Source organism: Alnus glutinosa, chromosome 9, assembly GCF_958979055.1.
Source record: "Alnus glutinosa chromosome 9, dhAlnGlut1.1, whole genome shotgun sequence".
In the NCBI taxonomy this organism is placed as follows: domain Eukaryota; kingdom Viridiplantae; phylum Streptophyta; class Magnoliopsida; order Fagales; family Betulaceae; genus Alnus; species Alnus glutinosa.
This window is the reverse complement of record NC_084894.1, coordinates 26,122,819-26,266,997: the sequence shown is the minus strand read 5'-3', so window position 1 is coordinate 26,266,997 and position 144,179 is coordinate 26,122,819. Positions and strand designations below refer to the sequence as shown.

Sequence of the window (144,179 nt, the reverse complement as noted above, 5' to 3'; positions counted from 1 at the left end):
TCCATATACTTTTCCAATTCATATGAAACCTTGAAAATCAATATTATTTATCAATTAAGCACGTTAACAATGTGCATTATACAAGGGAAAAAAAAATCAGTGAACAATTTAAATTAAAAAATCATCATACATCGTACTCAAAACAACAATTAATGTAAACTCTCTCTCTCCATGGTTTCCTTGAATTCAATGTAAAATTTAGAAAAGGAAAAAGAAAAAGAAAAAGCGAAAAAAAAGAAGAAGAGGCAATTTGAACAAAAAAATAATATAAATTAGGAAATAGGGACAAAAAAAAAATGTAAAGAAAGAACAAACTCATAGAAAATAAAGCAAAAAAAAAAAAAAATGTAAAATGATAACCACTAATATAATAGAAAATAACTATTTTTTTATATACTTTTTCCAGTTCCAAAGAAATTTGTAGGTATAGGAAGAAACTACGGTCAGATAGATATTTTTTAATTCGACCATCATTCTTATATATAGCGTAAAAGAAACTATTTTTTCAATATATATATATATATAAATTATCAATGCAAAAATAAGGATATATAGAAAATCAAATCAGAAAAACAGAAGCACATAAAATAAATACAAACATATTATTAACAATTCTATTGAACACAGCCCCAACAAATTTGAAAGGCAAATTAAAAAAAAAAAGAAGAAGAAGGTTATAGCAGTATTATAAACAAAAAGGTTCCAACAATAGTAAAAACTTCGCACTCTTTGTTTTGAGTATCACTCTCCGGTAATGTAAACAACATTGCAGTTTTGCATAGCCACAAACCATTACTTCTTCATATATTTATTTGAGAAAGCGAGAGATATTTGAGTGACTTTTGACATTTTCCAAAGAAAAAAAAAAAAAACTGACATTTGACTCTTTGAGGTTTAGTTTGTAACGGACATTTAGTGGGAGGGGAAGCGGTATTAGAGTAAAAGATTTTACTTAAAGGAAGAAAAAGAGATAGAAATTACTGAGGATTTAATGACAAAAAAAAAAAATTGACGTTTCTATTCATTTTTTATTCAATATAAGATAGTTAATTAGTCATATTAAATGCACCATTTATTTTACTTGAAATACACAGACCGGTTTAGTTTTACTTAAATTACCAGTTTTTTACTCAAATGGCCGGCTCAATATTTAAAAAGTATGGATTAATGCCACGTGTCCTAATTTTAGGCAAACTCTAAGTTGGAACTCGGCTTTTATATATATATATATGATATATGATATGATATGATGATATGATATGATATGATATGTTTCAATAAAAATAAAATCCATATAATTTTGAACATTGAAAAAAAAACATTTCAAATTTAATGCTTAATTAACTCTTTAGTGTTTTAAAAGCATTTATATTCTTTTTGTGCACAATAATCAAATAAAATTTTGCATTTTTTTTACTTTCAAAAGCAGAATGACACTTACAAAAAAATAAGTGAAAATCATAAAAATCACATAAAAGAAAAACAAATATCCCATAAAACATTTAAATAAATTAATACATAAGACCCTTATTTTTAGTTTAATTTATATAAATTAAAACATGTTAAAATATTTGTTCTCATAGGTGTAGTTTAAAATGAAAATAAGTATGAAGAAGAAAAATAGCAAGAAAAAAACCACGATTTTGATTATCAAAATATAAAATAGAAAATTAGTAGGAATTTTTTTTAATGTTGGTGTGATACCTATTATATTTTAATCCTATATAATTCTGAACATTCGAAAAAGTAAATGAACAAAAAAAAACTCATAAACATTTAAATAAAGAATTGTTCAATCACAAATTTCACAAACAAAATGGAAACATATTTAGATTTCAACCAAAAATATAAAAATACCAAAGAGTCATACTTATATCATTAATTGAGAGAGAGATGCTACTTGTATCATTAATAGAGAGAGAGAGAGAGAGAGAGAGAGAGAGAGAAAGATTAAATAGACCGGTTATATTTAGATTTCAACCAAAAGTATAAAAAAATCAAAAAGTCATACTTATATCATAAATTGAGTGAGAGAGGCTATTTGTATCATTAATAAAGAGAGAGGGAGAGATTAAATAGACCGGTTCAATTTTATTTAAAAGACCGGTTTAGTCATTAAAAAGTATGGGTTCATGCCACGTGTCACTATTCTATGTCATTCTAAGAAAAAATTCGGCTTTTATATATATATATATATATAGATTAGAACCAAAATATGAATATTAGAAGTGCAGTTGTAAAGGTTCAAAAACTAAATCAGATTTCACACACAAATAACAGGCATGTGGCTCGTGCAAGTGTACGTGCGACATATTAATTGTGACAATGCGTACGTGTGAGCTAGGTGCAAAGTACACTTATATATAGTTCATTATCAGCAGCTCACCCTAGTAAGATTCCCATTAATTCCAAGAGAAAATGCTACACATATAGCAAGTGAGCCAACAATTTTAAAAGAAATTGGAGAAGAGTAATTTATGTACTCTTGAAAATTATATCATTAAGGTCTTCCGGATTGACATTAGAAATCTGAACGTTACAAAAATTGTCCACTCTTTTATCTTTCCCTAGCTAGCTCCACAAAGTAATTATTGAATACAATCATCCCATGTCAAATGCCGAAAGAAGGGCCAAATTAAACAATTTAGAATGGGTCTAAAAAAAATGGCACAATTTCTTCTGGTCGGAGTGAAACAAGAAGTGAGTCAAAGATCAACACTTGGGAAGATCTGCCGGCGGAGGAAGCAGCTTCTGATTGGGAAGCTTTCCATCTAGGACCACCCAAGCCATCCTCAAACCCCAGCTGGTGTGGATCTCCAGGTGGCAATGCATGAACCAAACCCCTGTTGCCACATAATTTTCATCATATTAATTCGAATATTACAAATTGATATGACAGTCCTTAATTGATAAAATAATTAAACAAAAAATTTGAGCTGCTGCCAATTCAAATATTAGAGACTTGTCGTCAACTGCACTCTCAATAATTTCACCAATTATCGAATGTTACATTAGTCCAATATTATAGATTAATAAACAATAAAATGGAATGAAGTTAATTAACTAACTGTATATATAATGATATTATGCTGCTCCTCCTTACTCACCTGGATTATCTGCTAGAAATCGGATAGCCACCCAACCACCTGAAGGAATACCCACAGTGTTTCTTTCAACAGGATCAACAAGATTGAAGTTTGCAGGGTCGTTATTCGGATCAAAGTTCCCAAAACCTTGCCCGACAACAAAGAAATTAAAGCCATGCAGGTGGAGAGGGTGGCTCTCAGCACCAAGAATGCTTGTGTCCTGCATGACAAGCTCCACGCTTGTGTTAAAAGGCAACACTACTAGCTTTGTCCCATTGCTCGCCATAGTGTTGTTTGGTGGGGTGCCCGTGTAGTTAAAGGGAAAGATGGGACTGCTTGGAAAGTCAGGAGAGTAAACCCCTTTGGATTGCCCAAAGAAGTGGGCTTGGAGGAGGGCAGTGGAGGGGAGTGCAAAAGATACGTTATTGACAGAAGCTGCGAACATTGTTCCATTAGGCCCTAGGCATGTTTGGTTACGTGGGCAGGGGATTGTTCCAAGACCTATTGTGAAGAAGAAGCGCCTGTCGACTCTTTGAGGGACATTTGCTGGGAATTGAGCACTTGCTAAGCTACGGAGTTTGTTCGTGAAATTTGTTGCAAAGGAAGTGTCGTTTAGAGGAGGAAGAACGGGTTTGAAGAGTGGAAGCTTTCTAATGGAGGCAGCTGAATAAAGGGCTTTGGGTGGAGATTCATATTCTAGGATACCTGCGACAGTGGAGTTGTCGAAAGTGCCCAGGCCAGTCACATATGGTTTAGCGGTCATGAAGAATGTGGCGTTTGGGAATTCGGCTTTGGTGTTTAGAACAACATTTGTGGTCTGTCCCGGGGCTATGAGAACTGTGTTGGTCTCGAAGGGTTTGACATAAACAGCATCGGCTTCAACAACAGTGAGGCTGTGGTTTGCAATGCTGAAGAAAAGCTCATCATTGAGTGCTGCATTGATTAGGCGGAGAAGATAAGTCTTCCCAGGCTTCACTTTCAGCTTGAACGTGTCTGTAAAAATATACAGGAGGAGAATTAATTATGATTACAATGTTTAAATTACCACTTATTTCAAAAGTTTACCTTTGGCGGAACAGTTATAGAGTGGCCCTGGAAGTCCATTAATTGTATATGCATCAGAGACATTAGGGCCGCCTCCTGTTTGCAGGGCTTGGCTAATTACTACCTCAGTATCCACATTCCACCACTCTCCTGAAATGTTTTTTTGAATTGTAAGTTTGTATTAATATATGGATATATAATCAAAGGGAAATTATATAAGACTAAACTACGTGCATGTAGCTAATCATATAGATGAGAGTACCGAAGATGATGGGAACAACTTCCTTGTAGGGTTTGGCAAATGGGTAAGGAACGCCACGCTTGGGGAGAATGATAAGAGGACCATAGACGGTTGATCTTAGCCATGATATGTGGGCATGCCAGAAAAGAGTGCCTCTTTGGCCTGCAATGGTGAAGTTGTACACATAGCTCTGGCTAGTTTGTATGGGACATTGTGTTACATATGCTGGCCCATCAGCCCACCCTGTTTGAACCTGTCGAATGCCATGCCTGTTTCAAAGAAATTTCCATTATCGCATTTAGATCACAAGTTTGATCATTCTCTTTAATTTAAAATAGGTGATGATTTTAATAAAAAATAGATGAATTTGTTAAATTGAAGCAAGGAAGAATGTTACCAGTGGATGGAGATATTGTTGTGGACATGGTTGACCACCTTGATAAGAAGGCGGTCACCCTCCCTAGCAACAATGCGAGGCCCAGGAAACTGGCCGTTTACTGTCACAATGCTCTTGCTGTGGCACAGTCGTGTTACATTTTGCAATGCGATCTAGAGAAAATAATTCAGAACTGTTAACAGAAAGAAAAAAAGAAAATGAAATAAAAGAAAATAATGCAGAAACATACATCAAACTTGTAGTGCCTGGTTATGCCTGCAAGTGCAAGCTCAGGGATGAGACACAGTGTAATGAATAAGAATAGAAAGCCTCCTGGAAATGCTGGCGGCGATGAAAGAAGAAAAACACCCATTTTCATCTCTTTCTCTTTGTTATTTCTCCTTGAGTGTACGTGTTCTTGTACTGGAGTGTAAACTGTGTATTCCTCGATGCTATCCTTGTGGTAATTATATAGGTGCGAGAAAAGGTTTGGTCGAGTAGGCCAGTGATGGATCGAGATTAACTCAGCAAGTTAAGACAGAAGAGAACTAGAAGGGCCAGTTGTTAGAAAAAACTTTAGAGTGGGTTCAAAGACAATCAATATTTTCCTTTGACATACGTTCTGTTCAAGTCAAAGATTTTCCTTCCTACAAAATAATATATTCCTAGCTATGATGTTATAGTTCTTAAAATGAAGCAGAAGTGATTTTGACCTACTTTCAATGATTAGCAACAACTATCATTTTAATATAGGATGGAATGAATTTAAATATTTAATTAATACGTACTTTAACATTTCTTTCACATGTGGTGCTAAATAACACATAAAATATTTTAATAGAAAATAAAGGATAAAGTGTAGAGTCAGGTTCTAAAAGACATGTGATATCGGCCCTAATATCATGTTAAATTATTGCTTAAACCTAAGATTATGCGACAAGTAATGGTGATTTATCAGTAACTTTAATATTTAAATTTTTATTCATAATTAGGAAGCTTTTATTAGTGAATTGAACATTAAACATGAACAAATAGAATGCTTAATTACTGCAGATATCCAATACATCGAATGAAAGGTAATTCATATTTTCGTAGTTTGAAAATGGAAAGTCCATGAAGATTAATGAAGCATGACGCTAGCGATATTGTTGGCAGCTGGTAGCTTTCTCAACCGTAGTTCTTAATAAGAACGTACGCAAAACAAAATGTTTCTATCCAGCAGTCGTCTTAAAGGCGGATGCGCGCATGCTCTAGTTTTAGCTATTTTCATGAGGACAGATAATGGATGAATAGTTAAGAAACCTCTACTACCGTTGCTCTTTCTCTCTCAAGTAGGCGAACTGAATAGCAAAAGCTTTCTTCAAAAAAAAAAACAAAAAAAATAGCAAAAGCTGAATAAGTAGGAAAAAAACTAAAGATATTTATGGAAGTTGATTTGGAAGTTTCTTGCAATCTTGGTACGTAAGACTCAGCTTGGGGTTGCGCCACCTACCTCCTTACCAAGCAATCTCTCTAGCTCTCTTAATTTCTACAATATTAGACAAATATAAGCTCCTATCTTTTTCTTTTATACCTTATATTGTGTGGACACGTAAAAAAAAACAAAAAAAACACTTTTCTTTTATACCTCGGATGTGTTGGAACTTTTTGAAGAAAGATCAATGGAAGATTATGGAAGCTAGGTTTGTTCCCGTGGAAATCTAGAGGAAAACAAAGAGAAAATGGTCAAGATAAAAGAAAATGGTAGAAGCCTATATAGTCATATACTATAAAATAGTAGAAGCCTTCAAGAGTATAACTTAGAATTGCGACAAGTACGTGATATATTTAAAATTGTATTGGCCTTCTATATAGTCATATACTATATATTATATATTGTAACGCCCCAAAATATTAATTAATAAGTAATTAACTTCACGGTACGCCTCCCCATCTTACTCCCCAAAGAATAAGACCAATGAATCTTAGACCTCTCGCCAAAGAGCTTACAACAAAAGACTTTATCACTTTTATACAATAAGATTGCCAATTCTACATTTTTCATAAATAACAACCAAAGTTTTTTAAATTAAATTATGTAGTTACCGAAAAGAAACGTGAGAATTGGAAGATGAGTAGTTAAATTGGAAGCTAAATGGACTTTTTAAATCCTAAATATTCCAATAACAATAATTAATAAGCATCAACACTAAAGAAAAAATTGTTAAATAATGCACTAAAATTTTTATTACCTTCCTAATAACCAAAATTTAACATTTTAAATAGTTTTAGGGTGGCTAAAATTGTTAAATTGGCCAAAACATTTCGGCAATGTCATACTTGGGTGCATATACTTTAAATAGCTATGCAAAATTAATTTTCACTAACAATGGTTAATAAAAAGTATGCTGAAAATTAGTCAAAATTTAATATATATATATATATATATATATATATATATATATATATATATATATATATATATATATATTGTAACGACTCACCCTCAATAACACAATATTGTCCGCTTTTGGCTCCCCATACCAGACTTCCCAGGAGGTCACCAATTCTAGGATTGCTCTTGCAGAAGCACACTTAACTGCGGAGTTCTAATAGGTTCATGGCCATCACGGTTTTAAAACACGTTGTGTTATAAATGGTGCACTTATACATATAAGCACATTCTCATTCCCAGGCGATGTGGGACGTCACAATCACCCCCTCTTTAGACCCAGTGTCCTCGCTGGCATCCCTCATTGGGCTTGTGCACGCTCCCACCATCTCAGGCTGGGCAATGGTTCTGATACCATTTGTAACGATCCACCCTCAATGACACAATATTGTCCGCTTTTGGCTCCCCAAACCAGACTTCCCAGAAGGTCACCCATTCTGAGATTGCTCTCGCAAAAACACGCTTAACTGTGGAGTTCATGACCATCACGACTTTAAAACGCGTTTTATCATAAATGGTGCATTTATACATATAAGCACATCCTCATTCTCAGGCGATGTGGGACGTTACAAATGGTATCAGAGCCATTGCCTAGCCTGAGATGGTGGGAGAGTGCACAAGCCTGTGAGGATTGCTTATATGTATAAATGCACCCTTTATGACACAACGCGTTTTAAAGCCGTGATGGTCATGAACCTTCAGAACTCCGCAGTTAAGCGTGCTTCTGCGAAAGCAATCCCAGGATGGATGACCTCCTGGGAAGTCTGGTATGAGGAGCCAAAAGCGGACAATATTGTGTCATTGAGGATGGGTCGTTACAAATGGTATCAGAGCCATTGCCCAGCCTGAGATGGTGGGAGAGTGCACAAGCCTATGAGGATTGCCAGCGGGCACTCGCTGGGATGCCAAGAATGGGGTGATCCCATGAGGGTCGCCAGTGGGGACGCTGGGTCCCAAGAGGGGGTAATTGTGAAGTCCCACATCGCCTGAGAATGAGGATGTGCTTATATGTATAAATGCATCATTTATGACACAATGCGTTTTAAAGCCGTGATGGCCATGAATCCATCAGAACTCCGCAGTTAAACGTGCTTCCGCGAGAGCAATCGCAGGATGGGTGACCTCCTGAGAAGTCTGGTTTGGGGAGCTAAAAGCGGACAATATTGTGTCATTGGGGGTGAATCGTTACCAATGGTATCAGAGTCATTGCCCAGCCTGAGATGGTGGGAGAGTGCACAAGCCTATGAGGGTTGCCAACAAGCACTCGCCGGGATGCCAAGAATGGAGTGATCCCATGAGGGTCGCCAGCGGGGACGCTGGGTTCTAAGAGGGGGTGATTGTGAAGTCCCGCATCGCCTGAGAATGAGGATGTGCTTATATGTATAAATGCACCATTTATGACACAACGCGTTTTAAAGCCGTGATGTCCATGAATCCATCAGAACTCCGCAGTTAAGCGTACTTCTGCGAGAGCAATCTCAGGATGGGTGACCTCCTGGGAAGTCTGGTTTGGGGAGCCAAAAGCGGACAATATTGTGTCATTAAGGGTGGGTCGTTACATATATATATATATATATATATATATATATATATATATATATATATATATATATATATATATATATATATATATATATATATATAATGGTTTTAGGGTGGCTAAATCTATGACAAGTAACATTTTATGACTGTTTTTTATTGTTTAATGTGGTTTAATTCTATCCATTCAACCATCACCACAAGGCAGAAATCAATAGTTGTTTGACTTTAATGAATTACTCTATAACTTTTCTTTTTTATTATTACTATTTATATTTTTAACTATTACTATTTTTTTCTAAGACGTTTTCATAAAATATTTTTTAAATTAAATTATAATGTATTCATTGAAAAGAAGTATTGAGAATTATAAGAGGAATAGTTAAGCTGAAAGCTAAAGTAACCTTCTTAAACCCAAATATTCCAATAATAATAATGGCGTCAACAATAAAGAAAAAAAAATTATTAAATAGTATAAAGTAAATGTATGACCTCCCCAATAACCAAAATTTAACATTTTAAATGGCTTTAAGGTGGCTAAAATTGTTAAATAGACCAAACTTTTCAGCAATTATTTTTTATACTTTGGTTCATATACGTTCAATACATGTGCAAAAATTTCACTAACAATGGTTAATAAAAAATGGGTTGAAAAAAAACCAAAATTTAATATATAAAATAGTTTTAAAATGGCTAAATATGTGACAAGTAACATTTTATGACTGCTTTTGTTGTTTAATGTGATCAATTTAATTTGGTCACCCAACCATCACCATAGGGTGAAAATTAACCGTTTGAATTTATAACCTTTCTTTTCTTTGTTTCTTTTTTTTTTTTAAAAAAAAATTATTCATTATCCTATTTTTTTTATTATTCTTTTCTAAGACATTTTTGCAAAAACATTTTTAAAATTAAATTATAAAGAAAAATACGCATATAGCACGGGTTATAGGCTAGTTGAAATCAATGTGCATTTAACACCAATAAGTGTTCAAGATGTCAAGGAAGCCATTGAAAATTGGCAAGCTTGTCTAAGGCGTAGGAGAATCGGGAAAAAACTAGGAGGCCTACCAAAGATTTGGGTTCTTGTGATGTCTCACATCACCTAGGAATGGGGATGTGTTTATTTGTATAAACGCATATTTTTTGACACAACACATTTTAAAGCCGTGATGACTATGAACCTATCATAAATCTGCAGTTAAGCATGCTTCTGCGAGAGTAGTACCAAGATGGATGATCTTCTGGGAAGTCTGATTCGGGAAAGGCAAAAGCAGACAATAGTGTGTCATTGGGGGTGGGTCGTTACAGTTCTTCCACATTGTCGAAAAGTTTTTGTTGATACAGTTTTCGGTATGGCCTTGACAACACATCATTTCCTGTTTTTCACGTCTTCTGATTGCCGCAAAATAAACAATGCCAAGAGAATACACCGGGGGTTGAACGGCGTTCCTCCCTCCGATCCCTAAGTTAGTGTTGTAGTGAGAAGAATGCTCTAGCACAATAAATTCAGTCCCCTCTTTCATACTTGAGGTATAGACCTATTTATAAGATGAATGATGAGAGTCTTTACTGCATTAGGGTTTTGTATTCTCTCTGTTGTGACCTAGAAGCGCCGTCAGAGTCTCTCATTGACCTGGAATTCTTTACCTTCTAGATCGACATTCTTTCCTTAACAATCTCAAGACAAGATTTCCAGTAACAAATCCGAGATCAGTTTTAGTCCTGAATTTACAGGGATTGGGCGTGGCCTGAAATACCCGAGATCGCGTATAGTGAATCCCTGTCCATTGCGCCGGTCCCGTGGCAATGTCTTCCCAGGGCTTCTAGTTATTCGTACTTGTAAGTCCATATCTGATGAGCCACGGGCTCGCAACCACTTGCGGTCGATGTGTATCTAGCTTCTTGGAATGAGTCTTTGCATTTCTGCCAGCGTGTTGGGGTCACATGTGGCCACAAACACCAGAGAGTCATCGGTTTGGACCTAAAAGACCTGAAATTGGTTGGCACCATATCTCCCCATCTCGAAAATCTTTCTTTCCTTCGATCTCTCAACCTTACAAGCAACTCTTTCTCTAGTGGAATCCCATCAGAAGTTGGTCAGTTGATCAGGCTTCAAAATCTGAACTTGAGTTATAACTCATTGGAAGGAGAAATTCCAGTTAATCTGTCCCACTGTTCCAACCTCCTGAATCTTGATCTCCAGTACAACAACCTAGTACAACAAATTCCTTTTGAACTTGGCTCTTTGTCCAAACTTGAGATCCTATCTCTTGCTAGCAACCAGGTTTTGGTTGAGAGGGGTCAATAAATTTTTCTTTTGGAATTGATAAATAAAAAAAAAATTCTGAAGTTAATCAAAAAATAAATAAAAATATAATTAACGCAATTAATAAATAATTGAACAAAATTTAATTATCGCTTAAAACATATTAATTTAACTTAAAACATAAATAAAAAATCACTTGTCAGACTTAAACAAGTATCATGACTCTTATCTAACCTATCCTAATGAAAACGTATCCTAATGACACTACAAAAAACAGTGTAACTGGCCGCGTGTCTACAGTAACCGTTACTGTAGACACGCGGCCATTTGGCAGCGTGTGTGGAAGGCCACATGGCAAGATGGGGCGTAGAAACAATTGGCCGCGTGTATAAATTACACGCGGCCAAATTACACGCGGCCAGATGGCCGCGTGTAATTTATACACGCTGCCATCTGGCCGCGTGTATAAAAATACACGTGGCTAACTGGTGTATTCCAGAAAATTATTTTTACAATTCTTTTTTTTTTTTTTAAAAAAAAAAAAACAATCAAATAGTATGTACATGATAATATTACTATGTACCCTATACCAAATTAGAGTTTATAAACTAATTAGTTTTGTACAGTACTTGTAGTTAAATATTTTTGAATTTATTTATATAAAAAATTCTTATTATATACCCCAACAATAAATTTGTGCTATATTTAGTATGTATTGTACTTATAGTTATGTTTTAGGGTTTACATGCAGGTTGAGTTTCTTGAATATGGTTTATGCGTTAAGACTTAATTTATTGTATATGTAGTACATACTCTCAGGGTTAGGGTTCGTAGAACATCCATTTGAATGTGTTCGCCTTGTGGTCCCGATCATTATAGCATACCTTACACAAGTATAAAATTGCATGCCTCTATCATTTGATCTAGTTCAATGTTCAAAACTTGGTCGAACTATCATTTGATCCTAGAGTTAGGGTTTATCACTATATATATAGTATATATATTTAGGGTTAGGGTTTATGGCTTATACATATAGTACATACACTTAATATTAGGGTTAAGGTTAGGGTTTATGGCTTACATATATATGGTACATACACTTAAGATTAGGGTTAAGATTATGGGTTTTAGGGTTCAATTTTATGGTCAGGGTTTAGTATAGTATATATATATATATACTTAGGGTTAGGATTTAGTTTTAATTTATAGTTTACGGTTTAGTTTTATGGCTTAGGGTTTAGCAATTTCTACAGTTCATACACTTAGGGTTTAACAATTTGTACAGTACATACACTTAGGGTTGCATGTGTTTGTGTTTGTATTTGTATTTGTATTTGTATTTCAAATCTATCTTGTCATATTATGTATATACATATATATAATATATGCATGCATGCATGCATGTAAACGGCGTGCCGAAACTATATACCTTTATAGTTACTTGTATATACCATAACATTGGTGTTTATGGCTATATATATATATACATAGTATACTTATATAGCTATATACAGTATAGCTATATATAGTATATATATACACTTAGGATTAGGGTTTATAGATATATATAATAACGTTGTATATACACTCAGTGTTAAGGTTTATGTTTATATAGAGTACTAAATGCATAAATAACCCAAATTTGTGCTATATATATATGCATAATTATACGGCGAGGAACAAAAAAATAATATGCAACATAACAAAGTACATACACTTAGGGTTAGGGTTTATGACTATATATAGTATATAAACATAGGGTTAGGGGTTATGGGCTACGTGCAATATGTTTATAGTATATTTACGTTTTACGTGTTGAGTACTTTACATATATATGGTATACTTATAAGTAAACCCTAACTCTAATTAGGATTTACGTTAATGGACTACTAATCTAATAAAACCCTAACCCTATATATATATAGGACCTATATATATATATGAAACTTAACAGAGACTTAGGGTTTAAGAATTAGTTTTAGGGTTATCGTTTAGGGTTTAGTTTTATGGGTTAGAGTCTACGTAAACGTTAACACTATATATATTACATACACTTAGGGTCGGATTAGGGTTTGTGTTTACAAATACAAATATATATATATATATATATATATATATATATATATATATTTGTATATATATATATATATATTTGTATATATATATATATATTTGTATATATATATATATATATTTGTATATATATATATATATATATTTGTATATATATATATATATATATTTGTATATATATATATATATATATTTGTATATATATATATATATATATTTGTATATATATATATATATATATTTGTATATATATATATATATATATTTGTATATATATATATATATTTGTATATATATATATATTTAATATATATATATATATATATATATATATATATATATATATATATATATATATATATATATATATATATATATATATATATATATATATATATATATATATATAAAATTTTCGTTTTTTTTTTTTTTAAAAAAATAATAATAATAATTAAAAAACCTATAGAGACGTGTATTATTATACACGTCTCTAATTGGCCGCGTGGCATTAAGCCACGCGGCCAATTTTTGGCCAGGTGACCTGCGCGGGACAATTCCCGCGCGCCACCTGGCCTCGGTTTCAATTAATTAAAAAAATAAAAAATAAAAACAGGGTAGCTTCCAGAGGAAGCTACCCCATGCAATCCACAAACACGTTTCTCTCCCTCACCTCTCTCTCTCTCACTCGGCTCTCTCTCTCTCTCTCTCCTTCTCCGTCCACCGTCCACCGACCACCGACCACCGCCCTCCGGTGTCTTCTCCGGCCAGCTCCCTCTCCGGTGCATGCTCTCTCTCTCTCTCTCTCTCTCTCTCTCTAACCGAACCAGGTCCTATCTCTCTCTAGCTCTCTCTCTTTCTAGCTCTCTCTCTCTCTCTTTCTCTCTGTCTCTCTCTCTATCTCTCTGTCTCTCTCTAGGTCTCTCTCTCTCTCTAACCGAACCAGGTCCTATCTCTCTCTACATCTCCCTCTCTCTATCTCTCTGTCTCTCTCTAGCTCTCTCTCTCTCTACATCTCCCTCTCTCTCTCTCTATCTCTCTGTCTCTCTCTTGCTCTCTCTCTCTCTCTCTCTCTAACCGAACCACAGTAGGTCCGGACCTCTCTCTCTCTACACACATCTCACTGACTCTCTCTCTCTCTCTGAAACCTCTCTCTCTCTCTCTCTCTCTCTCTCTCTCTGCCTTGTACGTGAATATTATTTTGGGACTAATATGTTTTAATGCAGGTACATTTTGGCTAAGGAGCATACAAATCACTCAAAAAAAAATATTTGTGAGTAATTTTACCATTAATTTTTTTTTCTTTAATTTTGGCTATAATAAACTTGGTGCATTTAAATTAATTTGTTTCAAATCTGTTTCTAATTTTTTTAATAGTTTCATATAATAATTGTGGATTTAGCAATTAATAATGGTCTATGCAATGCTGTTAATTTTGTTGGGTTTGAATATCTATTGTTATGTAATTTTATGTATTTTGATGTGGTTGGTCGTTATGCATGAAAAATATTCGTACAGTTGTGGTATATATATATATTTTTTTTGTAATATGTTTTACTGTACTACGAATTGGTGTGTGGATTATTATTTGTGGTAATTATTTTATTAACTTCATCATAAAATCAATGATCCAAACCAATAAAATATAAATAACTATGCGGTACTATTTCAACAATTTTTGGGTTTTTTAAGAACAAAGAAAAAAAGTTGGACGGAGTTCATTCTCAGGTAATTTTTTTACAAAAAAAAAAAAAAAAACCTTTCAAAGTAAACTCGCTATCATTTTATAAGAAAATGATCGTATCCAACGATTATTGGATAGATACAGAAAATTAAATTTGGCCACCGTCTACCATTTATAATAATTCTTTTTATTATTCAATTTATAACAAACGTGTAAACAATAAACCCTAACACCTAAATCAAAACCAATATAAAAATCCCTATGATCAAATCTCAAAACCAAACCTCTAAGCTTTATACTCTAAAAAACAAGCAAAAACCATAAACCATAAACCCTAGCCCAAAATACCGTTCACCCTAAAAACCCTAAACCCTACAAAAGAGTGAAATTTTTTTGTTGCTTTTTTATTTTAGTTAAACCCTAAACCCTAACCTTAAAACCCTAACCCTAAAAACCTAAATCGTAACCTTAAAACCCTAAAACCTAAACCCTAAACCCTAAACCCTAAACTCTAACCTTAAAACCCTAACCCTAAAAACTAAACCGTAAAAACGTAAACCCTAAAAACCTAAACCCTAACCTTTTTAACCCTAACCTTAAAAACTAAACCCACGATGCCTAAACCCTAATCCTAAAAACTAAACCCTAACAACCTAAACCCTAAACCCTAAACCCTAAAACCTAAACCCTAACCTTAAAACCCTAACCCTAAAAACCTAAACCCTAACCTTTTTAACCCTAACCTTAAAAACTAAACCCACGATGCCTAAACCCTAATCCTAAAAACTAAACCCTAACAACCTAAACCCTAAACCCTAAACCCTAAAACCTAAACCCTAACCTTAAAACCCTAACCCTACAAACTAAACCTTCAAAACCTAAACCCTAACTTTTTAAACCCTAACCCTAAAAACTAAACCCTAACCTTTTTAACCCTAACCCTAAAAAAAGAAACCTTAAAACTCTAAACCATAAATAAAGAAAGACGAATATTAAAAAAAAAAAAAATTAATAAAGGGAGAGATCTCTTTTTTTTTAATTACTTTTTATGGTGAGGTAAACCCAAACCCTAACCCTACAAACTAAACCCTAAACACCTAAAACCCTAAACCTTACAAATATATTTACCTAAACCCTAAACCCTAACCCTAAAAACTAAACCCTAAAAACCTAAACCCTAACCTTAAAAACTAAACCCTAAACCCTAAACCCTAAACCTAAACCCTAACCTTTAAAACTAAACCCTTAAAACCGAAACCCTAAAAACTAAACCCTTAAAACCTAAACCCTAACCTTTTTAACCCTAACCCTAAAAACTAAACCCTAACAACCTAAGCCCTAACCTTTAAACCCATACCCTAAAAACTAGAACCCTAAAAACCTAAACCCTAACCTTAAAAACTAAACCCTTAAAACCCTAACCCTAAAAACTAAACCCTTAAAACCTAAACTCTAACCTTTTTAACCCTAACCCTAAAAACTAAACCCTAACAACCTAAGCCCTAACCTTTAAACCCAAACCCTAAAAACTAAACCCTAAAAACCTAAAACCATAAACCCTAAAAATAAAAATAACAAAACCATAAACCCTAAAAAAAGAAAGAAGAATATTAAAAAATATAAAAGAAAAAGGTTCGAGATCTCTCTATATTTATTATTGGTACAATTTCCTTAAACTCAAAGTACTTTCTTAGTTTGCATAGAGCTCATTGTATATTATGCATATTCTTTTGTAATATTAAAATTAAAACGAATTTCAAATATTTTGTCTCACATTTGTTCGCAGGTTTCGATGGACCAGAGACCCCCTACTTGCGCACATCGTGCACCACGCCTACCCGCGCCTTGCACGACTACATCCACACCGGCGATGTCAGCGGCACTACATACCACACCGTGGCCACACGGCCCTGATGCCTTTTACAGACCATTGCCCCCGGGTACGGCGGGGATGAGCAGGTCAGATCCCGGGCAGACGAGCACAACTAGATATTCTCCTTCTCTATACCCGCCTACGTCCACACCGGCGATGTCAGCGGCACTACATACCACACCGTGGCCACACGGCCCGGATGCCTTTTACAGACCATTGCCCCCGGGTACGGCGGGGATGAGCAGGTCAGATCCCGGCCAGACGAGCTCAGTTGGATATTCTCTTTCTCCATACACGACGTTCTCGCAGTTGGGGCTGACCTCACCGGGTCATATTGATCGATGGTGGGCGCCAGAGTTTCATGATCTGAGCAGATTTCCGTTGTACTATCCACACCCCCTTACACCACCTATGCCAGTCAACCCTGATAGTGAGAATCAGGATGACAGATTCTCGCTGCCACAGCGGGGGGGATGCCTATGCCGGGTATGCGGTCGGGACAGCTGTCGGCACCGGCGGGGGGCCAGGGCCCGGCACCTGGGGAGAGCCAGATGCCTGTTTATGGACAGAGCCAGTTGCCGCTTCCTGGGGAGAGTCAGGACCCAGATGCGGGGGAGAGCCAGCTGCCCCGCGAGGGGGACGATGTGATGTTGGGTCTTGATCAGTTAGCCCATGATGTCCCCCAGGATATGCCTTCGGATGACGATCATGATGATGAGCATCACCCAGAGGATGAGTTAGGCGAGGAGCATGCTGGTGACCCAGCGACCGAGCACATAGCATTCGACCATATTCGGCTGATGGGTAAGTACATTTTTATACATCATTATATCTTAATTTAGTAAGTTCGTATAATATTTAAATTGAATTCTTAATTTATTAATATAATTAAGTTATTTAGTGTTACTATATTAACGTTTTATATTTATTGACTAGGGTATAACCCAGACGGGAGCATCTATTTTGAGGTAATTAAGGACCCGGAGAGAAATTGGGTGCTCCCGAGGGGTAAGAAAGTTGTGTTGCAGTACAATGCTGCAACACAACCCGTGGGACGAGCATGCAATCGTTATAGACGGGCTGCGGGCAAGATGTTACGGAGCGGGTCCCACATTCACTTGCGGGACAAATGGGCGAAGGTAGATAAACAGATTAAGCAGGCGATGTGGGATGCCATAATGGTATGTGTATGAAACTAATATATGTATTTTGTGAAATTAAAGTTAAGATGATTTTTTTATTGAACTGCTAAAATTAATTATTAGATTGAATGTGCAGCAAGAATTTTATGTACTCGTATCCGTCGACCAGCGCCTGGCACAGAATGAATTCTGGGGTGATATGGGTCGTAAGCACCGTTCGTGGAAGTCGAAGTTGAGGACCCAGCTAAATATTCGAGACGGTGACACGCCATTGACAATACGTGCGAGAATGCCAGATACGTTTTTTGATAAGTATGACCGAACGGATGTGGAGGACGTACTGCACGAGTGGTGCACAAAAATAAATGTGGTATGTAGGTCTTTCAATGTACTACTAATCTAATGTTGTGTTTTTTTAATAAACAGTTCATTCAATCATAGCACATAAGTAATTAAGTGTATCAATTCTTAAATTTTTTTGCAAATGTTCAATGTAAAGGAGAGGTCTGAACGAATGAAGCGGCTGCAGGAGCAGAATGACATCCCCCATAGTCTGGGGTCCAAAAGTTATGCCAGATTTAATCACGTTGAGGTATGGAACAATATGTAAAAACCCTAATTCTTATTTGGACATAATTGTTCTTTCTTAACATTAAATGAATATCCAATGTTTGTTATATATTTATACTGTATGGCGACAGGCATCTATATCTGGCACGCCCCCCACTCGCGCCGAGTCGTTTGTGAAGACGCACACAAGGAAAGACGGCACTTTCCTGAACGAGCGGACACGGGACCTATGCGTATGCTACTGTTAAATGTTATCGATTATTATTAGTTATGCGTGTGATAAAGTATTTATTAATTACCAGTGTTTTGTATGTTGACGACGTACAGGAGCGGATGACACAGAGTTTGTCCACTGATCCTGCTGCCTCGGACCCCGTCTCATCAGATACGGTGCGTTGGGCACCTGGCGACGCGTACGAGCAAGTGGTTGGGCGACCCGAGTATGCGGGTAGGGTTCGGCAGGTTGGGCCGAACGTTACGCCTGTTCGCGGGACTTGTTTCTCGTATAGGGACCGCACACGGGGGGGACCGGCCGAGGGCACGTCTCAGGATTGGGCTGCTCATAAAATTGCGGAGTTGGAGGGCATAGTGCAGGCCGAGAGAGAGCGGGCTGACAGCATGGAGCAGCGCATACGACAGTTTGATGCTATGGAGCAGCGCATGCGACATTTTGATGCTATGGAGCAGCGCATGCGACATTTTGAGGCCTTCATGTCCTCTACAGGATTATCGTTCGTATGCCCTGGTGCTCAGCAGTCTTCACCCGCACACGTAGGTAGTACGTCATCTGCTAGTAGTGCGCCTGCAGGTATGGTTCATATTATGTATACATTTAGGTTTATTTTTAATTTGTTCTCATTATTTGTTTAAATTTGCATATAATATTATGTAGGTTAATTTTTTTTATTACTTGCAGGTAATGCGACAACGGTTGGTTCGTTGTCGCCTTCTGGACAATTGCTGAGCCAACAATCCCCTCTCGGGACTCCATCGCCCGTTACACCATCTCTTGCGGGACAATCGACAGTTGGCGAGGTCACGCCTGGGACTGCACCTCGTGATCCGCAGCGACGTCCTCCAGATTTGTAGATATTTTGTATATATATTTTTTTTTGTTAGTCACGAATAACTTTATTTTTACAAGATTTAAAAATTTGTTCATATTGTTGTGTAAGTAGTTATTGTTAGTAATGAATATGTTTATTAGTACATGGTATTCGAAATTTTAAATATTATTGTTTTGATTAATTAGTGCAATTTGATTTTGTGATATTTTTGGATGAAATAAATTTGGAGAATTTTAGTAAAAAAAAAAATATATAAAAAGAATATATATATATATATATATATATTTTAATACTGCGGCCAGTTGGCCGCGTGTATTAATGTACACGCGGCCAACATATGGCCGCGTGTATTAATGTACACGCGGCCAACAGATAGCCGCGTGTACATTAATACACGCGGCCAGTTGGCCGCATGTTCAATAATACACGCGGCCAACTGTTGGCCGCGTGTATTAAAATATACGCGGCCAATTGTGCATTTAGCGCTACCAAGTCCACCGCGTGTATGTACGCGGCTACTTACACGCGGCTAACAGTTCGCCACGTGTACAGTGACCGTACACGCGGCGAACTGCAAGTGGCGAAAAGTAATTTTTTTTGTAGTGTGAAGAAGTCGGCTAAGCTAAATTAGGCTCAAGATTTTAAAATTACTATTTGATAAAATTTTAATAATGATCCATCATAAATCGATCTATTATAAAACTAAATGATAATTTTAAAAATCAAATGATTTTTAAAAAGACACAAAAAGAGGAGGTATGACATGTAAAATTTCTCCTCTTTTACCGTCAGCGGTTCTCGGTGTCCATTGCTCTTCATCAGCCCATTACGAATTTAAACTCATTTTCAATATTTTTGTTTTGTTTTGTTTTGATTTGGTGTTTCATAATTTCATTGATCCAAGTCCAATCCTGTTTTTTTCAACCCAACCCAACTCTCTGATCTATTATCCAGATCCATTTTCAAGACCCGGTTCCTAGTCCTACACCAAAACCACGAGAGATGAGAGGTTTTTTTTTTCTTCCATTGTTTGGGGTTAAGAAGTTTTGAAGCGTCAACAGCGATGTATGAGGGTCTGCCAGGGGCATGTAGATGGAAATTGCAACTTTAGACTTGTCCTTCTTTCAAATCTACTAAAAGACTAATAAGACGTGTCCTTTTATTACTATTAAAAGACATGTACGTGTAGGGGTGTAAACGAGCTGAGCTACTCGTGAGCTTACTCGAGATCGGCTCGAATAAACTCGACTCGTGCTCGAATCGATTATTAAATGAGCTACTCGTGAACACGAAAATCAAACTCGATTATTAAACGATGCAAACTCGTATAAACTCGACTCGACTCGACTAAAGCTCGTGAACCCGCTCGCATAAGGATCGACTCGTTTATTAAGGCTCGACTCGTATATATATATATATATATATATATATATATATATAACTAGTTTTATAATATACTATATGTAAGCATAAATTAAGTAATAAATAACAATAGTTATTAGTTAGTATATATTAATTGGTTATAGGTATATAAAATAATAAAAGTGAATAATATCAATAATTAATTATTAGTCATATGATATAATGACAATTTGTATACTTAATCATATTATTCATGTTATATAATAAGATTATATGGCTATATGATCATATAATAATATAACATTGTGCCATATGACATGTAAATATAAAATATGCAATCATTTTATTATATGTTATGAGTTTATCATTAAATACTTAATAATCATTGCATCACGTAATCTAAGATCTAAGATTTAAGATCATACGAGTTGTTAAATCATGTTAATACATTAAATATGCTATCATATGATAATACTTAGATCGTATGATCATATAATATTAGTATTATTAGTAGGTAGTTATAAATTATGATTTATGACTCATAAATTCATAATGATCAATTTGACCATATTTAATTACTTATTATAGATTCATAGATAATTGTAATTCATTCTAGACTCATTGACAATTGCCTTATTGTTTGCTTTTAATGCAAAATTCTAATACGTGCAAGTGCACATTATTTTGAAAATTTGTGGTTTAATTTTTAATTTTTAATTTTTTTTGCTAAAGTCAATAATTTAAATTATGATACGAGCCGAGCTCGAGCCGAGTACTCGAGCTCGGGATCGACCAAAATGGCCGAGCTCGAGCTCGAGCTCGAGCTCGGACAATAGTTTTTGTTACGCGAGCCGAGCTCGCACAAGATTTTTCAGCTCGTGTCGAGCTCGAGCTCGAGCTCGAGCTTTACTGTTTGTTAAACGAGCCGAGCCCGAACAGGCAATACCCGCTCAGGATCGGCTCGTTTACACCCCTATGTACGTGTCCTCCCTATTCTTCTTTGGTTTAAATGAACGAACAAAACGGTGTAGTTTTATTAAAAGCAAAAATATGTCATCTTCAACCTGTGGCTGCCTGGCTGGTGACTGGTTTTTTAACCTAAAACCAGTGAAAAAATGGCGGAATGTAGTGTATCTTATAAAGCTCGATTCTCTTGAAAAATATTTGCCCTTTGATGAGTTTTTGAGGGGGGGCAACTAGGATGTTCAAAAAAAAAAAAAATTCCAATAGTTTGGAAATTTTTTGAGAGGTGAGGGGGGGTGCATTTGACCCCTCTCACCCCCCCTCCCTCCGCCCCTGCCAACAACCACTTAACTGGAAGGTTCCCACTATGCATCTCTGGGGAACCTGTCCTCTCTCGTACAACTTGATCTCTAGTACAACAATTTGGAGGGAGAAATTCCAAATACAGAAGCGCAAATGCCAAGTCTAGAATATTTTCTAGTTGATGTGAATAATTTTTTGGGTGCGTTTCCATCCCCTTATGCGCGCCACAGATTTTTCATGAATAATTAACAATCTTAGTCACGATGCTCGTGGTTGTGGTTTCTTGCTAGATTTAATCAATTACCATTTAAAAAAAATTAGGTCAAATATTTTTATTATAATTAAAATTCATTTTTTCATATCTTGGTGACCTAACAGAGAAGGTCCTGGGAAGGGAAAAGAGAAGAAGAATCCCTTCTTCTTCCTTAGTCCCGATTCTCCTTATGAATATTTTTATCATATATTCTAACAAGTCCTTGGATCATTCGCATAATGATATGGAATCATAATCCATAAAACATTACATATTTCTTAGGAAAAAGTTAAATTTAATCCTTAAGTTTTAGTCTTAGGTTTTCGATTTCAATAATTAGGTCATCAAGTTTTTCTATGATTTTAAATAAGTTCATCTGATACCCTAATGTTCAATTAATTAATGGTATATCAAACTAATCATCTTAAAACACTAGGCTCCTCAAATTAAAAAGTACTAATATATTTAATTCCTTGGCCTTTATGGTCACAATATGGTGAAAATCAATCGTTTGAATTTTTTTTATTATTTTCTAAGATGTTTTAGCAAAATGATTTTTAAAATTAAATTATTAAAAAAAAAATATGCATATAGCGCGAGTTATACGCTAGCTGTTGAAATGAATTGACATGATCTGGAAATCAATGTGCATTTAAGACCAATTAGTGTTGGAGATGTGAAGGAAGCAATTGGAAACTGACAAGCTTCTTGTCTAAGGCGTAGGAGAACGGGGAAAAAACTAGTTTTTTCCCACCTCCTAGTTTTTTGATTTATATTGATTTATATAAATTTATATTGATTTTGTCTCTAAGGTCGCCGTGGTGCAGAGATACAAATCGACCGCAAGTGTATAAGACGCACTCTTATCACTTATACAAAAAAAATCACCAGTTCTATATTTTTCACAAATGAATAACAACCAAATTTTTTTAAATTAAATTATGTAGTTATTGAAATTAAAGAAGCATGAGAATTGGAAGATGAATAGTTAAATTGGATTCTAATTAAAGGGACTTTTTAAATCTAAAAAAAAAATATATATATTCGAATAACAATAATAAGCATCAACAATAAAGAAAAGATTGTTAAATAATGCACTAAAATTAATATTATTAGTTTCCTAATAATTAACCAAAATTTAACATTTTAAATAGGTTGGTGGCTAATAATTAAAATTTTTAAATTGGCCAAAACATTTCGGCAAAATTTTCACTAACAATTAATGGTTAATAAAAAGTAGGAAGAAAATGAATCAAAATTTAATATATAAAATGGTTTTAGGGTGGCTAAATATATGACAAGTAGCATTTTATGTCTTTTTTTTTTTTTTTTTATTTTTTTTTTTTTTTATTTTTTGTTTAATGTTGGTCTAATTTGATTCATCCAACTGTCACCATGCATAGGGTAGAAATTAATAGCGGTTTGAATTTAATGAATTACTCTATAACCTTTCTTTTTTATTATTACTATTTATATTTTTTACTATTCTTTTTTAAGATGTTTTCATAAAATATTTTAATTTGAAATTAAATTATAATGCATTTATTGAAAAGAAGCGTAAGAATTGTAAGAGGAATAGTTAAACTGAAAGGAACGTTCTTAAACCCAAATATTTCAATATATAACAATAATGGCGTCAACACTAAAGAAAAAAAAAATTGTTAAATAGTTGAAAGTGAATATATAAATGACCTCTCCAATAACCAAAATTTAACATTTTAAATAGCTTTAAGGTGGCTAAAATTGTTAAATAGACCAAACTTTTCAGCAATTTTATACTTTGGTTCATATACGTTCAATACATGTGCAAAAACCATCTCCCGGTGGTTGTTGTTTTTACAGGTTGGGGCTCTTTGAGTCATTTTGCTATTTAAAATCATCTAGTGCAGCCCAAGGAAAGGCCCAGCTCATTTATGATTTTTCTGGAATCATCGATGATTACTATTGCCTACTATTACTTGTTTGTGTTTGTTTTTTGTTGCCTTTTCTGTTGTGGTTCGGTTAGATTGTAGTTTGATTCCCTTCCCCTTTCCCATATTTGAATAATAATAAAAAAAAAAAAATACATGTGCAAAAATTTCGGTAACAATGGTTAGTAAAAAAAGGGTTGAAAAATTAAAGAACCAAAATTTAATATATAAAATAATTTTAAAGTGGCTAAATCTGCGACCAAGTAACATTTTATGACTGCTTTTGTTGTTTAATGTCCGTTTAATTTGGTCACCCAACCGTCACCATAGGGTGAAAATCATTAAATTATTAAGAAAAATATGCATATAGCGCGGGTTTTACGCTAGGTAGTTGAAATGAATTGACATGATCTTGAAATCAATGTGCATTTAACACCATTAGGTATTGAAGATGTCAAGGAAGCCATTGGAAACTGACAAGCTTCTTGTCTAAGGCGTAGGAGAATGGGAAAAAAACTAGGAGGTGGGAAAGTTTTCAAAGTTGTTAGCTGACTATTTGGGTACGTCAATAAATTTATATTGATTTTGTCTCTAAGGTCGCCATTGCAAGTGGTGCAGAGATACACATCGACCTCAAGTGCATACATCAACATATTAAAACGCTGGCCGGATAGTGCAGAAGCCGTCAAAATAAGGGAAAATCGATCAGTTTGTAGTTAAACATCACTCTAGATGTGAGTGGCTCGACCAGTTCAAAGATTGAATAAGAGTGACTCTAATATATAGTCTGACTAATCAATAAGAGCAGTCCCCATCTAAGTGGTTATTAAGTTAGTTCCCTATTAATACATGCATGTGAGAGTTCTCTGCAAACCTCAGCTTCTCTTTGTGCCTGCTACTTTCTCCCTCTCACATGGAGCATCCTCTTATGAGATTAAGACTATTCTTTTTGCTAACTTCCTGGGCCATCCTTCTTCTGTCCCTCTTCTTGCCTGTCTCAAAACTTTCCTTGGCTGCCATGCTTTCAAATGAGACTGACAAGCATGCACTGCTCGAGTTCAAGTCCCACATTGATGACCCTCTCAGTATCCTTGCTTCTTGGAATGAGTCTTTGCATTTCTGCCAGTGGGTTGGGGTCACCTGCGGCCACAAACACCAAAGGGTGATTGGTGTGGACCTAAAAGACCTGAAATTGGTTGGCACCATATCTCCCCACCTCGGAAATCTTTCTTTCCTTCGATATCTCAACCTTTCAAGCAACTCCTTCTCTGGTGGAATCCCATCAGAAGTTGGTCAGTTGATCAGGCTTCAAAATCTGAACTTGAGTCATAACTCATTGGAAGGGGAAATTCCAGTTAATCTGTCCCACTGTTCCAACCTCCTGAATCTTGATCTCCAGTACAACAACCTAGTACAACAAATCCCTTCTCAACTTGGCTCTTTGTCCAAACTTGAGATCCTATCTCTTGCCAACAACAATTTAAGTGGAAGGTTCCCTCCACCTCTGGGGAACCTGTCCTCTCTCCAAGAGCTTTGGTTTAAATATAACAATTTGGAGGGAGAAATTCCAGATACAATAGCCAAAATGACAAGCTTGAAAGCTTTTGATGTTAAAAAAAATAATTTTTCCGGTGCGTTTCCATCTTCCCTTTACAATTTATCATCACTCACAATCATTACCCTGAGTGGCAACAACTTCGCTGGTAACCTCAAGCCTGAAATAGGCATTGCTCTTCCAAATCTCCAAATACTTTGGGGGGGAGAAAACAAATTCACAGGAACCTTTCCAGCTTCCTTGGCCAATGCTTCAGGACTTCAAGAAGTTGATGTCGCTGGGAATTATTTCGCAGGAAATATACCCATGAGTTTTGGTAATCTACAAAATCTTCAATGGCTTAATGCAAATAGCAATCTTCTCGGAAATCATTCAGTTGATGATTTGAGTTTTCTGAGTTCTTTGGCCAATTGTAGCCAGTTAGGGAGGCTCGATGTCAGCTACAACCAGCTTGATGGTGAGCTGCCTAACTCCATAACAAACCTCTCAACCCAATTGACATGGCTAGGGCTTGGAGGGAATTTTATCGGTGGAAGCATACCGATGCAGATATCAAATCTAGTCAGCCTAACTCAACTTGGGCTGGAACAGAATTTGTTAACAGGGACTATTCCAGCTTCAATTGGGAAGCTCTCAAACTTGAACGGACTATCCTTGGGCGAAAACAAATTTACAGGGGAGATCCCATCTTCCTTTGGCAACATGACTCAATTGTTAGCTCTCCATTTGTATAATAACAGCTTAGAAGGAAGCATACCCACGAGTCTGGGAACGTGTAGATACCTGCAAGATGTACGCTTTTGCCATAATAAGTTAAATGGCACCATACCAGAGCAGCTCCTTAGCCTTCCAGCTCTGTCTGTAGTCCTTAATGTGTCTCATAACTTTCTGACGGGTCCGTTGCCACCAGAAATAGGAAACCTGAAATCTCTTGTTTCTCTGGATTTATCACACAACAATTTTTCCCAAGAGATTCCCGGGCAGCTAAAGGATTGTTTGGCGTTGGAAGTTCTTTATATGCAGGGGAACTTCTTCGAAGGAAACATTCCCGATTTAAGTGGGTTAAAAGGTATTCAATATCTTGATCTTTCCCATAACAACTTGACTGGCCCAATTCCAAGCTACATGGTTAGTTTTTCCTCGTTGCAGAATTTAAATCTGTCTTTCAACAATCTGGAGGGAGAGGTTCCAGTACAAGGGGTCTTCAGGAATGGTACTGCAATTGAAGTCTATGGCAACAACAGGCTTTGTGGGGGGATCCAACAGCTGCAGTTGCCCACGTGCAAGCATAGAAAGCCTGTTGCTTTTAAGTCGATACTGGCAATGGGCATTGCAGCTGTTTTCTGCTTGACTTTGTTGTCTTTGATTTCCTTGTGCTGGTTGAGAAAGTCCAAGAGGATACGTATTTCTGCTTCTTCTTTTGGGCTCTTTTACGAAAGGATTTCTTATCAAGACTTACTCAATGCAACCGGTGGATTCTCTGAGTGGAATTTGATTGGTTCAGGTCATTTTGGTACCGTCTATAAAGGAAAACTTGGTCCGGACGAAACAAGTGTTGCAGTCAAGGTACTCAACCTTGAAAAGCAAGGAGCTTCAAAGAGCTTCATTGCTGAATGCCAAGCCTTGAGGAACATCCGGCATCGAAACCTCGTTAAGATTCTTACTGCTTGCTCAAGTATTGATTTTGAGGGCAAAGATTTCAAAGCTTTAGTATATGAGTTCATGCCAAATGGGAACCTGGACACGTGGTTGCATCCAGAAGATGGGCTCCAACAGCATAGAAATTTAAGCCTTCTCCAGAGAATGAACATTGCAATAGATGTGGCTTCTGCTTTGCTTTATCTTCATCATCACTGCCAAACCCCTATTATTCACTGTGATCTAAAGCCAAGCAATGTTCTTCTTGATGATGATCTGACTGCTCACTTAAGTGATTTTGGTTTGGCAAGACTCCTTTCGGAATCCAGTAGGCAAGCTTTTCTTAATCAATTAAGCTCGGCCGGAATTAATGGAACAGTCGGTTATGCTGCTCCAGGTAATGTTTCAAGATTTCACTCATTCTTTTAGCAAGTATAAATGACAAGTAAATCAAGAACAAAATAAAATAAAATTGGATGTGAACGACTTGAGATAAGGTTCAAAATCTAGATTGTTGACTCTCATCCCATGATAAAGTTATCACATAAGCTTAAGTTCATACGAAATTAATTGTTGATTTAATTAAGAAACTATTGTTCTCTGTATTTTGGCAGAGTATGGAATTGGGGGTGAGCCGTCAACTTATGGTGATGTGTACAGCTTTGGGATCCTTTTGCTGGAGATGTTCACAGGAAGAAGACCCACAGACGAGCCGTTCAAAGATGACCTGACCCTTCACAACTCTGTGAAGTTGGCATTGCCGGGACAAGTTATGGAGATTTTGGACCAATCAGTTTCCAAAGAAGTAGGCGAAACATGTTGGGCTGAAGTGACTGAATGCTTGATATTGGTCTTTAACATTGGCCTTGCATGTTCAGCAGCATCTCCAAAAGACAGAACGGACATGGGGAGAGTTGTCGTGGACTTGCTTTCAATCAGAGACAATCTCCTTGGGACTGGAACTCACGAAAAGAAAATTGAAAGCGCAGGTAATGTTTCTGTTGGATTATTCGATCTCTATACAAATCAAGAGGGTTAGAGCACTGATTTTTGTCTAATTAATCTACAGAAACAAAGACATTCTTGACGTCATCTAATGGCAGCATGTCCTGGTGATCAAGTAGGAATGGAATGGAATCTCCTACAATTCCCGGGCCAGATCCCTGTAATTGTGAGAGGCCTCCAATGGTGCTCACTTGTTTGATCACCCCGCTCTCACAATTATCTGCCCAATTGTAGGAGGCAGACAATTGCATGCATGAGATCTAGATCTCCGGTTGTAGGAGAATTTGATACTTTATAGTTACCAAATGCAGCATAGGTATTATCCTTTTACCTTTAACTAGTCTTCCTGTTGTTATGTATACAGGTTTATTGTATATATGTACCTTTTGCTCTTATTGGTTCTATTTATAGAATTTTACAGACGAAAATTTGAATAATTTCATGTAATCAAATTCCTTAATTTAGGTAAATTAATTTTTTTTTGTTCTGGTATCATGTTAAATCATCGATTATCTTAAAAATTTAAACTGATAAAAAAATAGTGATTTTAATCTTTTCATTAATACTTTTAACACCCCCCACCCACAAGCTACGCTATACCGGATTGAACTTGAACCTGCCAAATTAATCATGTTAGTTTTTTCAATTTAGTCTTGGGATTTAAAAAAAGAAAAAAAGAAAAAATAAGAAAAGAAAAAGAAGAAGAAGGAGAAATTCTATACTAGTGGACTTGGTCAAATATGCATGTACTGGGTTTTAAGAAATAATTGCGACCCTTTTGTTGCCAATTTTAAATCTTTTACGTAGAAATTAATGGTTGTATTTTAGTGGTTCTGTTCTTTCATTGAACGAATTCTGTTGGTAGCGAGCATTTTCAGTGACCCAAATGGATGTGAAGCAATCTTCTAATTTGGCCACACACGGACCGGGGTACGCTATACCAGGTTGAACTTGAATACAGCAAATTATTTTTGTGTTTTTTTTTTTTTTTTTTTTTTTTTTTTTTTTTTTTAAAAAAAAAAATATATATATATATATATTCAAAAAGGTGGAGGAGGCGATCTGAGTGTGGCGAGACCTAGGCATAACCATAGTAGTATCTATCGGCTGAAAAACGCAGCAAACGCTATACCAGGTTGAACTTGAATACAGCAAATTATGATCCTTCTTTTTTTTTTAATAAAAAAAAAAATTCAAAAAGGCAAAGGGGGCGACCTGAGTAGCGAGACCATGGTAACACCTGTGACGAACCTTGCATGGTAGCACCTATCCATTAGAAACTGCATAGGAAGGGTCTAGACGGTGAGAAAGACAGGTGCACCCTCAAGTCCAATTGAGTCATAGTCTAACCTAACTCCATTAACACATCAGTGGAACCCAAAACAACTAATACGATTTAGGTTTAAAGATTTTCATTGTCGGAGTTGAATTCTCGCCTTAATACTTACCCAACTAATTGAAGATTTTTTTTGAACCACTGAACCACCATTATATTGGTTTCTTAAAATATCATTGGGAGTAGTCATCAATGGGGAAAGAAAACAAGAAGAAATTAATTCTTTATTGGGGGACTTGGTAAAGATCATTTAATTGCGACCTTTTTATGGCCAATTTTAAATCTCTTATGCAAAAATGGTTGTATTTGAGGGTGGGTTAGTTTTGTGGTTTTAAAACATATGATTTAAAAAATATCGATTTTAAAATTTGTGGTTTTGCATGTATATAATTTAATTTCTAAAAATACACTTAAGTATTTGGTAAAATTGTAATTTAACCTTTAAAAAAATAATTTGACCTTTAAAATCATGTATTTTTAAAAAATATATATTTTTTCATATTTTCAAACCGTCATTTTTACAAAAACGCATTTTTAAATAAGATGCTTTCTACAATTTTGTTTAAGAACACATTTTTAACTTGCGTAATCGCAATCGCAAGGTGAAACGGACTCTAAATTGTCCCAGTACTTTTCATTGACGACATAATCCACATATATTCTATTTCATCTATCCTAGCCGCCAGTGGACTTGATCAACTGTCGAATGCTGGTTTAAAAATCAATATTTTACGACCTTTTTATGGCCAACTTCAAATCTGCTATGCAAAAAATTAAGGTTGCATCTAAATTGTCGAGTGATTTTCGTCGACGTAATTCACACACTATCTCATCCAATCTTCTAATTAATTTGACTGGATTTGTTTCATTTTCAATGACCTAATTGATGTGAGGGAAGCACCGTTTCTTAATATATCTCTTGGAGGATAAGCCAGTATGGCCTACCCTTCAAAGTTACTTGCTTATAATTAATTCTTTTATCATATCAATCACAATGTCACAATTTTCTATACTGTAGTTGTTGAGATTTGTGTATAAATCTAAAATAAAATAATAGTGGAAGCAAGAGACAGAAAAAAGATAAAATTTACGTGTGATTCGGTCTATGACTTATTTCTATAGGGTAAAGTCCAAATAGCTACATTAATTGTGTTTAATAACTTGATTATTTACAATATATATGTCTATATTTATAGTTTAATAAGTCGATTTATACAAGTAAACCTAAATCGAATTATACAAGGAAACACAAATTGACCTAGACTAAAAAATATAAATCAATAATTATATTCAAAATATATTTAGAATATATTCTGAATTCTAAGCGCGCACAGGATATATTTAGAATATATCCTGATCCTTATTTATCAGCCTCAATGTTGACAAACTAAGCTAAGACACCATTACTGTGCGCGCTTAGGGATCAGGATCCCCTCAAATTCTTTGTCCGAATTTGATACAATTTGGGCAGGTTGTTGTGAGTAAACATTTATGAAATCCACTTGACCAGATAAGCAGTTGGGCAGCCCAATTATTATTTGGTTAGATAGGTCTCATAAATGCTCACTCACAACTACCTGCCCGAATTCTACCAAATTCGGGCAAAGAATTTGAGGGGATCTTAATTTTTTTTGAGAGCGCTATTGATGATGGAAAATGCTAAAGGTACTTAGAAACTCTTACATAGAGAATTTTACAAACTGACCTGGCATTTGAGGTGGCATTTTATTAATTAAAAAATTCATTTATACTCATTAAAAAAAAAAAGAAAAAAACACCTGTTTCTCTCCCTTTTCCCTCACCCCCTCTTTCTCCGGCACTCTCTCTCTCCCCCCTCTCCTCCTTCTCACCGGCCGGCCGGATCTTTGACCGTATCCGGCCAGAAACACCACGCTCGGCCGACGTCGGTTTGAGAAATCCGGCCGGACCTCGGATCTGGCCGTGCGTGCGTCTCGGCCAGATCTGAGATCCGGCCGGATCTCCTGCCGCATACCCACGCTCGGTCGGCGTGGGTTTGAGAGATCCGGCCGGATCTGAAACCCACGCACCTTAAGATTTCCGACCAAGTGCCCATAATGCCGAAACCCAATACGCATCGTTTCCATCTCACCGGATATCGTATCGACTATAATGGAGATCACCGACAGCGCCTCCGTCCCGGTGGTCTTCTCTGATGGGATGGTCAAAGATCCGGCCGGATCTCTGGGTTTCCGACCATCTCTCTCCGTCGCCGGTGGTCGAGTTTCCCTTTGTACGTCTAAGCCAAGCCACGTCAGTTGTAAATATAAGCCACATCACCTTCCACGTCAGTTTGTAAATTTTTTTGTAAGCTTTCCTTTGTACCTGTAGCAGCTCTCATTGATGATTGAAAAGAAATAAAATTATGGATGAAGTAATTGTAAGAATTTGTGAGAAGATTAAAATATGAACAAAAAAGATAATTACAAAAATGCTTAGCTTCGACCATGCATTGTTGTTCATGTACTAGTTTAACTGAAAGACATGATTGAACGTTTCTGAATTTGTATAGTCTTAGAATCCTCACAATATGTCTAATTGGAGAGTGATTGATAGAGTTTTTAGCCTATCTTATTTTCATGTTAAAGTTGTGATTAATGGAGAATTACATATTTCTATATAGGCCAAAACCCTTATCATCAATCTAAAGTTGCTTCATTTTATCAAGGGAGACAACTTTTGATGAAATCCCAAAGAAGACAATCTTTCATCTTAATAATTACACTTGAATTTTAATTACTCAAAATTATAGTTTAATTAATAAAAAAAATCTTTATCTCTCTTTCTTTTATAGATGCTTTTCTTATGTCACGTTTTATATTTTAATTTTAACATGCTTGATTAATTCAGATTAATCTTAATTACTCTGAACATTCACACATATACAATGCTAATCAAGGATCAATATCAAATGTAGGTATATCTACATATATATATATATATATATATATATATAAATCAAATGTACGTATAACGTTCGATATGATTGGTAGGCATGTCGCTCATGATGCTGCTCACAGTTTGGGATGAATTATGTCAAAAGTCAAGTATGAGCAAGTAGCTAGTGAAGAGATAAAGTAAAATAATTTTGGGTTACATTACGTACATGGATAATGTTGATTGTTAGTTTCTGTCTGTAACACGTTTTCTGGTTAAATGGGAATTTAGAGCAGAAATGGAGAGGAATAGAAAATTGGAGAAAAGGAAATATAGAGGATTAATTCATTAAAACTGATAACATAAACTTCGGCAATTTCGAGGATGCCAAAACCTCCAAGTGTCTGCTGAATACAATTCAAAAGCTGCCGGCTACTGTGCTAGCTGAGGGTTATATACATCCCTAAAGCAGCTCAGGCCCAAAACGCACCACTAATAGTAAAAACGACAATAGTATGAAACGACATATTAAAGGGATAAAACGCCACAGGACTTACTACCCTCAACGCACCGTTTAGACACCTAGCTAGACTCCTAACTGCCTAACACCAAAATAGCTCCACCCATTTTCAGCCACGTGGCTTTATGCACGCCCATCTTACTCCACTTCTATCTTCTTCTTCACATATCTCCAGTTCTTGACTTCACAGTTCCGTTTAGCCCACAATCACCAACGCACTGTGACAATACTCTCCCCTTCAAAACACCTTGCCCACAAGGTGTGGATAGGCATCTCGGAGGCCGTGAAATTCTTCCCAAGTGGCGTCGTCGGCGGACTGGCCTTCCCAGCGGATCAGCAACTCGATGAGAGGCCGGTTATTCCATGGCCGAGAGCGACGGTCCAGGACTGCTGCGGGTTCAGGTCGAAAAACCCCATTAGAGTCGACGGGGGGAAGCTGAGGCAAAGCCGAGGTGGAGGATCCCAATTTCAGCTTCAGTTGGGACACATGAAAAACCGGGTGTACCCGGGAGTCCGAAGGCAGATCCAGCTCGTAGGCGACTTCGCCCACCTTGCGGATGATGAGGAAAGGGCCGTAGAAGCGTGGAGCTAGCTTCAGGGACCGGCGATGAGCCACGGTCGATTGGCGGTACGGCTGCAGACGGAGGTACACCTGCTGCCCGATTTCAAATTTCCGCTCTGTTCTTCGTAGATCCGCATACCTTTTCATTCTTTGTTGGGCCTGTTTGATGTGGAGTTGTAAAAGTTTGAGGATTTGTTCCCGGTTCCGGAGAACTTCATCCACAGCCTCTACCCTGGTGGTTCCGGGGGTGTAGCTCAATAGGCGGGGTGGGGGTACCCCATAAACTGCTTCAAAAGGTGTCATCTTTATAGATGCATGCCAGGTAGTGTTATACCAAAACTCTGCCCAAGGCAACCAAAAAGTCCAGTTTTTGGGGGTGTCTTGAGCAAAACACCTTAGGTAGTTCTCTAGGCACTTGTTGACGATCTCTGTCTGTCCATCCGTTTGTGGATGATAGCTAGTACTTAACTTCAATGTAGTCCCCTGCAACCTGAATAACTCACTCCAAAATGCACTTGTAAAGGTTGGATCTCGGTCAGAAATTATGGAAGTAGGCATGCCGTGTAGCTTAAACACATTTGCAATGAACAACTGGGCAATTTTAGCGGCACTGTAGGGATGTGACAGTGAGGTGAAATGGGCGTATTTAGACAACCTGTCCACCACCACTAGGATCATCGAGTGTCCCTGAGATAAAGGTAATCCCTCAACAAAATCCATGGTGATATCGGTCCAGACCCGGGTAGGAATTGGAAGTGGCTGGAGTAATCCAGCTGGTGAGGTGTTCTCATACTTGTTCCTCTGACAAGAGTCACACTCACGGATAAACTTCTTAATATCCCTTCGCATCCCCTTCCAGTAAAAGTCCCTCTTAGCCCTTTGAAGGGTCTTGTCATACCCTGAATGCCCGGCCATGGGATCACTATGCACATACGATAAAACTTGAGCTTTTAAAGTAGGTGAACCCCCAAGGAGAATTCTGTTTTTGTAGAGAAGGAGACCATCCCGTAGAGAGTATCGATTGGTATCCAGCTCATGCTGCTGCCACTTGTCCAACAAGGTTTTAAGTATTTCATCTTCTTGATATTGGGCTTTTAGATCATCCACCCAGCTGCAATTAGGAATTGAAAGTAAGGCTAACGAGACTTCACCTGCATCAATCTCTCTCCTCGATAAGGCATCCGCAACGCGGTTCTCCACTCCTTTCTTATATTCCACTAGAAAGTCGTACCCCAAGAGTTTAGTGAGCCACCTTTGCTGGAAGGGGGTGCCCACCTTCTGCTCAAGCAGAAATTTAAGACTTTGTTGGTCAGTCCGAACCACAAAGGGTTTCCCCAGCAGGTAGGGACGCCATTTTTGGATAGCGGTGACCAGAGCAAAGAGTTCCTTCTCGTAAGTGGACATGTGTAAAGCCTTTCCTTTGAGGGCTTGACTAAGGAAGGCTATAGGCCGGTTATCCTGCATAAGAACAGCCCCAATTCCCACCCCACTTGCATCACACTCAATTAAGAAGGGTTGGGAGAAGTTGGGTAATGCTAGGACAGGGGCTTGAGTAACAGCCAGTTTGAGAGCCTCAAAAGCCTTCTGAGCTGCAGGGGTCCAACCCAAGGAGTTCTTTTTAAGTAGAGAAGTGAGAGGGGCAGCTAGTGACCCATAACCCTTTATAAATTTACGGTAGTAGCCTGTCAACCCTAGGAAACCCCGCAGTGCCTTAAGGGTCTTAGGGAAAGGCCAATCCACCATTGCCTTGATTTTTTCCGGGTCAGCCGAGACCCCCTGCTCCGAGACAATGTGGCCCAAATAATCCACCTCCGAACACCCAAACCGACACTTAGACAACTTAGCAAATAATTGATTCCGCCTTAAGGTGTCCAGTGCGAGGGATAAATGAGTGATGTGGGTGTCGAGGTCCTTACTATAAATCAAGATGTCATCAAAAAAGACTAAAATGAATTTCCTCAAGAAAGGTCGGAATATCTGGTTCATGAGGTTCTGAAATGTGGAGGGCGCATTAGTTAGCCCGAAGGGCATAACTAAGAACTCGTAGTGGCCCTCATGAGTGCGAAAGGCAGTTTTAGGGACGTCTGAATCTACAACCCGAATTTGATGGTAGCCAGAGCGTAAGTCTAGCTTAGAAAAAATTTTGGCTCCCCAAAGCTCATCTAGAAGCTCATCTACTACTGGAATAGGGAACTTGTCTTTGATGGTTACCTTATTTAGAGCCCTGTAGTCCATGCACATGCGCCACGTGCCATCCGCTTTGCGTACCAGCAGCACCGGGGAGGAAAATGGGCTATGACTATGCTGAATAACTCCTGATTGCAGCAATTCCTGGACTATTCTCTCAATTTCTTCCTTTTGGTAAAAGGGGTAGCGGTATGGACGAACTGAAACCGGCTGTGCCCCTTCCTGCAAGGTAATGGCATGATCAAGTACACGTCGTGGAGGTAGTCCCTGGGGCTCTTGGAAAACATCTTCAAATTGATGGAGGACTTCGGCCACTGGTGGTGGCACAGTCAGCTGGCTGGTCTTAGCTGAGCTTCCCTTCGACTGTAAGTCATTTGTGGTGCTGTCCATCAACTGTAAAACCACACCCTTTCGTTCATGTTTAGGAAGCCGGAAGTTGTCACCCCCTTCTAGGCACACTGGCGGACCTTGCTTCAGCCCTTGTAGCAGACAGCGGACCCCTTCGTACTGGAACTCCATTTTCAATTCCTTGAAATCCCACAGAATGGGCCCTAATGTTCGAAGCCACTGAATTCCCAACACTGCATCACAGCCGGCTAATGGCAGGAAGAACAGTTCAGTACGAAAAGTATACCCCTGCATTTTAACCTCCACTTCCTTACAACGTCCCGGGCTAGGAATTTCATCCCCATTAGCGATTTTCACCCGTATTTCATCTTGAATCGATGGTCGGATACCAAGCGAGGCTGCTAATTTTGTATCTACAAAATTGTGCGTGCTCCCCGAGTCGATTAAGATGACTACCGAATGATGCTTCAAGATTCCAATAATCCGCATAGTGCGCGGGCTGGGGGCCCCTGTTATGGCATTCAAAGATATTTCCGGAAATTCCTCTAAAAAAAATTCACCCGGGTCTTCTTCACCCTTATCAAGGTCTTTAGATTGGTCACTAGCCTCTTCCACAACCGCTTTTATTAGAAACAGTTTCGGTACTGCACAGACATGACCCCGTGTCCACTTCGAGTCGCAGGAATAGCACAACCCCTTGCGCCTCCTCTCCTCCGCCTGGGCCTGTGTGATTTTTTGAACCGGAACCAGAGCTTGGCTCGGTTTGAGTCCCTCCTTGCCAGGTGGGCCATTCCCCGACTGGGCATGGAAACTCTGTTTGGATTGACTCGGATAGGAGGTCTGAATCGATCCTGGAACCAGATTAGGTTGACCAAACCCAACGGGCAGATTAACACTTAGTCCTTGACTAGAGTGTTGGTAGTTACCAGAAGTAAGGGAAGGTCTAGAGTACCTCCTGAAATTATGCAAACATTCGTCCTGCATTCGTGCTAACGAGTAGGCGTCCACCAATGTTTTGGGATTGAACATTCGCACCGGAAGCCGAATGTCATCCTTGAGGCCTCCAAGGAAACAGCTCAACTTATGTGACTCCGGCAGGTCTTGAACCTTCAGGGCTAGGGTGTCGAATCGCGTTTTATAATCATCCAGCGGTCCTTCTTGTTTCAGCTTCGACAACTTCTCCATAGGGTCGTCGTATGACCCACGACCAAAACGAACCTGCATGGATCTGATGAATTCGGGCCACGTAGTGACCAAATTACTGGCACGCATCTCCCTGAACCAGACTAATGCTCTTCCGTCCATATGGAAGGAAGTGATAGACAACCGTTGCTCGGCTGGTGTATTGTAGAGCTCAAAAAATTGCTCCGCTCGGCAGCACCACGTTTCTGGGTCGTCCCCATCGAATCGGGGAAAGTCCAACCGAACTGATTTCGGTTTTAAGATTCCCTCTCCTCCTCCGGAACCTTCACCCCCACCGAAAATGGGAGGTAGATCGAAAGGTTGAGTGGGCAACTGGGGAATTGTTTCCTTCTCCTTACCCCGTATCTTGCACCCAGGGATTCCAGAAATCATATCCTGAATTCGCTGAAATTGAGTCTCGGCATGGAGCTTCATATCCTCCTGATTTTTCTGCAGTTTTAACATATCTGTTTGCAAATTCTGGATCTGGTCAGCAGTCCTGTTGTTCCAGTCAGTCTGATGAGCACTGTGGGTTTGCAAGGCTCCTGTTAATTGGTCATGGGTAACGGCATCTAGTAGAGAGCGTGCTTGGTTTCCTTCAGCCATGGTGGTGGAGCGGGTTCTCATAGACAGGAAATCAGAGTGGCGGTGGGATCAGAGGCTCTGATACCAATTTGTAACACGTTTTCTGGTTAAATGGGAATTTAGAGCAGAAATGGAGAGGAATAGAAAATTGGAGAAAAGGAAATATAGAGGATTAATTCATTAAAACTGATAACATAAACTTCGGCAATTTCGAGGATGCCAAAACCTCCAAGTGTCTGCTGAATACAATTCAAAAGCTGCCGGCTACTGTGCTAGCTGAGGGTTATATACATCCCTAAAGCAGCTCAGGCCCAAAACGCACCACTAATAGTAAAAACGACAATAGTATGAAACGACATATTAAAGGGATAAAACGCCACAGGACTTACTACCCTCAACGCACCGTTTAGACACCTAGCTAGACTCCTAACTGCCTAACACCAAAATAGCTCCACCCATTTTCAGCCACGTGGCTTTATGCACGCCCATCTTACTCCACTTCTATCTTCTTCTTCACATATCTCCAGTTCTTGACTTCACAGTTCCGTTTAGCCCACAATCACCAACGCACTGTGGCACTGTCACAGAGAAGCTTGCTTTAGGAACAGGAGAGAGAACGGAGAGAAATAAAATTTCACTAGATTTCACTGGAGAGGTTGTGCACTTCACAACCTCCTCCTCCCCTTTCCCCCTCTCTTCCATTTTCCTACTTCCCCCTCCCTTTCCAGCCTCCTCCGAGGCTCCACCTGCCTTCTTGAAGGCCCTACCTGCTTCTTTTGAGGCCTTATTTACCTCTTTTGAGGTTTTCCCTTTCAATAATAGCATCATCGGCTCCTCTTTCACGGTCTTGTTGGATTTTGCTTCCCTCAACCGTTCCCTTTGGCAGATCCGACTTCTTCTTGAAATTTTTGGATTTGGGTTTTTCAAACTCATATCTGTCAATTTCTGGAAGTCCCTCCCTCAAACGTACCATACCACCGTGCTCCTCGGCTTCACCGCTTCCATCCGACACCGATCTCGTCTCCATCCGGCTTGCACGCGCCGAAGTGTATCCCCCACGCGCCTGCGAGTAGATCTTACTCACTGGCGCGTGGGTTTCACGCGCCGACGCGTAGTAGGTTGTCCATCTCCGTGCGAGCTTCTCCTCCACCGCTGCTGCTACTGTTTTGTTGTATTTCTGTTGATCTCCCACACTTTTGTGGGTTCTTTCTGTACTTTTGTTTGTGTTTTGTTGCTTTTGTTATGTGGCTTGGGTTATAATCTCACAGTTTCTTTGAAAGCTGATCTGTTAGAGGAGATTATTGCTGGGTTTCGTTCTTCACCAACGGATCCTCTCCGGTCTTTGGCAGTGGTTTTTCAGCAACATCCATCTTCCGGTGGTTGTTGTTTTTCTTGGTTGGGGCTCTTTGAGTCCTTTTGTTTAAAACCGTCTAGTGCGGCCCCAGGAAAGGCCCGACTCGTTTATGGTTTTTTTGAAACCATAGATGCATGATTACCATTGCCCACTGGTACTTGTTTGTGTTTGTATTTTGCTGCCTTTTCCGTTGTGGTTCGGTTGGATTGTAATTGTAGTTTGATCCCCTCCCCCTTTCCCATGTTTGAATAGAAAAAAAAAAAAAAAAAAAAAAACGTGAATGGAAGGCAGTGATCGAAATTATCATTGTCAAGTCATGAAGAGAGAAAAAGTAAAAGGAACTTGTATTAGATATATATAAATGTTGAAGCATATTTGTAGATGGTTAGAACTGTGATAGAGTTCCTACAAAATAAAAGAAAGCTATCAAAGTGACGTTGGATAGAGGGGGAACCGGCCGTCGAGAATCCTCTGATCGATACTTAAGTTAATAGGGTGTCTTAGAGAAACTATAATAGAAAGAGTGGAAGGAGAAGAATGTGTATACGTGTGATGAGGGTCCCTTTTATCTTCAAAGGTCCACGCAAAAGGTACAAAGGAGCCAGAATAAAATGCAACCGCGTGCTTATTAATTACTTGCTTTCCTTTGGGTGGAATGTTTGAAAGGCGTAAATTTCAATGTGATGCATCACTTTTTTCTCTCTTTTCTTTTCTTTTCTTTGTTTTGTTTTTTTTAAATTTTTTTTTTTATTATTATTATTTTATGTGTGTAAGATAGAGATGCTCTTTCCTATGTATAACTAGATGATTTGGGGGCATATGCTCGGGTGAAAGGGATCCAATGTGATGCATCTATACATCATACAGTGAATTTAGGATGCCTAAGGTAATTATTTAATTTATTACCAAATATAAAGCCTTTGCCTGAATTACTGTAAGGCAGCCATAAACCATGCATTCAAACATATCGTGAAATTTCATAAAACATATGATCATGTAGCTAAAGCCCATGTCACAATTGGGGAGCCCATAATAATAGGGGTATACATATGAAGTTACGAGTATATAATATTGTTCAACATCTCGACCTTAATTTAAAATTGGAACCAAAATATGAATATTAGAAGTGCAGTTGTAAAGGTTCAAAAACTAAATCAGATTTCACACAAATAATTAACAGGCATGTGGCTCGTGCAAGTTAAGTATACGCGCGACATACTGCGACGATGCGTACGTGTGGAGTGCAAAGTACACTTATATATAGTTTATGATCAGCAGCTCACCCTAGTAAGATTCCCATTAATTCCAAGGGAAAATGCTACACATATAGCAAGTGAGCCAACAATTTTAAAAGAAATTGGAGAAGAGTAATTATGTACTCTTGAAAATTATATCATTAAGGTCTTCCGGATTGACATTAGAATTAAATCTGAACGTTACAAAAATTGTCCACTCTTTTATCTTTCCCTAGCTAGCTCCACAAAGTAACTATTGAATACAATCAGCCCATGTCAAATGCCGAAAGAAGGGCCAAATTAAACAATTTGTAACAAGTGGCTCACATTCTTGACGTCATCTAATTGCATGCATGAGATCTCCAGTTGTACGTAGGAGAATTTGATATTTATAGTTACTAAATGCAGCAAAGTTAATTATTATGCTTTTACCTTTAACTAGTCTTCTTGTCGTATGTTATGTATACAGGTTTATTGTATATATATGTACCTTTTGCTCTTATTGGTTCTATTTATATATAGAATTTTACAGACGATAATTTGAATAATTTCATGTAATCAAATTCCTTAATTTAGGTAAATTAATCTCTTTTTTTTTCCTTTTTTTTTTTTTTTTTTTTTTTTGATAACAATCTTTTTTTTTCCTGGTATCATGTTAAATTATTGGTTATCTTAAAAATTTAAACCAATAAAAAAATAGTGATTTTAATCTTTTAATTAATTAATACTTTTAACACCCCCCACCCACAAGCTACGCTATACCGGATTGAACTTGAACCTGCCAAATTAATCATGTTAGTTTTTTCAATTAATTAGTCTTAGGATTTTTTTTTTTATTTTTTATTTAAAAAAGAAGAAGAAGAAGAAGAAGAAGAAGAAGTTCTATCCTAGTGGACTTGGTCAAATATGCACGTACTGGGTTTTAAGAAATAATTGCGACACTTTTGTTGCCAATTTTAAATATTTTACGTAGAAATCAATGGTTGTAGTTTAGTGGTTCTGTTCTTTCATTGAACGAATTCGATCTGTTGGTAGCTAGCATATATTTTCAGTGACCCAAATGGATGTGAAGCAATCTTCTAATTTGACCACACACGGGCCGGGGTACGCTAGCTATACCAGGTTGAACTTGAATACAGCAAATTATCTTTGTTTTGTGGGTTTTATTTTTTTTATTTTTTATTTTTAATCAAAAACCAGAGGAGGCATCTGAGTGGCGAGACCTAGGCGTAACCATAGTAGTATCTATCTGTTGATAAATGCAGCAAACGCTATACCATGGTTGAACTTGAATGCAGCAAATTATGTTTTTTTTTTTTTTTAATTAAAAAAGGCAAAGGGAGCAACCTGGTCAGTAGCAAGACCATGGTAGCAACTGTGACGTACCTTGCATGGTAACACCTATCCATTGGAAATTATATAAGAAGGGTCTAGAGTGAGAAAGACAGAAGCTCCATCAGAACATCAGAAAAAACCAAAGCAACAAATACTATTCAGGTTTAAAGATTCTTATTGTGGGAGTCGAACTCTCACTTGGTACTTATCCAACTAATTGAAGATTTTTTTTTTGGGACCACTCGATCACCATTATATTGGTTTCTTAAAATATCATTGGGAGTAGTCATCAACGGGGAAAGAAAACAAGAAAAAAATTCTTTCCTAAGGGACTTGGTCAAGATCATTTGCAACCTTTTTATGGCCAATTTTAAATCTCTTATGCAAAAATGGTTGTATTTGAGGGCCGGTCAGTTTTGCGGTTTTAAAATGTAGAATTTAAAAAATATTGATTTTAAAATTTGTGGTTTTGCAAATATATAATTCAATTTTTAAAAACACACTTAAATATTTAGTAAAATTATAATTTGACATTTAAAAGAACAGTTTAACCTTTACAATCATACATTTAAAATATATATATATATATATATATATATATATATATATATATATATATATATATATATATATATATATATATATATATATATATATATATATATTTTCACATTTTCAAACCATCATTTTTTTAAAAACACATTTCTAAATGAGATGCTTTCCACAATTTTATTTAAGAGTAATGATTCACTACCACCTAAATATACAACTTTTCACCACCTTAATTTATTTTTAAAAAATAAAAAAATTTAAAAAGTAGTGAGGGACCACCTTACCACATAGGCAAGGTGGTGAAAAGTTGTATATTTGGGTGACATTGAATCATTATTCTTTATTTAAAAACACATTTTTAACTTGCGTAATCGCAATCGTATGGCGAAACGGACTCTATATCAGTAAATTGTCAGGTACGGTGCTTTTCATTGACGACATAAGCCACATGTATTCGATCAATTTCATCTATCCTAGCCAGTGGACTTGATCAAATGTCGAATGCTGGTTTAAAAATAAATATTTTGCGACCTTTTTATGGCCAACTTTAAATCTCCTATGCAAAAAATTAAGCATCTAAATTGTCGAGTGATTTTCATCGACGTAATTCACACACTATCTCATCCAATCTTCTAATTAATTTGACTGGATTTGTTTCATTTTCAATGACCTAATTGATGTGAGGAAAGCACCGTTTCTTAATATATCTCTTGGAGTATAAGCCAGTGTGGCCTACCCTTCAAAGTTGCTTATAATTAATTCTTTTCTCGTATCAACCACAATGTCACAATTTTCTACGTTGCAGTTGTTGAGATTTATGTATAAATCTAAAATAGAATAATAGTGGAAGCAAGAGATAAAAAAATAAAAAAAGGTAGAATTTACGTGCGGTTCGGTCTATGTCCTATATCCATATGGTAAAGTCCAAATAATTACATTAATTGTACTTAATAACTTGATTATTTACAATACATATGTCCTTATTTATAATTGAATCATTCGACCTATACAAGTAAATTTAAATCGACTTATACAAGGAAACACAAATCGACCTAGACTAGAAAATATAAATCAATAATATTATATATTCATAATATATTCTGAATATATTCTGAATTCTAACTGCGAATAATAATGGTGTCTTAGCTTAGTTTGTCAATATTGAGAATGATAAATATGCAAGCTTATCCTTTCGACTATTTTTGAGAGCACTATTGATGACTGAAAAGAAATAAAATTATGGATGAAGTAATTATAAGAATTTGTGAGAAGATTAAAATGTGAACATTAAAGTTAATTACAAAAACGCTTAGCTCCGACCATTGTTGTTCAAATACTACTAGCTTAACTGAAAGACATGATTGCACGTTTCTGAATTTGTAGAGTCTTAGAATCCTCACAATATGTCTAATTGAAGAGTGATTGATAGAGTTTTTAGCCTATCTTATTTTCATGTTGAAGTTGTGATTAATGAAGAACTACATACTTATTTCTAAATAGGCCAAAACCCTCATCATCAATCTAAAGTTGCTTCATTTTATCAAGGGAGACAACTTTTGATGAAATCCCAAAGAAGACAATCTTTCATCTTAATAATTACACTTGAATTTTAATTACTCAAAATTATATTTTAATTAATAAAAAAAATCTTTTAATACAATATAATATATTAATATATAATATAATTATGTGGAATGCATGTAGGCCGCTTCAAATGATTTCGTTGAGGATGCTTTTAAAAGAATACATTTATATATTCTTTATTAGGTTGTCTTAATTAGTAGCACATACATTTCTTTGGATTTGATTTAGGTGGTGTAAAAAATTAATAATATCTCTAATTTTTTTTTTTTACCACACGTAAAAGCCAAATTTTCATTTTACTTTGTCTGGTACATATTGTCTTGCTTTTTACACCTTGCCTTGATTGTCACGCCTTTCCTTCACTATAAACACAAACTAATAGAATACAATATTAGACGATTTTCAATATAAATACAATATAGCCCTAGTACGTAATTGGGTATTAGCCGCAGTGGACGTAGGTAGATTTCAAATCTTTATCTCTCTTTCTTTTATATATATATGCTTTTCTTATGTCACGTGACGTTTTATATTTTAATTTTAACATGCTTGATTAATTCAGATTAATCGTAATTACTCTGAACAGTCACACATATGCAATGCTAATCAAAGATCAATATCAAATGTACGTATATATATATAGAGTAGTGATTCACTACCACCTAAATATACAACTTTTCACCACCTTGTCTATGTGGCAAGGTGGTCCCCCACTTTAATTTATTTTAAAAAAATAAAAAAAACTCAAAAAGTTGTGGGGGACCACCTTGTCACATAAACCAGGTGGTGAAAAGTTGTATATTTAGGTGGCATTGAATCATTATTTATATATATATATATATAAAATCAAATGTACGTATAACGTTCGATATGATTGGTAGGCATGTCGCTCATGATGCTGCTCACAGTTGGGGATGAATTATGTTAAAAGTCAAGTATGAGCAAGTAGCTAGTGAAGAGATAAAGTAAAATAATTAATTTTGGGTTACATTACGTACATAGATAATGTTGATTGTTAGTTTCTGTCACACTCAACGTGAATGGAAGATAGTGATCGAAATTATCATTGCCAAGTCATGAAGAGAGAGAAAGTAAAAGGAACTTGTATTTTTTTTTTTTTTTTTTTCGAACAAATAGCATGTACTATTATCAAATCTGCAAAGTACATCATGAGTAAAAGGACAAGACCCCTTAAACTCTAAGCCAGAAGGATCTGACTTAAAAACAGTTGCATGCGCAGAAACATCAGACCTTACCAGAATTACATTTGAGCCTCTCTTACATTTACGCTCACTCTCAAATAAAAGAGGGCCAGTCTAGCATCGAGCCAACTAAAATTCCAATAAAATCTGATTAATACACAAACAGACTGTACATGAAGAAACAAGGGAATAAACTACACAAACAGACAGAAGCCACAAAATCAAGCTGCCAGCAGTAGAAGCAGGGGCTGAAACCGCCGGAGACGGCGGTGCGTGACCCACACGCGCCGTCACCGATGCCACCCAGCCGTAGATCAGCCACCGTAGCCCCCAGCCCCACCGTGCCCGGCCAGAAAAAAGCGGAGCGTGGTTGTCACGCGCGCCAAAGAGCAAAGAGCTCTCTGGCGCGTGCAGGCCACACGCCGGACTCTGACGACCGGCGTGACCAGGGCTTCCGGCAGAAGGAGCGGACGACGTCGGGGAACGCGGCTGAGGGGCGCGTGTCTTTGAGAAAGCAACGGGATTGAGTAGATCTGGCACCAAAAGTCGAAGAAAAATCGTTGAAGAAAAGGCCATAACTGCCGTTGAAAAACACGAACAGCCACCACATTCCAAGCGGGACACCTTGATTTAGCATTCCTGCCTGAGACGAAAAGAAAAGAGAAGCAAAAATAAACAAAACACAAGAAAAAGCCACCATAGCCTCGAAAGGCTAGGGGAAAGACAACCACCACCGGCTCTACCGGGGGGAACAACACCTCCACAGTCCAAAAGGCTGGGAGAAGTCAAGCCTCCACTGAGAAAACTTAGGGAGGAGAGCAAAAACCTTAGTCCACATGGACTAAGGAACACAAACGAGCCGGGGGGGGGGGGGGGGGGGGGGGGGCCTCCCTCCCCCGGCAACAACATATTCTTTTTTTGGGGGGCTCTGGGCAGAAACGAGAGACAGACACGGGGGTGCAATAAAATCTAGTAGTTCATAATGATAGGAAATCTTAGGTAAAAGGAACTTGTATTAGATATAAATGTTGAAGCATATTTATAGATGGCTAGACCTGCGATGGAGTTCCTACAAAATAAAAGAAAAACTACCAAAGTGACGTTGGATAGAGGGGGAACTGGCCGCCGAGAAACCTCTGATCGATACTTAAGTTAATAGGGTGTCTTAGAGAAACTATAATAGAAAGAGTGGAAGTACGTGTGATGAGGGTCCCCTTTTATCTTCAAAGGTAAACGCCGAAGGTAAAGGGGCCAGAATAAAATGCAACTGTGTGCTTATTACTTGCTTTCCTTTGGGTGGAATGTTCGAAAGGCGTAAATTTCAATGTGATGCATTATTTTTTGTTTTTTTTTTTTGTGTGTGTGTGTAAGCTGGAGATGCTCTTTCCTTATGTATAACTAGGTGATTGGGGGCATATGCTTGGGTGAAAGGGATCCAATGTGATGCATCTATACATCATACAGTGAATCTAGGGTGCCTAAGGTAATTATTTAATCTATTACCAAATATAAAGCCTTTGCCTGAATTACGGTAAGGCGGCCATAAACCATGCATTCAAACATATATATCGTAAAATTTCATAAAACATATGATCATGTAGCTAAAGCCCATGTCACAATTGGGGAGCCCATAATTAATAATAGGGGTATACATATGAAGTTACGAGTATATATGGTTCAACATCTCGACCTTAATTTAAAATTGGAACCAAAATATGAATATTAGAAGTGCAGTTGTAAAGGTTCAAAAACTAAATCAGATTTCACACACAAATAATTAACAGGCATGTGGCTCGTGCAAGTGTACGCGCGACATACTGCGATGATGCGTACGTGTGAAGTGCAAAGTACACTTATAGATAGTTCATGATCAGCAGCTCACCTAGTAAGATTCCCATTAATTCCGAGAGAAAATGTTACACGTGTAGCAAGTGAGCCAACAATTTCAAAAGAAATTGGAGAAGAGTAATTATGTACTCTTGAAAATTATATCATTAAGGTCTTCCGGATTGACATTAGAAATCTGAACGTTACAAAAATTGTCCACTCTTTTATCTTTCCCAAGCTAGCTCCACTAAGTAATTATTGAATACAATCAGCCCATGTCAAGTGCCGAAAGAAGAGCCAAATTAAACAATTTAGAATGGGTCTAAAAAAAATGGCACAATTTCTTCTGGTCGGAGTGAAAGAAGAAGTGAGTCAAAGATCAGCACTTGGGAAGATCTGCCGGCGGAGGAAGCAGCTTCTGATTGGGAAGCTTTCCATCTAGGACCACCCAAGCCATCCTCAAACCCCAGCTGGTGTGGATCTCCAGGTGGCAATGCATGAACCAAACCCCTGTTGCCACATAATTTTCATCATATTAATTCGAATATTACAAATTGTTATGACAGTCCTTAATTGATAAAATAATTAAACAAAAAATTTGAGCTGCTGCCAATTCAAATATTAGAGACTTGTCGTCAACTGCACTCTCAATAATTTCACCAATTATCGAATGTAACATAAGTCGAATATTATAGATTAATAAACAATAAAATGGAATGAAGTTAATTAACTAACTGTATAATGATATTATGCTGCTCTTCCTTACTCACCTGGATTATCTGCTAGAAATCGGATAGCCACCCAACCACCTGAAGGAATACCCACAGTGTTTCTTTCAACAGGGTCAACAAGATTGAAGTTTGCAGGGTCGTTATTCGGATCAAAGTTCCCAAAACCTTGCCCGACAACAAAGAAATTAAAGCCATGCAGGTGGAGAGGGTGGCTCTCAGCGCCAAGAATGCTTGTGTCCTGCATGACAAGCTCCACGCTAGTGTTAAAAGGCAACACTGCTAGCTTTGTCCCATTGCTCGCCATAGTGTTGTTTGGTGGGGTGCCCGTGTAGTTAAAGGGAAAGATGGGACTGCTTGGAAAGTCAGGAGAGTAAACCCCATTGGATTGCCCAAAGAAGTGGGCTTGGAGGAGGGCTGTGGATGGGAGTGCAAAAGATATGTTATTGACAGAAGCTGCGAACATTGTTCCATTAGGCCCTAGGCATGTTTGGTTACGTGAGCAGGGGACTGTTCCAAGACCTATTGTAAAGAAGAAGCGCCTGTCGACTCTTTGAGGGACATTTGCTGGGAATTGAGCACTTGCTAAGCTACGGAGTTTGTTCGTGAAATTTGTAGCAAAGGAAGTGTCGTTTAGAGGAGGAAGAACGGGTTTGAAGAGTGGAAGCTTTCTAATGGAGGCAGCTGAATAAAGGGGTTTGGGTGGAGATTCATATTCTAGGATACCTGCGACAGTGGAGTTGTCGAAAGTGCCTAGGCCAGTCACATATGGTCTAGCGGTCATGAAGAATGTGGCGTTTGGGAATTCGGCTTGGGTGTTTAGAACAACATTTGTGGTCTGTCCCGGGGCTCTGAGAACTGTGTTGGTCTCAAAGGGTTTGACATAAACAGCATCGGCTTCAACAACAGTGAGGCTGTGGTTTGCAATGCTGAAGAAAAGCTCGTCATTGAGTGCCGCGTTGATTAGGCGGAGAAGATAAGTCTTACCAGGCTTCACTTTCAACCTGAACGTCTGTCAAAATATATACGAGGAGAATTAAGGTCAAAAATTTCTCACAAATAATATTTAAGATTGACATATGTTCTTTAACATGTGAGAAACACATATTATTTTAATAGTACGTACTTCTCACATGTTTGTTTATTAACATGTTTTTTTTAATAGCATTAATAAAAAAGCATGCATGTGATTCTTACATGCTTAAAGGACATATAATTTTTACATGTGTGTTATAGAAAATTTTTTATAGACTAGTTTATTAGAAATTTCTGTCCGAGAATTAATTATGAATACAATGTCTGTCGAAAATATTCCAGAAGTTTACCTTTGGCGGAACAGTTATAGAGCGGCCCTGGAAGTCCATTAATTGTATAGGCATCAGAGACATTAGGGCCGCCGCCAGTTTGCAGGGCCTGGCTAATTACTACCTCAGCATCCACATTCCACCACTCTCCTGAATGTTTTTTTGAATTGAAGTTTAATTGTATTAATATATGAATATATAATCAAAGGGAAATTATAGAAGACTAAATTAACTACGTGCATGTAGCTAATCATATAGTTGAGAGTACCGAAGATGATGGGAACAGCTTCCTTGTAGGGTTTGGCAAATGGGTAAGGAACGCCACGCTTGGGGAGAATGATAAGAGGACCATAGACGGTTGATCTTAGCCATGATATGTGGGCATGCCAGAAAAGAGTGCCTCTTTGGCCTGCAATGGTGAAGTTGTACACATAGCTCTGGCTTGTTTGTATGGGACATTGTGTTACATATGCTGGCCCATCAGCCCACCCTGTTTGAACCTGTCGAATGCCATGCCTGTTTCAAAGAAAATTCCATTATCGCATTTAGATCACAAGTTTGATCATTCTCTTGAATTTAAGCTTTTAAAATAATTAAGTGAAGATCTAATAAAAATAGATGAATTTGTTAAATTTAAACAAGGAAGAATGTTACCAGTGGATGGAGATATTGTTGTGGACATGGTTGACCACCTTGATAAGAAGGCGGTCACCCTCCCTAGCAACAATGCGAGGCCCAGGAAACTGGCCGTTTACTGTCACAATGCTCTTGCTGTGGCACAGTCGTGTTACATTTTGCAATGCGATCTACAGAAAATAATTCAGAACTGTTAACAGAAAGAAAAAAAGAAAATGAAAAAAAAAAAGAAAATAATGCAGAAACATACATCAAACTTGTAGTGCCTGGTTATGCCTGCAAGTGCAAGCTCAGGGATGAGACACAGTGTAATGAATAAGAATAGAAAGCCTCCCGGAAATGCTGGCGGCGATGAAAGAAGAAAAACACCCATTTTCATCTCTTTCTCTTTGTTATTTCTCCTTGAGTGTACGTGTTCTTGTACTGGAGTGTAAACTGTGTATTCCTCGATGCTATCCTTGTGGTAATTATATAGGTGCGAGAAAAGGTTTGGTCGAGTAGGCCAGTGATGGAGATTAACTCAGCAAGTTAAGACGAGAATTAGAAGGGCCAGTTGTTAGAAAAAACTTTAGAGTGGGTTCAAAGACGATCAATATTTTCCTTTGACATACGTTCTGTTCAAGTCAAAGATTTTCCTTCCTACAAAATAATATATTCCTATGATGTTATAGTTCTTAAAATGAAGCAGAAGTACTGATTTTGACCTACATTCCATGATTAGAAACAACTTTCATTTTAATATAAGATGGAATGAATTTAATTATTTAATTAATACGTCATTTAACATTTCTTTCACACGTGGAGTTAAATAATACGTAAAATATTTTAATAGAAAATAAAAAATAAAGTGTAGAGTCAAGATTTGAACGACGTACACATGATCTCGGCTCTAATATCATGTTAAATTATCACTTAAACTTAAGAATATGTGACAATTAATGGTGATTTATCAGCAACTTTAATATTTAAATTTTTATTCATAATTAGGAAGCTTTTATTAGTGAATTGAACATTAAACATGAACAAATAGAATGCTTAATTACTGCAGATATCCAATAGATCGAATGAGAGGTAATTCATATTTTCGTAGTTTGAAAATGAAAAGTCCATGAAGATTAATTAATGAAGCATGAAGCTAGCGATATTGTTGGCAGCTGGTAGCTTTCTCAACCGTGTTCTTAATAAGAACGTACGCAAAACAAAATGTTTCTATCCAGCAGTCGTTTTAAAGGCGGTTGCGCGCATGCTCTAGTTTTAGCTATTTTCATGAGGACAGATAATGGATGAATAGTTAAGAAACCTCTACTACTGTTGCTCTTTCTCTCTCAAGTAGCTAGGCGAACTGAATATATATATAGCAAAAGCTTTCTTCAAAAAAAAAAAAAATAGCAAAAGCTGAATAAGTAGGAAAAAAACTAAAGATATTTATGGGAGTTGATTTTGAAGTTTCTTGCAATCTTGGTACGTAAGACTCAGCTTGGGGTTGCGCCACCTACCTCCTTACCAAGCAATCTCTCTAGTTCGATCTCTTAATTTCTACGATATTAGGCAAATATAAGCTCCTATCTTTTCTTTTATACGTACCTTCTTGTGTGGACATGTCAAAAAAAAAAAAAAAATCTTTTCTTTTATACCTTGGATGTGTTGGAACTTTTTGAAGAAAGATCAATGGAAGATTATGGAAGCTAGGTTTGTTCCCGTGGAAATCTAGAGGAAAACAAAGAGAAAATGGTCAAGATAAAAGAAAATGGTCTATTATATATATAAAATAGTAGAAGCCTTCGAGAGTATAACTTAAAATTGCGACAAGTGATATATTTAAAATTGTATTGGCCTTCTATATAGTCATATACTATATATTATATATTGTAACGCCCCAAAATATTAATTAACAAGTAATTAATTTCACAGTACGCCTCTCCGTCTTACTCCCCAAAAAATAAGACCGATGAATTTTAGAACTCTCGTCAAAGAGCTTACAACAAAAGACTTTATCACTTATACAATAAGATCGCCAGTTCTACATTTTTCATAAATGAATAACAATCAAAGTTTTTTAAATTAAATTATGTAGTTACCGAAAAGAAGCATGAGTAGTTAAATTGGAAGCTAAATGGACCTTTTAAATCCTAAATATTCCAATAACAATAATAAGCATCAACACTAAAGAAAAAATTGTTAAATAATGCACTAAAATTTTTATTACCTTCCTAATAACCAAAATTTAACATTTTAAATAGTTTTAGGGTGGCTAAAATTGTTAAATTGGCCAAAACATTTCAGCAATGTCATACTTGGGTGCATATACTTTCAATAGCTATGCAAAATTTTCACTAACAATGGTTAATAAAAAGTATGCTGAAAATTAGTCAAAAGTTAATATATATATATATATATATATATATATATATATATATTATAATGGTTTTAGGGTGGCTAAATCTATGACAAGTAACATTTTTATGACTGTTTTTAATTATTTAATGTTGGTTTAATTTGATCCATCCAACCATCACCACAAGGCAGAAATCAACAGTTGTTTGAATTTAATGAATTACTCTATAACCTTTCTTTTTTTATTATTATTATTTATATTTTTTACTATTACTATTTTTTTCTAAGACGTTTTCATAAAATATTTTTTAAATTAAATTATAATGTATTCATTAAAAAGAAGTGTTGAGAATTATTGTAAGAGGAATGGTTAAGCTGAAAGCAAAAATAACCTTCTTAAACCCAAATATTCCAATAACATTAATGGCGTCAACACTAAAGAAAAAAAAAATTATTAAATAGTATAAAGTAAATATATGACCTCCCCAATAACCAAAATTTAACATTTTAAATGGCTTTAAGGTGGCTAAAATTGTTAAATAGACCAAACTTTTCAGCAATTATTTTTTATACTTTGGTTCATATACGTTCAATACATGTGCAAAAATTTCACTAACAATGGTTAAAAAAAATGGCTTGAAAAAAAAACTAAAATTTAATATATGAAATAGTTTTAAAATGGCTAAATCTGTGACAAGTAACATTTTATGACTACTTTTGTTGTTTAATTAATGTGATCAGTTTAATTTGGTCACCCAACCATCACCGTAGGGTGAAAATCAACCGTTTGAATTTATAACCTTTCTTTTCTTTCTTTCCTTTATTTTTTTTATTATTTTTTTTTAAATTATTCATTATCCTTTTTTATTATTATTCTTTTCTAAGACATTTTTGCAAAAATATTTTTAAAATAAAATTATAAAGAAAAATACGCATATAGCGCGAGTTATAGGCTAGTTGAAATCAATGTGCATTTAACACCAATAAGTGTTCGAGATGTCAAGGAAGCCATTGGAAATTGGCAAGCTTGTCTAAGGCGTAGGAGAATCGGGAAAAAACTAGGAGGCCTACCAATGATTTGGGTTCTTGTGACGTCTCACATCGCCTAGGAATGGAGATGTGCTTATATGTATAAACGCATCTTTCTTGATACAATTCATTTTAAAGCCATAATGACTATGAACCTATCATAACTATGCAGTTAAGCGTGTTTCTGCAAGAGTAGAACCAGGATAGGTGACCTCCTGGGAAGTCTGATTCGGAAGAGCCAAAAGCGGACAATATATAGTGTGTCATTAGGGTGGGTCGTTACAGTTCTTCCGCATTGTCGGAAAGTTTTTGTTGGTACAATTTCCAGTATGGCCTTGACAACATGTCCTTTCCTATTTTTCACGTCTTCTGATTGCCGCAAAACAAACAATGCCAAGAGAATACGCCGGGGGTTGACCAGCGTTCTTCCCTCCGATGCCTAAGTCAGTGTTTTAGTGAGAAATATGCTCTAACACAATAAATTCAGTCCCCTCTTTCATACCTGAGGTATAAACCTATTTATAGGTTGAGTGATGAGAGTCTTTACTGCATTAGGGTTTCATTTTCTCTCTGTTGTGACTTAGGAGCGCCGTCAAACTCTCTCATTGATCCGGAATTCTTTACCTTCTAGATCGACACAGTCTCAAAACGAGATTTCCAACAACAAATCCGAGATCAGTTTTAGTCCCTAAATTTACAGGGATTGGGAGTGGCCCGAAATACCCAAGATCGCGTATAATGAATCCCTGTCCATTGCGCCGATCCCGTGGCAATGTCTTCCCCGGGCTTCTAGGTATCCGTACTTGTAGGTCCATATCCAATGAGCCACGGGCCCGCAACCACAAGTGAGCCAATATAGGCTTTTAGGCTTGAAACTTTCGAAATGGACCAAGCCAAGCGGGATTATCCCAACAGTTTTCAAAGTTGTCAGCTGAATATTTTGATCAATAAATTTATATTGATTCTGTCTCTAAGGTCGCCATTGCAAGTGGTGCATTCGAAAAGCAGAGATAGGGAAATGCTACCTTGTACACTGAGATCCCACCCCCATCCCACCCCTCCTACGTGGACAACCTTTTCTCTCTTATTTTATTGCTTAAATAAAAACCAAACCAAAAAAGTAAAAAGAGGTAAATGGGCGGACAAACTGAAGAAAAAGAAAACAAAATTCAAAATTTTGTCCTCTCCTCTAACTCTTTCTCTCTCTAAATTTACTGACTCTCTCTCTCTCTCTCTCTCTCTCTCTCTCTCTCTCTCTCTCTCTCTCTCTCTCTCTCTCTCTCTCTCTCTCTCTCTCTCTCTCTCTTTCTCTCCGGCACTCCCTCTTCCCGGCCGGTCAGCCGTCCTTCACCGGATTCCGTCTCTCTCTCTCTCTCCGGCACTCCTTCTTCCCGGCCGGTCGGCCGTCCTTCACCGGATTCCGTCTCCACCGGTCGGCCGTCCTTCTTCATCGGATTCCGTCTCTCTCTCTCTCTCTCTCTCCGGCACTCCCTCTTCCCGGCCGGTCGGCCATCCTTCTTCACCGGATTCCGTCTCCACCGGCCGGCATCTTTCTCTCTCTCGTCCGTACTTCACCGGCGAGAAACACTCTCTCTCCTCTCCCCAGCCAACCATTCCTCTTCACCGGCAGGGACCTTTCTCCACCGGCAAGGTAGCATTTCCCTTCTTTTTTTTTAACAGAAGCACAACCTTCTTCTTCCTCTTTTTATTTTTTTTGCCCTTTTCTGTTTTTTTAACAGAAGTCACGACCTTCTTCTTACTCTTTTTTTTTTTTTTCTGTTTTTTTAACAGAAGGCACGACCTTCTTCTTCCTCTCTTTTTTTTTCTGTTTTTTTAACTGAAGGCACGACCTTCTTCTTCCTTCTTTTTTTTTTATTTTTTTATTTTTTATTTTATTTTTTTAACAGAAGGCACGACCTTCTTCTTCCTTTTTTTTAAAAAAAAAATAAAAGAAAAACATTTTCTTTGTTCTGGGTTTGATTTAGTTCATGGGTGGAAGATGAAAGAGGCTGGCGTTGGGTGATACATTTTGACTCTCTGGGCATCAAGAAGGGTCCTAAAATCAGCTATGATGTGTTTGCCTTTCGTGCTTAGTTGCTAGAAGTGGTATATAGTAGAAGACTGGTGGATCCTAAAGCATTGCCTGGGAAGCTAAGAAATGGTCCTCTGTTTGCACACTATAAAACAGGGGAGAACAGAGGGTTTTCTAGCTCCCTTATCCTACGTGATTCCTTGGTTGAAGTTTTACGTACCGCTAGTCTATAGCATTACGCAGCATGAGTAGAAGAAAAGAAAGATCAAGAAGGAAATGTATCTGTAATCTGTGTGTGAAGGGAAACTTGCATGGGCTTGTAGAACTGAGGAAACAGCATGCAAATGTACGTTCTAAACTAATTATAATATTGCCACTGAGAATTTAGATGTCTGAAACTGTGAGAAAATAATGGCTATGGTTGAATTTAGATGTCCAGAGATCTCATGGGTGCATGCGTTGAGAGACTTTGAATAATGGTTTGGAAGACAGTTTATTTTGTTAAAGCTCTCTACATTTTGGTCTGTTTGTTTCGAAACTAGATTTTATAATAAATTTCTCTTTGGTTATTTTAGTAGCCATTGGAAAACAGTGCAAGTTTGGCCAATTCTGGATATTGCAACAAATGGAAATTAGCCATTTATGAGTATTTCTTCGTTAGCGGGATGTGCATGAAGTTGTACGAAACAGAGTTGGCTAGAGAGCTTGAAAAAGTGGTGGGCGAAACAGAGTTGGGCATGCTATTTGGCCCAGAGCAAGCACTTCCTCCACCATGCTCCCACGTTAATGTTTAAGAGACTATGCTGCTAGAGTTTTCTATGATTAGTACCAACTTTGTATTCAAGACATTCAATTTAAAGAATAATTCATTGTTGTATTCCTGCCATTCAAGTTCTATTGATATGAAGTTTGCATTGCAATCAAACCTGCCAAAATCACATACCATCACAGAGACAAGTTCTGTATTTCTTATCGTTAAACCGGCAACTCAAATGTTAAAAGACAACAAATTCAATATAATAAAAACATAAAAGATTGCGCTGCCAAGAAAATATGCAAATCTCAGATAATCCAAAAGAAGAAGGTCGTGCCTACTGTAAAAAAAAAAAAAAAAAAAAAAAAAAAAAAAAAAAAAAAAAAAAAGGAAAAAAAAAAATTGGAAGAAGAAGGTCGTGCTTCTGTTAAAAAACAGAAAAAAAAAAAAAAAAAAAAAAAAAAAAAAAAGGAAAAAAAAAATTGGAAGAAGAAGGTCGTACTTCTGTTAAAAAACAGACCAAAAAAAAAAAAAAGGATTGAAGAAGGTCGTGCCTTCTGTTAAAAAAACAGAAAAGGCCAAAAAAAAAAAAAAAAAAAAAAAAGAAAAGAGAGGAAAACAGGAAAAAAAAAAAAAAAAAAAAAAAAAAAAAAAAGAGGAGGAGGAAGAAGAAGGTCGTGTCGTGCCTTCTGTTAAGAAAAACAGAAAAGAGAAAAAAAAAATTAAAAAAAAAAAAAAGACGAAGAAGAAGGTCGTGCCTTCTGTTAAAAAAAAAAAAAGGGAAAAAAAAATATCTTCATTCAGAGATTTGCTGCTCTCTTCTGTTGGGGGAAAGGGCCTCGCCGGTGGAGAAAGGTCCTCGCCGGTAAAAAGGAACGGCTCTAGAGAGAGAGAGAGAGAGATGACGGCCGGTGGAGACGGAATCCGATGAAGAAGGACGGCCGACCGGTGGAGACGGAATCCGGTGAAGGACGGCCGACCGGCCGGGAAGAGGGAGTGCCGGAGAGAGAGAGAGACGGAATCCGGTGAAGGACGGCTGACCGGCCGGGAAGAGGGAGTGCCGGAGAGAAAGAGAGAGAGAGAGAGAGAGAGAGAGAGAGTCAGTAAATTTAGAGAGAGAAAGAGTTAGAGGAGAGGACAAAATTTTGAATTTTGTTTTCTTTTTCTTCAGTTTGTCCGCCCATTTACCTCTTTTTACTTTTTTGGTTTGGTTTTTATTTAAGCAATAAAATAAGGGAGAAAAGGCTGTCCACGTAGGAGGAGTGGGATGGGGGTGGGATCTCAGTGTACAAGGTAGCATTTCCCGCCAACCTCAGCTTCTTTTTGTGCCGGCCACTTTCTCCCTCTCACATGGAGCATCCTCTTATGATCATGAGTTTAAGACTATTCTTTTTGCTAATTAACTTCCCGGGCCATCCTTCTTTTGTCACTCTTCTTGCCTGTCTCAAAATTTTCCTTGGCTGCCATACTTTCCAATGAGATTGACAAGCATGCACTACTCGATTTCAAGTCTCACATTGATGACCCTTCCAGTATCCTGGCTTCTTGCATGGAATGAGTCTTTGCATTTCTGCCAGTGTGTTGGGGTCACATGTGGCCACAAACACCAAAGAGTCATCGGTTTGAACCTAAAAGACCAGAAATTGGTTGGCACCATATCTCCCCACGTTACAAATCTTTCTTTCCTTCGATCCCTCAACATTGAAAACAACTCCTTCTCTGGTGGAATCCCCTCAGAAGTTGGTCACCTGCAGGCTTCAAAATTTGAACTTGAGTTATAACTCATTGGAAGGGGAAATTCCAGTTAATCTGTCCCACTGTTCCAACCTCCTGAATCTTGATCTCCAGTACAACAACCTAGTACAACAAATTCCTTCTGAACTTGGCTCTTTGTCCAAACTCGAGATCCTATCTCTCTTGCCAACAACAACTTAACTGGAAGGTTCCCACCATGCATCTCTGGGGAACCTATCCTCTCTCCGACAACTTGATCTCCAGTACAACAATTTGGAGGGAGAAATTCCAAATACAGAAGCGCAAATGCCAAGTCTGGAATATTTTCTAGTTGATGTGAATAATTTTTTGGGTGCGTTTCCATCCCCTCATGCGCGCCACGGCTTTTTCATGAATAATTAACAATCTTAGTCACGATGCTCGTGGTTGTGGTTTCTTGCTAGATTTAATCAATTACCATTAAAAAAAAATTAGGTCAAATATTTTTATTATAATTAAAATTCATTTTTTCATATCTTGGTGACCTAACAGAGAAGGTACTGGGAAGGGAAAAGAGAAGAAGAATCCCTTCTTCTTCCTTAGTCCCTATTCTCCTTATGAATATTTTTATCATATATTCTAACAAGTCCTTGGATCCCTAGGGAGGAAGAGAAGAAAAAAACGTTTATTTCATTCGCATAATGATATGGAATCATAATCCATAAAACATTACATATTTCTTAGGGAAAAGTTAAATTTAATCCTTAAGTTTTAGTATGATTTTAATTTAGTCTTAGGTTTTTGATTTCAATAATTAGGTCATTAAGTTTTCCTATGATTTCAAATAGGTTCATCTGATACCCTAATGTTCAATTAATTAATGGTATATCAAACCAATCACCTTAAAACACTAGGCTCCTCAAATTATAAAAGTACTAATATATTTAATTTCTTGGTCTTTGCGGTCACCATAGGGTGAAAATAAACCGTTTGAATTTTTTTTTTTCTTTTCTAAGACGTTTTCGCAAAAGCATTTTCAAAATTAAATTATTAAGAAAAATATGCATATGGCGCGGGTTACACGCTATAATGAATTGACATGATCTTGAAATCGATGTCCATTTAACACCAATAAGTGTTGGAGATGTCAAGGAAGCAGTTGGAAACTGACAAGCTTCTTGTCTAAGGCGTAGGAGAAAACTAGGAGGTGGGAAAGTTTTCAAAGTCGTCAGCTGAGTATTTGGGTACGTCAATAAATTAAGTGGTGCAGAGATACACATTGACCGCAAGTGCATACATCAACATATTAAAACGCTGGCCGGATAGTGCAGAAGCCGTCAAAATAAGGGAACATCGATCAGTTTGTAGTTAAACATCACTCTAGATGTGAGTGGCTTGACCAGTTCAAAGATTGTATAAGAGTAACTCTAATATATAGTCTGACTAATCAATAAAAGCAGTCCCCATCATATCTAAGTGGTTATTAAGTTAGTTCCCTATTAATACATGTATGCATGTGAGAGTTCTCTGCAAACCGCAGCCTCTCTTTGTGCCTGCTACTTTCTCCCTCTCACATGGAGCATCCTCTTATGAGTTTAAGACTATTCTTTTTGCTAACTTCCTGGGCCATCCTTCTTCTGTCCCTCTTCTTGCCTGTCTCAAAATTTTCCTTGGCTGCCATACTTTCAAATGAGACTGACAAGCATGCACTGCTCGAGTTCAAGTCCCACATTGATGACCCTCTCAGTATCCTGGCTTCTTGGAATGAGTCTTTGCATTTCTGCCAGTGGGTTGGGGTCACCTGCGGCCACAAACACCAAAGGGTGATTGGTTTGGACCTAAAAGACCTGAAATTGGTTGGCACCATATCTCCCCACCTCGGAAATCTTTCTTTCCTTCGATCTCTCAACCTTTCAAGCAACTCCTTCTCTGGTGGAATCCCATCAGAAGTTGGTCAGTTGATCAGGCTTCAAAATCTGAACTTGAGTCATAACTCATTGGAAGGGGAAATTCCGGTTAGTCTGTCCCACTGTTCCAACCTCCTGAATCTTGATCTCCAGTACAACCACCTAGTACAACAAATTCCTTCTCAACTTGGCTCTTTGTCCAAACTTGAGATCCTATCTCTTGCCAACAACAACTTAAGTGGAAGGTTCCCACCACCTCTGGGAAACCTGTCCTCTCTCCAACAGCTTTGGTTTAGATATAACAATTTGGAGGGAGAAATTCCAGATACAATAGCCAAAATGACAAGCTTGAAAGTTTTTGATGTTGCAATAAATATTTTTTCCGGTGCGTTTCCATCTTCCCTTTACAATTTATCATCACTCACAATCATTACCCTGACTGACAACAACTTCTCTGGTAACCTCAAGCCTGAAATAGGCATTGCTCTTCCAAATCTCCAAATACTTTGGGGGGGAGGAAACAAATTCACAGGAACCTTTCCAGCTTCCTTGGCCAATGCTTCAGGACTTCAACAAGTTGATATCCCTGAGAATTATTTCACAGGAAATATACCTATGAGTTTTAGTAATCTACAAAATCTCCAATGGCTTTATGCATATTCAAATCTTCTCGGAAATCAGTCAGTTGATGATTTGAGTTTTCTGAGTTCTTTGACCAATTGTAGCCAGTTAGGGACGCTCGATGTCAGCTACAACCGGCTTGGTGGTGAGCTTCCTAACTCCATAACAAACCTCTCAACCCAATTAACAGGGCTACTGCTCGGAGGGAATTTTATCGGTGGAAGCATACCGATGCAGATATCAAATCTAGTCAGCCTTACTCAACTTGGGCTGGAACAAAATTTGTTGACAGGGACTATTCCAGCTTCAATTGGGAAGCTCTCAAACTTGAACGAACTATCCTTGGGTGAAAACAAATTTACAGGGGAGATCCCATCTTCCTTTGGCAACATGACTCAATTATTAGCTCTCTATTTGTATAATAACAGCTTAGAAGGAAGCATACCCACGAGTCTAGGAAGGTGTAGATACCTGCAAGATGTAGCCTTTTGCCATAATAAGTTAAATGGCACCATACCAGTGCAGCTCCTTAGCCTTCCAGCTCTGTCTGTAGTCCTTAATGTGTCTCATAACTTTCTGACGGGTCCGTTGCCACCAGAAGTAGGAAACCTGAAATCTCTTGTTGCACTGGATTTGTCATACAACAAATTTTCCCAAGAGATTCCAGGGCAGCTAAAGGATTGTTTGTCGTTGGAAGTTCTTTATATGCAGGGGAACTTCTTTGAAGGAACCATTCCCGATTTAAGTGGGTTAAAAGGTATTCAATATCTTGATCTTTCCCATAACAACTTGACTGGCTCAATTCCAAGCTACATGGTTAGTTTTTCCTCGTTGCAGAATTTAAATCTGTCTTTCAACAATCTGGAGGGAGAGGTTCCAGTACAAGGGGTCTTCATAAATGCTACTAAAATTGAAGTCTATGGCAACATCAAGCTTTGTGGGGGGATCCAGCAGCTGCAGTTGCCCACATGCCCCATTCGAGGGTCCAAGAAGCATAGAAAGCATGTTGCTTTTAAGTTGATACTGGCAATGGGCATTGCAGCTGCTTTCTGCCTGATGTTGTCTTTTATTTCCCTGTTCTGGTTGAGAAAGTCCAAGAAGAAAAGTATTTCTATTTCTTCTTTAGGGCACTTTTACCAAAGGATTTCTTATCAAGAATTACACAACTCAACCGGTGGATTCTCTGAGAGGAATTTGATTGGTTCAGGTCATTTTGGTACTGTTTATGAAGGAAAACTTGGTCCGGATGAAACAAGTGTTGCAGTCAAGGTACTCAACCTTCATAAGCAAGGAGCTTCAAAGAGCTTCATTGCCGAATGCCAAGCCTTGAGGAACATCCGGCATCGAAACCTCGTTCAGATTCTTACTGCTTGCTCAAGTATTGATTTTAAGGGCAAAGATTTCAAAGCTTTAGTATATGAGTTCATGCCAAATGGGAACCTGGACACGTGGTTGCATCCAGAAGATGGGCTCCAGCAGCATAGAAATTTAAGCCTTCTCCAGAGATTGAACATTGCAATAGATGTGGCTTCTGCTTTGCTTTATCTTCATCATCATTGCCAAACCCCTATTATTCACTGTGATCTAAAGCCAAGCAATATTCTTCTTGATGATGATCTGACTGCTCACATAAGTGATTTTGGTTTGGCAAGACTCCTTTCGGAATCCGGTAGGCAAGCTTTTCTTAATCAATTAAGCTCGGCCGGAATTAATGGAACCGTCGGTTATGCTGCTCCAGGTAATGTTTCAAGATTTCACTTATTCTTTTAGCAAGTATAAATGGTAAAGAAAGAAAGTAAAGAACCGAAAAATTGGATGTTAATGCTGTTAGGTTTATTTCTATATATCTATTGAAAGAGTGCATCAATAATCAAAACAATGAAGCCCACTACAGAATATCTAAATGTACCTCTTATCACCGCGTTTTACAATAACCAAATCACTATTTTTATAGCATTGACTAAGAAACTATTCTTACTGCATTGGAGTTCACTGAATTTTTGCAGAGTATGGGATGGGCGGTCAGCTATCAACTAGTGGTGATGTATACAGCTTTGGAATCCTCTTGTTGGAGATATTCACTAATAGAAGACCCACTGATGAACAGTTCAAAGATGACCTGAACCTCCACAACTTTGTCAAGTTGGCGTTGCCCGGACAAGTGAAGAAGATTCTGGACCAATCAGTTTTGAACGAGGTAGGAGAAGCTAAGAACATGGTTCCATATTGGAGGGACGGGACAAGTGAAGAAATTGAATGCTTGATATTCGTCTTTCACATTGGCCTTGCATGTTCAGCAGCATCTCCAAGAGACAGAATGGACATGAGAAGAGTTTCCATGGATTTGCTTTCAATTAGAGACAAACTCCTACGGAACGGAACTCAGGAATAGAAAATTGAAAGCTTGGTTGATGGGTAAAGTTTCTGAAAAACATCAATGATTGGAATTTACTCTTTATACAAATCAAGAGGATTAGAACATTTAGTGTATGTTTGTTAATGTGTTTTGAGGATGTTTTTGGTTATTTGTTTGTAAAAGTGTTCTAATGTGACATAAATGTGAAAATGGTTTTGAGTGTTTTGTCTAATCTACGCAAACAAAGATATTCTAAGGCAGCATATCATGGCGAAGCAGCGATTATCTGTTTGGTGATGATGTATATTCAAATGCAGCACAATCTTGTGCTTTTCCCCTTCTTCTTTTTTCCTTTACAGGCTTTGTTTTTATGTATACAGTGTATTGTAGTATGTATATATGTTCACTCTCTTTCCTTTTTCTACTTTTTTATGCTATGCTTATTCTTCTTTCTCTTTTTCAAGTTTTGTTTTCACAAGTATCTAATAGAAGGCTATGTTAAATATACCTTAAAGATGTATAAGGGCGTGCATATTTTCTTTTTATCGCAATATTCCTCTTGCTTTTACGTGAGTTCCTCAAATCATGTGTCATCATCCCATGAGATGGTGACACATTTTTCAAAAAAGTAGATCTCATCCATGATTGACATATCATTTGGGAATCAACTTTTGAGAAAAAAAATTTGGTAAGTATAGCACTTCTCAATTTCCTAATGAGAAATGCTATACTTCCCAGATTTTCACACCCAAAAGTGGTTTTCAAATCATGTGTCACTATCCCATGAGATGGTGACACATTTTTCAAAAAAATAGATTTCATCCATGATTGACACATTATTTGAGAATCAACTTTTGGAAGAAAAAAAATTGATAAGTGTAGCACTTCTCTTTCTTGATTAGTGTTGTTAGAAGCACTACAAATTTTATTAAAAATATCTTTACAAACTGATGTGATAGTTCATAATTGGTTAACAAAAAATCCAACTTATCAATTTAATTAATCAATGGTCGGCTTGTCAACCAAACACTCTTAATTATTTCATTAATTATGGACTACCATCTCAATTTGTAAATAATTTGTAGTAAAAGATGTGCCTCAAGCATTTTCCTTTCCTGATACCTAGAGCCATGAGCTTAATCACCACTTTGATTAACTGAACCTGCATTCTTGGTGCTTCAACAATTATTTAGCCGGTAAAAATCTCATGCTTGGTGTATGAAGTGAAATCTTCCTTTGCGGCCAATGCTTCTCATATTCACCAATAATCCATACATGAGCAATGTCCTCCCCTAAAATGATGGAATCGATAACGATCTCTCAGAAGTATCTCTCTACCATAAAGCCTGGATATAAGCTTAGCAACAGAGTGGCAGTCCCCACAAACACGAAGATTCTTCACAACCCGAATTGGTTGTGATGGGACCATACTAATAAGCCCAAAGGCAATTGCTAACTTCTCACTGTGAAGGCTGAGGGCATGGTCCTTCATGTCTTCTTCTTCAATAAGTTGCAGGACGTGGGACTTGTTTGGCACATAACCAATTGACTTCAATCTTGATGCAATCTCATCCAACTTGGAGTAGATTTCCTTGGATAGAGGGTGGCAATTATCACCAGCCAGAAACTCATGAACAATACCATTGACCTCAATTGAGCTACAACCCGGTTCTTTCTTTAGTCCAGAATCTTTCATGACCTTCCTTAACCCTGAAACTCTATCCCATTTCCCTGTTTTAGCATATATGTTTGATAAAAGCACATATGCTCCATGATTTCTAGGGTCCAACTCAAGCAAACGGCTACAAGCCTGTTCAGCAAGCTCAATATTCCCATGAAGCCTACAGGCCCCAAGCAGAGCCCCCCATACAGCAGCAGTAGGAGCCATGGGCATTTTTTCTATCAATTCGACAGCTTCTTCCAGAAGGCCTGAACGACCAAGAATATCAACCATGCAAGCATAGTGCTTGTCTTCAGGCACAACCCCATGAACTGTCTCCATCTGATAGAATAAGGTCCGTCCCTCGTTTACTAATCCAGTGTGGCTACAAGCACATAATACGTTCGTAAAAGTCACAGCATTGGGCTTGACCTTAGCTTCTAACATTTTTGAGAACAAATTTATTGCAGCCCTTCCCCGCCCATGCATTGCCAGACCACCAATCATGGCACTCCAAACAAACACATCTTTTCTCTCTGCTGAGCAAAACACCTCGAGTGCCTTCTCTACATCCCCACACTTAGAGTACATGTCAATGAGCGAGGTCATGAGATGACAATTTAATCTAATCCCCTGCTTCTTTGTGTACACATGGATCCATCTGCCTAAATCCATAGCTCCCAACTGAGCAGAAGCTGATAGAGTACAAACAAGAGTGACCTCATCCGGTTTTGCATCCTTTCTGAGCTGCAATTCACGGAATACAGCTAAGGCCTCCTTTGGCTTACCATTCTGTTCATAAGCTGAAATGAGGGCATTCCACGCAGCGATATCTTGACAAGGCATTGCATCAAAAACACGCCGAGCCACATCATATTCCCCTAACTTAGCATATCCATCAAGCATTGTTGTCCAAGAGAAAATATCTGTCTCTAGCATATTATCAAACAATCTTTTTGCATCTTCAATCCTCCCACATTTCCAATACATATCAAGCATTGCATTACTCAAAGTCAAATCCACACTAATCTCATTCCTTTCAATATACGAACACACCCACCTCCCAAACTCCAAATCTAACTTCTTGGTGCAAGCTGAAAGAACACCCACCATCGTCACATCATTCGGCTTCACATTCTCCTTCTCCATTCCCCTAAACAACTCCAGCGCCCTTTCGGGACAACCTCCTTGTACAAAAGCCGTGATCATAGAATTCCAAGAGACAACATCTTTCCTCGGAATCTTCATAAACACACCATACGCTAAATCCAAATCCCCACACGAACCATAGAAATGCACAAGCGAATTAAGAACAAATACATCCGAACTAAGCGACGCTTTGATCACCATCCCATGAAACACTCTCCCAACCCGAAAAGCCTTAAGCTCCGAAGCCGCCTTAAGCACAAAAGGAAAAGTAAATTTATCTGGAAAATGCTCACACTGATGAAGCATCTGCAGAAAGATTAAGAGGCTCTGAATAGGATCGGGGCTTGACGCATAAGCGCGAATGATGATGTTCCAAGTGTAGAGATTTGGTTGGGGAATTTGGTTGAACACTTGGCGAGCGTAGTCGAGGCTCGAGAACTGCGAGAGAGCACCGGCTGTGATGAGCTTGCTGGCTGAGAAAGAGTCGAAGAAGAGGCCTGTACGGAGCATCTGGGCATGGACTTGCCTTAGGTGCTTTGCGCTGGTGCATTGGTTGATCAGTGAAAGTGTTGGGTGGTTTGCGAAATACCGGTCGTTATTGACGGTTGGGGAAGGAGGGTTTGGGTGGTTGGAGTGACCTGGGACTGGTAGAGAGAGAGGCGTGGTGCTTAGAGTTGCCATGAGTTCTCGTGTCATTTGCCAACTAGTTCCGTTCAGTTACCGTTTAAGCTTTTTTAGTAAAACTTTGACGTTGACGTGCCTATATTCGATATCGACCATTGACCCAACTAAAACGACAAGTGAGGTACCACCGTTTATTCTATCAGACTGACAAGTATTAATATTTCAATACTGAAAATTAGTTATTATTATTATTTTTTTAACAATTGATGATCCGATGACTGATTTTTACTGTCACATCATCGAGTTGTATGATAGTCGTATAACAGTGTATTAAATAAAATTTATTTTTATTTTTATTTTAGTAAAAGTAGTAGGTTTTAGAATTTTTTCCAATCAAATTCTTTAATAAGATTTTCCATTAATTTCTTAGCAGAAGCCATGTGAAGTCTCAATTATATTTAAAAAATTCCCAAAACCTCCCCCTCCCCTCACAGGCTTTTTTAGTTTTTTTTTTTTTTTTTTTTGATAATTTTGTAGGTGTGTAATTAAGATTTCACGTGATTTTATTAGAAAATTAATGAAAAATTTTATGGAATGATCTGATTAAAAATTTTGGAAAAATTATTTCTAGTTCTTAGGTTTTTATCTGATTTGAATTTAATCATTAAATTTTCAATTTCAAGAATACAATTATTAGGTTTTGCCCAAGTTTAAAATAGGTTCTTCTGTCACTTTATCGTCAAAGTTAACGTGTCACATTTGTCTCATTTGACACGCTAGCGTCCATGTTAACTCCTGAATGCAATATCATGTTAGCAAGTGTCAAATCATTCATAAAAAATAAAAAATAAAAACAAATATTATTGAGGTTGCTCATCATCAAGTTGTATGTTATTTAGTCTTTGCATTCCTTCAACAATTATTGAGCTAGCATGTTGGCTTTCTTGGCCCGATTGAGGCATGTGGCTTGGGCCTTGTCAACCTTGTCTAAATCGTGGGTTCCTAAGTTTCTACTTTAGACCTGGATAGGATAAAGATACGTTTGGTACGCGAAATGACTATTCTATTAGAAAAAATGAATAAATTTAATAAGAATCGAAGAAGTTAGAATAAAATAACATTGGTATTAAAAGTATACCATATACTCTTAACACTTCAAATAGCCATTTCCTCATTAACCATGGGAATAGTTATTCCAAGGCTATTTCATTTTACTTTCTTTCATTTCTAATATAAGTTATTCTATTTTTTCTAATGAAATAGTCATTCTGCATACCAAACGTATCCTAAATGGATATGAAAGTATATCGGCTACTATCATGATATATCTACAAACTTTTATGTATGGTCAAGGTGGTAATTGGTAAAGGCATATACACCAAGGATGTGTAAAGCTTCCGAAATCCTCATGTTGAATATGATTACAGTTAGGCAACCTACCGACAGAATTTAAAAGGACGGCTGACAATCCATGACTTTTACCAGTTAAGATGGCTATGCCTGAAAGAGTTTGAGATTGTTGAACCTCCCCTGCTGCTGGAAGAGTGAGGTAACAACAGTGATGCCGGAAATTAATGGTGGAATTAGTGTCAGGAAAGAGAGTCAGAATTCTAGAGTGTGATGGCTGCACTGTGCACCGAGTATTGGAGTTCCTGGGTCAATGAAAATTGCAAGGGAGATAATGGAGATGAGAGATATGGTGGCAGAATTATGTGCTATTGTGAAGAACTATCTTTCCATGGAAAGATCTGAGATGCTGGTTAACTATGAAGTTCAATAAACAATTAGCTAATTGCTTATTGCTAGGATCTGAGCTCCATGCAAAATATTTTTGAGACCCTTGTTTAGAAAAAGTCAATTTCAGCCACAAAATTGCAATAAAAACAAGCACAATTCAACAAGTTTAGGGATATAAATTCCATAATCGAGATGATCCTAGCTAAATGGTAAATGGGTGTGGAGAAGCTTGTAAGACTACAAGACCCTTTTGCTTTTTGGGTCTATTTTTTCAACAATAATGAGAAATCACCCCAATATGCAGTCATACATTCACTATATCAACTGCTGCCTATCATATCCTCAATAAGTTGTCCAATAGAAGTGAACGAAGATCCACCATCCATCACAGCTTTTCTGGCCATCTCTCCCATCTCCTTCACCTTCTTCCTAACCTCATTACCACCATCCATCAGTCGGCTTACAGCTCTCTCTATCTCTTCAGCCATCACCAGATCACCACCACTCCTATAGTCCAACCTCATCTCCATTGCCAATCCCAACTCCCTCACCATCTCAAATGCATTGAGCTGCTGCTCAGCATATATAGGCCATGTCACAATAGGTACGCCATGCCACAAGCTCTCCAAAATTGAGTTCCATCCGCAGTGAGATACGAACCCTCCTACCGCTTTGTGGGCCAGGACCTCCACCTGCGGCGCCCACCCACGGCATATCATCCCCCTCCCTTCGATCCGTTCCAAGAAACCTTCTGGCAGGATGTCATCGGGGGACGGCAAGGAGGGGGGCAGGCCAGGTGGCCGCAAGGACCACAAGAACCTCTGCCCACTACGCTCCAGCCCAATAGCTATCTCTTTCACTTGGGTTGCACTGAAGCTCCCCATGCTCCCGAAGCATAGAAACACCACGGACGATGGAGACTGAAAATCAAGCCATCTCATGATGTTTTCATGCTCAGCCCGATCCAAACCAGGGTGAGGTTGCCCCTTCAGGTCAAGCACCGGACCAACTGGGTACACCGGAGGTGTTTGTCCATCGGAAAACGAACCGAGACCATGTTGCTCCAACTCTCTGAACGTATTTACTATAATCCCTTTGGTATCTCTGAATCTTTGAGCGAGCTTAATATAAGCAGCGTAGCCACCATCCTTGTTAAACACAGCTGAAGGCATAACAGCTGCCGGAACTGCATTGACAAAGCCGGGGATTAACAATTCAGGATCTGCGTCACTGAATTCGGCGCCGTTCGCTTGGTTATGGCGAGTTGGAAGGTAAAGCATGAGACCAAGAAATCCTGCATTAGAGGTGAAGAATAAATAAGAAGGAAGACCCAGTTCCCTGCCCACATCAATCATTGACATGCAGAAAAAATCAAGAACCAAGGCGGCAACTCCTGACACAATCTTTGTGACAGCATGTTTGACATTGGGCATGTTGCTTTCTATGAAAGCACATCTGTAGGCTTGGGGCGATTTCAATAGCTCCGATGGAGGTGGGTCTACTTGGGGGAGATCTACGACCTGGATTCGAGCTTGTGAGGCGGTGAGCGATCTGGTGTATGCATCTGCAACGGGAGAAGAGGGGAACTTCATGGAAAGGACTGTGATCAAAAGCCGATCATCGCGATCAAGTAGGCGCTTTGCGAATTCGAGGGTCGACACCAGGTGGCCCATTCCTGGCGTTGGGATGAAGACGAGTTCAGCTTGCCTCATCTTCTCTCTTTCGTCTTTCCTGTTCCTCGTAACCACTCCCTAGGAGGCTGAGACTAGTTTCATAGCTCTAAGATGGATAAGCACACGTAGGCTCTATATCTGCCATAAGACCGCCCGAATTATTCGCAATTCGGGACAGCAAATTTCAAGAATCCTGATTCAGGAGTCTGTGGTACAACGTGCTAACATCTGTCAACATGCAGCATCTTTTAAAGTTAAAGTATCCAGCTCTTTGAAGTTTTTTTTTTTTTTTTTTTTTTTTCCTCTCAGCGAATCGTGTTCCTCCTGTTTATTCGTACTTTTTGCCCATCTTTGTATCACACACGTTGATGCAGTAAATTTTGAGAACGGTCAGACCGGCCGGTGACAAAATATATGCAAAAATAAGAAAAGACTATCAAGGTAACAAAAGTGGGAAGCCTCCAAAGCAGCCTAGGTCAATGAAATATGATCTCTTGCCACCCAAGACATAACTCTTAATTACTTTGTCCATGTAAAAGTAAAAGTTGTCACGTGAACAAAAGTAGTTAAGAGTTGTGTCTTGAGAGGGCAATGTATCATATCTCCTAAGTCAATAGTGTTTTTTTTTGGGATAAAACTGAATCAAGAGACAGAGGAAAGAAAAAAAAAAAAAAAAAAAAAAAAAAAAAAGTGTACCTATGACGGTGATTTCCCTTCTTTATAATCTTTACCATCCACGTTTACAATTGACAAGCGAAATCAACTAAGCGGTAATTTGGCAATCACATAAGGAAACAGGTTAATACTTGAGGTTAATAAGTAGGATTATAAGGCCAATAAAGAAGATAATCGGGTTTCTTCTCCTAGGGCGTCCCCCATGGTGCTTTCTTATCGGGCATTAAAAATCTTGTGTTTACTTGCAGTCGAGTTTCATGTTGGAATGATTCTAAGAGTGAATTATTTGTTTCCCATGTAGACGAGGTAGCCATGTGACCCACTACAATTGCTTGATTATTGTCCATATAAAGGCGAATGAGGATAGGCCCACAGTGGTGATTTATATCCACTCCCTATCCCCATGAAGTTTTTCTCCCTTGCACCTTACTTGTTTTGTGCGTCATATTATTGTCTTCCCATGACCAGATCAATCTAAGGGTCTATTCCAGCCTTCTAGAAATTGATGGATGGTTCCAAAGGCTTGAAACTTAAACAGAGAAAAATCAAAACAAAACAAACAAGCTTAAAGAATAGAAATTAGAAAAAGAGCCCAAAAGGAAAGCAATAAATAACTGTTATTTCTCCAATGATGATGAGCAGAGCCCTACAAATTCTTCTCATCTGTCCAGCAAGTTGGTCTCAGGTCTTAATCTAACGTTGTACATGATTCCATAACTGACATACCAAGTCGACAATCTGCCCCGCATGTGAAGGTGCAGAACATAGGCTTGCATCTGCAGGAATGAACCCTCCAAGTGAAGTTTCAAATTGTATTTTTCCAAGCAAACCACCCCCAAGCTGTTTTCTAAGGTAGACTTCTTCAATTTTTCTACCACATTCCTAAAACTACTTTTCCAATGAGTATTCAAATTGTGGGAAAAATGTCCATTCTAAATAGTATAAAGGGGACAAAGCAATATGATAAGTCTGCGCTCCATGCAATATATTTTTTTGACACTTATTTCGAAAAGGGAAATTTCAGCCACAAATTGAAATAAAAACAAGCAAAATTCAGCAATAAAAACAAGCATAATTCAACAAGTTTAGGGATATAAATTCCAGATCAAGATTGTCCTAGCTAAACGGCAAATGGGTGTGGAGAAGCTAGAAAGACTACAAGACCTTTGTTTTCAGTTGATTTCTTCAACAAGAATGAGAAATCAACCCTACATACGCATTCTCTATGTCAACTGCTGCCTATCATATCCTCCATAAGTTGTCCAATAGAAGTGAACGAAGATCCACCATCCATCACAGCTTTTCTGGCCATCTCTCCCATCTCTTTCACCTTCTTCCTAACCTCAATACCACCATCCATCAGGCGTCTTACAGCTCTCTCTATCTCTTCAGCCATCACCAGATCACCACCACTCCTATAGTCCAGCCTCATCTCCATTGCTAATCCCAACTCTCTCACCATCTTAAATGCATTGAGCTGTTGCTCAGCATATATAGGCCATGTTAAAATAGGTACGCCATGCCACAAGCTCTCCAATATTGAGTTCCATCCGCAATGAGATACGAACCCTCCTACTGCTTTGTGGGCCAGGACCTCCACCTGTGGCGCCCACTCACCACATATCATCCCCCTCCCTTCAATCCGTTCCAAGAAACCTTCTGGCAGGATGTTATCGGGGGATGGCGAGGGGGGCATCCGCAAGGACCACAAGAACCTATGCCCACTTCGCTCCAGCCCAGTAGCTATCTCTTTCACTTGGGTTGCACCGAAGCTCCCCATGCTTCCAAAGCATAGAAACACCACGGATGATGGAGGCTGAAAATCAAGCCATTTCATGATGTTGTCATGCTGAGCCTGATCCAGACCAGGGTGAGGTTGACCTTTCAGGTCAAGCACTGGACCAACTGCGTAGACTGGAGGCGTTTGTCCATCAGGAAATGAGCCAAGAGCATGTTGCTCCAACTCTGTGAACGTATTTACTATAATTCCTTTGGTATCTCTGAATCTTTGAGCAAGCTTAATATAAGCAGTGTAGCCACCATCCTTGTTAAACACAGCTGAAGGCATAACAACCGGTGGAACTGGGTTGACAAAGCCCGGGATTAACAATGCAGGATCTGAGTCACTGAATTCGATGTTCATTTGGTTATGACGAGATGGAAGGTAGAGCATGAGACCAAGAAATCCAGCATTAGAGGTCAAGAATAAATAAGAAGGGAGACCCAGTTCCCTGCCAACATCTATCATGGACAGGCAGAAAAAATCAAGAACCAACACGGCAACCCGGGCTGAGCCTGAGTTTGAGTTGGAGGATACAATCTTTGTGAGACAACGTTTGACATTGGGTATGTTCCTTTCTATGAAAACAGATATATAGCCTTCGACCGAGTTCAATAACTCTGCTGGAGGTGGATCTACTTGGGGGAGTTCTATGAGTTGGATTCGAGCTTGTGAGGCAGTGAGTGATCTGGTGTATGCATCTGCAAGGGGAGTAAAGGGGAACTTCATGGAAAGGATTGTGATCAAAAGTCGATCATCACGATCAATTAGGCACTTTGCGAATTCAAGGGTCGACACCAGGTGACCAATTCCTGGCGTTGGGATGAAGATGAGTTCTGCTTGCCTCATCTTCGCTCTTTGATCTTTTTTGTTCCTCCCTAGGAGCCTGAGACTATTTTCATAGCTCTAAGTTGGGCATTTTAGACTGTAGGAGAAAAGAAAGCACACCTATTCCTCCTACCAACTCCCTAGGAGGCTGACATATATTTTCGTAGCTCTAAGTTGGGGTAGGAGACAAGATGGCACACCTATTCCTCCCACCAACTCTCTGGGACACTGACATATTTACATAGCTAGCTTCCCTTACTTGTTTTGCGCATCATATTACTGTCTTTGATCAATCAAAGGGTCTATTCCTGTCTTCTACAAGTTGATGGATAGCTCCAAAGGCTTGAAACTAAATCAGAGAAAACTCAAAACAAAACAACCAAGCTTAAGGAATAAAAATTAGAAATAAGAAAAAGAGCCCAAAAGGAAAGGAACAATAACAACTGTCATTTCTCCAATGAGAGCAGAGCCCCACAGATTCTGCTCATCTGTCCAGCACGTTAGTCTCAGGTCTTAATCTATCTTTATTTTTTTTCTAAGCCAGGTGTTAATCTATCTACTAGACAGAGAAGCTTCCCCTATATCTATATCTAATGGGGTAATATGGAAGTAGAACGCTATTTGGACCTACCACAGAAAGCCTGTGTCACAACTAGATACGTCTTCCAAAAATTTTGAAGGAACCGTGGGAGCCGAAAATTGAGAACATGGATAAAAAACAGTACGATCCAAAACAAGATTCAATTGTGCGTGAATGGGCTGAGACACTAGAAATGTATTTAGGTAACAACAACCAATAGCACAGTGGAAACCAAGTCGACAATCTGCCATGCATGTGAAGGTGCAGACTTGCATCTGCGGGAATGCACCCTCTGAGTGAAGTTTCAATCTTGTATTTTTTCCAAGCTAACCAGGTCTGGCTGTTTTCTGAGGTAGAGACTTCTTCAATTTTTCTACCACATACCTAAAACTCCTTTTCCAATGAGTAGTGTCAAAAATTGGTTCATTAAAATCTGGGGAAAATAAATGGGTTGCACAGGTTTGAAATAAATCAAGGACAAAAGAAAACAGGGAAGCAAGATGAAGTGTTTTGAGCAGCCCGTGTAACAACAAAAAATAAAAATAAATGATGCTGCATACGAGAATAGGTGGGGTCAGCAAGAACTGCTGCACATAACCATTTGAGCCATATAAAATCTTAGACTATCCCGTTCATGAATTTTTCAAGAGAAGTAGAAATAGATAAATAAGCGCACATGTAATTGCACGATTTAGTTCTCTTCTACAAACATGATCATGACAACGTATTACTTGTTACAAGCTCCGGAGAGAAGGAAAGAGTTTGATTCAACCTCCATTATCACTTGCATGAAAAGGAATAAACCCAAACGGGAAACAGAAATTCAAAAAGCATATCCAAAACATTACAACCAATAGAATCAGATGACTCACAAATCCTAGTGACAAATCTCTTCCACCTTGAACTCCATATACCTAAATTCTTCTAGCCTCAAGCGAAGCCAACAACATAGAAGCCAATACCTAAAACTTCACATCTAGCTTGAAACAAATGGAGATGGTCTCACAGAAAATGGCACGAAGGAATGCATAAAGACCAAGAAGATCAGCGAAGCCCTAAGCAGCTATTTACCTGCCGTTTCCAAACAGAGCTGACAAATAACATATGCAAATTATCATGAACTAGCACCCACAAAGCTCTTCCTCCTACAACCAATTTATTCATCCATTACAAAGAAACTCGGCCCTAATTATCCCACAATCACCTCCATTCATATTCAAGGGAGAATCATAACTCAACCCTGATTATTCAAACTCTTGGATTGCACTGACTATCCACTGAACATTGAAAAAATTACGAATTCCAAAACCCTAGAAAACCAATCCGAACACAACAATTAAAAAATAACATCTGAATTTATAACTTACAAAAAAAAAAAATCCAAACATAAACAACGTAATTAACAAGTAACGCCTCAATTCGTAATAATAAAACCAGAGAAAGATCCAGAAAACTACAAGACTTTACTATATCAAAGCAGATTAATCTTATAAACAAGGCATATACAACAATTAAGCGCACCTCTCAGTGTACAAACAAGAAAGATAATCCATTTCCTCAAGATCATCACCCCCGGCTAACGTAATCGACGACCTCGGAATCGGTGACCGACCGCGAGTGCTGTACTATGGACCGTCCGATCGAGTTGATCCAGTCCTCCTTCTCCTTCTCCGAGTCGGCGATGAAGTACATGGTGTCCTGATTGGAGGAGAGCTCGAAGGCGCAGGGCTTGTGGATGATGTCCTCGGCGCCCCTGACGGTGAGGCAGGTGCCCACTGGGACGACACCACGTGGCGAGGAGGAGCGAGTGACGTGGGAGTCCTTGAACCAGAGGAGCTTACCTTGCTTGAGCACGAACCAGCGGCGGCGCCAGGTCTTGATGTACTCGCCCTGCTTTGTAAGCCACCCGGCGCGCTCCGGGTTCGACCAGAAATCCACGCCGTCGTAGTCCTCCGGGCTCGGGTCCTGGCCCGTCGCTGCGCGCCATAGGGTCTCCATTCTCTTTGCCATTGACAGCTCAGATGAGACTTTTGGTAAATCGGTTTGGGACAAAGTTTTGTGATTCTCAACGCAAATTGTCCTAAAATGGTCAGATTTGGCTGGCAGTTGCCAGTGATGCTACGACGCCGTTTTCATTATATATCTTCGACTGTGAGGGAGTTCTTCCAAATCATCTATTAAGGTGCAATTTCCCATGTTAAAAGTATGATTTTTAAATTAAATGGTAAGAAATGTCTGTTTAAAAGTTCATTTTTTTTAAATTGTTAGGTTTTTGGTTTGTGTTGTGAAATTTTCTGCCCATAAAACTACCTTGTATTTTTCTCTTTTTATTTATTTATTTTTTTTTTGGAAAATATATTACCTTCATATATAGCTAGCTATGTTTTGACATGATTTTCGAGAATATCTCGGAGGAAAATGCCTAATCAAATAAGTTAAATGACTTTTAATTAAGATAGAGAGTTTGAGCAAATAGTATCTTATATCTTGGTTTTTGTTTTTAGAAAACAATTAAAGATTGTAACTTTCTGGCAACTTTGGCAACGGTAGTTCTTTTGATTATCGACCCGATTGTATTTGAAGATGTGGCAGCTTGGAAGACTGTAATTTCTCTAGCGACTTGGGTTTTCATAGAGTGATTTTTTAAAAAGACGTCCTGACCATGGCGAATGCTTTGCATCAATGTGTTACTTGTTGAAGTAGTTTTGGCCAATTGATTGAGGATGCTCAAATACGACTCTATAATTTTCAATCATATGTTGTACGGCACATTCGAAGGGAGGCTAATAAAGTGGCTCATCGAATAACAATGTTAGCCCTGTCACAATTGTTAGACCAAGTCTAACTTGAGGAATGTCCTATATTATACTTGCTGAGCAAGCGATACCTCTTTGATATATGATATCATTTCATTAAAAAAAAAAAAAAAAAAAAAAAAAAAAAAAAAAAGAGAGGATATTTGGCATATTGTGTGAAGATAATTAATATGGGATACGGCTAGAATTGGTATTTTTGACGAATATCGACAAATTTAAAGGAGGAAAAAAAAAAAAAACTTCTTTAAGAAAATCATCATTGTTTAATCACTTTATATTAATTGGAAATAAGAACAAAATTCTAAGAAAATATTATTAAATTCCAAAACAAATTTATGACAATTTTAGTAGACAGAAAAGTAGTGTACCTTAGTTAGAAGAAAGATTCGATTATTAAAAAAAGAGAAAAGAAAAAAGAGGACCTATATTGTTTGGATTTCTGTTATTGGATCTCTCTTTTTGACTTCCTTTCCTTCTATCCTTTTTTTTTTCCCCTTTCCTTTTCACTCTAGTTAAAAATGAGTTAAAAATGAGTAATACTATATATATACAACTCTTTTATAATTTTTAACATGTGTTAGTATGTGATTAGAGTCAAAAGTTATAAGCATTTAACACACTCCAATCACATGCTGACACGTGTCAAAAATTATAAAAGAATTATATGTCTAACATTTTTATTAAAAATTAGTTTCGAAACTAATGACTAACGAGGAATTTGAAGGAAAATGTTTGGGATACTATAGTAACTGACGTGATAAGTGTTACAAAAATTATCATGTCAGTTTATAAGGAACTTGTAATAAAACTATAGTACTCGTAATAGCACTCCAAACTAAAACATCATTAAAGGGTGAAAGTATCACAAGGGCAATAACTTGTCACCACTATCCTCTGTCACTCTATATTGTCAAACACTTGGGAAAAGTGGGGCAGGAGTTTTAGAATTTCATTTTCAGGTTATCCTAGTGTTTTACTTCGTTACAGGCAATGTGAAAAGTTAACCAGTAAATTTTGGTTCAATCGGGCCATGTAAGGCTGGACACATGGTTGCTGAGTAACATATTTAACATAAGTAAATAACAAATAAAACACGATCATTAACAAGAACATAAGACTACCAGAAGCTCACACAATGCAGTAATGCACATAATGCATACAGATAATGAGGTTTCTGCCTCCAATTATTCCTTATTCACAATAATTTTTGGATTCTCTTTTTGTATAACTAAGAGCAACTCCATACGCACAGCTAACCATAAGATTGTATTGGGTTAACACATTGACAAACCCGTAGCGCTTGAGCTAGCTCTTACCCGAGCACCAGTTCAATCAGAAGATTTAAACCTCGGCCAACAATGCGGGGAGCATACCTACTTTACTTGCAAGCTGAAGTGATATCAGAGACCAAGAATTTGAAATCAGTTACAAGTTTCTTATGCCAATTCTGGTGTCTGGAGCAATGTATATCCAGTAATCATTAATTATCATGTTTTCTCTGTTTAGGCAACATATGCTTGTGCCAACACAATCACATGTCAACGATGACCACTCGACCAGGCTTTGTGTTGTGCCCGTGAGTGTCAAGTACTGTCTTCATTAATTTCTAATGAAAATTTCTTTACATTGTCGGTTAGAAATCAGATATAGAAAACAAATAAAGAAAAACTTTGTACATACTATATATTTTTCTTGATGTTTGATCGATTACAAAATGGGAAATTGGGAGACATAATCCCAAGCATATTAACTGTGATTATTATATACATAAAAGTCATTGCTGTAAAAGGAAGATGTTATATACTTTTTCTACAAGCTCAGTACATGAGCGACAGAAGTTCTGGTTGGAGTTTTCTTTCTCAGTTGATTTGTGATAGGTGAGTGAAGGTTGCTCTTGCTTTCCTTCTCTCCTCAAATTTTCTTCCTTAACATTGTCAGACTTTACATTATTTGCTTAAAGGGGTTGATTTTTCAGCTTTTTAGCTATCTCGGCAACATATTTACCCTGGTAGAAGGCCAGCTCGAGTTCTAGCTCCGTCGGTTGACGAGATCCATTTGCTGCGTAAGTTCCAGCACCATAAGAAGAGCCACCTTTCACCTCATTCATTTCAAACATGCCGCTGCCAAAGGTGTAGCCAAGAGGGACATATAACATACCATGATGTGCTAACTGTGTTACAGCCGTCAATCTGCAAGAAAGAGATAAAGGAGAATGGAATACCAGATATATCGAGCACGTACATAAACATATTTCTTGACAAATGAAGAAAAGCGGGATGGTGGGAGTGGACAAACTTCATCAATTCGTGCAGAGTCCACAATTCCGTTGAAGTGAACTCATCCCGCTCCTCAAATCTATTTATTAAACCATGCCAAAACTGTTGCTACCATTTGTTTAAGATGGTTATTATTGAGTTTTCATGTAATTGGATTATATGATGGGCATAAAGGTTTCTCCAAACTTTAGCTCCTAATCCTCAACTAGTATATGGTAAGAACAGTTTCTAGAGGAGAAATGTTAAGGGCCTAACCATTGATCCAAAAGCCTTAGGATTATTAGATACTGATTTGGTTAAACCCTTTAATCCTTAAGATCGTAACATTCCACCATGCTTCTAAATCCAACATTCACAGCGATCTATTCTATTGACACTAACTCAATGGTAGTTCTTTCTTTTTTGGCGGCTCCACTCACCTGTCAATATTCAATGACTCAACACTATGCTCATACATAATGCCAAGACATTTTAATCTAGCCTCTAACTTGCCTCCCTTGTCACTCGAATGCATGACGTAATGCCTGCTCTAATACCAATAAACCTTAGGACGGTTAGATACTGATTTAGTTAAACCCTTAACCTTATGATGGTAACAAGAAACAACAATTTCTAAAGACATTCCTTTACAAGTTTTGTAAGTGTGTAAGTTGATAGAGCTCAAACAAAAGTTTCCAGAGGAAAAGCAGAAGTAACTCACGCAGTGAGCTCCTGGCCTCCCCCAGGAAAACCAGTACTCCAGAATATTCCAGCAGGTTTGCCAGCAAGTGCTTGGGATGCCCATAGCTCATGGGTGGCATCGAAGAATGCCTTGAACTGGGCTGCCATCACCCCAAAACGAGAAGGAAACCCAAAAATAAAACCATCAGCCTCCTGAAGTTGTTCTGGCCTGATCTCTGCCACATCATTCGCTTTAGTAGGGGCCTTCATTTTTTGGAGTATCACGTCTGAGAGTGTCTCAGGTACCTGAAGTGAAACACACCAATCCGATCAAATTAAACAACACTCGGTGCAAAATAATAGAAGGCCTCTTCCTCTTTTAAGTTTCCCATTGTTTTTGTGATATAACATATGCATTCTCCTCCACAAAGATTTTACCTGCCAAAGTGTTGCTTCAACACCTTGAACTGCATTAGCTCCTCGTTGCACTTCCCTTGCCATAATCTCCACGTGTCCATGTAAGGAGTAATACCTGATAAAAGGAAAAATTACCAACTCAGATAAATTTCTACTGAATTCAAAATCATTGAGAGGGAGGGAGGCACAGGAGATTTATACTTACACTATAAAGACCTTGGTGGTCGCCATAGCAGCAGCCTGGAATAGGATTTTGATCTTGATTTACTGACTACTTATGCATGTTAATAAACAGCGGCTCCCTGGATGAACGCAACCCACATAATGTATACATTAAAAATATGCAAAATATGTGCAACTCAAAAGAAATTTATATGATTCAAAATGGTGCCAAAAGGAGAAATCAAGTGATGAAAATTGAAAAGCAAACAGATACAGTTAACAAATTAAGATAGCCATTGCCTCAATCCTGTAAGAGCGATATCTGCAGAGCATGATCATATGCAAAACGATTGGAAACGTCTATATATCTTCAACATACATAATCAGTACAAAAACTAAGAAATTCATAGACGACAAAACCGACCCATGTCATTGAACTGCTCAAAAACTAAATAACTTCACCGATTGTACCTCAATCAGCTGCACAAGCAACCATATAAGGAGTTTTATCGAACCAACTGAAACGAAGAAGAAGATAAGCTAACCTTTGTCAGTGCGAGGCTGTGGCAGAAGATAGGAGAAACAGACAATGAAGCGTAAAGAGTTGGGTGTTCTACTGTTCCACGAAAGAGTTTCGGGTTAGATAACAATCTATATGACGTGTTCGGGTTATCTCAATTATTATTCCACGTAAGAGTTGGGTTTTTTTTTAAAAAAATTTTTAATGTGTTTTTGGTTTGTATTTGTTCATATATATATATATATATATTTGCAGTTGTAAAATGAAGCGACAGAGCATACTAGGTAAGGACAACGAGCATGTTGTACTTCGATGATGTAATGTTTTCTTTTTTCTTTTTTCTTTTTTCTTTTTTTTAAATGTGCAAGAACCAAATCGCAGCTATTTCTTGCCCAGATTACTAGTAATTGCAAGGCAGCAAATGTAAAAGAGTTTTTATGAGACCTACTTATTCGAATAGGTGGACGAGCGGCCTGAAACTTATTTAGACAAATAAACCTCATAAGAGCTCTCTCATATTTACTGCTTGAATTACTAGCAATCTAAAAAATAAAATTAATAGAGATCTCTATCCCAATTTGCATCACACAATGCTTCATATCCGGTAGTTGATTAGTTAGAATTACCCAATCCTACTTGTTGATCCTGGAAAATGAAGATTTGTTATGTCGAGTGGGAATACTACAATAGCCTTTACTAAAAGTCCTTTACAAATTAAGGTTGCAATTTACATGTCAATTGTCACAGCTTTTACTTACAAGTTCCTTATAACTTGACGTGACAATTCACAAATTTCACGTGTCACTTACTACATTAGTCACTTAAATATAGATTGTCACGTAACAATTTACATTACACTTACCACTTTTATAAACTGACACGACAATACACATGGCACTTACATATCCGTTACCAAAATATGAATTGTCACGTGAAAGCCCAAGTAACACTCATTTGCTAAAATGTGAACTACTACGTAAGTTTGTAAGAAAAATGCAGTAACAAATGTAGCACCCCAAACATTTTACACTTCATTGTATTCAAAGGTGACCCACCACTAGGCCATAAGTCATGAGAGATCGGAGGCTGAGTTTCATAATGCCTTTGACGCTCTTGTTTGTGGCAAGAAAACAATCAAAAGACACTAGGTTCAGTCATTAAATATTAAAGAGAGAATAACTAGTATGAGAATTAGCTCCATGGGTGTCAACCAACTTAATTGGCAAAGTCCTATTAACATTTTTTTAAGAACTTGTACCCAATACAGGCAGGTTATCCAATCATCCAACCATTAGACCAGGAAAGAATGAAATTTAACTACACCAAAACATAAGCTCCCATCATTTACATACTAAGGAGCTCCATTCATCCTTCGGGCTAAAAATGGAGCTACGGATGAAAAAAATAATAATCTAGAAATGGATAAAATCTCACTCATTTCTCCACAAATGAAGACTCTGCAAGATCAATGGCACGGACAAGTGCAGCAGCTTTATTCTCACATTCTCTCAGCTCTTCACCAGGATCACTGTCAGCCACAATTCCAGCCCCAGCTTGAATATGAGCAACCCATTCTCGACGCTTGTTTTCATCTTTGTATGAGAACAACATGTCAAAACGAGCATTAGTAGGGAAAATTATGGTTCTCAAAGCGAGGGCGATGTCCATATCACCAGAAAATGAAATGAATCCGAATCCACCACTATACGGCCCACGTCTTCTGACTTCCAGTTGATCTATTAACTCCATCGCTTTTACCTGTATTGCAACAGAGCATACAATGGGAAAACTAAAAGTGAGCTCTTACAGAGGGTTAAATAATTAGCGCTTATTCTCAGAACAACATTAGCGACATTTTTTGAGTGGTTAAAAAGTTGTGTGGGGGCTGGAACTCATAGGGTGTGTTTAGAAGCAACATCAAGGGAGAATTTGCTTTTAAGTGGTTTATTCAAGAGGTTTCAAATGGGACATAGTTCTTGGAAATGCAAGATCGAGAGGAAATCCAAAAACTTGACCATCTTTTTTTTTTTATTTTTTATTTTTATAAGTACAATAACCAAACAAACACCAAAGAAATCGGTGTGAAGTACAGGGAAATGAGAAAAAACAGACTAATACAAGGGAAATAAACCAAAGACAATAAACCCTAAAATACTTAACAAACTTAACAAACCGACACAGGAAATAAAGGTGGATCTTTGCCGCTGTCAATTTGGATTGAGGAACCTGGAGATAAACCAGGAGGGTAGTTGGGAATGCTGCCAGAAGAAACTCCAGCTACGGCCCTTCGTGCCAAATAATGGGCACAGAAGTTTGCACTTCTATCAACTTTCCGAGCGGACCAGGAAAGATGGGGTGGAATAGAGTCAATGGAATTTTGGATTATAGGGGAAATACGCCAATCCTGAGCCACAGAAGGATTTTGCAATGCCAAAATAACTATTTGCGAGTCACCTTAAAAAATCACCCGTGTAAGCTTGAGAGAGATGGCCAAGGAAATAGCAAGTTGAGCAGCCAGAACTTGACCATCTTGACTAGTACCAAAAGGAGCTGGTACATCTTAAAGATGTACCTCAAGAGTTGGAAAAACTAATTGTCAGCTATTCTACTGGAACATCCTAAAAAATATGAAAACTTTAAAAATGGAATTACACTAAAATTATTCACCTCAAATGAAATTAGGTAGTTTGCATGACTAAAGTGAGTTGGAACTTCAAACCCCAAATTTTTAGGCTCTTAGCAAGGCAAAATCCCAAGAAAATGCTTATATCACAATTGGCTGATGAAAATTCTGAAACTTTACTATCTTCACATTTTATATCTAATAATGTTTCTTAATATCCAAGAGAATGCTAACCAAATCAGCAGCATTATTCACAGGAGGTCAATTTTTGAAGATAAAATCAAGAAATCATGATCTATGTCTATGCCAACTGCAGTGCCAAAAAAAGTCCGTGATAAGCACACCCCTAATTATTTGATTAATCCCGATGGAACTAGACAGGTTGAATTAACTTGAATGAGTTTTGGATTCTTAAAGAGTTGAATATACAAAAATCTTTGGAAACTTTGGTACGAAAAAGAATGCAAAAGCATAGATGCATTGCTAAAAGAACAAAGATGGTGACTAAAAGGGGGAAAAAACCTTCGGTGCTCCACTAACAGTCCCAACAGGTAATGCGGCACGCAGAGCATCCCAGCTAGTTAAATGGTCAATTAACTCTCCAGTGACCTGCAAAGACAAATCATGTGGCCAAATGAGATAAAAGAATAATATTGCCACTAAATGCATTTAGTTATTAAGCCTACAATAAATGATTTGGAGATCCTGTTCTCCAAGCATACCATATGAACTAAGCTGAAGATGAATTCAAAGAAAAATGATTAAACAAGATATTCGACAGTTTTTTAGATATCATAATTCATGAGCAACAACCTCGAATCTAATGTTTAAATGTGTTTGCACAAGTTGGGTCAATCATTGATTAAGATGTTTAACACGACGCAATTAACAAATAAAAGATTATACACCTTTGTCCTAAATTGCATTTATGACTAAACAAACAAAAAGAAGAACTTACAGTTGAGCTGATGTGCATAACGTGGGAATACCGCTCGATGTTCATGAGCTTTTCAACCTTAACAGAACCAGGTTTGGAGACCTACATGATCAGTCCGAATGAAATACATGAAAACTTATGCAGATTCTGAAAATTTGATAGAACACCATACATAGTATTAAGTGTAACCACAAAACAACTAACAAAAAAGTAACCACAACATAGACCCATGGGTAAAACTGTTGGATCTAGCAACAGTTAACATGATAAACCGTAATAATGGAATCTGAATACATAAATACTGAAATTTCTTTCCCTCATACATCAAAAGGAGCACCATTAGATGCTATTTCATACTTCGCCTTTTAAGTTCCCAAACATACACATCTACCACATCTAATGACATAGGATCAAACTTGAAGTCAATCATTCAATTTATTGGGGATGTGGCCATGTAGGGCATGAGACAATTACCACCCACATAAGACATGCAGAGACTTGACCCTGGCAAACAAGATTGAAATTGGATAGCACCTTGATAAATGCAGAAAATGTGAGATTTTGAATGAAAACAACAAATTAATTATTAGCAACATAAACTATGAATAGGAAGCAAGCATTACGACAGAGATTACAGCAAGAGAAAAATGAATTGGCCAACATGTTTGACTTTATGTACTCATCCCAGAAGTATCTAGGATGAATGTAAAATTACCAAAGCCAAGAAAATAATTCAGAAATCTATCTTGAGATAGACCATAATACAGGTTCCTATACATTCACTAGAATATAACATTCACCTAGTGACTGTACTTAGATATAAGTTAACTATGTACTTACGAGTTTTGCACTCTGCATAATAAAGAGTACAAACCTTTCCAACATCATTCCTCCCTAAGTCAACTAGCATAATGTGCTCTGCACATTGCTTTTTATCATTTAAAAGCTCTTTTTCAAGCATTAAATCTTCTTTGGGTGTCTTCCCTCTTCTAACAGTACCAGCAAGCGGTCGATTGGTGATCTTTCTCTGTCAACAAATATAAAAATATGCATCCATGTTATTCAAGCTTATGGAAATGATACGCTACTTTGTGGAAAATACAATAGGTAGAGAAATGAAATTCCCAAATCATATACGTGCTGATAGAACCAGAACAAAAAGCAAATGAAACCAATTGTGCAGCAATTTCTTGGATTAATATAATAGCTACCTTCTTCACACGTGTAAGAATCTCTGGACTTGACGCAACCAAGATAGACCCTCTAGCCTGAACATATGGATGAAAAAGTCAGATTTTCAACTTTAGCATATACTTTTCAAGCAAAAAGCGACAGGAAAAGCAAGAAAACCTGTAAGTAGGTCATGTATGGACTAGGATTGACGATTCTCAAAGCTCTATAGACTTCAAATGGATCCGCAAATGTTCTTCGTTCAAAACGCTGACTCAATACAATTTGAAATATATCACCAGCCAAAATATGTTCTTTAGACTGCAATACCGCTTCTTTGTACTCCTCACTTGTCATGCTTGACGTTTCCAATTTAGGACCGAAGAGATTAGTGCATAACTCTATTGAACCAGCAGGAAGCCTTGGGCTGAAATTGATAATTACACCATACGTTTTTGAATTGAACTTAAAAATAGACAGAAATGTAATGAGATATATGGAAAGAAAACATAAAATGATTACTCACGAAACTATATCATGTACTCTAGATACTAAAGTGTCCAAACGCTTTATGCCATCATTGAAGGCCTCTTCAGCAGTAGAATATTGATCCATTCGCACCCAGTGAATCAAATATGCTTTCTGATATCAACAAAATTAACTTAAATATCGAGTTAAATACATATATGTGTACATGTTTATACATACAATTATTCACAAAAGCAGTGATCTATTTTTATTTTCTGGAATTAAATATAGACATCTCGTTCAAGGATGGTTTTTAATGGGAGAGAGCTGGAAGGGAAATGAAGAGAAAATAAGTAGACTAGAAACAAAACCAAGATCATAGGAGCCTTCAAAGTTATGGAACAAGTATATAGTTCTGCCTTTTGTTTGTTTTACTTAAATTGTGTCCCTTGCTAATTTGATTTCCTATTCAAACAGAGAATGCCAATGAGAAAGATGGGAAGTTGCCATTATACATAGATTCGGAACAGTAAGCAATGTGAAGCTAAAGGGCCAAAAAAATGTATTACTTGATGAGGAAAAAAAAAGTAGCTCATTGATCAAATTAAAACTACCTTCTCCACATGATCGAACACAATTACATCATCGTAAAGGCCAAGATGAAGATCAGGAAGGTTCCTGTCATCAAGTGGGGCACTAGAGAACGGCAACTTTTTCCTCTCCACATAACGCATTGTATCGTATGAGAAGTAACCAACCCATCCACCTGGCCAAGAAAAAGGGTAGCACTAAATACAGATTAGTGATCATAATGAATTAATAATATGAGTAGCATGAATTAAACCTTTTTCTATTAGTTACTTTCTCTTGGGGGTACTTTTATGCTAAGTACACTAGCACTGGCAGGACCTAATTCTCTCAAACACAAGAAACAGAACGCATATCTCAATTAAACTGATAGGACACAGATATTCTAACATACATCCAGCAATATAGAAAACTAAGTTAATCCCCTTTTCTTACCACAAAACGCTTCTGGAAGTCCATCGACAAGTTGGGGTGTCCATCCCTCCATGATTCTTTGAGGAACCGTCATTGGATCATCCACAATCTCCTCTGTCCTACGCCCTTCCTCATGGTCCATAATTGTAACCATATTCTCTTTTGCCACAATTTCTATTGTCGGCTGAGCTCCAACAAAACTATACCGCCCCTACATAATTCACCCAACCGAAAAAACATAAATAATTCACATCTCATGAGGATACATAACACTTGCGAAGTACAACAGAACTATAAGTGCTCACCATATTGGAACCCCCCAAACCAGGCTCAACCGATTCAAAAAGAAAGCTTGGAGCATCTCTATCATCTTCCTTTACTAAACACCGGTATGCAAGCACCGGAGTTAGGTGATCAGAGAATATGCATCGGTATAGAGGAATCAAATTCCCCTTCTTGGAAGCTTCAAAAAACTGTTCTGAATTTTCAACTGCATGAATTGCATCATAATAATCAATATTCACAAACAAATCATTCGTTTGCGTCAAATTAACATTTTTTTCAGGCTTATCAATGATATATTCTGTTCAGATTCCTCATTATGAAAACTGAGCCTCATAGCATTACGCCAGACTCAGAGGAGAGAATGCTTTTGTTTTCTTGGATACCAAACAAATCAAGCGTACCGATTGGTAACAGTGAAAAGGGCACGAAGAAAAGAAATTGAAGCTTTGATTCATCGTTAATCACGATTCGGGACCAAAACTAAAAATTGAATCGGAAACCATATCAAAGTTCTGAAATGCAATCCCTATACTTAAAATGCCATTTCATTTTCTTTTATCTTCATGAATTTTCTCAGCAACCAAACAGAACCCAAGAAAACCAACAGAAATTAACTCCATATAACAGCATTTGGAGAAGAAATCGAAGGGGTACCGAATGAAGGACTCTGAGCAGAGCATCTGAGTGCAACGGCACGCCAGCCCGAGCCAAGCAGGGTGACGGAGCTTAGCCTTGAGCTTGAGATTCTCCCGCTAAAGTTGACGGACACTGGATCAGCTAATCGGAGAGTTGACGGAAGTTGACGGGGCGTAAGGGCTAGGGTTTCCATAGTCAGCATTTTGACAGAGAAAATGTGAAGCGGTAAACACAAAAACAGAGAAAATGCCGACAAACAAAGTTGTAACACAAAAACAGAGGCGTCCCTCTCTTGTCTATTGTAGATGAAATGTCAAAAAGTAACGGCTCAAGGCTCAAGCGATCATAAATGAATTAAATCAATTATATTTTGAGCAGCAAGAATTAATAAGTGTAGTTTTCCCAGTAAATTCGTCGCCTCATCTTCTTGCTCGAATTTATTAGTTAATAAAAAGGATTTTTTGAAAAAAGAAAAAGAGAGAGGGAGAGAGAGAGAGAGAGAGAGAAGTGGCAATTAAAAAACAAGAAAAGAAAACTTTAAATCAATCATCATTAGTGCCAACGATTATATCATTAATTTATTGTTATTATTATTATTATTTTACCCCTGACAATCAAATTCTATTTTCCTCTTTAAAGTATTTTATGACTCGTTTAAATGTGTAATTTTTTAAAAAAATTATGAATAATGAAAGCAGGGGCAGCGGAACTAGCTTGGCCCCAAGTCCTAAGGTTTTTTCAATTTTTTCCCTCAAATCTCAAATTTTGACTCCGCCCCTAATTGAGATAATTTGTTTTTTAAATGGTTTATAAAACTTGAGACAAAATTATAGAAAAAAAAAAAATTTGAATAAAATCTTAGTAGAATTTGATATTTGAAAAACAATATTTAAAAAGTATTTAAAAAAAAAAATATTTCTCACCCAAACTTGTCATTAATATATTCAAAACGATAATCCCAATCAATTATTTATTTAATCTTTTAATGAATAAAGAATATGTGTTTCAACTATGAAATGCAGAGTATGACTTTAGATGTCAAGCATAAATAGAGGATTCAGTTGGCAACGACCAATAAATAAATAGTTGGAGATTTATTCAAAATAAATAAATAAATAGTTGGAGACCAAAATTCAAGCTTATTTCTTTTATAACGACCTGTCATACTGTCATTAGTAATTTAGTGGTGCAGTTTTCGCATTATTTTTATTTTTTTAAAAAAAATAAAAAAGGCGCGCCCACAATATTCTATAATTCCTTCAGCAAGAAATTGAGCAATAAAGGGCCAAGTCGAACTTCATCAAATTCTGAACTGACAAAATATTTCTTTTACTTTTTGGCCCTGCGTTAAGTCCATATTTAAAAATCGAGCCTTGCCAGTTGTTTCTGAATTGAAAAAAATAAATAAATGAGATATGATTCGTCAGAATTAGTTACCAAACACCACAACCAATCAAATAATTACATGGCAATAAGGAGATACTTGGTAAGATACGTGTGGAGGAAAGAGAGCCCATGACATGAAGAAAACAATCTATCCCGTGAGGTATGCAACTATTCTATTCATTCTATCGACACACAACAATCTTTTAAAAAATTTCACTTTTAAAAAATTTCAAATAAAAAGAATAAAAATCAAATTTAACAGTATTCTAAACAATTAGATTTTAAGGAATATTTTTGTTTTTGGGAAAAATACTCTATTAGTTTATGGAGTTTGATATCTTATTAAATTGCTCTTTGGTATTCAAAACTGATAAATAGTTCCAAGGCCGGCTCAATAAATTTTGAAGCTTAGCTAAAGTGATAAGTTTAAGTGGAGCTTTTTTCTTATATTTAAATATTAATTAAATTAAATTTATTTTAATACTTATATTATATTTATATTTATTTAATATGTCAATTGAAACACTTTCTTCTATTTATAAAATGTAATTTCAAACTTTTTTTTAATAACTTATTAGATATAGAATAACTTATCACTTGATTCAAAGACATGAAATAATAATATTTAAAGATAAATAAAGACAAAATGGTAAAAAGCTATTTAATTAAAGATTGTTGTGTAAATAAAACATAATGTGAAAAAAAAAATTATTGGACATTAAAGACTCATCGAGGGTGTGATTCTATCTATTATGCACAATGCAAATAATGAGAATTTATGCATTTTAAAGACTTTTTCATATTTTTCTAAACATTCAATTCAAATAAATATTGGAAAAAAAAATTATACACGTTGCTTTTAAAAAGAGTAAATAAGTGAAACTTTTCAAGAATTTATGAATTTTTTTTTTTTTCTTCTGAATGTGAATAATAAGACTTTCAATTTGTAATTACTTTTACTATAATTGACGGTCTTAGTTAGAAGCTATTTATTAAATTTTTACCATAATAGAGTATTAAATTTTGTTTTGGAAATAACATTTATTATACAATTATTAAGTGCGAACCTTAATTAAAGAGTATTTTATTAAATTTTTACCATATTAGAGCCTTAAAAATGATTTTTGAGCCTTATTTTCTTTTTTGAAAAAATACATAAATTTATTACATAATTATTAATTGAGAGCTTTGTTTAACTGGGCAGGCTCAAGCCATGCACCCGTGATGTCTTTAAAATTTAACTAGTAAAACAGATAAGCAAATTTAAAATATATATTAAAAAAAAAAAAAAAAACCTCTGAGCACGAAATTGCAGCCAATTCCTAATACTTAAAAAATAACAAAAAGAGTGATTAATTAGGTAAAAGACACAAATACCACGTGGCTCGTGCATGGGGATCCAAGTATGGACCACAAAGACAGAATCAGGTGGGCCCGCACCAAGCCCGACCCACAATACCCAATCCCAGTCATACAAATCCATGCAAACCCGCCATGTACTTCTCTTCTAGGGTTTCCTTTGCAGCCAAGCAAAAACCATACAAACTCTCACTTCGATCTGCTGCCTCTTCATCTTCTTCTTCTCTCAAAAAGGGTTTTTTGGTTTCTGAAAAAGCCTAAGAAATGGCAGTGAAACCCTCAAGGGCGGAGAAGAAAATATTGTACGACAAGAAGCTATGCGCCTTGCTCAGCCAGTACTCCCAGGTTCTAATCGTCCACGCTGACAATGTGGGCTCGAAGCAGCTCCAGAGCATTCGCTCGGGCCTCCGAGGTGACTCGGTGGTTTTGATGGGCAAGAACACGATGATGAAGCGTACCATCAAGATACATGCGGAGGCGACCGAGAACGAGGCTGTCATGAACATCCTTCCTCTTTTGGTGGTATGCTTCATATGAATCATATGATTCTATCCTTTTTTTTTTGTTTTTAGTTTTTCTTTTGTGGGTCTGTTTGGTTGGTGAGAGAATGTGTGGAGAACGAAGAAATTAAATGGATTTTGGTCATAGCCTCATAGGGTTTGTTTCGTCATTTGGGTTAGCAGAAAATGGATTCAAGAAGAATTAAAAGAACAACAAAAAGTTCACTCTACTGAATATGATTGGCTTAAAAGAACAACAAATAGTTTTCAATATGGGAAAAGTGCGGGATGTATCATTAGATGCAAAGCTTTATTATGAATTTTCCTTTTCCCCAATTGTTCTCAGCAGCAAAAAGAGAGTTATGGTTGTTTGAGATTCAATTTATATGTTTTTGAAGTTGATTATGGTTCCCTGTTTCTGTTTCATCTCTGATATGTTTCTTTGTGCTGATTCTTTGTTGATTGCTTTATTTCCTCTTGAAACAGGGAAATGTGGGGTTGATCTTCACCAAGGGTGATTTGAAGGAAGTGAGGGAAGTGGTTGGCAAGTATAAGGTATGGTATTCAAGCTATAACAATGAATCCATTGTTTCTGTCTCGGCGATTCATACTTGGTAAAACTACTGCTATCATCTTGTAGGTTAATTCCTTTTCTGGACCGAGTATTCTCCAGTTTGTCGATCGATTAACATATTGCTGGTTTCGCATATGCTGAATCTGTATTATCCATTTGTTCTTTAGTTACAAACTTTTATATTCTTGGTTATTTCCACTCAGTTGGCTATGTGAATTTTTTTTATTTGTAATCATGCCCATTCATATTCATTCATGCTTTCCTTTCAATATTATTGCGCTTATCTTTATACCTATCTCGATATTTATTTGTTGGGTTCATGTTTCTATGACGTCCTCTTGTTTGAGAAACCAGTATGTATGTCTAGGGTCTAGTCCAAGAGCTGTAATTTAATAAAAACATTGTAGTTAGATCAAATGTACTCGATTTTGCAATAAGAAAATATGTAGGTAAGAGAGCTTAGGAGGTTTCTATCGTGTTTCAGAATATGTTTGGCCTTGCGATTTTGTTAGTAAAAAGTGTATTTTTAAACAAAATTATAAAAAGCGTCCAGATTGAAAGTACATTTTAAAAAATTTACATTTTCAAATCGTAGGTAATTAAGGAAGTGCATTTTAAAAATTAGACCACAATTTTACCAAACAACACTTAACTGCATTTTTAAAAATTGCATCGTACATTAGTAAGAGCAGATAGGAGTGTAAAAAAAAAAAGTAAGAGAGAATAGGTGGGTTGAATTGTCGTGTTTCAGTTAGGAGGTTGAATGGTCACAAATACAATTGATTGTGAAATGGTGGCATTTAGTCAGTTTATATGGCTTGAAATCTTGGTGATATTTCTTCCTGTTTTGATTCTGGCATTTGGTCATATATATATATATATATGTGTGTGTGTGTGTGTGTGTGTGTGTGTGTGTTTGTGTCTTAACTTATTTAACCTGAACAGGTGGGAGCTCCAGCACGTGTTGGCCTTGTTGCACCAATCGATGTTGTTGTCCCCCCTGGAAATACAGGACTTGATCCTTCTCAGACTTCCTTCTTTCAGGTTCATTTTCAACCTTCCACCCACAAGTTCCATGTCTGCTTTATTATTCTTACACTTGAATATTTTCAGGTGCTGAACATCCCGACCAAGATCAACAAAGGTACTGTGGAGATCATCACCCCCGTGGAGCTCATTAAAAAGGGTGACAAGGTGGGCTCCTCTGAGGCTGCACTTCTTTCAAAGCTTGGGATACGTCCATTCTCGTATGGTCTTGTCGTGCTCTCTGTTTATGACAGTGGATCGGTCTTCAGTCCTGAGGTGCTTGATCTCACGGAGGATGATCTTGTCGAGAAATTCGCTCTTGGGGTCTCGATGGTCACCTCGTTGTCGCTGGCTGTCTCCTACCCAACTCTTGCTGCTGCACCCCACATGTTCATTAATGGATACAAAAATGCTCTGGGCGTTGCAGTAGCTACAGAGTATTCCTTCCCACAGGCGGAGCAAGTAAAGGAATTCTTGAAGGTTGGTATTTGACATGTTGTAGAATTATATTCCGCCATCTTGTCTGTCTATCTGTCTATTTGTGAATTTTTGACTGATTGCTCGAGCAAAATTGCAGGATCCGAGCAAGTTTGCTGTTGCGGCTGCCCCTGTTGCAGCTGCTGATTCTGGTGTTTCTCCAGATGCTGCTGCCAAGGTGGAAGAGAAGAAGGAAGAGGTGGAAGAAGAGTCTGATGATGACATGGCTCTCAATTTGTTTGACTGATTTCAGTAGGCTGTAGGGTTGAGGGTAGACAACACGTATCAGTTTCCTTTTTCCTCTGGATATTCGATCTTTCAGGAACATGCAAAAACCATTAATCGACCATTTAAGTTTTCTTGAACTTTGTTGCATTACCATATTGGCTGAAAATTGCTTGTGTTGTTGGGGCTTTAATCTATCTTTAGGTCTTAACAGAATTTTTCTTGCATTTTGTCTTTCAAGTTATGGGCAAGTGAGGATATGATTTTTTCTGGAAATAATGCTATTTATTAGATTTCTATAGGACTCTAATGACATGGCTTTTTTTAAAAAAAAAAAGAAAAAACTGATTAAATGGTTGATTTTTACTGTTAAATTATCAAATTGTATAAGAGTAGAATAATATATATATATATATATTTTATGATTCATGAGTTAAAGATTTGAAAGATGGCCCTCTCTCTTTCACTTTCTATATATAGATGAAAGTAATTTCAAGTGTTGTTATGGGTTGTTTGTTAATGATTTTTTTTTTTTTTTAGAACAAAAGATAAAATAGAAGTGTAATCAAAACAAGAAACATGTTATATAATTTTATTGGACATTTTTTTTTTCTAAGTCAACCATTGAATCTATAAGACCCACATGTGAGTTTTTATGATAATTTTATTAGTACATCAAGTGTCCATAAAAAAATAAGGTGGCTTTTAAAATCATCATTTGATCAATCACACATCTAACAGTGATTTTAAAAGCAACTTTATTTTTTTATGGACACTTGATGGACACTTAATGTACTAATAGAATTACTCTTTTTATGAGTTTTACATATACAATGATTAATTAAAATATATATATATATATATATAACAGATATACAAAAATCATTTCTCTCAAAACAATGCCTCCGGCTTTCAACCCAATTGTTCAAAATCTCACTATCTATCTCTCTAGTCAAAAAAGCAAATATAAGATTGGAACTTTCACCAACCCAATTGTCCAAAATCTGTTTAAAACTTTAATGCAGGTCCATAATTCTCTAAGAAAAGGGAGCAGATTGGTTAGTAGGTGTTAGAGTGAAACACTAGTAGGTTTTCTTATAATTAAACAATCGATGCTTCATGTCCAATATTTCATTTCCTTATTCCACTTTCTAAGCATTCAGTTCTTGTCATTTGCATGTAACAAATCCAAACACTCATTTCCAAACCCCAAGCAAGAAAATGAATATTTTAAAACACATAATTTTTAAAAGCTGAATTAATTTTACCAAACACTAACTATATTTCTAGAAATCATGTTTCCATTAAATGCTTTCATTTTGAAACTGCTAAACAAACAGACACCAAGTATCTTCAAATCTTCAATTACCACTATTGATTTATACAACACTTATGTTTCTTGTTCTTTTGTTAAGTACCAATTTAATTTAAATTCCATAGATTTTTTGGATAGCTGGGATTCCATCCAACTACTTGTAATTCTACTTTAGATACCTAGAGAGAGCCCTATAGTGCAATTTGACTGGAACTCATCGTTGTTAGGCCATCTTTCCTTCCACTTCCATACAAACTAATACAATTATCTCCACCTTAAAAACTGTCTTATCCAGTTTGTAATAACTTCTTTTATGAAGAATGTGATACGGGCTACAGCTGGTCCAGAATGTGTTACATGTGATGTATATAAATCAATGTATTAATTTTTTTTTTCATTTTTTCTTATTATCCTTTTTTTTAGGCAATGTTCAACTCTGCTGAAAATTGACAAATGTGCAGTTGAGGCCACCTTCCCTCTTATCCCCACAACATTTCTCATCATGTTTGCCGAGCTTTGATATCTGCATTAACGCAATGAAAATAAAGCTTTTTTAGACAACATCGAACCCATAAACGTTGAATTCAATGAATTTAGTTTCATAAAATTTTTCTCTTCTTTTTTCAAATCGAACTTGTGCTTTTTGGCTAGTTCCGAAATGCAATCAATTAATTTGATTCTCATGTGCTCAAACAGAAGAAACTGATGTAGTTATTACCATCAAGAAAGAGAACATGTTAATTCTTTTGCTTAAATCTGTACTGAGGGAAGCTGTGAATTCAATAAAAATGGTAAAAGCAAGGGCTACCAACCTTTATATTTGGAGTGTCCGGGTGAAATGGAAAAAGGGAAACCACCATTAATTAACAAGCTTAAGAAGAATCATGAGTCCGTAAGCTGAGCAGAATTACTGAAGACAGTTGCGGAAGAAACGGATTCCCTGATTCATATGAATGAAGATGTGAAAAGAGATTCTCAGGGAGAAGACAGCCAACGGGTAAAGGAAAAAAAGACAAATCATATAAGAGACGAGTAATACTACTCTTTACACTCATTTCACATGCTAACGTGGCGTATTTTAAATGGCTTTCTTTTTTAAAGCAGTTAACATGAAAAGTCACTAAAAACATGTTATGTCAGCCAATATAAAATTGATATAAAGAGTAGCATTACTCGACATGAGATATAGGATATCCAAACCTGCAATGCGAAAGTGATGTCTGCTTCATCTACTCTTAATGTCACTCTTCTGGATTTATCTTCTCGAGACTGACCTAGTTTGAGAAGCCCCTGCACATTGAATTATGCCTCAGAATTTTACTCATATCCCTTTCTTTTCCAAGTAAAAAAAAAAGGGTATTATAACTCTTGTAAGTTCATGGAGCGTTGGAGAACTACATTACAAGGAATGTATTTGAATAACAAATGAAGTGTCACCTGGTCATTTAGCACTCTGCATATACTTGAAAGTTCCATACTCCCAACAGGGGGGATTAGTGACGATTTGCAGATGTCCATATAGGATTTATTCAGCTGCATTCATGTAGAAAGTTTCAGAAAACAGTACTATAGCTGCCAGATCCAAATCGAGACTATTGTTAAACAATGGTAAGGAACCAAGGAATCACACCTCCCCTATAGTTGCATCCTTCTTTCCCCCACGGAAAAGTTTGACAGCAGAGCAAAGAACAATCTGCAATCAAATTAAGTGCACTGAAATATATCAACACTTTTCATTCAAAACTAGTGATATAAAAGCAAGGGAGATAAACATAGGTAGGGCTCATCACTTCCATGGTATTTTTAGTGTAGAAAGCCAGCCAACCACAACCACAATCATTATAGGTCAGGCTGCAGCCTGATGCAACCAAATGTTCAAAAGTCTAATTTTTAGCTCCTACCAACCACTTGTAGGTTGGGTTAATTGTGTTCTTTGCAATTAAAACTCTGAAATCTGTGACTATTCATTATGCTTACACAAGAGCACCTTTTCTTCTCTTCATCATCAATAGAGACAAGCAGTCAGCTTTTCTAATTTAAAAAATATAAAAAATATAAAAAAAAAAAACAAAAACAAAAATTGAGGCTTTCCATTGGGAAGCTCTTTTAATTAGCCCAAATGGACAAGCGGGTTACTTTTCTCCTAGTCAGAGGTAATAGCCATCTGTTGAGTAGTCTTAACATTCCTACAATTAATTATAAAAACTTTTCTGGTAATGGCGCCATTCCTCGATTGACTTCTTATTCTTGCAGCAAGAGGATGCATTTAGAGTATTCTACACTGAGCACCACACTTAGATAAAACAACTATTAATCTGTTAAATACGACACACCATGTTTTCAGCAGGTTACAAGCACAAAGTTACCTGTTGATGTTGTGGGAGAGATTGTATAGTATCCACTATTGGTGATTTATAAGTCTTTGACAAAGCAACAGCCATATGATCAAGCCTCACCTACAACCAGTATTTTTTTTTTTGTAAAAATAAAATCTTGAGAAAAATAAATAAAATTAGCTGGAAGCAGATATGGTGGCAAATTTAGGATTTCAGAATGGATATCTAAGATGTTGATATTTAAGAGCTTACAACGTCTATTTCTTGTTTTATCAAAATATCAGGAACTGTTGGTGTCTGCTGTTCAACGAATGCTTTCTCTACTGTTGACAAATTGAAGTTGCTGTCAGATTCTCTAAGCTCTGCTTCTAGCACCTCAATTGCACTCCTGCAATGTTCAACAGTTACACCAATGGTTTTGCAGTTTTTACTCTAAAAAAAGTAAGGTTATAGAATTTTTTATTTGTCTGACATCAATCCTTAAGTTGCTTTGATGGAGTTTGAATTTAAACAAACATTGTAGTGCTTGGTGCAATTGCCGTGGTTAAAACATTTCCATGTTACAGCACAGGCGCAACACGCGCACAATTCCCTACAGTCCTTAAAAATCTAACATCTCGCTAGCATTATCTACTAGACAAGACCTTGAAGAATGGACCATATGGCCACCATGAAATTCAGTGCAAAATAAGTTGAGAAAGAAAAGAACAAGTACACGTTGTGGCAACATGGCAGAACCTGAGTTGCACCGGACGTTGCTACCTCTTGCAAATGGGTGTAATGTCCGATACCAACTTTACAATTGAGGCACAAGTTCTAGAATTCACTTCTTTAATTTGCAAGTTTAAGCTCTACCAAAAAGCATTAAAATATGTAGAAACTTGAATAAACCTCCTGAATGGATCTATAGGAGCTATTAAGCTTGTTGAGCAATTTGCTAGTGGATTTGTGACTCATGAGATGAAACACAGCTGAATCTAAAATGTTCTTTTTAACTCCTCTTTTTTTTTTTCCTAACCTCGAACTATATTGACTCAAGCTTTTAATCTTGTTGAGCAACAACACTTCTTCAACTAGTTTGTCAAGCTAGACAGGGACAAACACTGAAGTTCTGACACTTACATCTACCATGTCATCACAGCAGAACGCAACCAACACAACAATTGTCATAGAGCACTGACCTGCAAACACAAAGAGCTTTCCGCATATCTCCAGATGCAGCAGCAACTTTCTGCCAATTTCATATAGTCAGTCTCTAATATTGCTTTTAGAGATCAAATTCAGATGCTTATGCATCATCCTTAATGCAGGATGTGAGAGAGAGAGAGAGAGAGAGAGAGAGAGAGAGAGAGAGAGGACAGTATTTCATCAATTACTATCAAATGTAATAGTTAAGATAGTCAAGCACAGTGGAGCAAAAATTATTCATTAGAACATAGCAGAAAAAAAATGATGGCGAACTCACTCTGGCACAGAGTTCCAATGCTTGCAGTTGAACGACAGTGTAAGGAAGTGCCTGTTCGAGAAGAGTGACAATAATTACTCATCAATATTTTCATCACCCTAGACAAATCTGAATTTTGTCCACCATAATTCATATTATAAGCAAACACTACTAATTCGCTGGAAAGTAAAAAAGGAGCAGAAAACTAACCATTAGCCTTTCCTGAAGTATCTTGAGGATCTGATCTTTATAGTAAGCCCGAAAAGTTACTACGATAGGCTTGCCTAGCATAAAAAGGTAGTTGATAGAATTACCAATAATTATTAAAAAAATTTAAACCAATCAAAAGAATTTTTGTGAGTCTTAGAATTGACCTAAATAAAATTCAGTATCAAACTCACAATTTAATGACTGTAGTCTTGGAAGAAAACGATCTGCTAGGTCTATGGCATTAGCTATTCCTGCAAAAGAAAACATGTATGAATATAAGGCACACAAATTGAGCCCAGTTTAATCTGATAAAGGCCAAACAACCATATCAAATTAAACAAAAGATCTTAATAATATATTTGCTAGGAACAGTACCTATGAATATGCATCTAGAGAAAGGGAAGGTTGTGAGCATGAAAAGATCATGAAGCACAGCCCTGTCTTTCGTAATTAAATAGTCCAACTCATCAGCGATTATCAGCCTGTTAAAACGAAGACCACGAGTAAAAATCACACATTTGGTGACATCCAATGTGAAAACAAGCAACAAAGTGATCCAATATTGTATACCAATCTTGCCCATATCATTGTTTTAGTCTACTAATCAACAAATCTTATAATGTACATGTGTGTGTACGTTGTGAAAGATCCTGCGTTGAAAATGCATATCTTACATCATCTTCAAGCCAGAAGACTGCGGCTTTTTAGAATAAAAATTCTGGAGATCTTGCAAGGCTGAGGTAGTCGACCCATTAACTTTCTTTCGCGGTTGCGCTTTACCAAGTATCTGCACCAATACGAGCAGTCAGCTATGCATATTTGATCTTTTAATAGTGATGAGCCATGCTATTGATATCAGTACCTTGCTGAAAATATCCGATGTTTTTGTAAGAGAAGTACAATTTATACTTAGCACATCGGGCTGCTGATGACCTGCCTGGTAGCAATAATTTTTTAATCAATGAGTATTAGAACTGAAAAATAAATTACCAATTGTTCCGAAAGCAAAAGCTTAAAGCCATAGAAAATGGTAAATTTAATTTAATTAATAAATCACCAATTCTCTCCAAAAGCTTAAGGTGATAGAAAATGGTGAATTTCATCTAAAATTACCAGTTGTCTCAATCTGATACAAAACTGTGAATTTTAAATGTTTTTACATTGTTCTAACAATCACTAATCATAATGTGCATAGAAACCTCGTTCATGAACCAAATGCAAGCACAGCCCCAATTTCAAAGCAACGAATAGGGGGGAATAAGCTTTCTACGTACCTCTTTTGCCCAATCAACCAAAAGCTGTTTCACTTTCTCTATCGACAACGATTTCCCGGTCCCGGGACACCCGCACACGTATAAACTTCCGGCCTTCTCTTGCTCCACGCATGCCTTGCAGAACTCCAAGACCCTCCTCTGCTCCTCCTCACGGCACACAATCGTAGACGGCGCCGTCGAGACGTGCAATGCCTCCTTCACCGCCCTCATCTGCTCCGCATCTGCATCAATAACAACAATAATAATAAGAACAACAACAAATCGGGAATGAAACAATAAAATAAATAAGTATTCAAATCCACGCTTGCCTCTAGGATTCCATTTTGGTTTAGAAATAAACCTATCGGACAATTTCTTCACCGGCGATTTCTTAGGATTTTCACTGGAACCTCTCTCGGTCCCCTGCAAATAATTAACGAAATTTATAATTTTATTATAACTTAGTTTGCTTCCATTTTCTCAAGTTTTATTCAAGGAAAGATAAATTTGAAAATGAGTCAAGCTGTTATTATATACGATCGTAGTAATCGTGGAAATCACATTTGAGGGACTGTTTGGGCTCGCAGTGATGCATCGGCGAGGCGATTTCCAATTGACTGGAGTAGAGACTGGGCTCTCCCGCGCCGCCGCTGCATCGGATCTCAACCTCCGCTTCTGGGGAGTGGAGTCGCCGTTGGATCGGGCGATTGCGGGCATGGTTGCGATTTAGCGATTTGGATTTGGGGTTTCGGATCGGAGGGCTCAGGGAAAAGGAAATTGTTGGATAAAATATAGGTTGTATTTTTAGCGGGAAAATGTAACCGTCGCAAATTCGTTTCCCGCCCGATGTTGGGTGGGTTTTCAAAGTCGTTGGGCCGACTCGTCTGTGTTAAGTGTTAACGTGGGCAGTTGTTAGCTTGTGCGTTATCTCTCCCCTCTAAATCCCTCAGAAAAATCAACTTGCATTCTTGCAAGGCCCATAACTATAAGAACAATGATTTTGCCCAAATAACATAAAATAATAATACACTGACTTATTTCTCCCTTTGACAGACTCTATAACTCTCACAGAAAAATAAAAAATAAATAAATAAATAAAAGAAGAAGAAAGATATATATATATATATATATATATATATATATATATATATATATATATATATATATATATTGCATTATCTCTCCTTGGGAAAATCTAACTCCCACATAGGAAAGTCAATATCAGAAGCTAGGCACACAAACCTTTTTATATTTTTTTTAAAAAAAAAATCTTATTTTTTAAACAATCTCTCTCAATCAAATTATTAAAATCACTCCTTAAAATATATTGAAATTTCCTTCGACAGCCAAGAAATAAGAGGTGCATGACCACCCCTTCAAACTCGCCGCTTGACAACACCAGTCACCTCTCGCCTCCAATCTCTCCGCTTCTCCCTTCGACAATCTCCCGCACCCATTGATCATCTAAGTTAAATACAGCAACACCAATGAGGTAAACGACTCATCTACTTTTTTCTTCTTCTTCTTCTTTTTGTTTTTTGAGTTTTTTTTTTTTTATGTGCCGAGAGTTTGATGGCCTTAAGCCTCACAATATATGGAGCTGACCTGTCGGTACATTTGGATAAGTTTTACATGCAAATGAAACATTATAGTGTTAGTGATTATTCTCAACATGCATGCCACTATAGGTATTACAATTTTTTATTATAAGTTTATTACATGACACTTATCACATTAGTCAAAATAATTAAATTTGATTGTTGTTGATATAGCAGAGTCGCGTGGACTACCACTTTAATTTGTAAGTTCACGTAACACTTATCACATTAATTACTAAATAATTAATTGAAAAATGTATGAGATACTAAATCTTTTATTACAACCTCATTTAAAAATTTATGTGGCAGTCCATCATTGGTAAAACAATCAAAGCAAAATTGATATACAAAATTCTTTGCTTAATTATTAAATTAATTATGAACTATCACATTAGTTTATAAATAACTTTATAGTAAAAGTTGCAACACTCTTAACAACCTTCCAATTAAATTTGACTATAACTAATATAGTAGTGTCACGTCAATCTATAAAAAAAATTATGATAAAAACTCTAACATACCAAACACTTTCTTTTCTTGAAGCTACTCTCTGCGAAACTTTTGATGTTTAAAGAATTGTGAAAATTGTATCATTGGTCCATGACTAGATCCCATAAATAAAACTTAAAAAATTATCAATTTTTTTTAAGTACTTGATATTATTAAATGCCCTTTTGAACTGGGAAATTTTTTTAAAGTTTTATTTTTTTTATTATGATCAACACGTGTCTCCATCTTATTGACGCTGAGATGACGCCTAACAGAATCTGTTAAAATTTTTAACGTAATTTGACTTCAATGAATGATTTGTACATTAAACCAACCGCAGGGATCTCTGAATTAATTTTTATACTAGAGGGATCGATTTGTAATTTAGGGTAATCACAAGAATCAATAGTGCAATTTTTCTTAAAGAATTAAAGGGAAAAATAAAATTAGGGAGGGCCTTTAATAATATCAAATACTTCTCCAAGCCCATAAATAAAAACCGAGCTCAGATTAGGCATTTGATGAAGGCCCATCACCAGATCCCACCACTTCGGCACTTTGTTTGTTGGATTATTTCTTGGTGCCGTTACATCAACTGCCATAAAAAATTAAAAACAGAAAATAACACTTCTAATGGGCCATTGGGCTCCACCAATTTGCATTGGAATAATTATAAAACACAAACCAATGGAATATATTTGGATATTACAAATTGTACTACAACTCTTTACCTAAGATTAAATATAATTATTTAGTGACTGACGTGATAAGAATCTACGTAATACAGTCACGTCAGTCAAATTTAATTATTTTTTAATAATTAACCTGTTAAATCGTAATAGAATAATTTAGATTCTTAAAAGGAACTATAACCTCACAATACAAGCGCGAATTTTGATTAATTATTTTCTTTCTTTATTCAAAACATAACAACTTTTAAATAGAAAAATTATTACAATGTCCCTAAGAAAAATTAGGGTTGAGTCATTAATCAAGCAACTCTCATAAAAATCCATATCTAATAGCATACAATAGACTCTTCATATTTAGTTTTTCTCTACTTTTTTAACAAAAACCACAAAATGCCCAAATATCAGACTCTTTAGCAAATGTTAATCTTAACATTTATCAGATTTTCTCATGAGATTTAAAGAGCAAAAAAGACAATGTTATATTTTTTTAATAATATTTTTGCAAACCATACCAATGTTCTATATTTTTCTAATAAATAAAAACTTCTACATGTGACAATGTTATTATGAATGATTTAAAAATAGTATTTATCCCCAATTCTATAATTTTCTAATGAATAAAAACTTCTACAAGTAACAATGTTATTATGAACGATTAAAAAATAGTTTAGTGACTGACGTGATAAAAATCTACATAATACTGTCACGCCAGTCAATTTTAATTACTTTTTAATAATTAACCTGTTAAATCATAATAGAATAATTTAGATTCTTAAAGGGAACTATAACCTCACAACGCAAGCGCGGATTTTGGTTAATTATTATCTTCCTTTATTCATAACATAACAACCTTTAAATAGAAAAATTATTACAACATCCTTAAGAAAAATTAGGGTTGAGTCATCAATCAAGCAACTCTCATAGAAGTCCATATCTAACAGCACTTACAATGGTCTATTTATATTTAGTTTTTCTCTACTTTTTAACAAAAACTACAAAAATGCATAAATAACAGACTCTTTAACAAATGTTAAACTTAACATTTATCAGATTTTCTCTTTAGATTTAAAGAACCAAAAAGACAATGTTATAATTTTTTTAATAATATTTTTGCAAATTTTGCCAATGTTCTATATTTTTCTAATAAATAAAAACTTCTACATGTGACAATGTTATTATGAATGATTTAAAAATAGTATTTATCCCCAATTCTATAATTTTCTAATGAATAAAAACTTCTACACGTAACAATGTTATTATGAACGATTAAAATATAGTTTAGTGACTGACGTGATAAGAATCTACATAATACTGTCACGCCAGTCAATTTTAATTATTTTTTAATAATTAACCTGTTAAATCATAATAGAATAATTTAGATTCTTAAAGAAAACTATAACCTCACAACGCAAGCGCGAATTTTGGTTAATTATTATCTTCATTTATTCATAACATAACAACCTTTAAATAGAAAAATTATTACACATTCTTAAGAAAAATTAGGGTTAAGTCATCAATCAAGCAAATCTCATAGAAATTTATATCTAACAGCACTTACAATGGTCTATTTATATTTAGTTTTTCTCTACTTTTTAACAAAAACTACAAAAATGCCTAAATAACAGACTCTTTAACAAATGTTAAACTTATAATTTATTAGATTTTCTCTTTAGATTTAAAGAACAAAAAAGACAATGTTATAATTTTTTTAATAATATTTTTGCAAACTGTGCCAATGTTCTGTATTTTTCTAATAAATAAAAACTTATACATGTGACAATGTTATTACGAATGATTTAAAAATAGTATTTATCCCCAATTCTATAATTTTCTAATGAATAAAAACTTCTACATGTAACAATGTTATTATAAATGATTAAAAAATAGTTTAGTGACTGACGTGATAAGAATCTACATAATACTGTCACGCCAGTCAATTTTAATTATTTTTTAATAATTAACCTGTTAAATCATAATGGAATAATTTAGATTCTTAAAGGGAATTATAACCTCACAACACAAGCGCGAATTTTGATTTATTACAACGTCCTTAAGAAAAATTAGGGTTGAGTCATCAATCAAGCAACTCTCATAGAAATCCATATCTAACAGCACTTACAATGGTCTATTTATATTTAGTTTTTCTCTGCTTTTTAACAAAACTACAAAAATGCCTTTAGCAAATGTTAAACTTATTATTTATCAAATTTTCTCTTTAGATTTAAAGAACCAAAAAGACAATGTTATAATTTTTTTAATAATATTTTTGCAAACTGTGCCAATGTTCTATATTTTTCTAATAAATAAAAACTTCTACATGTGACAATGTTATTATGAATGATTTAAAAATAGTATTTATCCCAAATTCCATAATTTTCTAATGAATAAAAACTTCTACACGTAACAATGTTATTATGAACGATTAAAAAATAGTTTAGTGACTGACGTGATAAGAATCTACATAATACTGTCACGCCAATCAATTTTAATTACTTTTTAATAATTAACCTGTTAAATCATAATAGAATAATTTAGATTCTTAAAGAAAACTTGAACCTCACAACGCAAGCGCGAATTTTGGTTAATTATTATCTTCCTTTATTCATAACATAATAACCTTTAAATGGAAAAATTATTACAACGTCCTTAAGAAAAATTAGAGTTGAGTCATCAATCAAACAACTCTTATAGAAATTCATATCTAACAACACTCACAATGGACTCTTTATATTTAGTTATCATCTACGTTTTTAACAAAAACCACAAAAATGTCCAAATAACAGATTCTTTAGCAAATGTTAAACTTAACATTTATCATATTTTCTCTTTAGATTTAAAGAGCCAAAAAGACATTCTTATAATTTTGTTAATAATTTTTTTTACAAACCGTGCTAATGTTCTCTCTTTTTCTAATAAATAAAAATTGCTACATGTGACAATATTATTATGAATGATTACAAAAATAATATTTATTTAAAATAGGTAAACATTTAGAGAATTTGTTGTTTGATGGTTTAAAAAAGTAACAAATTAAAACCCTTAACGTAGATTTTGAGAGATAAATTAAAAAAAAAAAATATGAAAAGACTATTGTAAATACTCTAATATTAGAGTATCTAATTTTACTAGAATTAACTCAAACTACTTAACGTGAAAACAACAAGTAACAAGAAAATAAAGAGAACGACGATTAGACTGATGAGGTTGATATAAATATCATAAAATCAAACCACAAACCATCTCAGCTTTATGTCAATCTAGAGTACGCATGGTACTTAATTCATACATCATAACAAAGAAATTTTCATTTGAAAAAAAACAAAGAAATTCCACGTCAACAAAAACTGCATGTCGCCGTTGGTATATATATATATATATATATATATATATATATATATATATATATATATATATATTTTGTATGGACCTGAGTGGCGGAGATATATGCTCGGACACGGTGCTGTGGATGTAACTTTAAGGCTCGAACAACGCTGGCCGTTGGGACACAGTCGGCGATAGTGACCACTTGCATCTCGAAAATTAAAAGAGGACCACCCACTTATCAGATATTGATATTTTTCCTCTCCATATTACCAAAATATCCCCACCCACGAAAAGAATAACAGATGTGTCATGCCCCCCCCCTTTTTTATTTTTATTTTTATTTTTTTATTTTTTAAGGATAACATCTCCACTTCTTTTAAGTGCATTGCACAAGTGTTTTAAAGTTTATATTTTTTTACTGGACGGAATAAATTTAATACGAAATTATTAGATTAAGGTTGATACGTTTGACCTATTTAATTAAATGTGTTAGGTTATTGTTAATCTATATAGTTTTATATTTATGCATCGACACAACCCGAACTTGACACGCGAACACAAATTGTCACCCATAATCAATTATAAATCAAAATTTCGTAAATTGAGGATATATGTGCATTGCAAGTCAATTGGAAGAGTATTGCTGCAAATTCCTTTTATGTCCCTCCAAAATTGGTGTGATTTTTAAAAATTTTATTGGATCAAAATTCAATAAATCTATCGGTGGATATTTTAAAAACCACATCAATTTTGAGAACATATAAAACAATGAGAACTTATAGCATTAATTATTCCAATTGGAGATCCAGAACAATTGCATATTGTCTCCAAATTAGAGACAATAAGTGCGATTTTAAACCAAATCACAGAACATAAATAATTTGGGAACTGCATTTTTAAAAATTACGATTTGAAAACGCAGATTTTTCTGCGTTTTTAAATCGCAGGTAAAATAGTACTTTTGAAAACGTTGAATTTTAAAGGCTAATTTGTAATTTTAAAGGTTAAACTGTAATTTTGCCAGCGTTTTTAAAATTATTTTTTTCAAATCACACATTTTAAAATCGTTATTTTAAATCGCAATTTTTAAAATCACAAATCCAAACGAACCCTTACTCGAACAGATGAACTCCAACCAAAAACTATTAGGATTGCAATGGATTCCTTGCAATCCAAACAGGAGGATTGGAAAGATCCCCCATCCACTCAAGTACAGGATCGGATGAGGTATTTTGGTCATTTGATCAATTGATCAATTGCTAATGAAAAAAGAAAAAAAGAAAAAAAGAAAAAGAAAAAGAAAAATGAGAGTAGACGATGAGATGTGATGAGATAAGGGGATAAGGAGATTGGCGTGGCATCGGCGTGGCATTGGCGTCTACAAGTCTCTGTTTGATTATGTGCCCATGTCATGAGTTGAATGCCTCTTACCTCTCAACGTTTTCCTTCTGTTGGCTTTTCCCTTAATGCCAACAATCCAACTTTATTGATATTCTCTTTAATTTTCTCATCGCCTACAAGGCCAAACAAGCAATTAAAGATGCTCTATATATCCTCTTTATAAATGTGGAACGGAGAAGAGTCGTTTTATGATCAAAATTTTAATATTATTGTATCTAACGGTATAGATGAAGCCACGTAACAAATATATTAGCACGCCATATAGCATAATTTACACCGTTAAATGCCCTATAAAATGACTCTTCTTGTGTCTTTTCCCAATTACCAAATGTGTTTGCATTAGCGGTGTATTTGGTTTTATTTCTACAAAAAGTAGATTTACGCAACCCCGTTTTGAGATGTGCTTCAATGTGAGTTTGAGAATGAAAAACTGTTTTAGGAATTAAAACATTAACAATGGGCTCTTTAAAATTTCTCACAATTTAACTTTAAAAATCCATTTTTATTGATTTAGTTAATCACTATTTAAAACTATTAAACAACAAACTCTCTAAATGTTTTTATACTTTAAATAAATACTATTTTTTATTGATAAATTTAACTGCCAAAAGCATTTGATACAAAAAAATAATGTTAAAAAAATTATAACATTCATTTTTTATTTTTTACTCTTTAAATGTAAAGAAGGTTACTAACAAATGTTAAACTTCATATTTTATAAAGAGTTTGTTAAATTGTAGTTTTTGTGGATTTTATTAAAAATTTAGAAAAAATAAATAAAGAAATAAAGAGCTCATTATGAATGTTATAATATTCTAGCACAAACCATTCATAACAAATTCCAACAAATATGAAGGCATCTATTCTTAATTTGTTGTAAGTTGCACATGCTACCCTCACCAAGTAAGAGTATGTTTGGTTAAGCGGTTTCAAAATGTACGGTTTGAGAAAATAGCAATTAAAAAATGCTTTTAATGAAAATATAATTTTTAAAAACACTTTTAAGCATTTAGCGTTTGGAGAAATTGCAGTTCGACTTTTAAAATTGTACACTTTTTTTTAAAAAAAATAATTAAATAATTAAAAAAAACCTAATACCAACGATTTGAAAACGTTAAGTCAGTGGCGGAGCCTAGAACCTATCTTAGTAAGGGCGGAATTAAAATAATAAAATATAATGATAAATAATTTTTTTGTTCTTTTTATATACTATATTTTTATCATTCATGGTGTCTAATTTTGGTTTTGGGTTGGATTTTCTTAGTTCAATATCAGTCCAAATTTGACAGTAACTTTCATTTTTTAAGAGTGTTGTTGCTGCTGGGCTGGGGCTAGGCTAAGTTGTATTGATATATATATATATATATATATATATATATATATATATATATATATATATATATATATATATATATATATATATATATTTTTTTTCTTGATGAGCAAATTAATATAGGGGAATGAATGTTTTGATTTAATTTGTAGGGACTTGTAGGGGCAGACCCGCCCCCCTTTATCTTTGCTACTGCGTTAATTATTCCACGCCATTTTTTTTTCTCCTTCAAATGGAACACTTTTCGCGATTTCTTTGTAAACCCACTTTTTGCATGCCAAAATTGCCGAGGCAATCGAACTATAAAGAGAAATGATACATTTATATCTCCTATATATTTATTGTATATATACATACAATCAAGTTTTAAATCCACAATTGAATTTGTGAAGCTCAATGTGATTCTCATAAATTTAAATGTGAAAATTTAAAAATAAGATGTATAAGAGATGTATAGAAGATGTAAAAGTATCATTTATCAACTATAAATGGTGAAAACGATGAATCTAACTAATTAGACTTAAAAAAAAAAAAAAAAAAAAAAAAAAAAAAAAGAGGAAGAAGAAGAAGAAGGAGGAGGGACACATCTACCATATGGTTTTTGCATATGGAACATGATTAGGGTTATCCCATCTCCAATAGCAAAAGTGAGTGAACATGAGTCATGACTAGAATTTTTTTTCATTACCCGTGATAACTGATAAGCATCGATAAAGGGATTGCGGTTTGAACTTTGCCCCCACTGTTTTCGTACCACCAAACGTGGCTTAAGGGCTTAAGGGCTACGTTGGACACGTGTGGGGACCTGACCTGGGGTACTGATGACTGATGATGCCGTGATGGGAGCACTACTCTACTGTACGGAAAAGTTCAAAGTAGGCCAAAGACCAAAACTATATTTAGTTCTTTGATGCCGGAATGTCCTCGACCGCGCGTGGTTATGGTTGTTCGGTCATTTAAGCAATGTTGTGTAATAAGTCCTTACACCGGTGAAGAATATGATGTTTTCTGTCACCCACCCCCAACGTAATTGGAACGTGTAGTACTGTTTTCTTAAGAAGAAAAGTTTGGCTACACGCAGGTAAATTGGAAATGGTAGTGCTAAATTGTCTGTTCTTATCATATAAAGTTCTACAGCATTCTTTCTTTTCTTTATTATTTTTTTTTTAACAAATCAATAATCTTTATTGATAAAATCAATCAAACATGAGTCATTTGCCCATTGTTACAATACTATGAATATAGTTTAAAATTTATTCAATTCAAACTCTATCTATAACAAAAGACATTACCTCTCGGACAAGACATGCAATAGACTGTAGAATTTGTATATCTCTTCACATGTTCAATACTCTACAATTTGAGTTGATCCAAATCTTCTTTGATGCCATCTATAATACGACTTATTTTGTTTCAATTGTAGCCTCGTGAATTAACTGCATTGACAACATGTAAGAGTGCAAAATAATATCAAAAAAACTCATTGCCCTGCAAAATTTCACAGAACGGATAACTACCAAAGTTTCAACTACATTCGCTTTGCCAAAAGTTCAAAACAACTCCCTAATTATCTCGTATAACATTCTACACTATCAAAGATGTAAGTAGTGGTTATTATCTTTTGACTTCAACTATATGCTCGTAAAGTCGTATCAAAATGCTTTATTCGTTATCGTGTTTTGAGGAGCTACTTTTCTTTCTTTCTTGCTTCTTCTTCTTCTTCTTCTTCTTCTTCTTTTGAGAAGAAAAAACAAAAGACAAAGCCTAAATATTTCCTCTAAACTAGGTTAGAGGCTTTGTCTAAATGCTTCAACTACCGATCGTTGGCAAAAAAAACAAAACAAAACACCCTCGATCTTTCATTAGCTGAGAACGTTAAATCAAACAGAAAAACAAACATGTGACACCCATGTTTTCAATTTTCAAATGTGAAAGAACGAAAAATGCCCTTTAAGGCTTTAAGTGAAATAACGAAGGGGGAGGGGCCATTTTAGGGGAGATGAATTTTTTGTGTGTGGGGAATATAAATAGGATCCAAACTGGCTTTGCTTATAAAAGTTTTTCTTCACAAAATAAAAAGCATTAAAAAATAAAACTAAAATCACAAAACACTCAAAATTATTTTTATATTTATCTCACCTCAAAACATGGATTAAAAAAAAAAAAACCCTTTAAAAAGCATTAACAAATGATTTTTTATTCAAAATACTTGTGTTCCACCATTTAGGGTGGTGGTTCAATGGCCCAAGAAAATTCTCAAAGTGATTAAGTGTACACTTGGGCATGGGTTTGAATTTCGCAATAGAAATCTCCATGCTTGATTAGTGTAAACTACATTAGTTCCCATTGATGCAACAAGAATCTCAATGCTTGAATAGGCAGAAAAGCCTATAGCATCTCAAAGAGAATAGGCAAATTATATCTACAAAAAAAAACAGTAATTGGCCGCGTGTATTTAATACACGCGGCCAATTGGGCCGTGTATACTACTAGACACGCGGCTAATTGTGTCGGTTTTTTAGTAGTATATTAACAGTAGTCAAATTTAATTATTATGAGCCATTTTTTCGTTTCCAGTAAAATAGACAAAATATTTTTTTTTTTTCATTATAGTGTGAATAGTAAATAGGCTATATATTCTGCCTATTCACTACTTACTTTGTAGCCTATAGAATCTCCGGGCCAAGAGAATAGGCAAATTATTAATAATAGTCAAATTTAACTATTATAAGCCATTTTCTCGTTTCTAACAAAATAGGTAAAATATTTTTTTTTTCTTATAGTGTGAATAGTAAATAGGCTATAGGGTGCGTTTGGGATTGCGATTTTATAGATAATAAGTACGATTTTAAACTAAATTGCAAAACATAAATCGTTTGAGAACTGCGTTTTTAAAAATTGCGATTTGAAAACGCAAAAATTCTGCTTTTTCAAATCACAGGTAAGATAATACTTTTTTGAAAACGCAAAATTTTAAAGGCTAATTTGTGATTTTAAAGGCTAAACTGCAATTTTGTCAAACGCTTAATTGCGTTTTTAAAAATCATTTTTTCAAATCGCAATTTTAAAATCGTTATTTTAAATCGCAAACTCAAACAGACCCTATATATTTTGCCTATTCCCTATTCACACTACAATTTTTTTAAAAAAATTATTTTCTCTCTTCTTTTCCTTCTTCCTTTCTCTCTCTCTCTCTCTCTCTCTCTCTCTCTCCTTATTTCTTTCACACTTTTTTTCACATAAAATAATATTTAAATACAAGTAGAGAGTAGAATAGAGAATTTGTTTAAGAGAATATATAAAAAAATAATAGCTAAAATAGAGAATTGTATTTTTTCAATAACTACTTTGGCTATTATTGCTAGAGATGCTCTTACTATTCACACTAGAATGAAAAATCTATTTTGTTTATTCTACTAGAGACGAAAAAAAGACTCATAATAATCAAATTTGACTATTATGAACTATTTACCTATTCAGTTAGAGATGCTCTTACAAAGCTTAATGGACTAGAATCCTCTCCATTTGAGAAGAACCGGAGAGGATCCGGTCATTTATAAACATTGACATTTTTGTAATTTCACACTATAAATTTACACAAATGCCCCTTTATAGATAAAGGACGGGCTCCTTATGCTTATAAACCACCAACCAAAAAGCAATGATTTGCCAAGGACCAACAACAATGACAATATATACTTTTTCTTTTTTCATGTTCTTCTTTTGAAAGAGTCTCCAAAGAAGGGAAGCTAGCTAAGCTAGGTCTATAGTACTTGAACACAGACAGGTTGATCACACATCACAATTCACACCAGAAAAAGTCATCTTTCTGGCCATCTTTACACAATGCCCCCACCCAATTGCGCAGTCTTTGCTTGGCAAATTCAGGTCTTACCCACGTGAAGAAGGCCCATTGTTGTTCAAGTCTAGTCCTACTTTTCATTTAGAGAGAGAGAGACCATTGACATGTTCCCTTGTGCTGAATATGCATGCTTCCTCCAAATCATTTTCGTCCAAAATTGGTTGGTTCTTCTTATTATGTCTCCAATAAGCATCTAAATTGGCCTTTTTCTTTTTCTCACATTCTGTTTGTTTGATGCTCTCCACCTTTGCTTTTCATTCATGCAGTCCGACAAACCATACATTGCGTCCACAACAATGCCTTTGATTGGCTTTGTTGATATATATTCCTTATTTTGTAGGTGTCTATCACTTAGTCTGACCGTGTAAAAATCGGATTAGGATATTTTCAAATTTGATAGAATTCAGGTAAGTGATTGTGAGAGACCACTTATAAAACCCACCTGACCGGATAAGTAAACTCAATTTTTATTTGGTCAAGTGGATCCCACAAGTAGTCTCTCACAATTATCTGTCCGAATTCTCTCACAATCACTTGCCCAAATATGAGGTTTTTTTTGTCACCGGAACGTAATTGTGACATGGAACGTGTAGTACTGTTTGGTTAAGAAGAAGAAAAGAATTTGCTTACACGCAGGTAAATTGGAAATGGTGGTGCTAAATTGTCTGTTCTATATTGGCTTGTGCAACTGAATTTTCTTGACAGATACCGAGTGGATACCCTACCATTCTTCATTAATTTCTTTTACGTGGCACATTTCTTTCTCCATTGGTTCTTATTATTTAACATTCTAGACTATCAAAGATGTAGTGGTTATTATCTTTTTACTTTTATATTATATATGCTCCTAAGTCGTATCCAAATGCTCCATCTCTTTGTTATCGTGTTTTGAGGGATTTTTTTTTTTAATATTTTTTTTTTGTTTTTTTATGGAGTGTTGTGGCGTGATATAAATATATACATATTTTGTGTTTGGATTATTTGTTCATATATATATATATTGAAAATAGAAAACAAAAGACAAAAAGACATGTAGAATTGCTTAAATCGTGAACATTTCTTTCTATTTTGAGGGTCAAAATGATAAACATGATGATTTTACTATTCCAAATTCCAGAGAAATCTAGTGAAGGTTTTTTAAAGAAAGAAAAAAAAAAAAAAAAAAAAACCTTATTCCGTCAAATCATCAGTTTTCTAGGAAAAACTTAAACTGGTAAAAAAAAAACAGTAAATTAAATTAATATTTTGGTACGTTTCGTTTAATTGTGCCCAATGAACGATATTGAGTGAAAGAGTTGGCATGTGATTTTTCTAAGGAAATGACTTTAATTTGTCGTCACGAAGAGAAACTTGATAGAAAATGACTTCTGTCTTATCAAATTTGGTTAAAGTCCGCATGCATAATGTATTAAAAAGTGAATAAATTCAACTTCAGGTAAGTAATTATAACATAGCGCAGTATATTCAAAAGAGTAATAATCTTAAGATAATGTAGGTAGGATCATTTAAATTTTTCTTCAATTTATAAGACTCGTTTGGGTGTGTGATTTTTTGAAAAATTGTGTCTACCGATAGAATTTATTTTTTGAAATTATGTTTGAATAATTTAAAAAACTTAAGACAAAATTATAAAAAGTTATATAAAATTTGAGTACAATTTGGATTCTAAAAAACAGTATTTGAAAAATGAATTTCACCCAAACATTGATTTGGATTTGGATTTGAACAATAAATTTTTTTGGACCGTTTAAAATGAACGGTCCAAATATTGTCAACAATATCAAAATGCCCAAAAAAGGAAAATAAGTAAGGTTGTTTCGTTAGGGTTCGCTTCCCTCAACCACTCATATGAGATCTACAATTTGAATTCTAAAAAACAGTATTTGAAAAATGAATTTCACCAAAACATTGATTTGAATTTGGATTTGGACAATAAATTTTTTTGGACCGTTTAAAATGAACGGTCCAAATATTGTCAACAATATCAAAATGCCCAAAAAAGGAAAATAATTGAGGTTGTTTCGTTAGGGTTCGCTTCCCTCAACCACGCATATGAGATCTCAACATCTACTTTTTCTCTTTTGTCTTGTTGTCATGATTTTGGTAATTCATTTTAAATTAACGGACCCATATTGGTGGTCTCCAATCAATGTTAAACTTATTATTTGACAAAAGTCATGATTTTGGTAATTCATTTTAAATTAACGGACCCATATTGGTGGTCTCCAATCAATGTTCAACTTATTATTTGATAAACAACTTGTTAAATGGCAGGAGCAATCAAACTATAAATGATGAAAAAGATGAATCTAATTAATTAGACTACAAAATAAATAAATAAGAAAGAAAAGAAAAGAAAAGAGGCACATCTACCGCGTGGTTTTTGCATATGGAACATGATTGGGGTTATCCTATCTCCAATAGCAAAAGTGCAAGTGTGTGAACCTGAGTCCTGACTAGACTTTTTTCATTACCCGTGATAAGCATCAATAAAGGGATTGCGGTTTGCCCCAACGGTTTTCGTACCACCAAACGTGGCTTAAGGGGTATGGTGGATGCCTACGCATGGTTGGGGACCTGGGATGATGAATTGATGATGCCGTGATGGGAGCACTACTGTACGGGAAAGTTGAAAGTAGGCCAAAGACCAAAACTAGGAGCATTTAGTTTTGAGTAATTCTTACGTGACATATAAATATCCATAGAGCGTTAATCAAATAATAATGAGATTTTTAAAATTATCATTTAATCAATTATACGTTCAATAATGATCATGAATTACAGGATTTAAGAAGTAGTGGTCATTTTTTAGGATTAAGGGTCCGTTTGGGTTTGCGATTTCAAAAAAGTGCGATTTAAAATAACGATTTTAAAATGTGCGATTTGAAAAAAGTGATTTTTAAAAACGCAGTTTGACCTTTAAAATCGCAAATTTACCTTTAAAATTCTGCGTTTTCAAAAAAGCATCATCTTATCTGTGATTTGAAAAAGCAGATTTTCTGCGTTTTCAAATCGCAATTTTTAAAAACGCAGTTCCCAAACGATCTATGTTCTGTGATTTGGTTTAAAATCGCACTTATTGTCTACGAAATCGTAATCCCAAACGCACCCTAAAGAAGCTATGGTTTCTGCGTTTTCAAATCGCAATTTTTAAAAACGCAGTTCCCAAACGATCTATGTTCTGTGATTTGGTTTAAAATCGCACTTATTGTCTACGAAATCGTAATCCCAAACGCACCCTAAAGAAGCTATGGTTTCTGCGTTTTCAAATCGCAATTTTTAAAAACGCAGTTCCCAAACGATCTATGTTCTGTGATTTGGTTTAAAATCGCACTTATTGTCTACAAAATCACAATCTCAAACGCACCCTAAAGAAGCTATGGGCCAAATATTACTCCAAACTGAAAAATCCTACCAAAAAAAAAAAAAAAAAAGAGTTATATTTTGCTTGATAAAATAAATCAGCAGTACATTGGCTTTATATATAGGATATGAACCCCTCCATTTTCCCTTATAGTACATTGTATTTTTTTTTTACTGTCATTTTTTTCGAACTTTTTTTTTTCTTTTTTTCGTACAGACATTTTTCTTACGGTCATATTTTACAATGGTCGTTTTGTTAAAACTGACATTCTAACACAATAATTTTTTTAACGGTCATTTTTCTAACTGTCATTAAAGTTTACTATTATTCTGCACCCTGCTATAGATAGAATTACAATTCTTCAACTGTTTATACTGTCATTACCAAGTTCCCTTGAACTGTTTATACTGCCGTGATCAAGTTCGATTAAAACTAATATTGTCAATGAAATTGGAAAAAGTTGAAAATATCAATACGATTTGTTTTTTTTTTTTTTTTGTTAAGAAATAAAAAATAACTACTAACTAATTATAATCACAAGCAACTGTAAGAAGATAAGGAAAAGAACGAAAAGACAAAGAAAAGAAAAGAAAAGTTGGGAAAGAGAGAGGAGAGAAGCCCAAAAGATATATTAAAAAAAAAAAATGCATTTGTGAATAGTATAACCCTACGCGTTGAGTTAATCACAAATTCAAGATAAATCTATTTTGTATTTGCTTTTTTATAATTTTACTTAGCTATTTTAGTTAAAAGTGAAATAGATAATTCATTAGAAATGTTCTAAGATGCTCTTAGTTCCTAAAGCCGCGGTTTTTTATATTTTGTTTCTTCATTTTGTCGATGACTTGTCGCAGGTCGTCTAGCAAACACAAAGTTAGACAAAGAAAGTGCTCATCAATCTCATGCTAACTACTCAAGCTCTATTGGATACAAAGAAGAAAAAGAGAATTAGAGAGCTTGTTTGGTAAGTAATTGTGTTGTAGAATATTTGTGTGTTGTGTAGTAAAAAGTGATTGATGTGATATAAAATTTGGGAATGTTTTCTAGAAATGTGAAAAAATTTTGTTTTGTAGTAGATATTTTTATTTGAATAATAATAAAAAATGATTGATGTGATATAAAAAGTGTAAAAATGTTAAAATATTTTTTTTGGGAGAAGTGAAAAAAAATAATGGGAGAATTTGAGTGGTTTGCCAAACTAACCCAGAATGATCTTACCAAATCTTTGGGAGTAAAAGAGGGTAACCATAAGTCAACTAAGCTTATCAACTTTGACATGGCTACCACGTTAATTGTGTAAGTTCATTAATTATGGAAACCCCTATTTGAATCTATTATTATTATTTTTTTAAATTTAAAAAAAGAAACAAAAATTAAAAAAAAGAGGTTCTTTATGGAACCAAGCAGGGGTTATTGGGCGTAGAAATGGTATGTGATGCTTGGAGAGTAGCAGCTATGAGAACAGGATTCTCTCCAGTTTAATTCCATTTAGTTATTATATTAGGGGTATTTTTGTCATTTCATAATTTTTTTAACAAATATACCCCTACCCTATAACTAACTGGATACTCTCCAGTTCAATTGAACTGGAGAGTATCCAAATTCACAGCTATGATGCCAACCTGTCTCGGTTGTGGGCTCCCACAATCCATATTCACACGACCTGAACTGCTTGTCTCATCGTTGCTCGGAAAAAGACTTTGCACAATAGTTGCCTCAGTGCTAGTGAACCATGCATGTTCGATTGCTGGGTCAGCCCGACTCTGCATAAGCCGAATACAATAAACATTAAAATAAAAATAATGTTATTTAATAAATTGTTATACATATTATCAAGAACGTTAACCCCTAAAAAGAGTAATGTTATTTAGTAGGGGAATAACTTCAATCAGGCAGTGGCAAAAACCTCTTGATTTTTGTCTTTCAATGAGAGATTGACATGTCATCATTAAACAATAAAAGTAAATATTAACAAAACCTTGTAAAATACTAGAACTAAACCCTCATTTTTCACTCTTTTAGTCTTTAAAAAAAAAAAAAAACCAAAAAAAAACCATCATAGCCAACCAGCCGCCGCCGCCGCCGCCACTGCCCCACGCCGAAATTGGGAGTGGCTTTCAGGCCACCCCTAGATGGATCTAGGGTTGGCCTGATAGCCACCCCTAGACCATAGGGGTGGCCGCGCCACTAGGGAGTGGCCACACGGCTACCCTCGATCTATGGGGTGACCGTGCGGCCACCCCCAGGGTTTTGGGGTGGCCCGATGGCCACCCAGGCCCATTTGGGGTGGCCGCGTGGTTACCCCCGGTCCATGGGGCATCTAAGGTTGGCCCAAAGGTCACCCCCAGACCCTGAGGGTGGCCTCGCAACTACCCCCGATCCATGGGGCGGCCACATGACCACCCTCGACCACTAGGAAGTGGCCGTGCGGCGGTGTCCAGCGTGGAGCAATGACAGCGGCTGCGGTGATGGTGGCGTCTGGGGTGGTGGGGTGGCGGTGGTTAGGAGTTTTTTTTTTTTTTTTTTTTTAAGACTAAAAGAGTAAAAAAAAGTTATTAGAATTAGTGTTTTGCAAACAATTGATTTTCTTGTTATAGACTGATGTGTCAATATCTTATTGGTGGGCATAAAACTAGTGTTTTCTGCCTGGACCAGACATAATATTGGGTCTAGGTTTGGCCCGAAGACCACCCCAGACCCCGATTGGATTCGGTGTTTTGCAAACAATTGATTTTCTTGTTATAGATTGATGGGCATAAAACTAGTGTTTTCTGTCTTGACTGGACAGAATGGGCTCTCTATTTAGTAGACTATTATAAACTTATACGATTGTTAAGAACGTTAGCCCCCTTTTTTAAATTTTTTTTTACAAGTGTTGATGTAGGTTGATTTTCATTACCATATCATTAGACATTAATTTATATGAGCATAATATGTGGAACTGTCGTATAACAGTATACTAAATAACATTACTCAAATAAAAGATATGGACAAATTAGTTTATTGTGATAAAAATAAATAAATTATGAGCATAACTTCTTTATAATGACATTTATCACACCAGTTATTAAAATGCAAACTGTCACATGACAGTTCATATGACACTTATTTCGTTTACAAACAAACGTAACAGTCCACTTGACACTTACCACTCCAGCCGTTAAAAAATATAGACTATCACATAATACTTATTTTCATAATATGTGGAACTGTCACGTGAGTTTATAAAAAAATTATAGTAAGAGCTGTAGTACTTCAAGCATTTTTCATTCAATATTTTCTTTTTCTAACGGCTGTTATTAAATTACTTCAAAATTTAGGATTAAATATCTGATCAACGTATTCTTGTTGGGACATGTAGAATTGCTTAAATCGTGAACATTTCTTTCTATTTTGAGGGTCAAAATGATAAACATGATGATTTTACTATTCCAAATTCCAGAGAAATCTAGTGAAGGTTTTTTAAAGAAAGAAAAAAAAAAAAAAAAAAAAACCTTATTCCGTCAAATCATCAGTTTTCTAGGAAAAACTTAAACTGGTAAAAAAAAAACAGTAAATTAAATTAATATTTTGGTACGTTTCGTTTAATTGTGCCCAATGAACGATATTGAGTGAAAGAGTTGGCATGTGATTTTTCTAAGGAAATGACTTTAATTTGTCGTCACGAAGAGAAACTTGATAGAAAATGACTTCTGTCTTATCAAATTTGGTTAAAGTCCGCATGCATAATGTATTAAAAAGTGAATAAATTCAACTTCAGGTAAGTAATTATAACATAGCGCAGTATATTCAAAAGAGTAATAATCTTAAGATAATGTAGGTAGGATCATTTAAATTTTTCTTCAATTTATAAGACTCGTTTGGGTGTGTGATTTTTTGAAAAATTGTGTCTACCGATAGAATTTATTTTTTGAAATTATGTTTGAATAATTTAAAAAACTTAAGACAAAATTATAAAAAGTTATATAAAATTTGAGTACAATTTGGATTCTAAAAAACAGTATTTGAAAAATGAATTTCACCCAAACATTGATTTGGATTTGGATTTGAACAATAAATTTTTTTGGACCGTTTAAAATGAACGGTCCAAATATTGTCAACAATATCAAAATGCCCCCAAAAAGGAAAGTAAGTAAGGTGGTTTCGTTAGGGTTCATTGTCTACTTTTTCTCAGCTTTATGTCAATGTAGAGTACTCATGGTACTTCACATATATCCACATCAATTGAATGTCGCCGTTGGAATATATATATATATATATATAATTTGTATGGACTTGAATGGCGGAGATATATGCTCGGACACGGTGATGTGGATATAGAAAAATGATTCTTACACTCATTTCTCACAACAGTTCCACAACTAACTGATGTGGTTGATAATATTTTATTATTATTATTATTTATTTTCTTTTTTTTGGTAAAAAAATAATATAATACTACCAGCCACGTCAGCTTGTTGTGGGGCTGTTATGAGAAATGAGTGTATGAATCATTTCTCGTGGATATAACTTCAAGGCTCGAACAACGCTGGCCCCGCCGTCGGGACACAGTCGGCGATAGTAACGACTTGCAAGCATCTCGAAAATTGCACTATTAGTCCATACCAGATTTCATAAGGGAAGTGATCCTTACACTCACACTACACAATAATGACACAATACCAAAGCACAATGGAGTGGGGTTCATGTGTGGGCTCCATTCCATTGTGCCTTGGTGTTGTGCCATTGTTGTGTAGTGTGAGTGTTTTAATCATTTCTCATTCCACAAATAAAACTTAAAAATTATCAAATTTTTTTAAGTAGTTGATATCATTAAAGGCCCTTCCGAATTGGAAAAAAAAATTTAAGTTTTTTTTTATATATATTTTTAATAAATTTATATTGTTTTATGGACATAAATTTTCTACAAATCGGTTTGTAAAAAATTTCATACGATCCACATATAAGATTGACATGTGTCCCTTGACATGTGAGAAACACATGTTATTTTAATAGCATTTGCTTCTCACATGCTTTTTTAATAAATTTTCTATAAACCGGTTTGTAAAAAATTTCATACAATCCACATATAAGATTGACACGTGTCCCTTGACATGTGAGAAACACATGTTATTTTAATAGCATTTGCTTCTCACATGCCTTTTTAATAGCATTAATAAAAAAACATATGCTTCTCACATGTTTAAAGGACGAATGTCACTCTTATATGTAGGTTGTATGAAATTTCTTACAAACTGATTTGTAGGAAATTTCTGTCTTTTTTTTATTATGATCGACACATGTCGTTATCTTATTGGCGTTGATGTGACGTTTAATAGAAATTGTTAAAATTTTTAACAGAATTTGACTCCAGGGAGCGATTTGTAAATTAAGTCAACCACAAATATTTCTGGATTTATTTTTATACTAGAATGAGCGATTAGTAATTTAAGTTAACTACCGGACCAATGATGCAATTTTTCCTAAAAAATAAAAAGAAAAAAATTAGGAAGGACCTTTAATAATATCAACTACTTCTCCAAGCCCGTAAATACTTAGAAACCCGAGCTCAGATTTGGCATTTGATGAAGGCCCATCACCAGATCCCACCACTTTGGCGGTTTGTATGTTGGATTATTTCTTGGTGCCGTTACATCAACTACCGTAAAAAGAGTGCCCCTTCTATACGGCAGAGGCAAAAACCAGGGGTTTTTTGCCAACCAATAGCCACTTGACACGTCATCAAAAAGCAAAAACTTAAAATGATACTGAATTAGCTAATCCCTCCCCATCTCTCTTCTAAACTCTCTTCTGAGTTTCTCCCTTCTTCTAAGCCTCACAATTCCAACAAAAGAGACAAACCCCACTTCCCAAATCACGTCCGCCGGTCCGCCGGTCTGCCGTCCGTCGTCCTCCCGTCAGCCGTTCGTCGTCCGCCCGTCAGCCGGCCCTCCGGTCCTTCCCTAATCTCTGCACGTCCGCCTGGACTGAACCTCGCAGGCCGCTCGTCCGTCCGTTCGTCCTCCCCAAATCCGTCCGTCCGTCCGTCCGCCCGACCCAAATCCGTCCGTCCGCCGTCCTAAATCCCCAAATAACTGCACGTCCGTCCGTCCTCCCCAAATCCGTCCGTCGGCCCCAAATCGGTCCGTCCTCCCCAAATCAGCCCGTCCGCCCCAAATCATCGTCTGTTGAACTCCAGAAATTGCACTCGAGGTTAGATGAGTTGTGCTTGGTTGCTTGGTTCCTTGCAACCGGAAAATATGGTCCTTCATGTGGCATTCTCTTTTGTACATGTATTTCATGTATCAGTGTCTAAAAATGAGAGGAAATTGGTAGTTTTTAAATTAGAGGATGCTAATTCATCTTGCAATTAAATTTAGAGTGCTAATTCATCTTGCAATTAATTTAGAGGATGCTGCAGATTGTGTTGTTTAACAACGTTTGATGTAGGGAATGCCAAATACAAGAAAGCACATGTAGAAATTTATAACCTATTGTGTAAATTTATTTTTTTTAACACAAATATTTTGTGTTATATAGTTGCTGTCAATAAAGCTTTCATTCACTCAAAAAAAAAAATGTTGGATGTGATGCTAGAACATGACCCACATGACCCAATAATTCTAGTTTAAAGTTGTGTTTGTGTTTAAATATTTCAGTATTTATACTTGAAGAATATTGTTATCTTCTTGTAGGATCGCTAAAATGAGTCCTAATAGTCATGCTGAGAATGAAATGGTAGAAGATAGACATGCTGAGAATGAAATGGTAGAAGATCAAAATGATTTGAAGCAACCAATTGTCCGCCTTTCTTCATTTAATGGTCCGAGGGAACCATGTCTTAGTATGGAATTTGATGAATTAGAAGATGCTCATGCATGTTATAATGCTTACGCAAGGCGAATAGATTTTAGCATTCGAAAAAATCATTCTCGACTATCGAAAGATAAGTCATTAATTGGGATAGAATATGTTTGTTCAAGAGAAGGATTTCGTCATCAAAGTTGTCAAAAGAAAATCTATACAAATTCAGAGCCTGCCGAAACAAGGATAGGATGTAAAGCAATTATGGGTTTAAAGAAAGTGGAGTTAAAATGGACTGTATGTAAGTTCATAAGTGAACATAATCATGAGCTCCTTTCTCCTAGAAGTACAAGTTTACTTCGTGGACATAGAGTGGTAACACGTGCCCAAAAAAATCTTATAGATACTCTCAATGAGTCTGGTGTACCCCCAAGGAAGATAATGTCAGTGTTGAGTAAAGAATCAGGTGGCGACTATAATGTTGGTTGCATTTCTAAAGATGTTGAAAATTATGTGAGCAATAAAAGAAGATTTCGTTTTGAAGAGGGAGATGCACAAAAAATGTACAATTATTTTCTTGAGAGACAATCCCAAAATCCAGGTTTTGTTTACGCAATCCAAGTAGATGAAAATGGATGCATGGGCAATTGTTTTTGGGCAGATGCTAGATCACGAGCTGCATACCAATATTTTGGAGATGTTGTTACTTTTGATGCGACTTACTTGACAAATTGTTATAAGATGCCTTTTGTTCCCTTTACTGGAGTTAACCATCATCACCAATCTGTGATGTTTGGATGTGCTTTGCTCGTAAATGAAACGGCTGAATCTTATACATGGTTGTTGAAAACATGGCTTGAGGCAATGCTTGGACGTGCTCCTTCTACAATTATCACAGATGATGACAAGGCCATGGGTAAGGCAATTGCAGAGGTATTACCAAATGTCACTCATAGATTGTGTTTGTGGCATATTTTACAAAAAGTTCCAGAACATTTGGCTCATATATATAATAAATATCCGTCTTTTCAAAGAGATTTCCAGCATTGTATTCATAGCACAATCACAATTGAAGAGTTTGAGACGGAATGGAGTGAAATTGTAGGCAAGTATGAGTTGGTAGAGAATGATTGGTTGAAAAAACTCTATATGTGGCGTGAAAAGTGGGTGCCGGCTTACTTGCGAACCACATTTTGTGCTGGCATGTCTACAACTCAACGGAGTGAGAGTATGAATAAGTTTTTTAAAGATTATGTTCGTTCGAGCACAATGGTGAGTGAATTTGTCTATCACTATGAAAAAGCCTTGGATGCACGTTATTTTAAAGAGAAACAAAAAGATGTGAAGACAAAAACTTCTAGACCGATTTTAAAAACATGTTACAAGATGGAAGTAGAGGCAGCAAAGGTTTACACAAGAGAGTCTTTTTTGATGTTTCAAGAAGAGTTATTTAATAGTCAAAATTTCAAATCATCTAAACATCGGGAAGAAGGAGGGATGAAGATATATAGGGTGACTCTTCATGGGAGAGAAAGTCCATTTTATGAAGTTTCATTTGAAGTTCTTGAGAAGAAAGCTACTTGTACATGTCATAAGTTTGAATTTGTTGGAATTTTGTGTGCGCACATTCTTCAAATTTTTTTGAAAAAGTCTTTGGTGGACACTATTCCCCAACATTATGTTCTAGAGAGATGGACGATCAATGCCAAGAGTCGCATTATACATGGCATATCTAGTGATGATATACAAGTAGAAACACAAAATTCTTCCACCTTGATGAGAAATAGCTTGATGTTGCAATTTTATGAAGTTGTCGAAGTGGGGTGCCAATCAAAAAGAAAATATGAACATCTTGGCATTGGTTTACAAAAGCTTCATCGCGAGCTTTTGATAATGGATGATGGTAGTGATAAAGATATAAATGATGCTAATGAAGGAAGTGCCGAAGATCTTGTGTTAAACAACCAAGTACTATCAAACCTTACATTCACTTTGCAAGATCCTCTACATGTTCGATGTAAAGGAGCACCCAAATCTGTGAGACAAAAAAATCCAAAAGAAAAGCAAGCAATGACGAAAAGGACATGTTCCATTTGCAAGAAAACAGGGCATGTGAGAACCAATTGCCCTTCACATAAGCAAACAAGGTATTCTTATACATTTTTTTATTTATTTACAATAATTTACATTAACATGCATTTTGATTTAATTCGTATTAAAATCTTCTTTTCTATAGGAATATTGTGAATACCAATATGAGGCCAGCTTATTTGGGGTTGATAGATGAACAAAGTTTAGTAAAGGTAAATTTTTATTATAACATATCCTCTATTAAAGAAATTTTTTTCCATTACCTAATTTTTGTTATTTGTCAATAATTTACAGTGCTCTTTGCCAACTATGGAGTATCCCTCTGCAAATACATTTGCCATGTCTCAAGATTCTGTATGTTTATCTACTACAATTGATATTGGTGCAGACAACATCAACGCCTATGAAAATGCTTGAAGTTGGTAATCGTTGTGTGGTGTCGTGTTTTTTGTAAGATTGTAATACACAATCTGTGATTATTTTTTAGTTATGAACATTTGTTATATAAATCAATCGGCATATGTAAAAAAAAAACAGTTAAATGGCTATGTAAGCACATCATGTTCTATGTACTTGGGTTTAAGCTAAAAAAAACTCGTGCCCAAAATTTATTGGTTTTTAGAGAGTTTAATCAGAATTTGAATCTAGGTCAAGTTTGGTTAAGGGGGAAATGATTCTGTTTTGAAGCTTGTTAAGTGGGGGGCAGGCTTTGAGATAGAATTTTGGTTGTCGTAATTGCTTCATATTCAAGTTTTCAGTTTTCTTAGTATGGTTTATTCTTCTTGAGCACTGGCTTATTATGTTCATTGTATCTGAACAAAACTTCATGACATTTGGCAGGAACTTGAGTGAAGGTCTTTGAGGGTAAATGCTGGAGGATTCCTCCTTTAGAGCTACTAGAAGTGGAGCAGGTTATGGTAATGCCAGTTTTGGTTCTTCCAACCGTGTTCATGTGGGCAACCTCGCAGGGGGTGTTGATGACTTGGCACTTGAGACTTTGTTTAGTGGCTATATGTGATTGGTTTTTCAGTTATGAATATCTATGGTAAATGAGTACTACAGGTGCTTTTGTATATGGTTACAACTAATTAGTATTTTGGGAAGTTATTAATGCACTGAAATTGTAATTTTCAACTTGATTTGTTTATTCATTTATGATATGAGTTTTTTTGCTATTGATTTTGGTAGATCAGCTTGTAAATTCTTATTGATTTTGGTGGATCAGCTTGTATAATGGCCACAAAATGGCGCATATACTGCACAATGATTCTTCAGAGAAGACTTGTTTGATCCTTGATAAAATATGACAAATCTTGTTGCCTTTTGTGCTACTCACGTGAGGGCCAACATACACCCTATTATCTTGTTCCCTTATTGCATCTCAGATACTACATAAAACATTAAAATCAACTGGTGGGATCATCTACCAAAGGAAAGTCAGAGATTGAAACTTCTGTAAAGAGCACCCAAAATCATCATATTTGGTTAGTTTTGGTTAGATTCAAAACTGATAAGAAACTCAAGTGTTATGAACTGAAATTTAGCGACATTCCTGACTTTTTCAATATGGCCCCCAAGTCAAACCAATTGGTTGTTCATTCTTTGTCGATTCTCGGGAGTTTTCTCCAATTAACCAGTAAACTTGGAATGGACTAAGTCCTGAAAGTGATGTTGCAATAATGCAATTCACTGAAGAATAATTGGAAAATATAACTTGTTTTACAATACAAAACAGAGCATCAAATTTCCTACAAAAATCCAACAATCACCAATAAAACCCAAGAACATCAAGCGGCACCCTCGGATCACGACCATCAGAGAGAGCGGCGGCGTTCGGGCATCATCTGCGTTCGTCTTGGGCGGCGGCGTTCGGGCCTGGGCACCGTTCGTCTTGGGCGGCGGGAACAGCGGCGTTCGGGCATCATCTGCGTTCGTCTTGGGCGGCGGAGGAAGCGGCGTTCGGGTCTGGGCACCGTTCGGGAACGGCAGCGTTCAGGCATCATCTGCGTTCGTCTTGGGCGGCGGAGGAAGCGGCGTTCGGGTCTGGGCACCGTTCGTCTTGGGCGGCAGCAGCGTTTGGCTTCCCCGGCGATACACCTGTTAAGAACATGAAGAGAGTGAGAGAATATGAGGAGGTGAGTGGTGAATCGAGGGTTTTTTGGTTCTATTTCATTTTGACTTGTTCTAAGCTGACGTGTTTAACTCTCATTGGAAGGGCAAAAAATGCCTGCTTTTTGCCACATCCTGATTGAAGTTTCTCCCCCATAAAAAATTTAAAACAGAAAATAACACTTCAAATGGGCCATTGGGCTCCACCTGTATGCATTGGAATAATTATAAAATACAAACCAATGGAATATATTTGGATATTTGTACTACATCTCTTTAAATACAATTAAATTTAATTATTTAGTAATTGACGTGATAAGAATTTATGTTGTAGCATCGCGTCAATCAACTTTAATTATTTAACAATTAACGTATTAAATAGGATAATTTAGGTTCTTAGAAAGAACCTGAATCTCACAATGCAAGCGTGAATTTTGATTAATTCTTCTATTTCTTTATTCATAACATAACAATCTTTAAATAGAAAAATTAGGACGGAGTCATCAATCAAGCAACTCTTATAAAAATCTACATCTAAGAGCACTCACAATGGACTCTTCATAATTAGTTTTTCTTTACTTTTTTTAACAAAAACTACAAAAATGCCAAAATAACAGATTCTTTAACAAATGTTAAACTTAACATTTATTAGATTTTCTCTTTAGATTTAAAGAGCCAAAAAGACAATGTTATCATTTTTTTAATAATATTTTTTGCAAACCATGCCAATGTTCTTTTTTTCTAATAAATAAAAACTGCCACATGTGATAATGTTATTAGGAATGATTAAAAAATAGCATTTTATTTAAAATAGATAAATATTTAGAAAGTTTGTTGTTTGATGGTTTAAAAAAGTGACTAACTAAAACCCTTAACGTAGATTTTGTGAGATAAATTTAGAGAAATTATGAAGACGTCATTGTGAATGCTCTAATATTATGTACCTATTATGACTAGAATTAACCCAAACTACTTTCTTTTTTTTTTTGAACAAAATAACTGAAGCTACCATGCATTAATCTGAAGAAGCCAAAAGGCAAATACAGTGAATAGAGGCACATCGACACCCTTCATACTAAGCCAGAAAAATTTGACTTGGGTGCTGCCTACAAATAAACAAATATTACAAGAATAGATGTTTGAACCACTCTTTAACAATAAAATACCCCTAACAAATAAAAGATGGCTGATCTAGCTAATAAGCCATAAAAAAGTCCAGTAAAATTTACAAATTTAATAAACAGACTTTCAAAAACTACTATAAAAAAATAGAAAGAAAAAAAACAACTAGAGAAAGCATCTAACACAAGCTGACGTCAAAAGAGAAATTGCGCGTCTTGTAGAAACCGGCAGAAAAACATAGATCTAGCCTCAAAAGTAGATATAGAAGAAGGAAGCTCAGCTAAACTTTCGCCTGCGACACGGACAGAGAGACCTCTTCCCTACGAAACGTTTTGTGTTAACCTTCCTCCTTGAAGAAACAAAAAATAAGAAAAAATATAAAGTTCTATAACTCTAAAATGACTAAAAGACCAAAAAAAAAAAAAGCTATATAGCTCTAAAAGGACTAAGCGAACAAAATCTTCACTAAAACAAAAGGTTTCTTTCTTCTTTTTCTCTCTGGGGCCGGCTCCCCTCTCCTCTAACCCAAACTACTTCACGAGGGAACAACGAGCAACGATAAAATAAAGGAAATAACGATTAGACTGATGAGGTTGATATAAATGTCATAAAATCAAAACACAAACCATCTCAGCTTTATGTCAATGTAGAGTACGCATGGTACTTCATACATATCTACATCAAAACAAAGATATTCCACGTCAATATCTATATAAAAAAAAGATATTACACAAAATTGCATGTCGCCGTTGGTATATATATATATATATATTTTGTATGGACCTGAATGGCGGAGATATATGCTCAGACACGGTGCTGTGGATATAACTTCAAGGCTCGAACAACGCTGGCCCCGCCGATGGGACACAGTCGGCGATAGTGACCACTTGCATCTCGAAAATTAAAAGAGGACCACCCACTTAGATATTGATATTTTTCCTCTCCATATTACCAAAATATCCCCACCCACGAAAAGAATAACAGATGTATCATGCCCTTCATTTCCTCTTATATATATATATGTTTTTTTTAAGATAACATTTCCTCTTATTTTAAGTACATTGAACAGGCGTTTTAAAGTTGGTAACTTTTTTTACAAGACGGAGTAAATTTAATACAAATTTATTGGGTTATGGTTAGGGTTGACAGGTCTGACCTGTTTAATTAAATAGATTAGGTTATGGTTGATTTATATAGTTTTATATTCATGCATTGACACAACTCAAAATCGAACCTGACACGCAAACACAAATTGTTACTCATAGTCAATTATAAATCAAAATTTCTTAAATTGAGGATATATGCGCATGAGATGTGTTATTTGTACACTTTTTGTACACTTTATATATACACTCATTTGGTGTGAGACCTATGCTGCTATGTATTGAGATGGGTCCCACACCAAATGTGAGTGTGTGTACACTGTACAATGTGTGTATAGAAATTCTACAAATCCCTCATATGTTCTTTCAAAACTGATGTGACTTTTAAAATTATTATTATATTAAAATTCAATAGATCTATCAATAGTAATTTTAAAAGCCACGTCAATTTTAAGAGACATAAAATATATACAATAAAAACTTATAGCATTAATTATTTCAATTGGAGATCCAGAACAATTGCATATTGTATCCAAATTAAACAGAAGACTTACCCGAAGAGATGAACTCCAACCAAAAACTATTAAGGATTGCAATGGATTCCTTGCAATCCGAACAGGAGGATTGTAAAGATCCCCATCCACTCAAGTACAGGATCGGATGAGGTATTTTGGTCATTTGATCAATTGCTAATGAAAAAAATAACAATAATCTATGGGAGCGAGGGATGGAACTGTCAAAGCCTATTTTTGGGAGGAGAGAAGAGATGAGATGATGAGATGAGGGGAGGATAAGGAGATTGGCGTGGCATCGGCGTCTACAAGTCTCTGTTTGATTATGAGCCCATGTGAGTTGAATGCCTCTTTACCTCTCGACGTTTTCCTTCTGTTGGCTTTTCCCTTAATGCCAACAATACTTTCTTGATATTCTCTTATTTTCTCATGCCCTTCAAGGCCAAACAAGCAATTAAAGATGCTCTATATATCCTCTTTATAAATGTGAAACCGAGATGAGTTGTTTTACGATCAAGGTTTTAATATTGTTGTATCTAACAATATAGATGACGTCACGTAATAAATATATTAGTATGCCATATAGCATTATTTACACCGTTAAATGCGACTATAAAATGACTCATCTTATGTCTTTTCCCATCTTCCAAATGTGTTTGCATTAGCTCTTTAGGGTGTAATATTATTTACACAGTTAAATCAACTTTTATTGATTTAGTTAATCACTATTTAAAACTATTAAACAACAAATTCTCTAAATGTTTTTATACTTTAAATAAATACTATTTTTTATTGATAAAGTTAACTGTCAAAAACATTCAATGCAAAAAATAATATTAAAAAAAATATAACATTCATTTTTTTAGCTCTTTAGGGTGTGCTTGGGATTGGGATTTCGTAGAGAAAAAATGCGATTTTAAACCAAATCGCAGTAAGTGAACCATTTGAAAATTGCGTATTTAAAAAATTACAATTTGAAAACGCAAAAAAGTGCTTATTCAAATCGCAAGCAATAATGTGCTTTTTTGAAAACGCGGTATTTTAAAGGCCAAACTGTGATTTTGCCAAATGCTTAACTGCGTTTTTAAAAATCACTTTTTAAAATTGCCTATTTTAAAATCGCTATTTTTAAATCACACTTTTTAAAATTGCAAACCCAAACAGACCTTTAAATGTAAAGAATGTCACCAACAAATGTTAAACTTAACATTTGATAAATAGCTTTGTTAAATGATAATTTTTGTGAATTTTATTAAAAATTTAGAAAAAAAAAAAAAAAAACCAAAGATAAAAAGCTCGTTATAATTGTCATAATATTCTAACACAAACCATTCATATCAAATTCCAATGAGTATGGAGGCATCTATTCTTAATTTGTTATACGAAGCACATGCCACCCTCAACAAGTAAGGGTCTGTTTGGTTAAGCAGTTTTAAAATGTACGGTTTGAGAAAATAGCAATTAAAAAAAGGTAGTTAATGAAAATATAATTTTTAAGAACACTTTTAAGCTTTTAGCGTTTGGTAAAATTACAATTCGAATCTTAAAATCATATATATATTATTTCTTTTTCTTTTTTTTTTTAAAAAAAAAAAAAAAACCACCTATTACCTTCAATTTGAAAACGTTAATTATTCCACGCCATTTTTTTTTTCTCATTCAAATGGAACACTTTTTGCAATTTCTTTGTAAACCCACTTTTTGCATGCCAAAATTGCCGGGGCAATTGAACTATAAAGAGAAATTATACATTTACATTTTCGATACATTTTTTATATATATACATACAACCAAGTGTTAAATCTACCATTAAATTTGTAGAGTTCAATGTGAGTCTCTTAAATTCAAAAGTGAACTTAAAAATGAAATGTACAAGATATATGTTAGGGAGAATATTGGTCTCCTCGGGTATTAGGCCCAACTCGATCAGTCAGGCCCATTGGGTCTACCCGACTCAAGTAGCTGACCCGAATACCTTGTAATACCCAAATTCGCAGACATCTCAGGATTTAAGGGACACGACGCACGATACATAATTAGATCGTGCGCCCAAAGCTTCTCCAATAACATGTCACCCGTAAAGGATCATGCGCCCGAGATAGGTGGTCGTGGAACCCGAAATATCCGTGCACTCAAGGCCATGTCTTCTTCAACTACTGATCCCCGCATATACCGGAAACTATTTTAACTGTTCCTCAATCTCTATAAATATCATAGTCCCCTCAGATGTTAAGGTACATATTCTAACTGTACTTTAATAATATTAAAGCCACGTCTTCTTCAACTATTGATCCCCGCATATACCGGGAACTATCTTAACTGTTCCTCAATCTCTATAAATATCATAGTCTCCTCAGATGTTAAGGTACATATTCTATTTGTACTTTAATAATATTAAAGCCACTCCTTAAAATATATTGAAATTTCCTTTGACAGCCAAGAAATAGGAGGTGCATGACCACCACTATGAACTCGCCCGCATGACAACCAGCGACCTCTCGCCTCCAACCTTTCCGCTTCTCCCTTTGACAATCTCTAGCACCCATTGATCATCTAAGTTAAATAAAGTAACACCAATGAGATACTCAACATTGGAATGAGGTGAACGACTATTCTACTTTTTTTCTTTTTTTCTTTTTATGATTTTTAGCTCTAAGTTTTATATATATATATATATATATATATATATATATGTGCTGAGAGTTTGATGGCCTCAAGCCTCACAATATATGGAGCCAGGGGCGGAGCCACGTTCAAGGTTTTCCCCAAAAAAAAAAAAAAAATTTAAAAAAAATTTAAAAAAAATTAAAATTTTACCCCAAAATTTATTATTTTTTCAAATTTTGGCCCCCCAAATTTTTTTTTTTCAATTTGGCCCCCCCAACTTGGGGGGGCTGGCTCCGCCCCTGTATGGAGCTGACCCTATTGGTACATTTGGATAGGTTTTACACGCAAATGAAACATTATAGTGTTAGTGATTATTCTCAACATGCATGCCATTATAGGTATTATGCCATTATAGGTATTATGGTTTTTATTATAAGTTTATTACAAATAAGCGTGAGAGTTTTCGTGATACTTATCATATCAATAATAAAATAATTAAATTTGATTGTTGTTGATATGTCAGGGTCACTTGGACTACCACTTTAATTTGTAAGTTCACGTGACAGTTATCACATTAATCACTAAATAATTAATTGAAAAATGTATGAGATACTAAATCTTTTATTACAACCTCATTTAAAAACTTATGTGGCGGTCCATCATTGGTAAAACAATCAAAGCGAAATTGATAAACAAAATTCTTTGCTTAATTATTTAACTAATCATGAACTACCACATTAGTTTGTAAATAACTTTATAGTAATAGTTGCAGCACTCTTAACAACCCTCCAATTAAATTTGACTATAACTAATATAATACTGTCACGTTGAGTGTCACATCAATCTATAAGAAATTATGATAAAAACTCTAACATACCAAACACTTTCTTTTCTTGAAGCTACTGTCTACGAAATTTTTGATGATTAAAGAATTGGGAAAATTGCATCATTGGTCTATGACCAGATCCCATAAATAAAACTTAAAAATTTATCAAATTTTTTTAAGTATTTGATATTATTAAATGCCCTTCTGAACTGGGAAATTTTTTTAAGTTTTATTTTTTTTATTATGATTAACATGTGTCGCCATCTTATTGACGTTGACATGACGCCTACCAGAATCTGTTAAAATTTTTAACGGAATTTGATTCTAATGAGCGATTTGTAAATTAAGTCAACCGCATGGATCTCTGAATTAATTTTTATACTACAGGGAGCGATTTGTAATTTAGGCTAATTACAAGGATCAATAGTGCAATTTTTCTTAAAGACTTAAAAGGAAAAAAAAAATTAGGAAAAGGCCTTAAATAATATCAACTACATCTCCAAGCCCATAAATGAAAGCGCTCAGATTAGGCATTTAATGAAGGCCCATCACCAGATCCCACCACTTTGGCACTTTGTTTGTTGGAGTATTTCTTCGTGCCGTTACATCAACTACCATAAAAAATTAAAAACAGAAAACAACACTTCTAATGGGCCATTGGGCTCCACCTATATGCATTGGAATAATTATAAAATACAAACCAATGGAATATATTTGGATATTACAAATTGTACTACAATTCTTTACCGACGATTAAATTTAATTATTTAGTGATTGACGTGATAAGAATCTACCTAATAGTATCACGTCAGTCAAGTTTAATTATTTTTTAATAATTAACTTATTAAATCGTAATAGAATAATTTAGGTTCTTAGAGGGAACTTAAACCTCATAATGCAAGCGCGGATTTTGATTAATTATTATGTTCCTTTATTCATAACATAACAACCTTTAAATAGAAAAATTATTACAACGTCCCTAAAAAAAATTAGGACTGAGTCATCAATGAAGCAACTCTTATAGAAATCCATATCTAATAGCACTCATAATAGACTCTTCATATTTAGTTTTTATCTATTTTTTAACAAAAACCAGAAAAATGCCCAAATAATAGACTATTTAGCAAATGTTAAACTTAACATTTTTTTAATAATATTTTTTGCAAACCGTGCCAATGTTCTTCATTTTTCTAATAAATAAAAACTTCTACATGTGACAATATTATTATGAATGATTAAAAAATAGTTTAGTGATTGACGTGATAAGAATCTACATAATACTGTTACATCAGTCAATTTTAATTATTTTTTAATAATTAACTTGTTAAATTGTAATAGAATAATTTAGGTTCTTAGAGGAAACTTGAACCTCACAACGCAAGAGCGAATTTTGATTAATTATTCTCTTCCTTTATTCATAACATAACAATTTTTAAATAGAAAAATTATTACAACATCCCTAAGAAAAATTAGGACTGAGTCATTAATCAAGCAACTCTTATAGAAATCCATATCTAACCGCACTCACAATGGACTTTTCATATTTAGTTTTTATCTATTTTTTTTTTAACAAAAATCACAAAAATGTCCAAATAACAGACTCTTTTGCAAATGTTAAGCTTAACATCTGTCAAATTTTCTCTTTAGATTTAAAGAGCCAAAAAGACAATATATGTTATAATTTTTTTAATACTATTTTTTTCTAAACCGTGCCAATATTATCCATTTTTCTAATAAATAAAAACTTATACATGTGACAATGTTATTATAAATGATTAAAAAAATAATATTTATTTAAAATAAATAGACATTTAGAGAGTTTGTTGTTTGAAGGTTTAAAAAAGTGACTAATTAAAACCCTTAACGTAGATTTTGTGAGATAAATTTAAAGAAATTATGAAAAGACTATTGTAAATACTCGAATATTACGTATCTCATACGGCTAGAATTAACTCGATCTACTTGACTTGAAAACAACAAGTAACAAGAAAATAAAGAGAACGACGATTAGACTGATGAGGTTGATATAAATATCATAAAATCAAACCACCAACCATCTCAGCTTTATGTCAATCTAGAGTACGCATGGTACTTAATTCATACATCATAACAAAGAAATTTTCATTTAAAAAAAACCAAAGAAATTCCACGTCAACAAAAACTGCATGTCGCCGTTAGTATATATATATATATATATATATATTTTGTATGGACCTGAATGGCGGAGATATATGCTCGGACACGGTGCTGTGGATGTTACTTCAAGGCTCGAACAACGTACGCTGGCCCCGCCGTTGGGACACAGTCGGCGATAGTGACCACTTGCATCTCGAAAAAGAGGACCACCCACTTATCAGATATTGATATTTTTCCTCTCCATATTACCAAAATATCCCCACCCACGAAAAGAATAACAGATGTATCATGCCCTTCATTTTTTTTTTTAATTTTTTTTTTTTAAAGATAATATTTCCTCTTATTTCAAGTGCATTCCATATGTGTTTTAAAGTTGATATTGTTTTACGGGACAGAATAAATTTAATACAAAATTATTAGGTTAGGGTTTGACGAGTCTGATCTGTTTAATTAAATGAGTTAAGTTATGGTTGATCTATATAGTTTTATATCCATGCATCGACATAATCCGAATTCGACACGCGAACACGAATTGTTACCCACAGTCAATTATATATCAAAATTTTGTAAATTGAGGATATATGTGCATTGCAAGTCAATTGGAAGGGTATTGCTTCAAATTCCTTTTATGTCCCTAAAAAACTGATATGACTTTTAAAATTTGTATTGGATCAAAATTTAATAGATCTATTAATGTATATTTTAAAAACCACATCAATTTTGAGGATATATATAACAATGAGAACTTATAGGGTGTTTTTGAAATTGCTATTTCGTAGACAATATGTGCGATTTTAAATCAAATTGCAGAACATAAACTATTTAGAAACTGATTTTTTAAAAATTGCGATTTGAAAACGCAGAAAATCTACTTGTTTAAATCGTAGGTAAAATGATGTTTTTTTGAAAACGTAAAATTTTAAAGGGTAAACTGCCATTTTGCAAGCGATTTTAAAAAAATAATTTTTAAAAAAATCGTACTTTTTAAAATTGCAAACCCAAACAAATCCTTACTCGGATGGATAAACTCCAACCAAAAACTTTTAGGATTGCAATGGTTTCCTTTCAATCCGAACATGAGGATTGTAAAGATCCCCGTCCACTCAAGTACAGGATCGGATGAAGTATTTTGGTCATTTGATCAATTAATTGCTAATGGAAAAAAAGTGAAGAAAAAAAATCTATGAGAGCGAGGGGTGGAACTGTCAAAGCCTATTTTTGGGTGGGTAGAAAGAGGAGGAGAGAAGAGTAGAAACAAGGAGACGATGAGATGAGATGAGATGAGGGGATAAGGAGATTGACGTGGCATCGGCGTCTACAAGTCTCTGTTTGATTATGTGCCCATCTGAGTTGATTATGTGCCCATCGGCGTCTACAAGTCTAAGGGGGCGGGGGGACATGTACCATGTGGTTTTTGCATACGGAACATGATTAGGGTAGGGTTATCCTATCTCCAATGGCAAAAGTGCGTGAACATGAGTAATGACTAGACTTTTTTTCATTACCAGTGATAACTGATAAGCATCAATAAAGGGATTGCGGTTTGCCACCACTGTTTTCGTACCAGCAAACGTGGCTTAACGGCTACGGGAAAGTTCAAAGTTCAAACTATATTTAGTACGGGAGCATTTAGATTTTGATGCCGGAATGTCCTCGATCGACCGCGCGTGGTTATGGTTGTTGTTTGGTCATTTAAGCAATGTTGATTGTCGAGGACAAAAAGTCCTTATACCGATGAAGAATATGATGATGTTTTCTCTCGCCCGAACGTAATCGGAACGTGTAGTACTGTTTTCTTAAGAAGAAAAGTTTGCCTACACGTAGCTAAATTGTCTGTTCTATATATATTGGCTTGTGCAACTGAATTTTCTTCACAGATACTGAGTGGATACCTTATCCATCTACATTTATTTCTTTTACGTGGCACATTTCTTTCTCCCTTGGTTCTTATTATATAAAGTTCTACAACATTCTTTTCTTTTCTTTTCTTTTTCCCTTTTTTATTTTTTATTTTATTTTAAAATTTTTTTTAACAAGTTAACAATCTTTATCAATAAAACCAATCAAACATGAGTCATTTGCTTCTTGGTTACTGTACTATTAATACAGTTTGAAATTTCTTTAATTTAAACCATATTTATGACAAAAGAAATTGCCTTTCAAACAAGACAATTGACAGCAGAATTTGCATCTCTCTTTACATGTTCAATACTTCACAATCTGAGTTTTTCCAAACCTTTTTTGACTTCATCTTTGATATAACCGACTTTGCTACAATTGTAGCCCCTCGAATTAATCGTATCGATAATCTGTAAGGCATCTCTTTTTAAAACAATATTACAAAAAAAAAAAAAAAAAAAAAAAACTCATTATCTTACAAAATTTCACGACATAGATTTTTTGTAGTGTTATAGGCTGCCAAAACAACTACCCATTAATTATCTAGTATAACATTCTAGACCATCAAAGATGTAAAAGTGGTTATTATCTTTTGACTTTAATTATATGCCCGTAAGTCGTATCAAAATGCCTTCTTTGTTATCGTGTTTTGACTTTTGAGAAGCTTCTTTTTTTTCTTTTTTCTTTTTTTCTTTTCTTTTCTCTTCTTCTTCTTCTTTTTCTTATTTTATTTTATTTTTTAGTCTATGGAGTGTTTTGTTTTGAAAATAAAAAACAAAAGACAAAAAGTCAAAAAGAAAGAGCCTAATGCTCCGTTTGTTTCGGCATAAAATGATTTCTGAAAAATGATTTTGGTATTTTCCGGTATTTGATAGGGGCGGAAATAATAGTCAACCAAAAAATAATTTCTGTTTGACTAAAAATATTTAGTAAATTTCGAAAAATAATCTATGCTTTTTAAAAGCGTAAATCATTTTTTGAAGACGCCAGATGCATTCAACTCCTTTTAAACAACACAGCCAACTTTCACGTTCAAGCAGTCGACCATCACCGAAATCTTGCCGGTATCGAAATCCGACAATATCAGGTCAATGTCGCCGGAATCCGGCGACAGAATCCAGCCATCTTCGCCGGAATCCGGTCAAATCAGATTTCGGCGACCAAATTGGTCGCATTCCGGCCAGAAAATCCAGGCCAGAATGGTCGGATTCCAGCGGTTCTGGCATATTCCGACCAGTATGTCGAAGTCCTGCCATTCTGTGCCAGATTCCGGCAGTTTTGGCCGGAATCCAGTCACTTTTGCCGGACTCCGGCCACTTTCGCCGAAATTCGGCCAACTCAGATTCTGACGAAACTGTTTGGATTTCGGCCTTTATCTTGGATTCTGGCTATAGTAACCAGAATCTGGTAAAAGTGGCTGGAATTCTGTCGGTCAGTAACGGAATTTCGTCTTCGGTGATTTTTATATTATTTTACATTAATATTTATATGTTTTGAATAAAAATTAATTTTTATAGGTTAATATGATTGAATAAAAATATAAAAAATATTTGTAATTTTCCGTACGCGCCAAACACCGAAAAATGTTTTCTGCGAAAAATATTTTTCAAAAATATGACTTCCCTAAAACTATTTTACGATGAAAACCATTTTACATCGAAACAATTGGAGCATAAATGTTTCTTCTTAACTAGGTTGGAGGTTTTGTCTAATAAATGTTTCAACTACCGGTCGTTGGCCAAAAAAAAAAAAAAAAAAAACGCCCTCTTTCATTGGCTGACAACATTAAATCAAACCGAAAAACAAACATGTGACACCCATGTTTATAATTTTTAAATGTGAAATAACGAAAATGCCCTTCTAGGGGAGATGAATTTTTTGTATGTGGAGAGTATTAAATAGGATCCAAACTGGCTTTGTTTATAAAAGTTTTTCTTTCTCCCTTTTGTTTTTTCTTTACAAAATAAAAGCATTAAAAAAAAAAAAACCAAATACACAAAAAATCAATATTATTTTTATATTTATCTCACCTCAAAACATGTATTAAAAAAAAAAACCTTTAAAAAGCATTAACAAACGATTTTCATTCAAAATACTTGTGTTCCACCATTTAGGATGATGGTTCAATGGCCTATGGAAATTTTCAAAGTGGTTAGATATACACCAGGGCATGGGTTCGAATTGACGCAATGTGAATCTCCATGTTTGATTAATGTAGACTACATTGGTTCTAATTGATGCGATAAGAATCTCCATGTTTGATTAATGTAGACTACATTGGTTCTAATTGATGCGATAAGAATCTCCATGTTTGAATAGGCAGAACAGTCGATAGCATCTTCAACATAATAGACGAATTATTAATAATAATCAAATTTGACTATTATGAACCTTTTTTCGTCTTAAGTAGAATAGGCAAAATATTTTTTTTTCCTTAAAGTGTGAATAGTAAATAGGCTATTCTCCTAATAACTATTCCACTACAAAGAATTTTTTATTATTTTCCTTTTCTCTCTCTATCTCTATTTCTTTCACACTTTTTTTCCCACACAAAATAATATTTAAATGCAAGTAAAGAGTAGAAGATAGAATCTGTTGAAGATAATTTAGAAAAAGCAATAGCTAAAATAGAGAATTGTATTTTTTTCAATAACTACTTTGGTTATTATCGCTGGAGATGTTCTTACTACTCACACTAAAATAAAAAAAAATTATTTTGTCTATTCTGTTAGAGACGAAAAATAACTCATAATAGTCAAATTTGACTATTATAAACTATTTACCTATTCTGTTGGAAATGCTCTTACAAAGCTTAATTGACCAGAATCCTCCCCAGTTAAGAGGAACCGGAGAGGATTCCGTCATTTATACGCATGAATATTTTTATAATTTCACATGATATAAAATTACACAAATGCCCCTTTATATAAAGGACGGGCTTCTCATGCTTATAAACCAACAACCAGAAAGCAATGATTTGCCAAGGACCAACGACAATAACAATATGTACTTTTTCTTTTTTCCTGTTCTTCTTTTGAAAGAGTTCCTAAATAAGAGAAGCTAGCTAAGCTAGGTCTATAGTACTTGAACACAGACAGGTTGATCAGACATCACAATTCACACCAGAAAAAGTCATCTTTCTGGCCATCTTTACAGAATGCCCCAACCCAATTGCGCAGTCTTTGCTTGGCAAATTCAGGTCTCACCCACGTGAAGAAGGCCCATTATTGTTCAAGTCTAGTCCTACTTTTCATTTAGAGAGAGAGAGAGACCATTGTCCATTGACATATTCCCTTGTTCTTCAATGCATGCTTCCTCCAAATCATTTTCGTTCATAATTGGTTGGTTCTTCTTATTATGTCTCCAATAAGCATCTAAATTGGCCTTTTTCTTTCTCTCACGTTTTGTTTGTTTGATGCTCTCCACTTTTGCTATTCAATCACCCAGTTTGACAAACCATACATTTGCGTCCACAACAATGCCTTTGATTGGCTTGCTTGATGTGTCATTCCTTATTTTGTAGATGTCTATCACTTAATCTAATCGTGCAAAAATCCGTATCAATAAACTAAAAAATTAAAAAATACTACCAATTAACTAAATTATTTTGTAGGTTTTTAATAGGTCCGATACGGGAATTATGTAAGAACTAAAATTTTAATAGATAAAAAGGGAAAAAAAAATGCTAGAATAAGTAATTAAAAGAGATTGATGTAAAAGTTATTCCTCTTCCAACCCTTTGTGGATGGGCTCTTCCATGATATATACAAAATGCTAATTGCTAGATTGACAAACCATAACATAGACTTCAAACTTCAATTGCATTTGATTTATGCTCCGTTTGTTTCGGCGTAAAATGATTTTTGAAAAATAATTTCGGTATTTTACGGTGTTTGAAATGAGCGAAAATAATGGTCGACGAAAATCATTTTCGGTTTGACCGTAAAACCTTCTTTAATTTTTGGAAAACGATTTACGGTTTTAAAAATTGTAAATCGTTTTCCGAAATTAAACTTTCCATCCTTGTACGCACGTTTGATATCCGATTGCTGGAAACCGGCAATGGTCGGTTGTCGGAATCCAGATGGCACAGGAATCCGGCAACATCCGGCTACTGGAATACTGCTAGTGCCGGAATCCGGTTGGATCTGTATGGATCCGGCCACTGATCATGCCGGATCTGGCCGAGATTCGAAGGAATCCGGCAACGGCGACCGGACGTTACCGGATTCCGACGATCGTTGCGTTTTCTCCTTTTGTAATTTTTTCGTTCGAATTGAACGCCGAAAAATATTTTTGAAAAAATTATTTATTTTGAAAATGATCTCGTCGAAAATATTTTACGACGAAAACTATTTTACGTTGAAACAAACGAAACATCAAAGTGGTGATACAATAAATTACCAATAGGTCTACCCTGGCAGCCCGTTACATCAAAAACTAATTAATCAATTAAAACTCATCCCATAATAAGTATTCTGGAATCTTCCTATGGAGCCTCTCATTAAAAATGACACTTATCCCTAAAATCAGGTAGGCTCCACATATATTCTACTTTTCTCGTTGTCGCATACTCACAAACACGCACATTCTCTCTTTCCTATTCTTCATTCACTATTTCAATCGAAAAACCATTTCCTGAGAGGCTCTCCCGTCCTTAAAGTCGGTGGTTTTTTGTATTACGTTTCTTCATTTTGTAAGTGACTTGCCGCCGGTCGTCTTACAAAAAATACAGAGTCAGACAAAGAAAGTGCTCATCAATCTCAGGCTAGCTGCCATGTTTCTATTGGATACAATGAAGATAATGAGAATTAGAATGATCTTACCAAATCTTTGGGAGTAAGAGAGGGTAACCGCAAGTCAACTAAGCTTATCAACTTTGACATGGCTACCATGTTAATAGTGTAAGTTCTTTAATTATGGGAACAAATTAAAAAAAAAAAAAAAAAAAAAAAGGGTTCTTTATGGGAACCAAGCAGGTTATTAGGCGTAGAAATATAATGTTTGGGGCCCTAATTTATGTACAATCGGAACACAATTATTGTACAACCCCAAAGCACATTGGGACTGTGTAATAGTTGTGCTAAAGTTATATTTTTAGCATTATTCCAATTCATAGTCACACAGTTTGGACTGCTTGTCACACCGTTGCTTAATGCTAACAAACCACGCCTATTCGATCAGTACTAGGCCAGCCGGACTCTTCACGAGCCGAATACAATAATAATAATAATAAATTATTATACTACTGTCAAATCAATTTTAAAATTACTAAAAACAAAAACTTGGAATCTTCATTTTCTATTAATAGTAGGTTATTATTATCCCAACGAAAAATCTATTGGTTTATGTTTCATTCCGTCAAATCATCCGTTGTCCAGAAAAAAACTTAAACAGATAAAAGAAAAAAAAAATAGTATATTTAATTAATATTTTCGCACGTTTCGTTTAATTGTGTCCAATGAACGATATTGAGTGGAAGAGTTGGCATGTGATTTTTTCTAAGGAAATGACTTCAATTTGTCGTCATGAAGAGAAATTTGATAGAAAATGACTTTTGTTTTATCAAATTTGGTTCAAATCCGTAAGCATAATGTAGTAGTAAGTGAATAAATTCCACTTCAGGGAAGTAATTATAACATAGCGCACTATATTCAAAAGAGTAACAATCTTAAGATAATGAAGGGAGGAAAATTTAATTTCGTCTTAAATTTAAGAAATTAAACTATTTTTTTTTTTTATTTTCATATTCAAATAAAATTCACAATAGTTTTACTTACCATTTTTCAATATTATTTAAATATTCTTTCAAATAAATGTTAGAGAAAAAAGAAAGTGATTTAAATTTTCTTTCAAATAAATGTGATGAAGAAACCAAAAAAAGAGGAGAGAGACCATTTTTACGGAACGGAGCCCTAAACTATTATGGGTAGTGGTCAGGGGTCACAATTTTTGTTGTTAAGGTTCAGTAGGCTATAAAAATAAAAAATAAAAATAAATAAAAATAAAAATACCTTATAATTATTTTTACCCTCCTTCGGTCGGTGTCTAGGAAAGTCAATAGAATTTAAGGACATCATTTATAGTGCTCTAAGAATTCTGTTCCAATAAGAGTAATGTTATTCTTTAAATCTATTTATTACATGTCATATATGTTAATGTAACATGTTTTAAATGACTTTTAATTTCTTTTTTAGTGACTAACAAGTTTGAATAATAGCATTTCTCGACAATTCTCGGGGAGGAAATAAATTCTTAATTTGTTGTGTAGCAATCATATTGGTGGTCTCCAATCAAACAAATCCAAAGCACGTGGGTTGGGAGTTGTTTTTCACTAAATTGTTAGTTGTTAGCAGTCAATTTAACATGGAAAAGACAAAAACAGAGATTCTTATGCGATAACCTCAACTAATAAGTTGTAGGATTCATATCAAAGCAATATGTGTGGGTGTAAGAACTCCTCCTCTCGTAATTTTTGCCTTTTTTGTGCAGAAAATATGAGAGAACTTCTCTTTTGTGGGATTAAGGACTCTTCTTCTTGTATCTTATGTTTTAAACAAAAAAAATATATATATATGAGAGAGATGCTTCTCTATCAGAACATGGGCTCGATCTCCTACTTAGGTAAGAGTCTATTTCATAATTATCTATTATTATTCTTTGGTCCCTTTTCTTTGGGCAAAGAATCATAGGGGATTTGGATTTATACAATAAATTTGTTTGGACGGTTTAAAATGAACGGTCCAAATATCGTAAACAATGTCAAAATGACCCAAAGAAGGAAAGTATGTACATAAGGTGGTTTCGTTAGGGTTCGGCCACCATCAACTACCCATATGAGATCCCAACATCTACTTTTTTTTTTCTTTTTTCTTGTTGTCATGATCTCTGGCCATAAAAAAAATAATAATAATGTTTTTTTCACAACTTTTACATAATTCTAACAACCTTTTTTTAAGATCAACTATTGAAAATTTAAGGCCCACATATAGGAAAATAAATCAAATTATTGATAATAAGAAAAAAAAAAAAAAAAAAAAAGTTAGAATTGTACAATAAACATTACTAAAAAAAAAAAGATATTGCGCCCATGCAACACCTTCGTTATTGTACAGCATCTCAATCCAAGTTGCCTAATGTCATTTGCTTCACAACATCAGCTAATTAGAAGTTTGAACTGAAAGATTGGATACAATATCTAGGGTTTGATTATCCCATGAATAATTTTACTTTTGAAGAGTTGTTCAAAATGTTTCTATTTCATCACTAAAATTGTTGTATTTAACATATTTATTACTTTATTGATTTTGGTGATTATGTGCGATTGCAATTTTTTTATTGGTTGTGATTATTAGAAATCATCTATTCATCCCCTTTAAAACATTAGCAACATCTTCTTCAGATGTAGAGAAAACTCATAAAAAAAAAAAACCTCTTGAATCAGACTTCCTAAACCAAGGAAACACAAATGGAACCAAAAGTTGTATCATAGATCTAGGGAAGTAAAAGTGGTTCTCTTAACATTATTTTAATATAAAAAAACTTTATTTGTCCTCTATTATTCATCTAACATTTATTTAAAACAATATTTAAATGATTTTCTTTTTCCTTCTCTTTCTCCAAACATTTAATTTATATAATATAGA

At 35.7% G+C, this 144,179-nt stretch overlaps 13 protein-coding genes across 14 annotated transcripts; 4 read left to right on the top strand and 9 right to left on the bottom strand.

Annotated features, from left to right (window-relative positions):
* Positions 1–2,514: 2,514 nt before the first annotated feature.
* Positions 2,515–5,120, bottom strand: LOC133877855 (laccase-17-like). Its single transcript, XM_062316293.1, has 6 exons — positions 4,998–5,120; positions 4,769–4,920; positions 4,393–4,640; positions 4,152–4,280; positions 3,108–4,079; positions 2,515–2,843 (listed from the first exon to the last, which is right to left on the bottom strand). The coding sequence occupies exons 1-6, from the start codon at positions 5,118–5,120 to the stop codon at positions 2,713–2,715; spliced, it is 1,755 nt and encodes a 584-aa protein (XP_062172277.1). The 3' UTR covers positions 2,515–2,712.
* Positions 5,121–25,071: 19,951 nt separating this feature from the next.
* On the top strand, positions 25,072–28,818 carry LOC133877883 (putative receptor-like protein kinase At3g47110). Its single transcript, XM_062316333.1, has 3 exons — positions 25,072–27,773; positions 27,991–28,365; positions 28,446–28,818. Exons 1-3 carry the CDS (start codon positions 25,097–25,099, stop codon positions 28,490–28,492), a joined length of 3,099 nt encoding a protein of 1,032 aa, XP_062172317.1. The 5' UTR covers positions 25,072–25,096; the 3' UTR covers positions 28,493–28,818.
* Positions 28,819–47,415: 18,597 nt separating this feature from the next.
* LOC133877881 (laccase-17-like) lies at positions 47,416–50,245 on the bottom strand. Its single transcript, XM_062316331.1, has 7 exons — positions 50,004–50,245; positions 49,772–49,923; positions 49,386–49,633; positions 49,139–49,267; positions 48,940–48,941; positions 47,856–48,825; positions 47,416–47,595 (listed from the first exon to the last, which is right to left on the bottom strand). Exons 1-7 carry the CDS (start codon positions 50,130–50,132, stop codon positions 47,465–47,467), a joined length of 1,761 nt encoding a protein of 586 aa, XP_062172315.1. The 5' UTR covers positions 50,133–50,245; the 3' UTR covers positions 47,416–47,464.
* An 8,944-nt stretch (positions 50,246–59,189) lies between these two features.
* On the top strand, positions 59,190–62,852 carry LOC133876925 (putative receptor-like protein kinase At3g47110). Its single transcript, XM_062315149.1, has 2 exons — positions 59,190–61,881; positions 62,150–62,852. Exons 1-2 carry the CDS (start codon positions 59,190–59,192, stop codon positions 62,533–62,535), a joined length of 3,078 nt encoding a protein of 1,025 aa, XP_062171133.1. The 3' UTR covers positions 62,536–62,852.
* Positions 62,853–63,734: 882 nt separating this feature from the next.
* LOC133878061 (pentatricopeptide repeat-containing protein At2g29760, chloroplastic) lies at positions 63,735–66,059 on the bottom strand. Its single transcript, XM_062316550.1, has one exon. It carries the CDS (start codon positions 66,002–66,004, stop codon positions 63,758–63,760), a length of 2,247 nt encoding a protein of 748 aa, XP_062172534.1. The 5' UTR covers positions 66,005–66,059; the 3' UTR covers positions 63,735–63,757.
* A 1,731-nt stretch (positions 66,060–67,790) lies between these two features.
* Positions 67,791–69,575, bottom strand: LOC133877132 (UDP-glycosyltransferase 71K2-like). Its single transcript, XM_062315380.1, has one exon. The coding sequence runs from the start codon at positions 69,379–69,381 to the stop codon at positions 67,990–67,992; it is 1,392 nt and encodes a 463-aa protein (XP_062171364.1). The 5' UTR covers positions 69,382–69,575; the 3' UTR covers positions 67,791–67,989.
* A 1,417-nt stretch (positions 69,576–70,992) lies between these two features.
* On the bottom strand, positions 70,993–73,636 carry LOC133877796 (UDP-glycosyltransferase 71K1-like). The gene has a single exon (XM_062316210.1). The coding sequence runs from the start codon at positions 72,644–72,646 to the stop codon at positions 71,246–71,248; it is 1,401 nt and encodes a 466-aa protein (XP_062172194.1). The 5' UTR covers positions 72,647–73,636; the 3' UTR covers positions 70,993–71,245.
* Positions 73,637–74,604: 968 nt separating this feature from the next.
* On the bottom strand, positions 74,605–75,292 carry LOC133877797 (pleckstrin homology domain-containing protein 1-like). Its single transcript, XM_062316211.1, has one exon. It carries the CDS (start codon positions 75,213–75,215, stop codon positions 74,772–74,774), a length of 444 nt encoding a protein of 147 aa, XP_062172195.1. The 5' UTR covers positions 75,216–75,292; the 3' UTR covers positions 74,605–74,771.
* A 2,380-nt stretch (positions 75,293–77,672) lies between these two features.
* Positions 77,673–80,180, bottom strand: LOC133878579 (probable NAD(P)H dehydrogenase (quinone) FQR1-like 3). Of its 2 annotated transcripts, none has more exons than XM_062317148.1 (5): positions 80,082–80,180; positions 79,580–79,676; positions 79,396–79,489; positions 78,998–79,263; positions 77,673–78,210 (listed from the first exon to the last, which is right to left on the bottom strand). In XM_062317148.1, the coding sequence occupies exons 2-5, from the start codon at positions 79,603–79,605 to the stop codon at positions 77,976–77,978; spliced, it is 621 nt and encodes a 206-aa protein (XP_062173132.1). In that variant the 5' UTR covers positions 79,606–79,676; positions 80,082–80,180; the 3' UTR covers positions 77,673–77,975. The 2 variants fall into 2 exon arrangements, with proteins under 2 accessions (XP_062173132.1, XP_062173133.1); XM_062317149.1 differs by lacking the exon at positions 80,082–80,180 and adding an exon at positions 80,008–80,064.
* Positions 80,181–81,064: 884 nt separating this feature from the next.
* Positions 81,065–87,595, bottom strand: LOC133878258 (anthranilate synthase alpha subunit 2, chloroplastic-like). Its single transcript, XM_062316791.1, has 11 exons — positions 87,196–87,595; positions 86,562–86,746; positions 86,278–86,467; positions 85,869–86,020; positions 85,313–85,428; positions 84,967–85,213; positions 84,828–84,884; positions 84,491–84,643; positions 83,638–83,718; positions 83,202–83,288; positions 81,065–81,814 (listed from the first exon to the last, which is right to left on the bottom strand). Exons 1-11 carry the CDS (start codon positions 87,377–87,379, stop codon positions 81,491–81,493), a joined length of 1,776 nt encoding a protein of 591 aa, XP_062172775.1. The 5' UTR covers positions 87,380–87,595; the 3' UTR covers positions 81,065–81,490.
* Positions 87,596–90,186: 2,591 nt separating this feature from the next.
* On the top strand, positions 90,187–92,794 carry LOC133878567 (large ribosomal subunit protein uL10-like). The gene is made up of 5 exons (XM_062317125.1): positions 90,187–90,444; positions 90,909–90,977; positions 91,942–92,040; positions 92,110–92,502; positions 92,600–92,794. The coding sequence occupies exons 1-5, from the start codon at positions 90,187–90,189 to the stop codon at positions 92,744–92,746; spliced, it is 966 nt and encodes a 321-aa protein (XP_062173109.1). The 3' UTR covers positions 92,747–92,794.
* A 1,276-nt stretch (positions 92,795–94,070) lies between these two features.
* Positions 94,071–100,029, bottom strand: LOC133878246 (cell division control protein 6 homolog B). Its single transcript, XM_062316776.1, has 17 exons — positions 99,844–100,029; positions 99,612–99,705; positions 99,304–99,524; positions 98,892–98,966; positions 98,704–98,816; positions 98,405–98,511; positions 98,221–98,280; positions 98,030–98,103; positions 97,841–97,891; positions 97,557–97,606; positions 96,628–96,763; positions 96,406–96,495; positions 95,670–95,732; positions 95,477–95,572; positions 95,240–95,329; positions 94,852–94,979; positions 94,071–94,562 (listed from the first exon to the last, which is right to left on the bottom strand). The coding sequence occupies exons 1-16, from the start codon at positions 99,997–99,999 to the stop codon at positions 94,947–94,949; spliced, it is 1,509 nt and encodes a 502-aa protein (XP_062172760.1). The 5' UTR covers positions 100,000–100,029; the 3' UTR covers positions 94,071–94,562; positions 94,852–94,946.
* A 22,000-nt stretch (positions 100,030–122,029) lies between these two features.
* Positions 122,030–124,636, top strand: LOC133876924 (protein FAR1-RELATED SEQUENCE 5-like). The gene is made up of 3 exons (XM_062315148.1): positions 122,030–124,275; positions 124,365–124,431; positions 124,514–124,636. The coding sequence occupies exons 1-3, from the start codon at positions 122,030–122,032 to the stop codon at positions 124,634–124,636; spliced, it is 2,436 nt and encodes an 811-aa protein (XP_062171132.1).
* The last annotated feature ends 19,543 nt before the right edge of the window (positions 124,637–144,179 follow it).

Bases quoted from the DNA above. Each gene is read 5' to 3' on its own strand.
- LOC133877855 (XM_062316293.1), bottom strand. From the start codon at position 5,120: ATGGGTGTTTTTCTTCTTTCATCGCCGCCAGCATTTCCAGGAGGCTTT. The intron at 4,641-4,768 runs GTAACATTCTTC...TCTTTGAAACAG, and splicing joins AACAATATCTCCATCCACTG to GCATGGCATTCGACAGGTTC. The intron at 2,844-3,107 runs GTGAGTAAGGAG...ATGTGGCAACAG, and splicing joins ATTTCTAGCAGATAATCCAG to GGGTTTGGTTCATGCATTGC.
- LOC133877883 (XM_062316333.1), top strand. From the start codon at position 25,097: ATGGAGCATCCTCTTATGAGATTAAGACTATTCTTTTTGCTAACTTCC. The intron at 27,774-27,990 runs GTAATGTTTCAA...GTATTTTGGCAG, and splicing joins AGTCGGTTATGCTGCTCCAG to AGTATGGAATTGGGGGTGAG. The intron at 28,366-28,445 runs GTAATGTTTCTG...ATTAATCTACAG, and splicing joins AAAGAAAATTGAAAGCGCAG to AAACAAAGACATTCTTGACG.
- LOC133877881 (XM_062316331.1), bottom strand. From the start codon at position 50,132: ATGAAAATGGGTGTTTTTCTTCTTTCATCGCCGCCAGCATTTCCGGGA. The intron at 49,924-50,003 runs GTATGTTTCTGC...TATTTTCTGTAG, and splicing joins CCAGGCACTACAAGTTTGAT to ATCGCATTGCAAAATGTAAC. The intron at 49,634-49,771 runs GTAACATTCTTC...TCTTTGAAACAG, and splicing joins AACAATATCTCCATCCACTG to GCATGGCATTCGACAGGTTC.
- LOC133876925 (XM_062315149.1), top strand. From the start codon at position 59,190: ATGGAGCATCCTCTTATGAGTTTAAGACTATTCTTTTTGCTAACTTCC. The intron at 61,882-62,149 runs GTAATGTTTCAA...GAATTTTTGCAG, and splicing joins CGTCGGTTATGCTGCTCCAG to AGTATGGGATGGGCGGTCAG.
- LOC133878061 (XM_062316550.1), bottom strand. From the start codon at position 66,004: ATGACACGAGAACTCATGGCAACTCTAAGCACCACGCCTCTCTCTCTA.
- LOC133877132 (XM_062315380.1), bottom strand. From the start codon at position 69,381: ATGAGGCAAGCTGAACTCGTCTTCATCCCAACGCCAGGAATGGGCCAC.
- LOC133877796 (XM_062316210.1), bottom strand. From the start codon at position 72,646: ATGAGGCAAGCAGAACTCATCTTCATCCCAACGCCAGGAATTGGTCAC.
- LOC133877797 (XM_062316211.1), bottom strand. From the start codon at position 75,215: ATGGCAAAGAGAATGGAGACCCTATGGCGCGCAGCGACGGGCCAGGAC.
- LOC133878579 (XM_062317148.1), bottom strand. From the start codon at position 79,605: ATGGCGACCACCAAGGTCTTTATAGT. The intron at 79,490-79,579 runs GTAAGTATAAAT...TCCTTTTATCAG, and splicing joins ACCACCAAGGTCTTTATAGT to GTATTACTCCTTACATGGAC. The intron at 79,264-79,395 runs GTAAAATCTTTG...GTTTCACTTCAG, and splicing joins TTGAAGCAACACTTTGGCAG to GTACCTGAGACACTCTCAGA.
- LOC133878258 (XM_062316791.1), bottom strand. From the start codon at position 87,379: ATGCTGACTATGGAAACCCTAGCCCTTACGCCCCGTCAACTTCCGTCA. The intron at 86,747-87,195 runs GTACCCCTTCGA...CAATTCATGCAG, and splicing joins TGCTCAGAGTCCTTCATTCG to TTGAAAATTCAGAACAGTTT. The intron at 85,214-85,312 runs GTGAGTAATCAT...TATCAATTTCAG, and splicing joins AGAGTACATGATATAGTTTC to CCCAAGGCTTCCTGCTGGTT.
- LOC133878567 (XM_062317125.1), top strand. From the start codon at position 90,187: ATGGCAGTGAAACCCTCAAGGGCGGAGAAGAAAATATTGTACGACAAG. The intron at 90,445-90,908 runs GTATGCTTCATA...CTCTTGAAACAG, and splicing joins ACATCCTTCCTCTTTTGGTG to GGAAATGTGGGGTTGATCTT. The intron at 92,041-92,109 runs GTTCATTTTCAA...GAATATTTTCAG, and splicing joins CTCAGACTTCCTTCTTTCAG to GTGCTGAACATCCCGACCAA.
- LOC133878246 (XM_062316776.1), bottom strand. From the start codon at position 99,999: ATGCCCGCAATCGCCCGATCCAACGGCGACTCCACTCCCCAGAAGCGG. The intron at 98,512-98,703 runs GTAAGATATGCA...TCGTTTTAACAG, and splicing joins TCTTCTGGCTTGAAGATGAT to GCTGATAATCGCTGATGAGT. The intron at 96,764-97,556 runs GTCAGTGCTCTA...TGAACATTGCAG, and splicing joins AAAGCTCTTTGTGTTTGCAG to GAGTGCAATTGAGGTGCTAG.
- LOC133876924 (XM_062315148.1), top strand. From the start codon at position 122,030: ATGAGTCCTAATAGTCATGCTGAGAATGAAATGGTAGAAGATAGACAT. The intron at 124,276-124,364 runs GTATTCTTATAC...TCTTTTCTATAG, and splicing joins CCTTCACATAAGCAAACAAG to GAATATTGTGAATACCAATA. The intron at 124,432-124,513 runs GTAAATTTTTAT...AATAATTTACAG, and splicing joins ATGAACAAAGTTTAGTAAAG to TGCTCTTTGCCAACTATGGA.